Raw genomic sequence first — 138,151 nt, forward strand, 5'->3', positions numbered from 1 at the left:
AATAAATCTGTAACAGCTATTTCCCAGATTATGGCAAACCTTCTTTATTTAATAGAAATGTTTCCAGTTAAACCTATAAAGTTTAAGAACATTTTCCCCACCACTGTTTCAGCCTCTAGTTTAGCCTTATCCTGTGAATGTGAAGAAACTTAGAAATACCTTGAGTTTGTTTTATAGTTTTTTTCTTTGACCCATGGCAGGTACATTCCGGGCCTGAAAATATCCCTGATTAAGCTTCAGTTGGGTAGCTGTACTCTTGCTTTGAGTATCCTAAAAGTAATTTAATTTAAAATAAATTTTACTACTCTCAGGAAGATGAATTCTGACTATAGTGTATACCACCAACACTTTCCAGAGATTTTAAATGGCTAAGATCCTGAAAAATTTCTAAAGGGTTGTGTCCATTATCTCAATTCCCTATGACGAAGAGGACCCCCTCCCCCTTCTTTTAGGGTTATGAGGACTAGAAAAGGAAATGGTAAGTATTAAGTATTGTGGTAGATGCTGAGATTATAAAAGAGGCAGAGTATATTTTATATATATATATATTTTTTTACTTATATATTTCTTTTTTTACTTTTTTACTTATATTTTTGCTTAGCTTTATTCACAGTAGGTTTTTTTTTTTCCACTTAAAAATTGTGACAAAAGCTCATGGTATGTAAATAGAAATCTACAAGGGACATTGCAGCCCCTGCTTTGTGGAGTCCATAGGAGCTATTTAGGTAATGGGCCTAGGCACAGTTGCTCATGTCTGTAATCCCAACACTTGGGGGGGCTGAGGCAGGAGAATTGATTGAGGTTGGGAGTTCAAGACTAGCAGGGCAACATAGGGAGAACCCCATCTCTACAAAAACTTTAAATTAGCTGGATGTGGTGGTGCACATGTGTAGTCCCAGCTACTCGGGAGGCTAAAAGCACAAGGATCGCTTGAGCCCAGGAGGCTGCAGTGATCTATAATCGTGCCACTGTACTCCAGCCTGCCTGACAAGAGGAAGACCCTATGGCTTAAAAAAAAAAAAACAACCTTGCACTAGGATAGAAGCAGAACTTCCATTATATAGTGGTTTAGTGTAGCTGAAAGTTCTGGCATACAAGAACAATGAGGATTGTATTATTCCCTGACAGAAGACCCAGAGCCGATTGTTGACTTGCCTGGGTTTAAAGTAACCATTCTGATGACATTCCATGGCTGTAAGGAGTTAACGGCAAGATTCTTAGAATCACCTCCAGTGGTGTGTAAACTGTTTTCCTTTAGAACTAACTGTCCTCAAATGTTAGCATGCATCAGAATTGCTAGGGCCTTCTCAGTTTCCCATTTGCTAGGTTTGAGATAGGTCCTGATAATGGGATTTTTAAAAGTTCCCAGGTGATGGAAATGTCACAAATACAACCATTTGTGAACCATTGCTTTATGGCTGAAGTGTGTGCTAGATAGTTACAACTAGTTTGTTAAAATTTAACATAAATGGAAATGGTCACCTCTGTCCGGTAGCTCTGATTTGCTGATGTGTACTATAGTGGATACTAGCTAGAGCTCAGTTGAAGTACTAGTACTGGGCAAAAGTCAGAAACTATAGAGTACTCCTTAACAGAGATTAGATGGGAAAAATTCTTGGTTAAGAGCACCACCAGGAAGAAACATGATTAGTTTCCAAGAGAATCAACATTAAAGTATTTACCTTAAGATTTTTAATCCTGGCCTTTCCTTGAACTTGTAATTCTAATCCTAGAATGTTTTGTTATTTTTCATACAGTGAAGAATTTGGTAAAGCCAAATGTACAGTAGGGAATATGAAAGTGCTAAGAAGTATAAGCTTTTAAGGAAGGGGGAGTCCACTGAGTGTAGAAGACAAAAGTCAAACATCTGCCCACCCCAGCAGGGTATACTTGGATTGAGAATTACTGGCATTGGATATAGTCTTAAGGACCTTTTGACCCAGGACATCCTGCTTCATATATGGTAGTATATTTTTTTACAATTTTTTTTTATTTCAGTATATTATGGGGGTACAAATGTTAAGGTTACGTATATTGCCCCCCCATACATGGTAGTATTGATGAGTTGGTTTTGAGGACCCGATCCAAATGGGGGTACATCAAGAGAGCAGAAGTCCAACTCCTACCATTGACCAGGACAGAATGCTCTTCAAGTTTCATTCCTTGCCCCTGCATATCAAAATCAGGACCAATTTCAGTTTGCTCAAGTTTACCAGCATTGTTACATCAGAAGTGGTGGCTTCTTAATTGGCTGTTCGACTTGAGATTTAAATGAAAGAGTTTCTTCTACATAAAGTTCAATAGGAATATCAAAAGGTAATCGGATTCCAGCTACTTTGGTAACTACCAAGTCTACTCTTGTTATGTGGACTTGTTCTTTTTCTCCACTTTGTTTAAAGATAAGCCACAGTTTATGTCCTCTTTTCTAATTTGTGGTGTCATGAGAGTCTGAAAAGGGATTGCAATTTAAATGATTATTGGTGTAATGGATACTGAGACTTCAATGATACCTGCTAATTTATTTTCCCTTTGGTTGCTTCTGCTCAAAACAAAGTGCATCTCTAACCCATCTTATTTTTAAAAACAGCTGAACTGTATAAAGCCAGCAGGGAAGTGTTCAGCCCAGGCTGGAGAAAAGGAATTACTTCTGCCTTTCCTGTAGACACACATCATTTTGTAAAAACCTTTACCTATTCCTAATCTACACCTTATTTTCCAAATCCTGTTCATCCTGCCTATTTACCCTATATAAATTTGACTCAAGTCAGGCTAGTTTTAAACTTCGCCAAAACTTTTCTAGGAGAAAATGCCATTTATTGCCTTGTGTATCTTGAGTGCCTAGAACAGTGCTGACATGTAGGCATTCAAAAAGTTTGTTTAATAATGCTTTAGCTCCTCACCTATTCATTCAGAGCAGGCACTTTTGCTTGTTACCCTCACAGTGCTAGGCCCTTATGCAACACATGTTCAGGTACATTCTCTGCCTCATGAACACATGATAACAAATGCGCGTGGGGACAAGTCCATTACCAAAGTGATATAGGAACCTATGTTAGATTTTTTTTCTGTGTCTGTGGGGGGGGGGGTTCCTTTTATAGATAATGTATAAGCTTTCAGAGAATGTCAACAATATTTTAAAATACACAAAAAATAGTTATAATCTTAGCACTTTGAGAGGCTGAGGTGTGATCACTTGAGCCTAGAAGCTTGAGACCAGCCTAGGCAACATAGCAAGACTATCTATACAAAAAATTTAAAAATTATCCAGTGTGGTGGTGTGTGCCTGTAATCCTAGCTACTTGGGAGACTGAGGTGGAAGGATAACTACAGTCCAGGAATTTGAGGTTTCAGTGAGCTCTGGTTGCACCACTGCACTCTAGCCTGGATGACAGAGCATGACTCTCAAAAAATCAAAGTATATGCAATATAGTGAATCCTTGGGAATGATAGTGGATCAAATATATATATATATATTTTAAAAAATAGTGAATCCTTTGAAATCTGACTGTAAATACTGCTATTAACATTTTGGTGACCAATCTATCAAATAGCATTTATACTTATGGCTGTGTTTACATATATAATTTTCAAAGATTACATACACATGCCATTTTGCGGCCTGCTCTTGTAAAAAACAATATGGGTATCATTCTGTATCAATATACATCTTTTTAAAAACTATAATTTCAATGCACCATAATTCATTTTACAAATTTCCTGTTAATAGGCTTACTATTTAATTGGTTGTTTAGAACAGCTCTGAATATTCTTAACATCTTTTTACATATGTCAAATTTCTTTGGGTAGATACCTGTATTTGGAGTGTTTTAATAAGGAAATACTCAATTTTCACATACTGACAAAAATGAGAGGTAGAAAGGTAGTAATGTAGAGTGGAAGTCTACTGAAAACCATCCTGGGCCTTCATTACCATCCTCTCCTGAGTCCTACTTTGACTTCCATCTTAAGATTGTTACTTATATGAACCAGACAGATTTCTTTGGTATTTTTAAACTGGCTCTCTTTTGGTCCCATTGCAGTATCTGTCCTTAACCATTAGCAAACTTGTTAACCTTTGCTCTTCTGACAGTGTTTTCCATTCATACATCATCATCACCACCATCCAAGTATAGCTTCACTTTCTCGAAGTCCATTTTGCAAATCAGCAGAATGTCCTTATGTCCAGAGAATGCCAAGGAATTAATGGCCTGTCAAACTTTCTCAACTGCAATGGTGAGCTCACTGTGATCTGGAGATTGAGATCTTAACCCCTTTGTGTGGAAAGAACAGCATTAAGCCTTTGTTTGAGTGGTTCACATGAAAAGCCAGGATTTTGCAAATATTTTTGACATTATAACCAATTAAGTGGTTCGTGTTACTAAATAACAAATTCGTTTATCTCATGGTTTATCTTTTAGGAGTATCCAGTAGAAAAAAAAAACAAAAACGGTCTACAGATTATATACCTAATTTGTTCTGTTCATATGCCTTCCAGCCTCTGGGGTTGATAGTTTATCTTCCAGGAGCTTCACCAGCACCCCTTGGATGAATCCTAGTCCACAGACTGGTAAAACAGTAACATCTCTTTTCTCCCAGAGCTGTATGCATAGCAGGCAACAAAACCAAACCCTTGCTCCCAGTTTAGGATACAGATCTGTAAGTGTGGCCAAAGTGGTTGACCCAGAACACCTGTGTTCCTTTCTTTGGGGCTTTGGACTGTCCCAAAGCAGTCTTTGATGAATGAAATGACCCTGAAGAGAAGTAAACTTGTTTCTGGATTGAAGCCATCCTGTGAAGGAAAAAAATTTTTTTAACTCTTCGTAGCTATTACAAATGTAGTTCTAAAAGATTCTAATTTTACAAGAAAATAAAAAGGTAATTATTTTATATTTTATTTTTAGAAGCAATGTCTTGCTATATTGCTTAGACTGTATTCGAACTCCTGGGCTCAAGTGATCCTCAAACCTAAGCTTCCCAAGTAGCTGGGATTACAGGCACGCACCCCCATGCCTGGCCCTAGGTAATTCTTTGCATCTATCTCCCAGTATATTTTCCCTCCCCAGAGGGAAGAAATTGGTAGTTTGTGTGTGTGCACCTTTCAAATATAGTGTATACATATTATACATATATCCAGATTTAGAAAACACATTTACCTTGCTTAGTATCACTAGAAATATATCTTGGGGCTTTTCAATGATGATAGCAAAGAACCATGAATAATAACGTATGGGACCAGTGTATGGACTAGGAAATTCTGGGGTCTTACCCTTCTAACCCGTCTGGACAGGGCATTTCCTCCTTTGGCCATGAAGAAATTTCCAGAGGTTGCCTCGGAATCATGTACATGTATTTGGTGTCTGTATGCAAAGATCCAGCTTCAAAAAGTGTGCGCCTGCACTTGTTAGAATGCAGGCGCTTGTAGATCAGCTAGTATGCCTCTCTGAATTTGTCTTGGTTTATTATGATTCCGTGTCGCTGTTAGTATGACATCGTGTATCACTTTTGGTGTGTATGTCTGAGTGTGTGAGTCGCTATGTTGTTACTTAAATGTTCCTCTTTGGTGTATGAGTTTGAGGTCTGTAGGAGTCTATGTCTGTGTATCACGTCACGGTATCTTCAGTCTCCAGCTCCCAGACTCACCGCATCCTATGATTTTTGACGTTTGGGCGGGTGTGGGAAAAGTGACGCGTCCCTACTCTTGCTTCCCTGAGAACGTGACAGAGGACTCCCGGTATACCTGCCGTTGCGCATGCACGCGTGTGCAACCTGGGAGACCAAGTTTTTGGGGTCGCGCGTTCTCTCGCGCGCTCTCTGGTGGCCTCGGAGGGCAGCGCAGACAGAACGAGGGGGCGGGGCTGGCGGCGGCGGAAGTGAAGTCACTTCCGGGCTGGGGTGTTTGTTTGGACTGGAGAAGGGAGGCGGCGAGCGAAGCGCTCGTCGAGCGGGGGAGCGGCGCTGCCTGTAGAGATCCGCGGAGGCCGACAGGATTCGTTGGCTGCCGTCCCCGCTGCCGTGCACTGGGTGAGGGATCCCCTCGGGCAGAGCGGCGACAGGGGTGCGGCGGCCCTGGCGGTCGAGAGACAGCACCTCGGCGATAGCTGAGGGCCTCAGGGGTTCCCCGGGTTGTTGGCCACCGAGCCCCTGACGGCCTCCGTTGTTCGTTGTCTCTTTCTGCCAAGTCTGAGGGATGAGTATGGGCCGACTTCCTCTCATTCTTCTCTGAGAAATGGCCGTCGCTTTTTCTCATTGTCATTATTATTTATGATTTGGATCTTGCAGCTCTCTATCCGGGTCCTCGGTGGCGCGCGCGGGCTGTCGGGATAGCACTTTCTCGCGTTCCCCATTGCCTCAATCCTTTCTCCCTCCGCCCGTACCCTTTCCCCTGCCCCCCGCTACCGCCTCGGCAACAAAGCTCATTGTTTCTACCCACTTCACGCCTGCGCGTCGCCACGCGCAGCCCCTAGTGGCTGCGCGTGCGCGCTCCTGCCGAGTCTGAGGTTGTGGGGGAGAGAAGGGAGGAGGGACTGGCGGGCTGACGGCGTCCTGGGGGAACCCTCTGCAACCGTCGACGAGCCTGTACCTTTCTGATCATTTTTCTCCCATTTGTTCGCCCCTCCCTACCCCATATTTTTGGTTGTGTTGGGGCCCATACTCCAGGAGGGCTTAGATGAACTTAAAGATCCCATCCAGTTCACGTTCTTTGACTTTGGTCCTCTTACCTTTTGATAAAATTCTGTGCTTAATCCCCTATCAACCCCCCCCCAAGAAATAATAAATAAGGCTTGTAATGAAGTTATGTCTTCTAAATGTTTGTTGCAGCAGCCAGCAGTGATACTCTAGTGACTCCTGAAAAGGGCCTTATCTGCTTCCTTTTGTTGTCTTGCTTTCCCTTATTTAGCAGTCCCATCACCTCATTATAAAAACCTCAAATTCTAGAAAGGATTTATATGGCTTCCAGTTTGCCTTGGGAGAAGGTCTGACATAGCTGACAGCCTTTGACATTTATTTCAGCAGAAAGCGAATTCCCATTTTGCATGTGCTGGCTAATTTAATATGATGGCATTGTTTTTCACAAATTTCATTAGAGCAGTTGATCAGGTGTTTGCATTTTCATTATGTAGTCTTTGATATTTCATCAGCTGTAGGTTATGTTTGCAAATAGGAAAAGGTTCTCTATAAGGATTTCAATGAGACTCCAGTATTTGCTGTTTTGTGATTTTGTTTCCAGTTTGTGAAAGAATATTTGGGACAAAGTCTGTTTATACCACTTGTTAATTGTCAACTGGAACAAAATTATTTCTCACCAAAAAAGTGTCTGTCACTAATTAAGATAGGTAACTTTCCAAAATTACATAGCCTGTTCATCTGTTTATTTAAGTGATAGAGGGTATGAAATGGTTAAAGGCTGTGTGTGTATTGCTCCTTAAGAGCTCAAATCCATGTAGGTAATTTCCACCCTCTTTGGGACGGAGTAAGTTTATAGCAGCCTTTTCCTTGAATTTGCACTGTGTACCATATTCAGGTTTATTCCTTCATGACTGGAGTGTGGTGCTCTAGTTTCAGTGAAAATTTAAAAATTTGTTAAATGTCTGCCATTAGCACAGTAATTTGGTGGATATTGTGGGAGATTAAAGAAGGTGGAAAATAAGGCCCCTCCCCCCTTGTAATCTAATAACTTTTTGTCCTTTTACATCTTTTAATTTACAGACTGTTTTCATATGCATTATCATGATAACCTGGGAAATAGAGCAAATTTTATCTTGCCCATTTTGAAATTAAGGAAATAGAAGCTAGAGAGATTATTTTATTTAGCAGATATTTATATAGCACTTAGTAATGGTAGACAGTGTTCTAAGTGCTTTTACAAATATTAACAAATTTAGTCCTCAACATCACTAGGTGGTAGGCCTTACTATAAAATGAAGATAACACATGAGAGATATGAGGTAACTTGCCCAATGTCACACAGCTAGTAAGAGATGAAATTCAAATCCAAGTAGGCCAGAGATTGTGTACTTTTAACCATTATACTGTGCTGCATGTGATTTAGTGACACATCCAGGGTACTTTATTTAGGTAGGTAGTAGCATAGCTGGGATTTGAACCTTGTTCTTCTGACTCTGGTCCAAGGCTGAAGTTGTCCAAGTCATAGCATTTGTGATCTGGACCATCTGTTACACAGGTGCATTAATAGTTTGCATTTGATACAGCAAATAATAACTCAATTTTACTTTCTTAATTTCTTCATTGTTTAGAGTGGTGCTGTCCAGTAAGGTAGGTACTAACCATATGTGGTTACTGAGCACTTGAGATGTGTCTTAATGCTACTAAAGAACTAAATTTTAATTAATTTAAATTTAAATAGCCATATATAGCTAATGGCTACCATATTGGATGGCACAAATTAAGAGAGTTTGATTTAATTGTTCTGCTTCTTATTTGTATTAGTTTGTATAAATTAGAATGGTATTTCTGATGTGCTTGAGCTTTTATCAGTAATGATGATCCATCCTTGTTCTCGCCTAATTGCTGCTGTTAGGATGCAGTTGAGATTTGGATAGCCTTTCATTTGGATATCTCTGTGCAGTTGTTTCACTCCTATAGGTTTAGAATCTGTGGTTTATACCTTGTACCTTGGTCTGGAGACCTTTAACTGCTCTAAATGTTTAATAAGCACCAAAATACATAATGCTAATGGTTATGTACCAGGCAGTCTACCTAAGGTACTATTATTATTACCCATATAATAGATGAAGAAACTGAGACTCAGGTTAAATAACTTGCTGATGGTCACACAGCTAGTAAGGTGGTCTGGTTCCAAAACCCTTGCTTTTTTAATCACTACCTTATATTATGTTGGCATTACCTATAATGCCAAACATTAAAACAAAAAATTCACTGCTTCTCACAGACTTCTGTCATTGGAAAGTAGACCAATGGAAAAATTTCTTGATCCTCTCTAACAGCAGAAGAGACAACTAGTACACTTAAGTATATATATATACATATATATGTATGTATATGTATATGTATGTATGTATAAAGCAGATAAATACATGTGCAAATAAGGTTAAGGAGTCACAGTAGTTCAAAGTAGAGTCCAAGGGAATGAGAAAAAATGATGCCTAAGACAGATTAATGAAAGAAACCTAAGAGAACCCTATTTAAATTTTAATGAGTTGTGTTTTTTTGTTGTTTTTAAGACAAAATCTCACTCTACTGCGTGAGCTAGAGTGCAGTGGCATCATAGCTCACTGCAGCCTCAAACTCCTGGGCTCAAGCAATCCTCCTGCCTCCGTCTCTCATGTAGCTTGGACCATAGGTGCACACCACCCCTGTCTGGCTGATTTTTCTATTTTTTTTATAGCGAGGAGGTCTCACTGTGTTTTTCAGGCTGGTCTCGAACTCCTGGCCTCAAGAGATCCTCCTGCCTTGGCCTCCCAAATTGTTAGCATTACAGGCGTGAGCAACTGTGTCTGGCATTTTTAAATGAGAATTTTTGACCAGGCATGCTGGCTCACACCTGTAATCCTAGCACTCTGGGAGGCTGAGGCAGGAGGATTGCTTGAGCTCAGGAGTTCGAGACCAGCCTGAGCAAGAGTGAGACCCCATCTCTACTAAAAATAGAAAGAAATTAGCTGGACAACTAAAAATATATAGAAAAAATTAGCCGGGCATGGTGGCACATGCCTGTAGTCCCAGCTGCTCTGGAGGCTGAAGGCAAAAGGATTGCTTGAGCCCAGGAGTTTGAGGTTGCTGTGAGCTAGGCTGATGCCACAGTACTGTAGCCCAGGTAGCAGAGCAAGACTCTGTCTCAAAAATAAATAAATGAGAGTTTTTAAGAGAAAAAGATTGTAAAACCTACAATATTTCTGTATTTTAAAATTTTGTAGAGAATGTGAAAGGACGCTGCTCAAAACCAATATAGCTAAGAGGCATTTCAGGAGGAAAAAAACAGCCGTGAAGACATAATTTTTAAAAGACGTGTGTCAACTGAAAAGATTTGCTAACATCCAGGCAGCATTAATAGGAAAACATTGTTGTTACCTAACCAAAATCTTGTGAAATTTAGGATTATGTTAAAACATCTTAAGCTCTCATCTAAAATAGGATGTTTACAAAGGAAAGAAAACAGGTTTTCTACAACAGTGAAAGTTGGAATATATATATTGACAGAAAGTACAGAAGTATAAGAATTCTGTTCCAACTAATATTTTTATTCAAATATGAAGGCAAAAGACATTTTAGACAGACATTGACTTAGAATGATATATCTCCACGTAACCTTTTGTTGTTGTTGTTGCTTTGAGACAGAGTCTCACTTTGTTGCCCAGGCAAGAGTGCATTGGCGTCAGCCTTGCTCACAGCAACCTCAAACTCCGGGGCTAAAGTGACCTTCCTGCCTCAGCCTCCCAAGTAGCTGGGACTATAGGCATGCGCCACCATGCCCGGCTGATTTTTTTCTATATAAGTTGGCCAATTAATTCCTTCCTATTTATAGTAGAGACGGGGTCTGGCTCTTGCTCAAGTTGGTTTCGAACTCCTGAATTCAAACAATCCGCCTGCCTCGGCCTCCCAGAGAGCTAGGATTACAGGCGTGAGCCACCGCACCCGGCCTCCACGTAACCTTTTCAAGAAATACTTTATTTAAATGAAAATTAAAACAAAACAAAGATGTCAAGTTAGGGGACTATGATGAATGTAAGAAACTGATGACTAATGAATCTAGTAAAATATTAATATAAGTAGATGATAATGTGAATTGTCAAGTATTTTATTCAAAAATTATTTTAAAAGATATGTGCTGTGAGAACCTAATACTGTGAATCTAACAGTGCTAAATAATTTCCACAAAACTCATAAAGTCCTGGAAGGAGGAAGTGGGTAAGTAAAATTATTTTTATTTTATTTTATTTTATTTTATTTTTAGAGACAAGGTCTTACTCTGTTGCCCAGTCTGGGGTGCAGCAGCACAATCATAGCTCACTGCAGCCTTGAACTCCTGAGCTCAAGTGATTTCTCCTTCCTTGGCTTTCCTTGGCACGTAACTTTAGTCCCACCTACTCAAGAAGCTGACGCAGGGGGATCCCTTGAGCCAAGGTGTTTGAAGTTGCAGTGAGCTAGGATGATGCCACTGTACTCTATCCTGGGCAACAGAGGGATACTCTGTCTTAAAAAAAAAAAAAAAAGAAAAACTTTTAGGGAAAATATTCAGATTTAAGTGAAAGTTTGAAAATAAACATGTTTGTCAACTTGAGAAACAAAGCAACAAACAGGCTGATGTTAAGTAGAGAAGGGAAAATAAAATGAGAAAAGCTGAAATTTATAAAAGAGAAAACAGAAATAAGTAGATGAGATCAATAAAACCAAAAGCAGGAGGCTTGTTTATTAAAGTTGAATTTTTAATAGCTAATCCATTCGGAACTCAGAAGATAAAAATATCTGTATCCATCTAGTTCTTCTTGGAGGCAATCTGTATTCTTGGGTTCTTTTAAACAGCTTTATTGAGATATAATTTACATACCATACAATTCACTTATTTAAAGTATACAGTGGTTTTTGGTGTAAGGATATAGTTGTACATTTATCACTACAGTCAATTTCATTTGTTTTTATTGTTGAATAATATTCCATTATATGGATATACCATGTTGTATTACCTCCTGATGGATATTTGGTTTGTATGTACTTTTTGGCTATTGAGAATACTGCTATGAACAATTTGTGTAAAAGATTTTGCATAGACATATATTTTCATTTCTGTTGGATATATATCTGATAGAATTGCTGGATCATAATGGTACTCTGTGTTTACTCTTTTGAGAAACTGCCAGAATATTTTCCAAAGTTAGGTGTACCATTTTACTTTCCTACCAGCAGTGAATGAGGTTCCAATTTCTCCATATTCTCACTGACAGTTGTTACCTGTCTTCTTTATTGTAGCCAACTTAATGGGTATGAATTGGTATTTCATTATGATTTTCATTTGTATTTCCCTGATGGTAATGATGTTTAGCATTTTTTCATGTGCTTGTTAGCCATTTGTATATCTTTTGGAAAACTATTCAGATCCTTCGCCCATTTTTAAATTGAATTATTTGTCTTTTTATTATTGGATTGTAACAGTTTTTTATATGTCCTAGATACAAGTCCCTTGTCAGATAGTTGATTTGCTTGTCAATTTCTTTTATATCTTTACAGATTATATGCATTTGCAGACTGAATATATATACACACACATTCCCATATATGAAGAGTATTATACTCACTATTCTGTGAATTGCAAAGCTGGATATTTTAGGTCCACTTGATTGTGTAAAAAAAATAATGAAAAGCAAACTTCTAATTATTTTTTTTAATAAATAAATTATATTTTAAAAAGCTGGATTTTTCCCTCTAAAGATAAAATCCCTGGTAGGCCTCGTCGAGGAAAAGGACATGTAATCAAATTAGATATGAAACAGAAGAAATTTGAATAGGATTTACCAGATTTCAAACTATACTACAAGGCTGTAGTAATTAAAACAGCTTGGAACTGGCACAAGAACAGGAACATTGACCAGTGGAACAGAACAGAGAACCCAGATGTAAAACCATCCTCATATAGCCAACTAATCTTCGACAAAGCAGACAAAAACATTCACTGGGGAAAAGAATCCTTATTCAATAAATGGTGCTGGGAAAACTGGATAGCCACATGCAGAAGACTGAAACAGGACCCTCGCCTTTTACCTCTCACAAAAGCAACTCACGTTGGGTAACAGACTTGAACATTAGGTGTGAAACTATTAGAATCCTAGAGGAAAACATTGGAAATATTCTTCTAGACATCGGCCTAGGCAAAGAATTTATGAAGAAGAGCCCAAAGGCAATCACAGCAGCAACAAAAATAAATAAATGGGACCTGATCAAATTAAAAAGCTTCTGCACAGCCAAAGAATCTGTCAAGAGAGCAAACAGACAACCCACAGAATGGGAGAAAATTTTCGCAAGCCATACATCCGATAAAGGGCTGATAACTAGAATCTTATTTAGAACTCAGGAAAATCAGCAAGAAAAAAATCAAACAATCCTATCAAAAAGTGGGCAAAGGAAATGAACAGAAATTTTTCAAAAGAAGACAGGATAAAGGCCAATAAACATATGAAAAAATGCTCAACATCTCTAATCAGCAGGGAAATGCAAATCAGAACTGCAATGAGATATCACTTATCTCCAGTAAGAATGGCCTTTCTCAAAAAGTCCGCAAACAATAAATGCTGGCATGGATGCGGAGAGAGAGGAACACTCCTACACTGCTGGTGGGACTGCAGACTGGTTCAGCCTCTGTGGAAAACAATATGGAGATACCTTAAAGCGATACAAGTAGATCTACCATTTGATCCAGCAATTCCACTACTGGGCATCTACCTAAAAGATCAAATGACACTCTACAAATGGGACACCTGCACTCGAATGTTTATAGCAGCACAGTTCACAATTGCAAAGGTGTGAAAACAACCCAGGAGCCCATCAATTCATGAGTGGATTAATAAGATGTATATGTATACCATGGAGTACTATTCAGCTTTAAGAAACAATGGTGATATAGCACCTCTTGCATATTCCTGTATAGAGCTGGAACCCATCCTACTAAGTGATGTATCTCAAGAATGGAAAAATAAGCACCACATGTACTCACCAGCAAATTGGTATTAACGGATCAACACTTAAGAGGACATATAGGAGTAACATTTATCGGGTGTCGGGCAGGGAGGAGGGCGGGCGGGGCAATATACGTAACCTTAACATTTGTACCCTCATAATATGCTGAAATAAAAAATATCATCTCTATGAAAATAGCAAATAAATAAATAAATAATTATATATATAAAAAAAAGCTGGATTTTCCCCCCAAAGATAAAATCCCTGCTAGGCTTCGTTGAAGAAAAGGACATATAATCAAATTAGATATGAAACAGAAGAAATGTGAATAGTTATATTCTGTGCAATTTTATAACAAAATTAAAATTCGGTCCTGGAGTAAAAGCAATAAATAAAAATTCTGGAGAAAACAAAATTTTGGTGAAATATAAATCACCATAATAACAAATGGGTGGAAAACCTATTTGAATAGAACCAATCATAAGAGAAAAAAAGGTTATTAAAGATACAGTAGTTTAAAAATACAAAAATTTTGGCCGGGCGCGGTGGCTCACGCCTGTAATCCTAGCTCTCTGGGAGGCCGAGGCGGGCGGATTGCTCGAGGTCAGGAGTTCGAAACCAGCCTGAGCAAGAGCGAGACCCCGTCTCTACTATAAATAGAAAGAAATTAATTGGCCAACTAATATATACAAAAAATTAGCCGGGCATGGTGGCACATGCCTGTAGTCCCAGCTACTTGGGAGGCTGAGGCAGGAGGATCCCTTGAGCCCAGTAGTTTGAGGTTGCTGTGAGCTAGGCTGACGCCACGGCACTCACTCTAGCCTGGGCAACAAAGCGAGACTCTGTCTCAAAAAAAAAAAAAAAAAAAAAAAAAATACAAAAATTTTTAATTTTCTATAATTCAGACTATTCCTGAATATAAGGATGAACAATTTCCATTTTTATTTTTCAAGCTATTTTCTGCAGGGCCTAGTATTTTGAGTTTGCAGTGCTTTTCTTTCAGTGTAATCTTTTGTTTCCTGTTATTGATTGATTGATTTTTAATTTTTTGAGACAATCTTACTCTGTAACACTGGCTAGAGTGCAGTGGTGTCAGCATAGCTCACAGCAACCTCAAGCTCCTGAGCTCAAGCGATCCTCCTGCCTCAGTCACCCAAGTAGCTGGGATTACTGGTGCATGCTACCACATCTGGCTAATTTTTTCTGTTTTTTGTATGTCTCTCTCTTATTCTGGTTGGTTTCAAACTCTTGGCCTCAAGCAGTCCTCCCGCCTCAGCCTCCCAATGTGCAGGATTATAGGCATGAGCCACTGTGCCCAGTCTCATTTTTTTTTCTTCTTTTATTTCTTTCTTCCTCCTGACCCTAACTGCAACTTCAGACCCCTAAACATGGCTCTCAGCCACAAGCCAGGAACACGTGCTTCCTGTTTTTTTATTTTTATTTAAAAAAAATTTTTTAAATTTTTTTTTTTTTTGAGACAGAGTCTCAGTCTGTTGCCTGAGCTAGAGTGCCATGGCGTCAGCCTCGCTCACAGCAACCTCGAACTCCTGGACTTAAGAGATCCTGCTGCTTCAGCCTCCTTAATAACTGGGACTACAGGCATGCTCCACCATGCCCGGCAAATTTTTTCTTTATATTTTTAGTTGGCCAATTAATTTTTCTATTTTTAGTAGAGATGGGGGTCTTGCTTGTTGCTCAGGCTGGTTTCGAACTCCTGACCTTGAGTGATCCTTCCACCTTGGCTTCCCAGAGTGCTAGGATTACAGGTGTGAGCCGCCACGCCCAACCCCATTTTTTAATTTGTCTAAATTTAAAGGGTACAGGTGTATTCTATTATTGAGAAGCACTTGGTTTTTGTTACTTGAAAAAAATCTTTTTTTCCTTTTACAAATTTTCTTTGATATTCTGTAGTTAGAATATCAAATGCAGTGTCTATTTATATGGCTTTTTAATTCTTGAGCTTCTTAAACTTGTGGATTGATGTCTTTCATTATATCTGGATGATTCTGATCCTTTTACCTTCCAGTTTTTCTGTTATATCTAATCTGCCAACTGTATTACATTTTTATTTATGTTGTGATTGTATGTTTTATTTGGCTCTTTTCCAAATCTCCTATGCACTTTCTTTACTCTGCTTTTCCCTGAAGATATTTTCAAGCTTGTTATGTAGTAATTATTTGTCTTGCCATCTGTGCCACATAATTCTAATATTTGAAGTCTCGTGTGGGTCTCGTGCTTTCTGGAAATTGTGCTGCTTCTTGCTCATTGTGCCTTTTTTTTTTTCCTTCTGGGTTTTATCTTTATGTACTGTTCATTGCCTTGAAAAATTATTTGTGAACTTCCCTAAGACCTAGGATAAAAATGCCTTCCTCCTAAGAAGTTTTACATTTGTTTTTCCCAAGTACTGTCACTGGAACACTACCAGTTCAAGACCACCTCACTCAGTTTATGACTTAGGATTTTTTACCTTCTAGGTGATGAAACTATGTCTCAGGGTCCCCTCCCACCTTTTTCTCTTGATTTGCTCTAGTGCTCAGGCAACTTTGTGGCCAGTGGGAGTTACTTTTTTTTTGTTTACCCTTTCCCTGAACTTAAAGCCCATGGGGTCGCAGCTTAGAATAAGGAAAATCTACTATTAGATTTCTCAGCTTGACTTCTATGCCTTTTACGCCCATGAGGCAGCCAGATAGGCAACTTGAGGGAGCATAATGGACAAAAGCCCTCAGAGCAAAGCAGCTTCAATGTTTAAAAGTTCCACTTTGTTTTCTGAATTCCCACTTTACTTTCTTTTTCTTTTTTTTTTTTTTTTTTTTTTTGAGATAGTCTCACTTTGTTGTCCAGGCTAGATTGAGTGCTGTGGCGTCAGCTGAGCTCACAGCAACCTCAGACTCCTGGGCTCAAGCAATCCTACTGCCTCAGCCTCCCGAGTAGCTGGGACTACAGACATGCACCACCACGCCCGGCTAATTTTTTCTATATATATTAGTTGGCCAATTAATTTCATTCTATTTAAAGTAGAGACGGGGTCTCGCTCTTGCTCAGGCTGGTTTCGAACTCCTGACCTCAAGCAATCCTCCTGCCTCAGCCTCCCAGAAGTGCTAGGATTACAGGCGTGAGCCACCGTGCCTGGCCCCACTTTACTTTCTTGTCAACACTTTAGTGCTTTTAAGGAGTTTTTTCTTTTTTTGAGAAGGTATCTCACTCTCTCCCAGGCTGGAGTGTAGTGACGCCATCATAGATCACTGCAGCCTCTGACTTCTAGGTTTAAGTGATATTCTAGCCCCAGTCTCTCAAGTAGCTGGCACTAAGGCATATACCACCATGCCTGACTAATATGTATTTTTTGTAGAGACGGGTACTACGTTGCCCAGGCTGGTCTCAAACTCCTGGCCTCAAGTGATCTTCCCACCTTGGCCTCCCAAAGTGCTGGGATTACCAGGTGTGAGCCACCATGCCTGGCCTTCCTTTAGCTCTTTGTACATGGTTTCCTTTAGCTCTTTGAGCATTTTGAAGTCTTTGTCTAATAAGTCCAATGTCTGGGCTCCCTTAGGGACAGTTTCTGTTAATTTCTTTTTTCCTGTGTATGGGCCATACTTTATTTCTTTGCACACCTCATAATTTTTGTTGAAAATGGCACTTTGGGGGGAGGGGGGCAAGGGCAATATACATAACCTAGACATTTGTGCCCCCATAATATGCTGAAATTTAAAAAAAAAATGAAAATGACATTTTTTTTCCATAGAAGGATTATCTGAGGAGAAAATGGCATTTTGAATGTTACAGTGTGGCAACTTAGGAAATGAGATTTTCCCCAGAGTTGTTGCTACTTACTGGGGTTGTTTGTCTTTTTAGTAACTTTTCTGAAATAATTTTGTAAAGTTTGTATTTTTATGTGTGCGGCCATTGAAGTATCTTCTGTTTGCTTAGTGGTTAGTAATTTGACAGATTTCCTTAAATGCCTTCAAGAAAAAAACAAAACTCTCCCAGTCTTTGCAACTATATGTATGTGTTGAGGCATACTTTCAACACTCAGGCAGTGTTTAACTCTGCCTTAACCCTCACTTCCTGCATGTGCAGAGCCTGAAAGTTGGCCAGAGGTCAGGCCAACTTAGGGCATTCTCACGTCTTTTCTTAGAATGTGCCCAACACTGACATGGCCAAGGCTTTCTAGGACTCTCCATAAATAAGGGAAATTTTTGAAGTCCTTACTCTCAAAGCTCTCTTTCACCAGAGTTTTTGCTTTGTGAATTGTTTGCCCCAACTGTTATTGCTACTACATTTATCTTTTAACTGTTTTTGACAAATGCATGTGTGCTGCTGGCCCACCCCCTATAGTAAACCCTTGAGCTGGTTCTTCAAGGAGCCACCAGACAGGTCCAAACAACCACAGTTCTTTGTGAATAATATTTATATTGCTACTTCCAACCTGTACTAGGGATACAAGTTGTTGCCATCAAGGCTTCCACCAACCTGCAAAGTAGGGTATGGGACTGGATAGTGTAAAATACTACAAAGATCTCTTACTGGAATTCAGCTATTTTTTCCTTCATTAAGCATTGCCCTGGTTGTTAGGAGATTTTCATTTGATTCCAGAGTTCCTTTTTTTTTTTTTTATTTTTTAGAGACGGGGTCTCGCTATGTTGCCCAGGCTGGAGTGCAGTGGCTATTCACAGGCGCGATCCCACTACTGATCAGCACGGGAGTTTTGACCTGCTCCGTTTCCGACCTGGGCCGGTTCACCCCTCCTTAGGCAACCTGGTGGTCCCCCGCTCCCGGGAGGTCACCATATTGATGCCGAACTTAGTGCGGACACCCGATCGGCATAGCGCACTACAGCCCAGAACTCCTGGGCTCAAGCGATCCTCCCATCTCAGCCTCCCGAGTAGCTGGGACTACAGGCGCGCGCCACCGCGTCCGGCCCCAGAGTTCCATTTTTAAAGTAGTTTGTATTGCAGTTCATATTCTATTATTTTGGAGAACTCTTAACATACTAAATTTTAAGTCATTATTTTAGGAGTGTATCTGGTGGTAGGGAGGGAGTCAGCCACTTTTTTCACTCATTTTTTTCTGTTGAAAATTCGAGACTAGCATTTAAAAAACACTGTAGGTAAATATACTCAAGAACTGAAAATATGCTCATACAAAAAACTAGTATATAAATATTGACAGCAGCATTCATTCATAATAGCTAAAATGTAGAAGCAACCCAGATGTTCATTAATTGATGGGTGGATAAACAAAATATATATACAATAGAATATTTGGGAAGAAAAAGGAATGAAGTACTGATACATGCTACAACATAGATGAACCTTACATGGTAAATGAAAGAAGTCAGACATGAGAAGAGGTTACATTTTATGATTCTATTTATATAAAATGCTCAGAATAGGCAAATCTGACAGAAAGTAGCCTAGGAGTTGCTAGGATTGGAGGACTTGAGAAATGAAGAGTGACTACAAATGGTTTTGGGATTTCTTTCTGGTGTGGTGAAAATGTTCTGGAATTAGGTAGTATTGATGGTTGCAGAACCGCATAGAAACCACTGAATCAGCATGGTGGCTCATGGCTGTAATCTTAGCACTCTAGGAGGCCGAGGTGGGTAGATGGCTCAAGGTCAGGAGTTTGAAACCAGCCTGAGCAAGAGCGAGACCTTGTCTCTATTATAAATAGAAAGAAATTAATTGGCCAACTAAAAATATATATAGAAAAAATTAGCTGGGCATAGTGGCCTGTGCCTGTAGTCCCAGCTACTTGGGAGGCTGAGGCAGAAGGATCGCTTGAGCCCAGGAGTTTGAGGTTGCTGTGAGCTAGGCTGACAATACGGCACTCTAGCCTGGGCAACAGAGTGAGACTCTGTCTCAAAAAAAAAAAAAAAAAGAAAAACACTGAATCAAGCACTTTAAAATGGTAACTTACGGTGTGTGAGCTCTTATCTCAATTTTAAAAACTAGCACAAGATACAAACATATACACGAAGGACACACTTTAGATAATGTGGTCCAAGAAGTGTCAAGGACAGATCATAGAAGAAAAGTAAAAGTCTGATACAGTTTACTATTTGTTCGAACACCTTGAGCTCAGTGACTGTGGGTTTGTCAACATTATGGAAGTAGGTGATCCTTCTCTGGTTTTCACTTGGCTGCTATAGCCAGAAATCTGGTTAGCAGTTATTCCTTCCCCTTAGCTATCTGAGGTGTAAGAATAGTGCCTAGGCTCCAGTTCATTCTTGTTGGCTTTCGTTATGATTTGTTTCCCAAAGAATACTTGGCTGAAAATAACTTCATTTACTGTCCTTCATAGACTTTTTCTCCTAGGATGTACACTGAAGCCATCGGTTGATGATAATGGGCAGAAGGCTAATGTAGGCCCTGTCAGATGCATGGATTAGTCCCTATTTGCTACTCACTATTTTTTATATTTTGTTTATCACTGGTTGGCATACAACAAGGAGAGAGGGAGGGAGTCCCCTGGTGATTCCTAGACTAGAATTTGCTGAGGCATATTTTTCATTGTTAGCGCAAGCTTGTCTCCTAAAATATGTGAAAAACACTTTTCAAAAAGATTACATTTATATATAGATATATAGTTGGCTCTCTATATCAATGAGTTCTGCATTCATGGATTCAGTCAACTATGGTTTGAAAATATTTAGGGTGGGGAGTACAGTGGCTCACATCTATAATCCCAGCAACTTGGGAGGCTGAGGCAGGAGGATTGCTTGAGGCCAGGAGTTGGAGACCAGCCTGAGCAACATAGTAAGACCCCATCACTACAAAAAGAAATTTTTTTAATTAGCTGGGTTTGGTGGCATGTGCCTGTAGCCCTAGCTACTTGGGAGGCTAAGGCAGGAGGATTTGGTGGAGCTCAGTAGTTAGAAGCTATGGTGAGCTATGATCATGCCCTTGCACTTAAGAGTCTCACTCTGTCATCCAAGCTTATCTCTTAAGAAAAAAAAAAAAGGAAAGAAAAAATATATTCAGGGGGAAAAATTGCACAAAATTCCAAAAAGGGAAACTTGAATTTGCCAGTGTACCAAGTGCTGTGTTGAATCCATTCAAATTAAGTTATTTGTAGGCATTGTATTAGGTATTAGAAGTAATCTAGAGATGGTTTAAAGCAGGCATCCTCAAACTAGCCCACAGGCCACATGTGGGTGTTTTTGTCCGTTTGTTTTTTTTACTTCAAAATGATATGTGCAGTGTACATAGGCATTTGTTCATAGTTTTATTTAAACTATAGTCCGGCCCTCCAGTGGTTTGAGAGACAGTGAGCTGGCCCTGTTTAGAAAGTTTGAGGACCCCTGGTTTAAAGTGTACAGGGGACGTGCATAGGTTTTATGCAAATGCTACATCATTTTATATAAGGGTATTGAGCATCTGTCTGCAAATACCAAGGGATGACTGTACCTTTCTTTTTTTTGAGACAGAGTTGTGCTCTGTCATCCTGTGCAGAGTGCAGTGGTGTCATTGTAGCTCACTGCAACCTCAAACTCCTGGGCTCAGGCAATCCTCCTACCTCAGTCTCCTGAGTAGCTGGGACTACAGGTGCACAGTACTACGTCCAGCTAATTTTCCTATTTTTAGTAGAGACAGGAGTCTCTTTCCTGCTCAGGCTGGTCTTAAACTCCTGAGCTCAAGTAGTCCTCCCACCTCACCCTCCCAAAGTGCTTGGATTACAGGTGTGAGCCATTGCGCCCAGCCTGGACTATTTTTTTTAGAGACAGGGTCTTTCTCTACTGCCTGGGCTAAAGTGCAGTGGCATCATCATAACTTACTGCAACCTCCAACTCCTGGGCTCAAGAGATCCTCCTGCCTCAGCCTCCCAAGTAGCTAGGGCTACAGGTGCATGCCACCACACCCAGCTAATTTTTAAAAATTTTTTTGTAGAGATGAGGGTCTCACTATGTTGCTCAGGCTTGTCTCAAACTCCTGGCCTCAAGCGATCCTCCTGCCTCGACCCTCCCAGAGTGCTGGGATTACAGGTGTGAGCCACCAGCTAAAGCATATTTACAAGCAAGTTAAAAGTATTTCTGGATGGGTGTGTCTCACAAATGTACTTATTACTTAACTATCAATTCCAGTTGAATATTGAATATCCTGTACTCTGTGCTAAAACTTAATTTAATTTTTTTTTTGTTATTTTGAACTAACGATATAAATGGTGTGACCTCTTATTAATGCCGTGGTCATCTCAAAGGTAGGATTTAATGGGAACATAATAATGAAAAGTTTTACATTGGGATTTTTTTTTTCCTTGTTTTTTTTTTTGAGACAGAGTCTCACTTTGTTGCCCAGGCTAGAGTGAGTGCCGTGGCGTCAGCCTGGCTCATAGCAACCTCAATCTCCTGGGCACAACCGAGCCTCCTGCCTCAGCCTCCCGAGTAGCTGGGACTACAGGCATGTGCCACCATGCCCGGCTAATTTTTTCTGTATATATTAGTTGGTCAATTAATTTCTTTCTATTTATAGTAGAGACGGGGTCTTGCTTTTGGGCCTCCCAGAGTGCTAGAATTACAGGCATGAGCCACCTCCTCACCTGGCCTATATTGGGATGTTTTTAAATGTAACTTTATGGTTGGTTCAGATGCAGATTAAGCAAAATTCCATCCATTTGTGAGGCAGGATCAACCCCTGCTATTCATAGTATTTGAGTAAAGTCTAAAATGTAATTCATGGCTGGGCGCTGTAATCCTAGCCTGTAATCCTAGCACTCTGGGAGGCTGAGGCGGTTGGATTGCTCGAGGTCCAGAGTTCGAAAGCAGCCTGAGCAAGAGCAAGACCCTGTTTCTACTATAAATAGAAAGAAATTAATTGGCCAACTAATATATAGAGAAAAAATTAGCCAGGCATGGTGGCTCATGCCTGTAGTCCCAGCTACTCGGGAGGCTGAGGCAGCAGGACTGCTTGAGCTCAGGAGTTTGCGGTTGCTGTGAGCTAGGCTGACGCCTCTAGCCTGGGTAACAAAGCGAGACTCTGTCTCAAAAAAAATAAAATAAAATGTAACTTATTTTAAGATAACCATATAAATGGTAACCTGACATGTAAGAATTAATAATTTTCTTTAGAGGAGCTGATTACTATTTATTCAAAACTTGTTATCAAAATAGTTTCATTTCATCCAAGTTTATTGATAAATAAGAATATCAAAGATATCCATTGTCTGTTTTTCTGTCTTGTCTGCTTTTATAGTACCTCAGTTTCTTAACCCAAATCATGTTTGCTTGCTTGCTTTCTTCTTTTTCTTTCCAATTCCTTTCCTTTCCTTTTTTTTTTCTCTTCTCTTCTCTTCTCTTCTCTTCTCTTCTCTTCTCTTCTCTTCTCTTCTCTTCTCTTCTCTTCTCTTCTCTTCTCTTCTCTTCTCTTCTCTTCTCTTCTCTTCTCTTCTCTTCTCTTCTCTTCTCCTCTTCTCTTCCTCCCCTATCCTTCCTTCCTGCCCTATCCTTCCTTCCTGCCCTGCCTTGCCCTCCCCCTCCCCTTCCCCTCCCCTCCCCTTTGTTGCCCAGGTTAGAGTGAGTGCCATGGTGTCAGCCTAGCTCACAGCAACCTCAATCTCCTGGGCTCAAGCTATCTTTCTGCCTCAGCCTCCTGAGTAGCTGGGACTACAGACATGCGCCACCATGTCCGGCTAATTTTTTGTATATATTTTTTTTTAGTTGGTCAATTAATTTCTTTCTGTTTTTAGTAGTGATGGGGTCTTGCTCAGGCTGGTTTCAAACTCCTGACCTCCAGCAATCCGCCTGCCACCTTGGCCTCCCAGAGTGCTAGGATCACAGGCGTGAGCCACCAAGCCCGGCTTCCTTTCTTTCTTTTTAGACATGGTCTTGCTCTGTCACACAGGCTAGAGTGCAGTGGCATAGCTCACTGCAACCTCAAACTCCTGGGATCCCCCTGCCTCAGCCTCCTGAGTAGCTAGGACTAGAGGCATGCACCACCATGCCTATCTAATTTTCCTATCTTTTGTAGAGATGGGATCTCCCTCCTCAGGCTGGTCTTGAGCTCCTGGCCTCAAGCAGAACTCCTGCCTTGACATCCCAGAGTTCTAGGATTACAGGCGTAAACCGCTGCACCTGGGCCCACATTTTCTTTCTGCTGACAACCTACCACATAACTCTGAGTCTGTCTCTACCTCTCTTTCATACACATACATACAGACAACGACTAGGGCAAAAGTTCCCAGTAGTTTTTAGTTGAGAACCTCTTAATTAAAATTTTCACCACCATGATGCTATTATCATTAGTATTCAGGAATGATGAGTCCATAAAACTAAAGGGCCAAGCAAAACACACACAGAGCTATCTCTCCCCTGAAACTTATCCCAAGGGAAAAAAATATTTATAGTAGGGGATTTTAGTTTTGGTATTTCACTTGATTATGATGACTTCAAAGTAAGCAGGCTGTTCTTTGGCACAAGTCAGTACTGCTTGGGTTTATGTACAGGTGACTTGTTTTATATAAACCTATTTTTAGCAATTTCAGACTTAATGAATTGGTAGAATATTGTTGAATATGAAACCTCATTCTTCAGATTTTTAGGCTGTAATATATAAATTAGGTTAGATCATGTTATCAGCTAGTGAGTGGCATAAGAAACCAGACCTACTGTATTTGATACTTCTATTACGTAAATAAAAGGAGATTAGATGGCTGAAGCTCATTGTACAGTGGGGGAAATCCAATTATGGAGGACCTTGACATGAACCCAGAGAAAGCAAATAGAGAATGGGCTCTGAAGAGGAGATCCAGAGCTATAGCTTCAGACTAAGAAACTAAGATGTTACTAAAAGTTTGTTTTCACTTTCAATCTCTGGACTTTTTGAATTCAGTTTTTAAAAGTGGGATTTGCTTTTCATCTTTTTATTTAATGACTAAGTCTTCCAGACCATGCTTGTTTTATAAAGCATAGGATACCTAATATAAAATAAATTGGATGGTTTGGAGGTTCCATAGATTAACTTCATTTACTGTTATCAGAAAACATTGGATGAAGGCTGTCCTCCGCTATTTGTCCCATCCAAGTACTAACCAGGCCCGACCCTGCTTAGCTTCCGAGACCAGACAAGTTCAGGGTGGTATGGCCGTAGACTCCTCAGCCATTTCTTAAACATTAAAATCATTGGGGGGGGGGGGCCAAGGCAATATACGTAACCTAAACATTTGTACCCCCATAATATGCTAAAATAAAAAATAATTAAAACTCAAAAAAAGTCACTTGGAAAAGAAAACTTTCCAGTTGCCTAATTTATCATGTACCCTTAAAATGTCATGTGCTTCTTACACCTAACCATGATTGGTAATAATAGATGTTCACTAAAAACTGAAAGAATTAGTAAATTAGCTGTATTGTTCTTTTAAGGTTAAAAACCACAACTGACGCCAACCATGAAAGATCCAAGTCGCAGCAGTACTAGCCCAAGCATCATCAATGAAGATGTGATTATTAACGGTCATTCTCATGAAGATGACAATCCATTTGCAGAGTATATGTGGATGGAAAATGAAGAAGAATTCAACAGACAGGTCAGTTTTGTGTACAAACATGTTCTTTTTTTTGTAGCCCATGACAGCCCACAAATAATGATTGTACTTGTCCCTGAAATGTATTGTCATCTGATCCTTTATATGACATCTGGATTTACGTGCCACCAGTACGACTTTATTTGGCTGCGGCTTACTGCGAGGCTTAGCTGCTTACTGAAATAACTTGGAGGGCTTGTTTCAAGGTCTCACCTGGAGACTCTGATTCAAGAGAACTAGGGTGGACCTTGGTGAATTGTTTTTTAAAAGTTCTCAGATGGTTCCAGATGAGCAATGAAATTTGGAAACCACTGCCTTATACCTGCAGTTCCCAACCCTGGGCTGCTGCCTGGTACCAGTCTGTGGCATGTTAGGAAATAGGATGCGCATCACCATCTGGGCTGCGCACCACCTCCCCACTACTCACAACACCCCCCCCCAAGTCCATGGAAAAATGGTCTTCCATGAAACCAGTCCCTGGTACCAAAAAGGTTAGGGACCGCTGCCTTACACCAATCAGATTGCTGTGTTACAGTGAAAGTCAAGAGAATTAAGGAATCAGGAGCAGGTAGACACAGATGCTAAGCTGCAGAGTTATGCTGTTTTTCATCTAAGGTCCTCAGTCTGATCAGCCTGAAAAATCTGATACTGCTCTTCAGAGAACCATCAACTGTCATGCATCGATAAATGTTGCCTTTATTCCCATATGTCTGGCATTTGTTCCCATCTTTTTTCTAATGCCTCCCCTGATGATAGCTTTGGTAATCAGTAGCCTGTTTGACTTCTCCATATCCAATGATGGATGTTTATGACTAAAACAGTTTAGTCTTATTTCAGTGAGCATCATTTGGGTGGTATTTTGGGGTTTTTTTGTTTTTGTTAATTACCCATTCTCTAACTTTACTCACCTAGAGGTTTTCTTTTAGTCATTTTTGGGTTAGATTAGGGTTTGTGTAGTTTTAAAGTATTACAGGTAATTAATTGTATATATTCCTCAAAGAGAGCATTCCTTTGTTACTTCTTCCCTGCCACCCTCAATGGTAAAAAATAAATATTCAGGCTGGGCGCGGTGGCTCACGCCTATAATCCTTATAAAGGAAATTAATTGGAAAACTAAAAATATATAGAAAAAATTAGCCGGGCATGGTGGTGCATGCCTGTAGTCCTAGCTACTCGGGAGGCTGAAGCAGGAGGATTGCTTGAGCCCAGGAGTTTGAGGTTGCTGTGAGCTAGGCTGACGCTATGGCACTCTAGCCCAGGCAACATAGTGAGACTCTGTCTCGGAAAAAAAAAAAAATTCTGCTAAACAAATCTTCCCAGGTCTTTTATGATAAGCGCTTTTTTCTCAGCACAGAAACAGAGGAGAAAGTATGACATTGTGTTTTTAAATAGCTTAGTTTAAGATACTTTAAGCCATTCCTAGTGATATCTTACCAAGTGTGCTACAAATTATCCTTTATTTTTTATAAATCTAGATAGAAGAGGAGTTATGGGAAGAAGAATTTATTGAACGCTGTTTCCAGGAAATGCTGGAAGAGGAAGAAGAACATGAGTGGTTTATTCCAGCTCGAGATCTCCCACAAACTATGGACCAAATCCAAGACCAGTTTAATGACCTTGTTATCACTGATGGCTCTTCTCTGGAAGATCTTGTGGTAAAAAGTTACTTTTTCATCTTTTTAAAACCTAGCATATCTTTCCCATAAGTGGAAAAGTCAGCTACCATCAGTTTAAGAAGAGTTCTGCATCTCTTCCCCCTTCACAAATTATGCTGCTGCTTACAGTGGAAGCAGAGGTATTCCAGTCTCACTTAAGACATGGAGTGACTTCTGGCAATACTATGCAACTAGTCTTAGACCACTATCATACTTCTTGCCACTGTTTTTAGTGGTGTTGCCCTAAGATACTTAAATGTCTTAATGAATTTTTAAAAACCTACGATATTACCATGTTACTTGCCTATACAAAAGTAGCTTTGTGGGGAAGTTTTGCTCTTTAATCTTAATCCTAAACATTTGGTGAAATATATTTTGCATGTTTTTTACCTATATATGGAAGGTAAAATTTTGGAGGTCTTTTCCTGACTCACGTATTTTTTCCCTTCAAAATATTAAGAGGGAGAAAAAAAAAAAAAAAAACACAGAAAAAAAAAAGAAAAAAAATATTAAGAGGGGTACAAATGTTTTTGTTACATGGATAGCTTTTTAATGCTTAAGTCAGGGTTATTAATGTGCCCATCACCCAAATAGTGTTCATTGTACCTGTTAGGTAGGTTTTTACCCCTCCCTGACTCAGGCTTTTTGTTGAGGTAGCCAGTTTGTTTGGAACTATGATTTAGTAAGGCTCTTAGGAGAAAAGGGACACTATCCTGGATTTGCATTTCTCGGTGTGTCATCACTGATGATGTATTTACAGTAAAAAGTTTTTTCAGGAATTGTAATAACTAAATATTAGCACTAGAGTCCTTCATTAAAATTAAGATAAAATAATTTTCTCAAGTCACACAAATTTTTAAGTCTAAATGTTAGTCTTTCTGTCCATGTTTATAGTCTGTAGTTGTTTCTACAATTAATAGTTCTCTGGGACCAGGCATGGTGGCTCACTGCTGTAATCCTAGCATTCTAGGAGGCCAAGGATTTGAGGTCAGGAGTTAGAGACCAGCCTGATTAATAGTGAGACCCACATCTATACAAAAAATAAAAATATAAGCTGGGTATAGTTTTGTGCACCTGTAATGCCAGCTACTCAGGAGACTGAGGCAGGAAGATCACTTGAACCCTGAAATTTGAGGTTGCAGTGAGCTATGATGACCCCACTGCACTCCAGCCGGGGTGACAGAGTAAGACCCTGTCTCAAAATAAAGATATCTGGAATTTACCCACTGAACTCTAAAGTATTTTTGTAATTGTATTCTGGTAACTGTGCAGTGGTTTCCTAATCTGTACATCATATTACCTATGAAGCATTAAAAACAAGTCTCTGTTTCTCAGCTGCATCCCAGATCTGGAGAATCAACTTTCTAGGCACATTTATCTAAAATGGGGTAGGGGAAGATTTTCAGCTATTTGAATAATACTGGTACAAGTCTCTAAGGCTGTTAGAGACTTTGGCCTATCTCTCTCTCTCTCTCTCTCTCTCTCTCTCTCTCTCAACTGATGCAAAAATGGAATCCCAGAGAAGGGTGGCTTATCCAGGTTTACATAGGGGCAGAGTTGGCATTTCAGGCTTAGATCGTCTGTCTCCCCATGTAGTTTTCTTTTCCAGAGGCCTTATTACACAGCCAGCCTGCGAGAGTCAGACATTTGGAAAGCATTCTTCTAAAGAACAGTGTAGAGAGCACTGAAGTTTACATTGTGGTGTAACCTTTGTTGCAGTGCAGTGAATGATGGTAACCCAACTGAGCATATGTATGATCTGAATAGTCTGTGGGGTTATGCTTGCCTTTTTTTTTTTCTTTTTCTTTATTTCAGACATGGTGAACAGGAAGGATATATGCTTGCTTTTAGCTATATGAATCACACCACAAATAATCCTGGTTACCCCGATGAGTAAAGACATTTGCTGGGGATAATTTAGAACTTTAATCTGGTACAGATTCTGATTTGTTGTACTCAGTCTGTTTGAGATTACTTTGTTTCATTCTTCTTTTTTTTGAGACAAAGTCTCACTCTGTTGCCGGGGCTAGATCCTTCTCCCTCAAGCGATCCTTCTCCCTCACGAGTAGCTGGGACTACAGGCATGCGCTACCACGCCTGGCTAATTTTTTCTTTATATATTTTTAGTTGGCCAATTAATTTGTTTCTATTTTTTCGGTCTTGCTCTTGTTCAGGCTGGTTTCGAACTCCTGACCTTGAGCCATCTGCCCACATCGGCCTCCCAGAGAGCTAGGATTACAGGCTCATGCCTGTTTACATGCCTGATTCATTCAGGCACCCAGCCTGTTTTATTCTTCTGTAGCTGCCAAAAGATTGTGTGTTTAAGAACACTACCTTTTTTATTTTTTTAAACTTAACACTTTTAAAGTGTAGATATATTTCCCTTGGGGAAAGGGAAAATATATCCTGTCTAAGGAAATTGCTGTGTATAAATTATGAAACTAAAATTATTGCTCCAATATGTTGTTTAATATTATGCATAGGTCTTGAAGTAGGTGATGTAGAGGTCAAATTCAATGTAAATGCCTGCCAACATGCTTACATTTCGGGCCCTGGAATCTGTCCTGATTTATTTTTGTCTTTATCAAATTGCAATCCAAAATGTGATAGAGGAAAATTTCCAGCTATTCTTCCTATATGCTGACAAGTGCACTTAGGGAAGTAAAGATTTAAAGACATAGAATAATATGGTACAAGTCTCTAAAGCTGTTAGAGACATTGGCTCAATCCTCTCTTTTTTTTAACTGATGCAAAAATGGAATCCCAGAGAGGGTGGCTCATCCAAGTTTACATAGGAAGTTAGGGGCAGAGTTGACATTTCAGACTTAGGTCTTCGGGCTCCCCATGTAGTTTTCTTTTCCTGTTATAAACCTTGCTTCCTGTGGGAATTAGAAGACAGCAGTTGTAGAAAGATTAACTCCATGTTTTCAGTGAGGATCATAAAGTAAAATTAATCCATCAACAATTCCCCAGTTTCCCAGCCTGAGCAAGAGTGAGACCCTGTCTCTACTAAAAATAGAAATTAGCTGGACAACTAAAAATATATAGAAAAGGCTGGGCCTGGTGGCTCACCCCTGTAATCCTAGCACTCTGGGAGGCCGAGGTGGGAGGATCACTCGAGGTCAGGAGTTCGAGACTAGCCTGAGCAAGAGCAAGACCCCCCCCCATCTCTACTAAAAATAGAAATTAGCTAGACAACTAAAAATATATAGGAAAAACATTAGCCAGGCATGGAGGTGCATGCCTATAGTCCAAGCTACCTGGGAGGCTGAGGCAGGAGGATTGCTTGAACCTAGGAGTTTGAGGTTGCTGTGAGCTAGGCTGACGCCACGGCACTCTAGCCTGGGCAACAGAGCAAGAACAATTCCCCAGTTACTTTAACCATAATTTCAATACTTGTTTAACAAGTTTGCATGGAGTGAGAATGTTTAAAGAAAGTCAGGTGTCACAGAATAACAGAATTTCATGGTTAATGGTGTGCTATTCCTTTAATTTATGGGAACTGGGTTTCTGGTTACACTTAAGCAAACTTAATTCTTACTTTTTCTTTAGAGATTTGATGTAATTTGATAAGGGTATATATAGTTTATGTCTGGTTCTTCCTTTTTCTACTATAGATTTTTGGGGGTTAAGGGTAATTTTACAACTGAGTTCTTTTGCTTTGTATTTTTGGGAAGATATTTTTGCATGAGGATCTAGGTTGAACTCTTCTGAGTATCTGAAGCCATCTGTTAATGAACTTGCTTTTTTATGTACTTATTTTACAGGTGAAGAGCAATCTGAATCCAAATGCAAAGGAGTTTGTTCCTGGGGTGAAGTACTAAAATATTTGAGTAGATGGGGCCCTCTTTTGGTGGATGTAGCACAATTTCCACACTGTGAAGGCAGTATTAGAAGACTTAATTGTAAAAGCTCTCTCTTGTCACTGTGTTACACTTATGCATTGCCAAAGTTTTTGTTAGTCTTGCATGCTTAATAAAAGTGCTGAGACTGTTATTAAGTAAAAAGCTGTCAAACGTTTACTGAAAATAGAATTGGCCCATGGCTTGATGTAAAGACAGCGAGGAAAGAAGCACCAGTCAAGTTGTGAAAAAGCACCAAATTAAATGACCTCTAAATCTTATTAAATTGTCTTCTTTGAGGCTAAACTAGTCCCTTAGGGTTAACTCACACTTGTTAATAAGTAAATTTAAATTAAGTTCTAATTGTTAGACAGATTTCTCAATTCAGACCCAAATTTGCATTTGTCCCCATCAAAAAGGATTTCCTTTTTCTGAAGAAGGTCTATTAGTTAATTTGAGGTAATTTGTTATAGATGACAAGTATGTCTTTGATAACTGAGATTAAAAGGTAGTGTGATCAGATGAGAGCTAGTCCTAGTTTTTCTGGTATGTTATCATGTTAGAAATACTGAATTCTGCTCATGTGTTACATCTGTGGAAGTAGGTGATTTGAGAATTGCATCTTCTAAGGATTCACTGTATCATAGCTATGCCAGTGCTATCCACAGGCATATGACCAACACCAGCCCATAATCTAATTGAACAAAGGCATTGTAACATTATCATTTGAGTGGTGCTTTTCCTTGCTTTGTTAACCATCACAACAATAGTCTGCAGCACAACTTTTTTTTTAACAAAGCTAGAAGAGTTTTGGCTTCTTAAACTTCATATTTGGGTAGGTTAAGCTGCCATACGTGTTCAGTGTGAATAGTGTTTAAGTTGAAAATATTGTAAAAAAATTATATTTTTTCAAAAATATTTAAAAAAATAAATAATAGTAGAACTGAGTTGATGGTTGTGTTTATTGGTACTGGAGTGCAGACTCTTCAGTGATGATACTTTTGTGTGGGCCCAGTACCTCAGGACAGCCTTGCTGGCAAGATGTGCTAAGAGGGCCGGGCGCGGTGGCTCACGCCTGTAATCCTAGCACTATGGGAGGCCGAGGCAGGTGGATTGCTCAAGGTCAGAAGTTCGAAACCAGCCTGAGCAAGAGCAAGACTCCGTCTCTACTAAAAATAGAAATTAATTGACCAACTGAAAATATATAGAAAAAATTAGCCAGGCATGGTGGCGCATGCCTGTAGTCCCAGCTACTCGGGAGGCTAAGGCAGGAGGGTTGCTTGAGCCCAGGAGTTTGAAGTTGCTGTGAGCTAGGCTGATGCCATGACACTCTAGCCCCGGGAACAAAATGAGATTCTGTCTCAAAAAAAAAAAAAAAAGATGTGCTAAGAGATCAGGCTCTGTTAGATTCTATAGTAGCAAGTATATTGCTGTGCAAGAATCTGTCCAAAATACAGCAGTAAAATAAACTTCATTGCCCATCCTTGCTTTTTATTACTGCAGGCTGCAATGTCAGCTCAATCAGAGAGAGCCATGTAAGAAATATTATGGCTGCAGTATGATGGGGACCTTACTCTAGTATAACTCCATTGGTTTCTGCCCTTGACAAGAGCTTTTCTTGAGTGTTGTGTTGAAGAAGACTAAAAGGTCATGTAGTCAATTCTGGGTCACATTCTTCTGGAGGTGGGGGATGGTGTCCTTTGGTGTGAGCACCTGTGCCCCAGTGTTTTTTAATATCCACTTAACAAACTAATAAATAGATGGGTTTTTAAAGAAGCTCTGAGGCAGAGACAGTCATACTTGACTCTTGTTCTTTTTAGAGCCGTGAAACAACCAGTCTCCTCTGTTCTTCAGCAGCTCAGTACCACAAGTGGCACAGCAAGCTGTCATCTATATGAGGCTTACAAATCCTTGTTCTCTGAGCTCAGACAGGGGCAGATGAGTTCATTTCTATGTACTGCCCAATTATAATACAGTTAATTGGCGATTATAAACTTGAATTAGGCACTGTTACCTAATCATGAGAGCAAAGACTTGAGACAGGCTTCCTGGATGTGAATCCTGTGATATGGACAAGTCACTTAACCTTTCTGTGCCTTAGTTTCCACATCTTTAAAATGACAATAATGACAATATCTGTCTCTGGGTTGTATGATTAGTTAACATACATTATGAACTTAAGAGAGTCCCTAGCACATAGAAAGTCCTATTTAAGTTGCTTTTATTTTTACTATTAAGGAATCATCTAAACTAACCTCTCTTTTTTGAAACTCTTCTTGTATGTCTGAGGGAACATGCACATTGAAACCACTTTAGTGTTTAACTAGAGAGCCGGGCATCTACAGGTAGAGATGGAAGGTTTCAGAGCATCAGCTGCACACACATAATGAAGCTTTAGGGACAAATGACCACTTCATCAGGGTCTGTGCAGGCATAGGTTTAGGGTAATTGAAGTCATCCTGTTTTATAGGGTTTTAATTTTATGACCACTATTGAAACAAGGCAGTGTGTATGAGAGGCTTTTTCCTGTTTTTGTGCTATGTCAGTATTTCTCAATCTTTTCCATGTCAAATATCAAACTGATATTTGTTTAACATATTAGAGTATAATAATGAGGCTGCACATGGATGGAGTTACTAGCTTGTGAACTCCAGTTGGCCCAGATTCTGCCCAGGTATCTGAAAGGCAGAAGGGATCGATATTTCAGCATACTTGCAACCTCTTAGTGGTCTGCATCAGTTGGGAAGTTATTTTCTTATTATAAAATGTCGAAGGAATTCCACCCAAAATCTATATATTGACTTTTTACCCAGTCCACTTTCCCCTTAAAGACCTTCAAACAGGTCACAGAAATGGAAACTGAGTAGTTTGGTTAAAGCAGAAGAGTGTTTTGATTATTCAGCCCTCCCACAAAAGCCATAGACACATCCTACCTTTCCTGGAAGTAATTTTTCAGACCTTGGTGTATGTAGACACAGTTTCTATATTTTCTGGAGTGTCTTCTGGAACTGGAAACTGATCTTTAGACCTTGAAGAAAATCCTTTGAAGACTGGGCAGATAGGAATGTATTTCAGAAAGCCAATCCTTTTTACCATGCCCATCCCAAAGGGGAAGTCATAGCTCTTGAGACTGGTAGACGTCTCACTGTTGGCATGGGCCCCAGCTTTCCACTGTATCAGACCTCGTTCCTCTGGGCTCCCTGGAAGAGAACAGTGTTGAGCGATCTGTCGCTCAAAAGATTGTGCGTTTACCAGAGTCCGCATTTACCAGAGTCTGCAACCCTCTGCCACCTCCCTTTTCCATAATGCAATTCTAATGCAGACTTCTGGAATCAAGTGTCCGTCTTAAATATTGTCTGGTCCTAAGAGTTGTTTAATCCATGGTTTCTGAGCTTCCAACTTGGCCAGAGCTCTAGGAACTCTAAAGGATACCAGTTATAATTATTAGTATTTATTTTGTAACTACAGTGTGCCAGGCTCTGTTAAGTGCTTGAATTTCATTATCTTGTTTCTTCAAAACATTCCCCTGGGACCACAAAATTTTAAGATGAAGAGTCAGAAAGGTTAATTACCAACCTATACCTGTTGAGTATAGGGCTAATGTGCACTGGGCCAATGGGACCAAATTGCTCCCAGATTGTGTTCTCAGGATAGGAGGCTATATTTTGAAACACTATAAGTTAGTACTAATATTTGGTATTATGATTCTTACATTTGGAAAATAGACTCTTGTTTTTATAATACAGACCTCACAATGAAAAGCTAGGTAAAATCTTTGATGGGTATAGGGATACACCAAAGACTTTTTACAACTAGGGGAATTCTTCCTTAGGTGGGAGAGGGGCACATGAGCTCTCTGGTTTTCACAAGAGTGCTGGGGTTGGGATTGAAACATTATAAGCCTGTCAGAAGGAATGAGATTTCCACTTGCTGGCAGCCTAGGCTGAGAACAACCCCATGAGTAGTGCAAATCAAGTGCATCCCAAAGTCTCAGAAGAGAGGACACTGAGGAAAGGCGAAGGTCCTCAGGAAAGGCTACCTGGAGAAGGTACTGTTTAAGTAGTCCTGGCTGTGTGAAAGCTGTGTAGAGCTTTGGAGAGGGAAGAGCCATAAGTGTGGCATAGGACTATGGTCCTGGTGTCTGATCACCCTCCTGCCCTCTCACAGGCTGGTCAGCCTACCTTCTACATGCCTACGCGCAGTGCCTTCTCTGCTGCTCCAAATCCCCTCCTTTCTTCTAGGCTCCATCCAGTCTCCCTCATCCAGGAAGCCCTCCAGGAGACTCCAACCCACCCTCATTGACTTCATTGCTTATTTAAGCCCAATTTTACTTCCTATTTTGTGCAAGGAGCTCCTGAAAACAAACTGACTTACACATTTTTTGCACATCTCAGTGTCTTAATTCAGGGCCAAACTGGTAAGTTCCACCAGCATTTGCTAAACTAAATTGACTGCCCTCTAAGGTTGGGCTGTGCATAGGTAAAGACAAAGCAAATACAAAGTTTTCCAGCAAGTTAAAGGCTGGAAAAGGCTTTTGTTCCATGGTTAAGGACTGGGTTCTGGCCGGGCGCAGTGGCTCATGCCTATAATTCTAGCACTCTGGGAGGCCAAGGCAGGCAAATAGCTCGAGGTGAGAAGTTCAAAACCAGCCTGAGCAAGAGTGAGACCCCATCTCTACTATAAATAGAAAGAAATTAATTGGCCAACTAATATATATATAGAAAAAATTAGCCGGGCATGGTGGCGCATGCCTGTAGTCCCAGCTACTCAGGAGGCTGAGGCAGTAGGATTGCTTGAGCCCAGGAGTTTGAGGTTGCTGTGAGCTAGGCTGACGCCATGGCACTCACTCTAGCCTGGGCAACAAAGTGAGACTGTCTCAAAAAAAAAAGGACTGGGTTCTGAGCCAGCCAGACCTGGGTTTGAATCCAGGTTGTGTGACCCTAGCCAAGTGATAACCACTCTCCGCTTTGTGTTCCTCATCCGTGCATATTGAAGGAGTGTTGAAGAGTACATGGCATAACACAATTAATGATCCCTGATGGGGATGGTTGCTGATGTTCACTTGGGTTGAAAGATGAGGGTGTGAGGGACTCAGGCAGTTCTGAGGCTGTTAACTACATCTGGGTAGCTTAGCTAACCAAATCACAATCCTCTCGATGTTCAGATGCCCACTCAGATGCTCTCCCTCTCCCGACGTTCCCTAGGCCTTAAGGCTGACACCACTGTCCCAGGACCACAGGACAGGCTGCTCCAGCCCCCACCCTAGCTCCTCTAAATGGGGAGGGGTGAGTACTATGGTCAGATACCCATCTATTCAAGGGACAGCTGCTATGAAGAGCTCCCTCATCTGTTTTCTGTCTAAAATCCTGGGAAACTCTGGCTCTTTCCTGCTCCCTCAAACCCACCAGCTGTGCACAGACAGCCTCTGACTCCTGTGCTCTATGAATACGAACACTTGGATCATCAGAGAGAGGCTGGCAGGACGTGTGGCTATGTTCAGGGTGGTCAGTGGATATGGAGGGCCATCATCTTGCTACTCCAATCCTTCACGTGCCTGTACTGATGCAGTCATTAACCCCTGTCTCCATAGAACCTTTCGCAGTTCTCCAGCCCAGGTCCCCTGACAGCAGAGTGTAGTGCAGTGACTGGGACATAGGCCATTGGCTGCATCAGGTGGAGATTATTAAAAATCCCAGATTTGCAGTGTTTTAATTTTGTGACTCTGACTTTATGGTCATAGTTTTTGAGGATGAAGGGAGACACTTAGCTCTACTTTACCTATAGTAGGTATTCAGTAAATGTTAACTATGTTTATTATTAGAGCACCTGGTGACATTTATTTTTTAATATATTTACTGGGCACCCTGTATGTTTTTATGTATGTATTGGGCTAGTAGGATTCTCAGGGTCCCCACAAAGTACCCTCTATAATCCTTGCAAAAAGCACTGTACCAAAGGGAAATGTTAGGGGCTCTGCTAGCAGCCATCAGTGGCAGGCTGCTGGCATTTGGAGTGGATTTTGCCAACAAACTGATGCTGCATTTCCATCTGTCCTACTCTAAGAAAGCAGATACACTTTGGCCCAGTGGCTGTCAAGAAAGGGAGAGGAAAGGACTCACAGAACCCAGAAATGACTCTCCTACCCCCACCGTCTTCTAGACCTCGAGACCTATAAGACATGTCTGTGCCTTGATTTCTCCTTCCAGCCGGCAGGCACTCCACCAGCCCATCTGTTCCTGACGCTCCCTGTAGGGCCTGCATGGCATTGGACCTGGTCACAGCTCTGGCTCAGGGACCATTTGTTGGAGTGCATATGAGTCCAGCCTAGTTCTGCATTCCCCCCCACAGGTCCCAACCGTACCTGGCACTGTGTTGTCGAGTATAAAAGCAAGGCACCCGCCCACAAACATCTCCGTGGTCAGCAGCACGGTCAGAATCTGATCCACTTCAGGAACGCCTGTGGAAGAGGCCAAGGGCCAATGGGTGTCATCTGGATTGCAGATCTCAGGGACTTCCCACTTGTGCAGCCTACTGACGTCCTTGAGCAGTCATGACAAGGACAGGTACAAACCTCTGACTTTTAAACCTGTCCGTACCTGTTTTTCCTATATATATGGGTTCAAATCCCAGTTCTGCTATTAATAGTTGCTAGTTGTTGAATTGGGGAAAATCACTTAATCTCTCGGATGGAGCCTCATGTTCCTCACTTATAAAATGGAGATGATAATATCTGTCTCATGGAGCTGCTCCAAAAGTTTTGTTTATTTGTTTGAGACAAAGCCCTGTTGCCCGGGCTAGAGTGCCATGGCATCAGCCTAGCTCACAGCACCTTCAAACTCCTGGGCTCAAGCAATCCTCCTGCCTCAGCCTCCCGAAAAGCTTGGACTACGGGCATGCGCCACCATGCCCTGCTAATTTTTTCTATATATATATTAGTTGTCCAGCTAATTTCTTTCTATTTTTTTAAGTAGAGATGGGGTCTCACTCTTGCTCAGGCTGGTCTCGAACTCCTGAGCTCAAGCGATCCTCTGGCCTCAGCCTCCCAGAGTGCTAGGATTATAGGCATGAGCCACCGGGTGCCCAGCCTGCTTAGGAAATTAAATGAGCACAGGTGAAGCTCAATATCTGTCCACAGAAAGTGTCTTAGTAAAAGACAAATGCTAATTAGCCTCTCAGCTCTTGATTAACATCTGGAGTTGAGTAGGATTTGTGGCGTGGAGTGTTGAGGGAAGGGGTGTGCTCGAAGTTTTGGGCCCACCCCAACCTTGCAGACAGTAGACAGACAGCGGGAAGCACCTGTGTTGATGGCGCCAGGGTTGGACTCCAGGTAATTGGGCAGCGTAAGGCCGAAGAACATGGAAAATCCGAGCACGAAGAGGTTACGGGAGGAGTTCATGTCCACGAACTGCAGGTTGGACAGCCCCACAGCAGTAATCATGCCTAAGGGCACAGGAGAACCGCTGGAGACGCCATGCAGCTGGTGGGTCCCACTACTTGGCCACCAGCGCTACGCCCGGGCCCCACGCCCAGGCCCATGCCAGGCACTCACCGAAGAGGGTGCAGAACATGCCACCCAGGACGGGGTCAGGGAGCGAAGCGAAGAGGGCCGTGAACTTGCCGATGGTGCCCAGGATGAGCATGATGCCCGCACCGTACTGCACCACGCGCCGGCTGCCCACCTGCCAGGGACCCAGAGGCGGAGCTAGACCTGGGGGCGGGGCTGGGGCGGGGTTAGTTCCAGGGGCGGGGCCTGTTATAAAAGCTAGGCATAAACTGGCTGGTTCTTGACGCAGGGGGAAGGCCTATCAAAGACGACGTGGGACCAAAGTGAGGGCAAGTCTGGGGCGGGCACACGGAATGAGGGCGGGACTTTGTGCTCCTCTGGCCTGTCGCGACACCTTGGTAATCCCCAGGACGCCAATGTTAGGACTGGACGAGGTGGATCCATTGCCTGTGCCCAGTAACCCCGCGATAATGCAGCAGACGCCTTCGGTGAAGATGCCCCTGTAAGGAAAGGGCGAGTGGGGGGCTTGGTCCAGTCTCTGCACCAGCCTGAGTCCTCACATCACCCTGGCGGGCTGCCTGCCCTCTCGGCCTGTGCGCGCTGCAGCTATCAGTCTTTAGTACCCACACTCAGGCTAAGGTAGATCTGGAAGCCAGGAGCCCAGGTTTGAGCACTAATCCCAGTGCCCTGGCACTTACTCTTCTGGGCAATTCTGGACTTCAATTTCCTCATCTGTAAAATGGGGATAAATAATGGTACCTGTCTCACTGAGTGGTTAGCAGATTGCAAAGAGAATGCACAGTGAGAGCTGGGCGCATGGAAAGTTGTCGCTGACTGGTTCCTCTAGACTGCATTATCCCCTCAAGTACTCCCAAAAATCACAGAGAGTGATGAGAGCACCCCCATTGCACAAGCAAGGAAACTGAGGTCTGTGGAGTGTTAGTGACGTGCCCAAGTCTACATCTCCAGGACTCAACCTCGTTCCTACATTTGCTTCCTGAGTGGCCCCTGAAAGGAGCAGATATTGAGGAAGGCAGGTGGGCGTACCTGTTGATAGCATGTACTGGAGGGGGTGGCGCACCGGCCAGGCGGGCACACGCGTAGTAATCTCCGATGGACTCGATGATGCCCGCCAGTGTGGCACTGAACATTCCCAGGACAGCAGCAGCAGTCACGGTGGGCAGGCCCCACTGACCTGGGTCCGGGGGAGACTGTGGTGGGCGGGAATGGACTGGGCAGTGCTTGAGGGCGAGAGGGGAAAGCTGGGCATCTGGAGCTGGGAAGGGAGCCGTACAGTTGCGGGAGCTTATTTGGGCCACTCAGGGTCATGGAGCTGGAGTGAAGTTTTGCCTGAGTAAATCGTCACTCTGCTTGGCACACTATAAATGTGCAGCTAATGCTAGTTGACATCAGCTGGACTGGGGTCACCAGGAACCTGTCTCACAGGTAATGTCAGTCGGAGCCCAAGGGACCCAAGTGGTGTTGCTCACAGGGGTAAGGGATGCGGATCCAGGGTGAAGTAGCCATGATGTCCCCACGGGCATCAGTTCGGGCCTGGAAGCCATAGGCCTTCGGGTCTGTGGGCAGCACGTCCGTCAGGGTCAGGATGTAGCAGAGCAGCCACACGGTCATGATGGCCAGCACAATCTGAAGCAGGGTGGGCGAGGGGTACACTGAAGGCACTGGAGGTCTCAGTCCAGGCTAACCTGTTCCAACTTCAGCCCTAGCCACAATCTCAGCCGCAGCCTTTCCCCCAACAGTGACTCAGAGCCCAGTCCCAGCACCTGCTCCAGCCTTTGGCTGGGACCTCATCTCTGCTCTGGCTCTAGCTCCAATGCTATTCCTGCCCTTGTCCTTACTTTGGCCCTGGGCACAGGCCCAACCTCTAGCCTAGTCCCAGCCTTAGTCCCAGCCCCAGCCGCCTGCCAGCTCCTCACAGGAAACATCTTGAAGATCTGGATGCGGAAGAGAGTGAAGCCCTTGCCCCAGCGGTAGACAGGCAGCAGGAAGGTGAGGTTGCGCAGGTACTGGGAGAAGAGGACGATCAGGAGAATGGTGCTAGGGGCAGAGGCACAAAGAGGAGGTGGACGGTAGGCCAGGCTGGGGCCAGGAGCCAGGACTAAGGGGGCAGGACATGAAGGGGGGGGACTGGGGCTGGGCAGGGATCAGGCCTGGTGCCTGCTCACCAAGCTGAGATGCCCCAGTGGGAGCCAGCTCGGTCGCCAGCAGCTTGGAAGACAGAGAGGCCAATAAGGGAGACAGTGGGGGTGACCGTGAGAGGCCCAATGTAGCTGAGCAGGGCCCCAGGCAGCCCCATCAGTCCGATCACCACTTCCACCGTGCTGGACACCATGATTGCACCCTGAACCTGGAAGGGCAAGTATCAGCTGTAAGTCACTATGACCTGACTGTTAGCAGGACAAAAGCTCCTCGGTCCCCTCCTTGAATCCCCCAACTCAGCAGTGATCCTCCCATCCAACCCCCTCTGTAGGACCCGTCTACCTTCCCATGCAAACCCACCTCCCGTATCCGTGGATGCCAGATATGAGAGGTGTTCAGGGGCAGACTCCAGTTCCCATAGATCTCCTCTGGGGACAGTCAGGAACACACACACAGGGAACAGAGACGGAGAAGGAAAGAAGATGCTCCCATGACTGACCCTGGTGTCTGGACCAGGGACAGTTGCCCAGACCTCCAGGCCCCTGGGCCTCCCCTTTTCTCCAGGGCAGACCCCAGAAACGTGCCCACCTTCCGGGGGACATTTCCATCTGTCCAGGGCCAGGATGGCTTTGGCTGGAACCAGAAATGCAAAGGCACTGGCCTGGAACAGCGGGAGCCTGGCAGAGAGGCACAGAGCAGCAGGGATGAGTTGGGGTGGGATGGGAGGAATGGGGAGTAGGGTTATAGGCACAGGAAGATGGGGGAAGAGGGGCACAGAGAGGGACAAGGGTAAGGGCAGAGGGAAGTTGTTGAAGGCCCAGGCAGGAATGTCTCCAACATTTTAGGAGCCCAAGAAAGAAAACAAATGGAGCCCCCAGCTCAAAACAGTCCCCCCTTCCCTTGGCAAGGCCAGCTCCCGCACTGTGAGGACGGCCCACATGCATGGCCAGGCGGCTCAGCTCTTGCGTCTGAGCTCCACTCACAACCTCCCCTCACTCCCGCCCCACTCGGTGCTTTCCCACCCGGGCCCAGGGCTGTGCACGTGGGGGCGGGGCCCCTGGGAGGGTGGGCCACTGAAGAGGCCCACACAGGCGGGAGGAGCCAGCTCGGGGCCAGCCGTTGGGGCAGGGAAGGAGGTGGTCCTGAGTATTCAGAGTGGGGCTTAGGCATCCCCTTAAACCGTCAGACTCCTTGTCCTTGAGGCGCACCAGGGCACGGCTCGCGTCAGCCAAGGTGCCAGGGCAGGAGCCGCACTGCCTAGCTCTAAGGCTGGCCTGGGGGCAGGGGCAGCAGGCGGGAGCAGACAGCCGCTTTTTGGGGCATCGGAGTCCTCTGAGCGACACCTGCTCCGGCCATGTGCATCACAGTGGGGGCAGGGGTGCTCACCGGATGCCCAGCGTGGTCTGGATGAGCGTGGTGATGCCCACGCACGTGAAGATGGTGCCGATGAGCTGACTGACCATGTGCTGGTCGCGGCCCACGCACAGCGCCTCGGCCAGGAGGAAGGGCACGGCGATGGTGCCGCTGAAGCACGTCAGGTAGTGCTGGGGGTGGAGCGTGCGGGGCCTGAGGCGGGCCAGCAGAGCTCACGGGAAACCGCGGCACCCTGGAGTCCTCATGCCAGCCTCAGTGGGCCTGAACCCACGCCACCCTTGGCAATGTGCCCACCCAGGACTGACTCCCCACAAAGGACTCCCAGAGAGCTACCGCTCACCAGTCTGGAGTCAGGAATCTCCTCCCAAGTTATTCCTGTGGCTTCTGTGTGGTGGGCCCTTCTCCCTGTCACCAACACCCTACCTGGCAGGTGTCACACACTCCCAGGGGGTTAATCCTCTCTTAGGCCCCATCGAGCCTCTTCCCCACCCCTGCTTCATGACAGTCACTGTGCTGACCTTCGGTTTCCCTTCCTGTTACCCAAGATAACCTCATCGGCCAGGGAGGGGCCGGGATCCCTGGGGAGTGTGCGGAGGGAGGGCAGGGAGAGCCTGGGGGGAGCCCACCTGGAAGCCCAGCAGGATGCACAGGTACCAAGGTGGCACGTCCTCAATCTTGTACAGCATGTCAAACTTGGGCTCCATGGGCAGGGACGGTGGGGGGTCCCTGGTGTACTCATGCTGCAGGCAGCAGAGAAAAGTAGCTCAGGGTGGAGTGATAGGAACAGGCAAAATCCATTCTGGCCCAGAATCAATCAGGTAGCCCGAGTGGCCTGTCAGCAACTCAGAGTCGGGTCCCCACCCTCCCCCACAGCCCATCCACCCAGTTGTCACTTGGCTTGGACACACCTGCCTCCCACCTCACACTGTTGCCTGGAGGTATGAGCCCATTGTGTTGGCTTCTAGAGCCCTCAGGACCTGGGCATTAGCCAGGGGAATGGACCTGTAAGTCGGAATACCTAAGAGCACTAGGAGAGGGGACGAGAGGGCTCGAGACTGCAGACAAGCCCGATCCAGTCCCACTGCTGCCCCTGGAGATCCCTGGGGTGTCCCTGGCAGAGAGTTTGGGTCCTACTGGCTCCCAAGCTGGAATTAGCCTGTCCCAAAGCTGAAGGCTCCTTCCCCCCACCACCCCCCATCCCCCAGCTGCCACACTCAGCTGGGGACATCGCTGTCTTATCGAGTTCATCAGAACATTTGTCTCTGGCCTCCCCGAGGCACAGGCCCTCCAGCCCCCACCGGCCCTGCCCCCCCAGGTCCCACCCATCCCCCCGCACCTGAGTCCGGCCCTCGGCGTCCGCCTGGGCCCTCATCTTTGGGGCACAGGTTTGAGCAGTTCCTGAGGAGAAGAGGGGATGAGTTTACAAAAGCCGGGGAGGACTTTACTCCACATATCAGACACTGCTCGGGGTAAATCTGTAACCAGGGCTCCTGCCCCGGGTTGCGAAAGGGGGGCCCGGGCAGAGGTAACGTATTAACTTTGGCCACAGTGGTAAAGGCCACCGGGCCTCTGCCGCTTCTGCCTCCCGAGCGCGCCCTTCCCTGCCTGCACCCGAGCCTGGGCACGGGACCTGTCCTTGTTTTCCAAGAGAGGACCAGAGTCGAGGGCGTGAGGAGGGGACAGACAGCCTTGGAAGTTTGCCAAGCCCTGGGCGAGGTGGGAAGAAAGGGAGTGGAAATGGCACTTATTATGTAATGCCCTGGACGAGGCCCTTCTGCATTTATTAATAACAAGTTAATCATTATCATCATCATCATAACCATTCTTGTTGCCGAGCAATATGTAATATACACATTGCCATAAGTAACCGCGGGCGCTGGGTGGCATTAGCCCCTTTGACAGCTGAGGAAACAGATGTAGTCGATGTGATTTGAGCAAAGCCACCCAGGGAGCAAGGTTTTAGAAAAGCAATCCTCAAATTCAGGTTGGTCGGAACTGCCCTGGGTCCCTGCAGCAGGCAACAGATGGGCCCTGCTGACAGCTGCCTAAGTTGGCCTGGCCTGGCCAGTGTCCTGTGTCCCCTCCCAGCCTACATAATTTGTGGGACCAGCTACATAATTTGTGGGACCGAGCATAAAATGAGAATGTGGGGCCCTTGTTCTGAAAGTATTCAGAATTTCAAGGTAGCGACAGTAGAGACTTAGACTGAGCATGGGGCCTTTCTAAGCACCGGGTCCTGTGTGACTTCTTGTCGCACAGCCCAGGAAGTCAGTCCTGTGCCCAGCCTGTTTCCCCTCCTGGCAGCCCAGGCTGGCCCTAGTGCCTGAGGGATGGCGGAGGGGAGATGTGGAGGGGTGCAGAGGAACTCAGGCTCCTCAGATGGTGGAGGCTGGGCCTGAGGTCCCCACTCCGCTCGCCTCTGGGCTGCCCCAGCCCCAGTACCCTAGGGGTCCACCTACTTCTGAACTGCCATGTCCACGGCCAGGCTGGAGGGCCCACAGGCAGCACCGTTCTCCAGCGTGGCAGCAGCTTCATGCCACAGCCCTGAATCCGTCCACTGTCCAGCCTCCAGCCTGTTCTTTCCACCTGTCCTCTCCTCTCTTTCTTGGCTCCTGTGACCAGGTCCCCAAAGTCGTCTGACCAGTTTGAAGCCTCTGCCACTCCTCACGCTTTCCTCCCCACCCTCTCCGCCCAGTACTCCCCAGGGGGGCTGCTACCCAGAGCCCCACCCCCTGCAGACACATCTCCAAGGACACTCAATTCAACCCAAACCACATGACGCACGTAGCGACAAAGTGGAGAATTGTACACGGTGCTAGATACACACGAGCACAATGGACCCACACACACACACCCAGACTCCGATGCAGTCTCGCTAAATCGCTCCGCGGAAACACGTGTCACACAGGGGCCCAGCTCCACACCCGGTACTGCCGACTGCTCGACTGCTCAGCCGGTTCCTTGGCCTGGCTGTCCCCATGGTGCCTAGGGGTTCTCTCCTGAAAGGGGGCCAGGGAAGGAGGGCCTGAGGCAGGTGCTGCAGTAGGTGACAGATGGAGGGGCTCCGGTTCCAGTGCAGCTCCCCGGAAAGCCTGGTCAGGGCCTGCCTGGGGCACTTCCATTCCTCCCGCAGCCGGCCTTCGCCCACCCCCAAAATCGGAACCCCGTCCCAGCCCTGCCACTGCTCAGCCGGGGACGGCTGGAGCCTCTTCTGTTGCCTAAGCTTCAGTTTCCGTGTCTGTCTGTCAAATGAAGATTAGAGTGTCCGCTCTGTCTCCCTCCCAGGGCTTCAGCCGATCAGAGACACTCACAAAAGAAACTGAAAGTCATGGTGCCACTGATCTCAGGTTCCCAGACCCAAGTGGGGCCCAGGGTCCCACTTTTCCTAAGGAAAGGGCCTCCAGCCAGAAGAATTCTGGGGAGAGCAGGACTGCGAGCCAAGATGCTGGATCTGGCTGGTTAGGAACCTGCCCTGCTCCGTGCCAGGCAGGCACCCGGGGCCCACCCGCAGCAGCTGGAGACAAAGGCAGAGTGTGGAAGGTGAGCGGCCATGGGCGTGAGAGGTGGGTTCTGGGAGGGGCACAGATTGAATGGAGCGGTCAGAGCAGATGTGCTGAAAGGTGGCCTGCCTGCAGCGTTTGCCTCAGTTTTCTTTTCTCTCATGGTGGCTTTGAGCACCTGGGGTGTCACCATGCATATAAGTGGTTCCATATGCCTTTGATAGCTTGCTCACATTTCCAACCATGACAGCTCTCTCCTGTCCCTAGGAAATTGTAGGGATGTGTTTTAGGCCCTCCTAGGAGGGATGTGATGTACTGAAATTGTATATTTGGTCTTCAACTGGACCCTGTTTCCTGGCATACAGTTCCTGAAATCTTAAGAATCTCCAAAATGGCTCACACTTGTAATCCTAACACTCTAGGAGGCCAAGGCGGGAGGATTGCTTGAGGTTAGAAGTTCAAGACCAGCCTGAGCAAAGGTGAGACCCCATCTCTATAAAAAATAGAAAAATTAGCCAGGCATGGTGGTGCACACCTATAGTACCAGTTACTTGGAAAGCTGAGGCAGGAGGATTGCTTGAGCCCAGAAATTTGAGGTTGCAGAGAGCTATGATGATGTCACTGCCCTCTAGCTGGAGCAACAGAGCAAGACTCTATCTCAAAAAAAAAAAAAAAAAAAATGATGTTTTTTCCTTTGCTAATGATGCCTGGCAGCCCCTAGGTAGCTTCAGGGCAGTGGTTGGTCGCTGGAAAGACCCGGGCAGGATTAGAGGGTTGGGACTTTTAGCCCAACCCCAACCTCTGGGAAGGGGAGAGGAGTTTGAGGGTTTAGTTGATCACCAATAGCCAATGGCTTAATCAATCATGCCTACGTAATGAAGCCTCCATAAAACCCCAAAAGGACAAGGTTCAGAGGGCTTGCAGAGAGCAGAGCATGCGGAGGTTCCTGGAGGGTGGCATGCCCAGGGGGGCGAGGAAGCTCTGCGCCCCTTCCTCCACACCTCACCCTGTGCACCTCTGCATCCGTGTGCTTGGTAATGCCCTTTACAACACACTGGCGAATGTAAGTGTTTCCCTGAGTTCTGTGAGCGGCTCCAGCAAACTGATGGAGCCCGAGACGGGGAGAGGGGCCGCGGGAAACCCAGCGTCAGGAGTTCTGGAGGCCCCGACTGAGACTGGCATCTGAATGAGGGTAGTCTCGGGGAACTGAGCTCAGCCTGTGGGAGCTGGCACCATCTCCGAGTGGATGGGGTCACAATGGAACTGGAGGACACGTAGCCAGTGTCCACTGCAGAACTGATTGCTTTCTTGGTTCCTGGAGAAAAAGCTCCACACGTTTGCTCACAGAAGTCTCCTGTGCTGACTGCTGCTGCGAGTGAGGGAACAGGAAAGCACCTTTTGCAGAGAGGAGTCGGGGTCACTGGGTTTTATTTGAGTCCAGAGGGGACGAACTTGGCTCCCGCCCAGGCCCAGAGCCAGAGGGAGGGTGGCAGCCCACGTGACACCTCCCTGCCTGCTGGCAGCCTGCAGACAGGAATGGGGATGATCCAGAGGAAGACAGAGTCCAGGCCTAGAGGTCTTCCCGCGTGGCTGGCACTTCCTTCGAGCAGGCCCCCCGTGGACCCCTACACAGCAATGCCTCCAGCTCCTCCCGGCCTTGTCGGTGGGCTGCATAGATACCGTCTTCCCCAAATTCCCCCAAGTAGTGCAGACATGTCGTGGAGAGCCTAGGGGAGCCCAGCAGGAGCCTCAGACCCTGCCTGGCACACAGAGGGGCAAACCGGGGCTCCATCCCAACCCCCACTCCGCGCCCACCATCACCTGACCGGCCACGGGCCCCCTGTGACCATCACGCTGATGCTCGGCTCTGGTCCCTTGCTAAGCCCTGGGCCCACGAGCTGTTTCACCTTGTTCACTTCTCGGACCCCGTAGCTGGCAGCGGTGAGAAGAGGGGTTTGGCATTGGTGGGAGCCCAGCACAGAGACCTGTCTCTACTCCACGCTGGGCATTTGCTGAGTTCAGAGACGGAAATCCCCTGGCCCAAGGTCACACACCGACCTTGTTCACTGGCCCTCTGCTCTCCCACTTGCTCCCAGCTCGAGCCCAGACTTCGTCCCAGCCAGCCCCTCCCTTGGCCTAGAGCCCCGGTGGAGTATGTGCTGAGTGGGACAGTGGCATCTCCACCCGCCAGCCCTGCCCAGGGAGGAGGGAGGTGAAGGTTGGCAACTCACTCCTGCCACTTCTGGGAGCAGCTCAAGTCCAGGACGTCTGTGTATACCGACTCGCGCAGCTCCCGCCGCCCCTCAGAGTCTGGAGCATGAAGCTGGGCCTCTGCCTTTGCCAGGTATTGCCCCATCTGGAACAAGGAGGGGCTGGGGCCAGCGTCTCAGGACCGCTGCTCACAGGGGACAGACGGGAGGGAGGCTCTGGGGGAATGAGGCGGCAGGGGAGCCGGCCGAGCAGGAAGCACCTGCGAGGGAGGCAGGCGGCACAGCCCGCCCCGAAACCCAAGAGCTAGAACGAGGCAGGAGCCACTTCCCGGGGCTGGGGGTGGGGCAGAGTGCTGAGGTGGAGGTGGGCCTGAGCGCTGGGGCTCCTACTCCAGGGCACAGCTGCCAAGTAGCACGTGCTATTTTACAATTTTACAAGAAGAATGAAAGAGAAAAAAAAAGATCCTAATCGTCAATGGCATGAGCACTCACAGCCCTGCACAAGTAGAAATACTGGCACAGACACGCTCAGCAGGTGCACGTGTGCACTCACACGCATGCTCAAACACGCAGGCACTCAACACGTGTGCACGTGTGCAGCATGTACACGTATGCAAGGGCACCCAAGTCAGATCTGGGGAGGGAGGCCAGACCTGAGGATGGGCCTGGACAGGGAGCAGTCTCAAAGGACAGGCAGGTGATTCCCTGGGGTGTCAAGGTGCTGCGGGTCTGTGCCGGACTGTCTGCTGTGACAGGCAGGCAGACGGAGGTTCAGGTGAGGTGGGGATGGCAGTGTCATGGAAAGCTGAGTCTGGGGCTTGATGCCAGTGCTGGAGGTCAAAGGCCAGAGGCGGAGTGTGAGGTAGGTGGGGGGTCTGGCTTGAGACGAGGTCTAGGCAGAGTAGGGGAAAGGCAGGGAAGGACTCACCTGGTAAGCCACAGCCCTGCAGGCGTCACAGCGCAGGTGAGCAGGCATGTGAGCTGAGTACTTCTCCTCATCGTCCAGCTCTGGGGCAGTGGCAGTGAGCAGGTCCCTGTCCCCGAGACTGCCTGGGATGGTCCAGGCTCCCAGAAGCAGCAGCAGCAGTGACAGTGACAGCTGCATGGCCTCCAGAGCCAGCTCAGCGAGTGTGGGCTATGGCTGGGGTGCAGGTGTGCGTGTGTGCAGTGGGGACCGCCACAGAACGCGCGGCCTAGACCAATGGGGAACTCACACCTCACCCCTCCCATTCTCTCCCCTCCCCCAGGCCTGGAGATGCCACGTGTGCACTTCCTCTTGCAGGACCCAGCTCCAGCCCACTCAGCTCCATTTCACAGAGGGGGGACAATGAGGTGAGGAGAGGGGCCAGGGCTGGGCAAGGACACATGGGGGCTGATGCCTCCTACGTCCTGTGGCCTGCCAAGTGGCGGGCACTGTGCCGAGCACCTTGTGGGAGGAAGTGGTGACTGTCATCTTTATTCTGCCCCTGAAAACACAAAGGCTCAGAGGGAAGTGACAAACCCAAGGCCACACAGCTACAGGGGCCATGCTGAGATTGGAACCCAAGCCTGATTGGCCCTGAAGCCCCCTGGCCACTCCACTACCTGGAGGAATAAGGCCACAGGTGTGCTTGCTGGCCTCGGGCTCCCTCTTGGTAGGCAACTCACTGAGGTGGGGACCCCACAGAATGTGAAAGACACATGTGGTCTGCCTCCCTGGCCCTGAGGTCCCCGATACCCAGGCCTACCGAGGCCTGGAAGGGCAGGAAATCAGGCACTTACACCAGTTATTTCACCCACCATGGCTCCACGGGCCAGCGATTTATTTATTGCACACCAGGGTGAGGTGAGGCACCTGGGGTGACCCTAGGAACCTCCATGCCATCGGAACCAGCGTCTTCAGCTAAGAAATGTCCAGGTTATTCTGTCTCATTGTTCTAGGCAGCCTGCAGTCCAGGGCAGGGTGGCAGGGACTCTGAGGAACCTGGCCTGCATAGTCCTGGACAAGGACAGTGCTGATCTCCATCCTGGACACTGCTTCTAATGGGAACTGTCCTCCCCCACACTCGGCACGCCACACACCAGTCCAGCAAGGCCCAGCCATTTCAGGCTCAGAACGACACACAGACCCCACGCAGACCACCTCCCACCTCCTGCAGACCCCTCATCTCCCTCAGCCTTCCTCAGGGGCTCCTGGAATCTCAGGGCAACTGAAGCACAGACTCTGGGTCCTGTCCCTTCCTGTGCTGTGACCAAGGGGAGTGGGACCAGCTGGGAGCTTCAGGTCCCTCTGACCCACCACACACAGGGGGACCCCTTCTACTGCCAGCCTAGCCCATCATCCACCCACCCAAGGAGGCAAGGCTACCCTCGGACAACAGCCCAGCCACCCTCCCTCTTGTGTGTCCTTCCCGAGGACTCATTTCACCTGCCACCTACCTGGGTGGGAGTGGCTGAAGCCTTGCCCCCACCCCAGGATGAGGCAGCTCAGCTCTGGGACTCAGCAGAAGCCACGTGGGAGACTGGGGCTCAGGGGAGCCTTGGGGAGCCAGGCTCCCAGCTGGAGACCACAGCACCTGGGCCCACCTTACCCCCAGTCTTCCCACCCCAAATGCCAGGCTGTCTCGCAGCCCCTCCCTGTGTTACTTCCTTGCCCCACCTGCACTTGCTGTCCCCTCCCCACTGCCCACCCCCTGCAGCCTCCCAGGCCAAAGGTCAGCCCCTCTTGCAAAGAGCAGACTGCATAGCCAGTCCTTCCCTTCCATCTCACCTGTGCCAGCTCCACCTCAGCTGGGCCCACCATCAGGGAGAGACAGATAGCTCACTACCTCTGGGGACAGCCCTGTCCCCTGCTGCTCCTACTCCTGCTGCCTTCTGGGAACCCCAACACCTCCTTGGATTGGCTCCTGGGGCTAAGCCCTGGGACTCCACGCTTTTCCGTATTTGCTCGCCTGCACACACACAAACACACGTAAACACACACGCCACACCCTGGGAATGCCTGGGAAAGGGATGTACAATTTTGTTGAGGGTGGAAGGAGGCAGCCACGTCCTAAGCTCCAACTCCATCAGTCCCGGCTCTCAGACACTTTCTCTGAAGGTCACTTCTGGTCTGACAACTGGCTGGGATAGGCCAAAGAAAGAGGTGACGGAAGGAAAGGAGGGCAAGAGACTGGATGCCAGAACCTCCAAGGCCATCCGAGGGCCCCAACTCCATGGAGATCAGGCCCTGGGGCCTCACAACGGGAACAAGGAGCCCTTGCCAGGCTGGGTGCTACCCGAGCTGGAGGGCGGGGCACAGAGGAGCAGCGGAGGTGTGGGGCTGGGGGTCCCGCTCACCGGCAGGTAGTACATCCCGTCCAGGGCGCCCGCCTCAGACGCCCAGGGTAGCTGGGGGCTGCCGAGAGCCGGCGGGCCCGGGGACGGTGGCAGTGAGAGGCCATGGATAGGCCCATAGGCGGGCGGGTAGAGGCCGGGCCCCAGGGCCAATGGGGTGTAGACGCGACGGGGTGGCCCGGGGGACGCTGGCGGCAGCAGGACCTCCACGTACTGCCCGCTCTCGGGGTCGAAGAGCAGCCGCAGCCGAGGCTGCCGCGGCACCTCCACAAAGTAGTAGCGGCCGCTCTCCGGGTCCACCAGGACCTTCCCCGGGTGCGCCGCCCCGGGCAGCCTGCGCTCGCCCTGGGGGGGGCCTTGCGGGGACCGGTCCGTGGGAGGCGCCGAGGCAGCGCGAGGCTGGGCAGGGGCTACCCTGCCGGCCGACGCCTGGGGCTCCCGCGGCAGGGGCGCCTGGACGGCAGCCGCGGGCTCGGGGGCCTCAGGGGGTGTCTCCAGTGTGGGTACTACCTCAGGGCTCGAGTCGGGGTGTGCCCGTGGGGAGCTGGGGCGGGCTGGTCGGGCCCCTGCTGGCTCTACGGGGGGCCGTTGGGCTGAGTTGCGAGCGCCGCCTAGAGGGCTGGTCCGACCCTCGCCATCCGGGACGAGGCGACGCGGCTCTGCGCCCGGGTCCTCTCCGCCAGGAGCGCGCACTCGGGCGGCCGGGGTTACCTCGGGCCGGCGGCCCAAGGCCAGGGCGCCAGGCAGGCGGATCTCTGTGCGCGCGAAGGGCTTTGCCGTGCTGTTCTCTGCTCTCCGCCGCACGACCCCGTTAGGCTTCGAGGCGTCCCGGGGGACTGTGTCGAGGGGTGGCTCTGGAGGCTCGTAGGGGTGCGGCACGACCGGCAGAAAGTCCTTAAGAAAAATGGAAGTGTAGTGAGCCGGCGCGGGGGGCCCCAGCGCCGGCAGCTCCCGCGTCGTGGAGGCGCGGTCCTCCTCCCCGCAGGGGTCAGCAGGAGGCGCAGGCAGCCCCGCGCCCGCCGCGAAGCTCGGCGCGTACGTGGTCTTCACCATCTTGCGCACGTCTCTGGGCCGCGGAACGGCCACACGCTGGCGTCCCGAGGCCGCTTCTCCACGGCCCAAGGCTTCTGGGCGAGCATCGGCGTCCAACGTGCCCACAAGGTGACTGCAGGGCGGCTCCGGGGCAGCCGCCTCCGGCGACGGCTCACTGCCTCGGAAGGCAAGATCCGGAATCCCCCGTGTGGATGGACTCTGCAGCTCTGCAGGTTCTGGAGTCCCGGGTGCTGACGGTGTCGATGGCGCCAACTCCTGAGCTTCGCCATTTTGAGCTTCCCGCGTAAATACCACGGAGGAGCCGCGCACCACGGGACCCCGCGTCTCTCGGGGTGACGGGCTCCGAGTCCCAACGGGACGGTCTGGAGCTTCCCATGTGAACGAGGTCGGCAGGGGCGGGCTCCTATCCGGCTCTTCCTCGTCTCCCACTGCGGGATGCGGAATCTCCCACTGGGAAGGAGCGTTGGGGGACGGGTTTTCTGCTCTAGCAACACCCTCGTCCCACCGGGAAAGGGTGGGAGGCGAAGGGCTTCTCCTGCCAACAGTTTCTTCGACGGCGGGATCCTGATTTTCCCACGCGGAGGATGCTTCTGGGAACGACGGGCTACTCCCCCTCCGAATGGTCCGATCCCACGGGGACAGGTCCTGGGGGGATGGGCAGCGAGGACCTCGCAGGGCTCCATTTGGAGTCTGCGACGGCGGGGACGGGCCTCTGGGCCTCACAGTCCTGCTTGGAACCTCCCAGGGGACTACAGACTCGAAAGGCGGACTCCGTGCCCTCGGGACGGTTCGATCCGGAGTCTCTCGCGGGAACCGAGTCTTGCGCGCCTCCTGGATCCTCTCCTCCGACTGTAGGAAGATGCTGGAACTAACAGGACCCAGCGGCTGGGTCCCAGGAGCCGGCTTGTCGCGCCGAATGGCGCGCTCTCGGAGGCTGGGCCACGGCCTTGGGGCTTTTGCTGTGGCCGAACTGTCGTGTACACGAAGTGGCCGAGACTTAGCCTTCTCCAAGACCACACGAGTGCTGCGGGCTGTTTCCCGGGTCGCGGGTTCCGACCGTCCTGTGGGCTCAAAGGCGGCGCTGCTAGGGGCTGGGGCCTCGGGGCTCAGTTTTTTGGCCAGCGCTGTCTGCACGAAGCCCGCCGCGGCCTGCAGGCGACTCAGTGACTCGTCAAGAGAGCCGGTGCGCAGGAGCAGTCGGGGGCGCGGTGCGACAGCCACGCGCTGGGGACTCTGGGGCCGGGGGCGCAGCTCGATCTGACGCTTGGGCACCGTCCGGGCCTTGGCGGGCGCCGTGCGTTCCTCCAGCGCCACCTCCACACACTCAAACTGCGTTGGGGAGGCAGGACTCGGCCCCTCGGGTCGCAGCTCCAGGTATGTGGCCCAGCGAGAGCCACCGTCGGGGGCCTGGGGCTGCAGTGGGACAGGGGCGGGAGACGATGGCTCTGGCGCTAAGGGGCTGCCCAAGGCCTGCTCCGTGAGCTGCTGCACCTCGCGATCCTCCGCGGCGGAGCGGCTGAACAGGGTCCCGACGCCGAAGATGACTTCCATCTCCCCCGACGGCAGCGTGCGCAGCTGGGGCAGGGGTGGCCGCGGGCCGGAGCCCGGGCCTCGCGGGAAACCCGAGCCGGGCCAGTGCCGCTGGCGGCTATTCTGGGCGCTGACGGACAGGCGAGGCTGCGCGCCCGCCCCCCGCCCAGGGGCCACCCAGGGCCAGTTCGCTCGGCCTTCCGCGTCCGGCCCAACGTCCGGGGGCTCCGGAGAACCCGGAGCCGTGTGGTAGGAGCTGGACGAACCGGAGGAGTCCTGGCGCCGCGCGGGGGCCGCGGGCAGCTGCCTCGGGATCCCAGGCACGGCTGGCGGGGTGAGCGCGGTCAGCATGGTGGGGCCGGACACCGCGCACTACCTCCCTCGCTTTCGCCTCCGCTGGTGGCGCCTGCTCTGTCCCCGCCCCGCCCGAGGATGCCGTGGGATCACCGCGCCTTAAAGCGGCCGCATCCACTCCTGAGCCAGCGGCGTGCCAGGCCGAGAGACCCCGGCCTTGGGCCCTGCCCCCGCAAGCCCGCAAGCCAAGCCAACAGGCAGGTGAGGAGAAAGCAGGCTCGAAGACTTCCCCGACTCTAGAAGTGGTGCTGGGGCCTCAAGAAGGTGCTGTCCCTGGCCGGGCCCACTGCCCTTAGTGGGATCTATGGCAAGGGGCGGGAGTGGACAGCTCTAGCCGTGACAAGCCGCCTAGCACCCAGGACAAGCCCTGGAACCTTTGAGGTAGCTTGTGGTACCCTCTCTAAGCCCCCTGAGGCAAGAACAGCCCTGTGCTCCCCCAGGAACCCACAAGGCCCTCATTCCAGCCCCCAGAACCTTAAGACCTGCCCTGGGACAGGTGCTGGTGGAGGAGCAGCCACCACCTGTCATTGTCTGGGGACAGTGGGCACCACTTGCCCTTAAACTTCTGGCTTCAAGGTCCTGCTGTGACTCAGGCTCCAGCTGGCCCTGGAGCAAGTGCACTGGCCCATCCTGTGCAGTCACCCTCACGCTACCCAGGAAAGGCTAGACTTGGCAAATCCTACTCTTCCTTCCCTGAAGTGGGGCCCCTGCCCCCTGGATGTGTCCCCATGATCACCTAGGGCACACTCGGTGATGGCTCCTGAAAGAATCTAGCCTGTCCATCACATCCAGCCCTGTCCGCGCAACTTGAGCAAGTGTGGTCCCTTCCCAGACCCTTTCCTCACCTCAAAAAGAAGCAGTGGTGTCTTTTTCCCTTCCTCCCATTTGTGAAGACAGATGACCTTCTGTTTGGGGGAGGTGTAAGAAGGCACAAATGTGAATCATGGCTCTGACATTCTTGTTATGTGATAAAAGCTGATTTCCCATATTCATTGGGGTCCTGGAACTTTATGGTTAGGGGTTCTCTCTCACACATACACACACACCCCTTCCTGCCTTGTAGCCAACTTGAGAGTTAAAATCACAAGGGCACTAGGAGTGGGGTGGATGTTACTGGGATAACCAGGGCTGTTTATATCAGAAGGGATTAAATACCAAAAGTAAGGAGCAGCGCCTACTGGACAACAAACCCCCACTCCCATGGACCCAAGGGAGGCAGGGAAGTGACAAGGGCTGCAGGCTTGAGTAGCATCCCCTTCTGCCCCCAGAAGTGGCCTAGCAGGTGGTGGTGCAAGACTGTGTGCCACCCAGGTGACTTGATTCTCTCTCAGGTCACCAAGGCCTAGAAGGCGGGCGGGCAAAAAGAAGCGCCCTCTTTCCCTGGAGGTCAGGTCTGTGGCAAAGGGACCCCCAGAGATGGGAAGGGCAGGGTTGGGGGATTCCCTGAGCAGAGAAGGCAGAGGTTGGGCATTTCAGCCAGAGAACAGCCATTTTATTTTTCCCTGAGACGCGGGCGGCTGCAAGCCTGACGCGTCCCCGAGGCTTTCTTATGCTTCTGGTCCAGCACCTGGGCCATGTAGTTCTCCTGCTGCTTCTGGATCCGGCAGTCAGACATGTGATTCCTGCAATGGAGCCCGCTGGGTGGGCTGTGGACAGCCCAGGGCAGGGGCCAGACGTCTGGCTCCCCACTTTCACCAACAACCCCCAGCTGGCCCAGGGCCCTCACCTGAAGATCTGTTTCTGCTGGCTGATAACTTGCTGCAACTCCTTAATCTCATTCTCTTTGCCATTAAGTATATCTTCTTGCTTTATAATGTGAGACTCAATCTCTGTGGGGGAGAGAGGCAGGGAGGAGGGGTGGTTCCCATCCTGCGGGCTTCTTCCTGAGATGAGGCATCCCCTCAGGGGACTTTTCAGAACTTGGCTTCCGCACCCAGGGGCTCTCCATGACTAGTGCTGATACCTTCGTATGAATGGGTGTATTATGCAGGCTTGGGGGGGAGGGCAATGTCTGATTGTTGTGTCAGTGACCTCACAACTCTATTCTGGACCAGCAGACCCACTGTGAGGTCAGGCGGAAGTCCTTTAGAGAGAGGTGAACAGCCCTGCCCTCAACTCCTCCAGGTCTTTACAGATGTCACCTCCTTGGCGAGATCCTCCCTAGTCTAAAAATTGTAACCTTTCCCGATATTTCCTATCCCCTCTCCCTGCTTCATTTTTCTTCTTAGCACTTATATCTAACACACCATATATTTCACTCATTTGTCTTCTCCCCTAAGGGAATGTAAGGTCCACAATGACAAGGATGTTCGTTTTAGTCACTGTTTTATCCCTAAGGCCTAAAACAGTGCCTGGCACATAGTAAGCACATAATAAATGTATTTGTGGAATAAATGAATGGGATGTCCGCTGGGAGTTTAGGACTCAGAAACATGACCTAATTTTGTCAACATCAGTCCAACCAGCCCTTCCAGAGGGTTGGCTGGGTGCTCAGCCCTGTGCCAGGGCTTCAGGAGTGGTGGGAGAAGATGCCGTCCCTGCCCTTAAACAGGCAGCTCCTGAAAGGAGAGCTGAGTCTCAGGAACTGGCCTGGTGTGGCAGCTTGAGCTGTAATCCCAGCTACTTGGGAGGCTGAGGTGGGAGGATCACTTGAGGCCAAGAGTTCGAGACTATCCTGGGTGATATAGTGAGACCCCGTCTCAAAAAAAAAAAAAAAAAAAGACTCAGGAACAGATCAGAGAACAGAAAAGGCTACATTTCAAAAAGTTAATATTGATAAGACAGTATTAGTACTTTGGGAGTTGCCTCCCTTTTCAGATCTATTTCCTCATCTATAAGATGGGGACAGAGACAGCCCCTGTCCCACAGTGGGGTGGGGAGCACCCCGTGAGAAAGTGGTGGCAAAGCCTACCCCCAAAGTCAGTGCATGTTGGACGCCAAGATGACTTTTGTGTCTTGTATCAAAATCCATGGAGGCTGTAAGGGTCTGGGGCTGCTTCATTTACATAACGGTCCTTCATGGAGCCCCGGAAAATTTTGACTCATACAGAAATCCCACTGCCCTTAAAGGTTGGACAAGGATTAATTAATTAGAACACAAGCTATGAGAATACAGAAATGATGAAGCATTTAAGATTTCAGAAGAGAAGATTTAGTGAAAAGTTAAGGCACATCATGGGAAAGACAAAAGTGACACAGGTGAAGGGGAGAGAATGAGTCATGGGGCCATGACTGTGGAACCTCCTGCCCAGGGTTGTCCAGCTAATCCAGATAAATTGGTTGTGAAGGTCTTTTGGGAAAAAGAATTAGAAATTTGTGTGATTCCTTTAAAATAAAAGCCTGTGGCACCCAATGAGAAAATGGTTTAAAAAAATCCCTTTGCGTCCAGGCGAGGTCACTCACACCTATAATCCGAGGATCTCTTGAGGCCAGGAGTTGGAGTCCAGCCTGAGTGAGACCCCGACTCTACAAAAAATTAAAAAATTAGCTGGGTATGGTGGCACATGCCTGTAGTCCCAGCTATTCGAGAGGCTGAGGCAGGAGGATTGCTTGAGCCCAGGAGTGTGAGGTTGCTGTGAGCTAGGCTGACGCCATGGCACTCTAGCCCGGGCAACAGAGTAAGACTCTGTCTCAATCAATCAATAAATAAAATTAAAAAAGAAAAATCCCTTTGAGAAAAATAAAGAACTATGTAAGTATAAAAACCAAACCAAAGCTGGTACGGTGGCTCATGCCTATAATCCTAGCACTTTGGGAGGCTGAGGCAGGAGGATCGCTTGAGGTTAGGAGTTCAGGACCAGCCTGAGCAAGAGCGAGACCCCAACTCTATTGAAAATGGAAACACTAGCCAGGCTTGGTAGTAGACACCTGTAGTCCCAGCTTCTTGGGAGGCTGAGGCAGGCGGATCACTTGAGCCTGGGAGTTCAAGGCTGCAGTGAGCTACGGTGACACCACTGCACTCTAGCTGGGGCAGGCGACAGAATAAGACGCTGACTCAAAAAAAAAAAAAAAAAAAAAAAAACCCCACAAAAAACCCAAACCAAAACCACAAAAGGAGAGGTTGTAGGAGTGGCGTGGGGGACAGAGTAAGGTTCAGATCCCCAGCCTGGTTCAGGTGAGGGCTGTGCCCCATAGGTGGGGTTCAGGACATTCTGGGAGGAGGCAGCCAGGCCCTGTCCCCATGACACATGGACCTTTTACAAGCAGATACAAAGTCCCTCGGCCTTGGCTGATCTCTGGAAGAAGGATCCCTCCGGTTCCACCAGGAGGGAACCCCAGGTTCCTTTTAGGGGATTGAGGGAAGGTCCAGGGAGAGGGAAAGGACTAGGGGAGCAGCAGCCGTGAGTGTGGAGGCCGTGAGCACCTGTTGGGCCCTAGCAGGCCCTGGCGGGAGCCAGTGATCAAACAACCATGAGGCCTGTTGGCCTGCTGGCATCCTCCCAGAGACAGAACTCACCAGGGCGGAGAGAAGGCTGGACGGGTGGGTGGAAAGTGCCCAAGGCTCCAGGTGGGAGCCATACTAGGAGGGGCCGTGAACCTCTTTTGGGCTTGGGCTCTGGCCTACTCGAGATCTGCTGTGGTGAATGAAGCAGATGCTGCACAGGGAGTTCATACCTACTTCTTAAACTAGGTGAAGAGCGTTTAGTATTCCAGGAAAATGAAAAGGGTTCACTAGGGAGCTGATTCTGAAAGTGTCCCACAATTCATGGCACCAACTGAGCCAACATGTGGGCCACAGGGATCTGCATAGAGCAGAGCTGAAAACTGGTGGCCCACAGGTATATGTTACTTGGCCCACACAATACTTTTAAAATTTCTAAATCAGTTGCCAGCACTAAAAAGTCAGAAGAGCTTCCATTAAAACTTGGTTTCCAGCCGGGCGCGGTGGCTCATGCCTGTAATCCTAGCACTCTGGGTGGCTGAGGTGGGCAGATTGCTCGAGGTCGGGAGTTCGAAACCAGCCTGAGCGAGACCCCGTCTCTACTAAAAATAGAAAGAAATTAATTGACCAACTAAAAGTATATATACAAAACAATTAGCCGGGCATGGTGGTGCATGCCTGTAGTCCCAGCTACTTGGGAGGCTGAGGCAGGAGGATCGCTTGAGCCCAGGAGTTTGAGGTTGCTGTGAGCTAGGCTGACGCCACAGCACTTACTCTAGCCTGGGCAACAACAACAAAAAAAAAAAAACCAAAAAAAACTGTCTCAAAAACAAAACAAACAAACAAACAAAAAAAACTTGGTTTCCAGTTTCTTTTTTAAAGATCTGGCAATCCTGGACCCCCCTTGCAGGGCTACACCTCTGAGGGGACATGGCTTTCCATTTCACCACAGTCCCCACTCCTCCCTGTGGAGTCCCCAACCCTGAGACTAAGGTCAGCTCCCAAACAGGACTGTGCTTGTGCTGTTGTTCCTCTTATAACAGAGTTATCAGTAAGATGCACTATTTCTAACACCCATCAAAAGTGGGAAAACAAAAGGTGGACTAAGAAGGTCGTACGTTTCACGAAAAATGGGAGCGAGCCCGTTCTTTTATGGCCGTGAAGAATATTGTACACCGATTTTCCTCATTTCCGTGGCCTGCCTGGTCCCTGAAGGCTTTTTCGAGGGTGTGGCCCGCAGGGGCCTGCCTGTATCCTCATCCGGGGACAGAAGGTGGGGTGAAACCCTGCCCGTGACACAGGCACTGGGTTGTTAGGAAAGAACCCACGTATAGAACCATGGTGGGGAGCGTGGGGCTCCCGCCTACCATTGCACTTGGTGATGAGCTGGTCCTTCTTGCCAGACTCCTGTAGGACTTTGCTCTTGACGCTGGAGAGCCTGGGTGGGGAGGATAAAATGAGAGGATGGGCATTGTGGCATGCAGACGTCGGACCCCTGACCTCCACACCTTCTACTGAGGCCCACTCACGCTTTTTCAAAGGCCCGCTTCTCTTTCTCCAGTTGCTTAGACAGCACCTCTACCTCTCCGAGGGCAAACTGTAACTTCTCCTCCTCCTTGGCCAGGAGGGCCTTGGTCTTGGCATGGGCAGCTTTTTCTTCCTACAGGGGCAGGAGCAGTCACTTCATTACCCCAAGCCACCTTGGGTTGCCTCTGCTCCCCTAACCAACCCCCTTTCTCAGAGGGGCACACAGAAGCCAGAGTACAGGAAGATTCTGGCCTCACTACTAGGTCTGGAGGCTTTTGGACTCCAATACTCAATGACTCTGCCTAACCACAGGGATCTTGGGAAATGAGGGAAGATTAGGAACCTACAGAGGACATTACTTACCACCAGCTTCTTCTCCACTGCGTGGAACTCTTCTTTACTGACAAAATTTTCGTCTTGGAGAACCATCTGCAACAGAGCCTGGCTCAGGGAGGGCCTGAGGTTGGGGTGGAAGGGGTGCTTGCCAGGGACCAGGACCAAAAATGGATAACAGGATGAAGCGCAGGACACATAGGATGAGACTGAGGCACTGGTAGAATTCAGTTCCACAGGTAAACTGAGACTCAGTTCTAAGTACTGCCCTCAAGGAACAACCAGTGTCATAGAGGAGACAGCCCATGGCCACACTTCTAACATGGTGTGTGCTGTGATGGGGATGCACAGGGGGCTGTGGTGCCCAGAGGAGGTCCTGACCCAGCCTGGGGAAGGGTCAGAATTGCTTCTGGAGAAGAGGATATTAGACCTGGGATCTGACTGGTAAATAGAATGGGCCAGAAGAAGAGAGGTAGAGAGAAAAAGCATCCCAAAAGCCAAGGCTACCTGCCAAGAGAAAGATCTGGATACCTTCAGGGAATCAAAGGTAATTCAGTGCCTAGCACTGCATACATTTTGTTCAATGACAGCATTAGGGTAGCAAATAGAACATGTCTCTCTCGCCTTCCTTTCACATCCAACTTCCCAGAAGGGAAGAATTTGTCTAAGAACCATTAGAGTGAGAAATAGATGTGAAGCCAGCTTTATTTCTGAGCTGGAGATACATCCCAACTTTTCTATCAAGATATTATTAGAAAAGCAAACAGAAAAACCAGGGACTCCATCTGGCCAGGATTCTATCACGCCTGTCCAGGTAATCTGTGACTCAAATGCTTTGCACCCATTAGCTGGGATCTGATTACGAAGACAAAAGCAAAAGGACATAAAGGGGTTGGAGGCCCTTAAGGTAACGTGGGCAAGGGCCAAATCTGCACGTCCTGCATTCAGTGTGGCACTGCATTTCACTCTGCGGAAGGGTATCCATATTCTCTGCACGAGAGGGCCTTGGGAACGCAGAGAAGTCATCTCCACCAAAGATGAGGACACTGAGGCTCAGTAAATATCTACCAGGCCCTGCAGCAAGCAATCAACCAGAGTGGAGAATCTTGCTTGATTTTGGTTAAAATTCCCTGGTAAATATTCAGGAAGGTCCCGCCCCCCTTGGCTCCACCCCTCCCGGCCAGGACTCAGCAGAGCCCTGCCTCCTCCTGATGACGCCATTGGCAAAGCGTTCTAACCACGCCCCCTGCTTCGGACCAGGGTCCGGCCCCGGCCCCGCCCCCGCCATGCGGCGTCCACTCCGCCTCTCCCCGAGCTCTTCTGGCTGCATACCACATTCCTCAGCTGGTGGATCAGTTCCTCCTGAGACTCAATCACGTCCCGCAGTTGATCGAAGGCGAGACACACAGATCCTGACCCCCCCTGCGACCACCCAAGGGGCGTCGCCATCTTTCGCCCCCGCCAGCTCGTTGGAAATGGCCGCCTCTGGGTACCTCCCCACCGTCGCCCACCAATGAGAATGCGACGCCACAGAGCACCTTGGCAACCGGGGGCGGGGACTTCCTCTGTTAGCCGGGATGGGGCCCGCCTCTTAAAGGAGCCGTCTGCGGCCAGGGAACCTGTAACAAGGCTTAGGAGTTTAAGTTTATAGTAAATTTGTACATCTATATTATCTTCTGTTTCTCTCTCTCTCTCTCTCTCTCTCTCTCTCTCTCTCTCTCTCTCTCTCTCTCTCTCTCTCTCTCTCTCTCTCTCTCTCTCTCTCTCTCTCTCTCTCTCTCTCTCTCTCTGTGTGTGTGTGTGTGTGTGTGTGTGTGTGTGTGTTTCTGTCCTAAGGAGCAGGCAGGGCCCGGGGTATACTTCCTTTAAGTGTGTGTGAGCAGGCGACACTCAGACCAGCCCTCAGCCTGTTAAACCTCAAGACCATGAAGCATGAGCCAGCATAGACAACCCCAGCGTCTTTTTAGCTTCTCATGCCTCTTTCTCCTACCCAAATCTCCAAATTTCCCCCATAGTATGAAACTCCAGCCTCACTTAGTAATTAGGGGGCATAAGCCTAAGCAATGAAGATAGAAAAAGAAGACAAGAATGGCTTCACCCAAGATAAAAGTACTCATACTTTGAAGCAGGATTTTGCCCCAAATAGGTGGAGGGCAGCCTGAGCTCTGGGCAGCTACACTAGAGCCACGTGCAACCACATCAATGAGTTCTAAAGTGGAGGCAGGGAAGGATAAGGTGTTTGCACACATTCACCAAATCCTCATTGAAGCTTTTTTTTTTTTTTTTTTGCAACCCAAATAAGATTAGGCTCGACAGAACGAATATATGTTGAGTTTTCACTATTTTGTAGCACCATTATGCTATATATTATTTCATGTGATGCTCATAAAAACCCTATGAAGTAGCTTGTATCATCCCCATTTTAGGCATGCTCTATGAAAATGAATAACTTGCCCAAGGTCATTCAAGCTAGTAAATTGCAGAACAGGGTTCTGACATGGGCAGTTTGATTTGATTCCAGAGCCTGTGTTCTTTTTTTTTTTTTTTTTTTTTTTTTGAGACAGAGTCTCACTCTGTTGCCTGGGCTAGAGTGCCATAGCGTCAGCCTAGCTCACAGCAACCTCAAACTCCTGGGTTCAAGTGATCCTTCTGCCTCAGCCTCCCTAGTAGCTGTGACTATAAACTCGAGCCACCATGCCTGGCTAATTTTTTCTATATAGATTAGTTGTCCAATTAATTTCTTTCTATTTTTAGTAGAGGCAGGATCTTGCTCTTGCTCAGGCTCAGCCGGTTTAGAACTCCTGACCTTGAGCGATCCACCGCCTCAACCTCCCAGAGTGCTAGGATTACAGGCCACCACGCCTGGCCCAGAGCTGTGTTCTTAACCATTATGCTGTGCTGCATTTTTTTTTTTTCTTTTTTTTCTTGAGACAGAGTCTTGCTCTGTTGCCCTGGCTAGAGTGAGTGTCGTGGCGTCAGCCTAGCTCACAGCAACCTCAAACTCCTGGGCTCAAGCAATCCTTCTGCCTCAGCCTCCCAAGTAGCTGGGACGCCACCATGCCTGGCTAATTTTTTCCTATATATATTAGTTGGCCAATTAATTTATTTCTATTTTTAGTAGACACAGGGTCTTACTCTTGCTTAGGCTGGTCTTGAACTCCTGACCTCGAGCTATCCACCCACCTCAGCGTCCCAGAGAGCTAGGATTACAGGCGTGAGCCACTGGGCCCAGCCTGTGCTGCATTTTTGTTTAGCATAAGGGATAATAAGTTTAAATGACTATATTATTATAACAAGGAAAAGATGTTATCAGTGACTTGGAAGGGAAGCTGAAAGTTCAGATAAGCTACTCAGGCTGCTCCTAAAGCTCCCTAGGGGCTTCGTCTAGGGGTAGATGTTGTGGCCTGACAAACTTGGCTGTCCCTGTGGGTCTCTAAGTGGTAGCCCTTGTTTTGTCTTGTTTCTTTCATTTGTTCTTCCGGGATCTCTTTTTTTATTTCTTTGTGTGTGTGTGTGTGTGTGGTTTTCAGTGGTGGGCAAGGCCATCTCTGTTGACATCTCTTAAAGGGCCTCGAGCAGTACAACCAAATAGAACTTGTAGTGATGGAAATGTTCTACATCTGCACTGTTCAATAAGACAGCACTTGAAATATGGCTCATGTGGCTGAAGACTTGCTTTATAAATTTTAGTTAAAATTTAAATCTAATTGCCATATGTGACTAGTGGCTACAGTATTGAACAGCATGAGCCTAGAGCAGTGATCCCCAACCTTTTGGGCACCACGGACCAGTTTCATGGAAGACAATTTTTCTACCCAATGGGGGTGGGGGCTGGGAGAATGATTTGGGGGATGATTCAAGCACATCACATTTATTGTGCAGTCAAACCTCTCTGCTAATGATAATCTGTATTTGTAGCCGCTCCCCAGTGCTAGCATGACTGCCTCAGCTCCTCCTCAGATCATCAGGCATTAGATTCTCATAAGGAGTGCACAACCTAGATCCCTCGCATGCGCAGTTTACAGTAGGGTTTGTGCTCCTATGAGAATCTAATATCCCCCCAGTCCCTCGCCGCCAAGCTGACAGGAAGCAGAGCTTATATAGTGATGTGAGCGATGGGGAGCGACTGTAAATACAGATGAAGCTTCACTAGCTCACCCACCACTCACCTCCTGCTATGCAGCTTGGTTCCTAACAGGCCACGGACTGGTACTGTTCTGCAGCCTGGGGATGGACCAGGGCTTAGGGACCGCAGGCCTAGAGGTGCTGTGTAGGTCGTGTACCTGGGCACAGAGCCCTCTCAGAACATTGTCTGCCAAATGAGAATGTTCACCTGAATCACCCTGAACAAAGTTGTACATTCCTCTGGGGCAGTGATCCCTGAGCCTTCCCCATGAACTGTGTTCCCTCCCTTGGGTCTTTTATAAGGTGCCGCTGATGTCCCTTGCTATTTAACGCTCACCTCCACCAGCTGGAACAGACTGCCCTCAGTGTTTGGGGCAAAACCCTGGCGGGCAGTAGGCTCCAGCAGCCAGTTCCCTGGGGATGGAGGTTAGGAGCAAGAGAGAACCCTGGCTCCAGGTCTGCACCTATATACTAGCATGGACATGAGGGATGGTCACCCTGGTTGGGGACCACTATCAACTCCTACTCTATGTGTCACAAGCACTTTGGGCTCCTGGCCAACCAGGTCTCAGTGAAGTTCAGGAAGACATTACATCACAAAAAGCTCTGTGATCCTGATTTAAAAAATCATTTTGCTCATGAATCTGTGATCTGGGCAGAATTCAATGGTGAAAGCTTATCTCTGCTTCACGCAATGTCAGCTAGGATGGATCAACTAGGGGTTAGAAGTTCCACTTCCAAGATGGTTCACTCATGTAACTTGCAAGTTGGTGTTGTCAGCTAAGAGCTCTGCTAAGGTTAAGGACCAAAGTTCTGGCTCCTTTTCATGGGCAGCTTGGGCTTTCTTATAACACAGTGGGTTAAAGAGAAAGCATCCAAACTGCTGTTCTCAACACACAGACAGGAAATGGAAATTGCTAATTTCTTTAGGCCTGGGACTGAGAACTAGCATAGTGTCATCTCTGCTGTACTCTATTAGTCAAGGAGTCACAGAGTCTAGATTCAAGGGGAGGGGACACAGACCCCCACCTTTCAATGGAAGTAGTGTCAAAGAATTTGGGCTGCACTTTGAAAGCAAATCCTTATGACAGATAACACGTCACTCCCTTAGAGGTTCTTCTCAGACAAAACCAGACTGGAACTTATTCTGATGGAGAGAGTCAGACAATAATCAAATAAACACACAAATAAGGCTCAGATTGTGTCACCATTCAAATAAATAGCATTATAGCTATGACAGATGGTAAGAAAGAGAAGAATGAGAGTAATTTAAAGGGATATTTAGCCCAGTGTGGGCTAAGCTTCTGTGAAAGGGAGGGCTTCTGTGAGTACCATTTGAGCTGAAGCCTATTAAGATAAGTGGTGGGCACTTAGCAAAGAGGGTAGGGGCAGGAGTGGGAAAGGGTTCTAGGAAGAGGGAGCAGCATAAAAAGAGCCCTGGGGAAAAAGGAGTTGGCAAAGAGTAGTAACGAAAAGGCTGGTATGGCAGAGACGATGTATATGGCAAGAGGCGGCCTGGGCTGCCAGGTAGAGGCCTGGGGCTTGGTAGAGCCTTGCTAAGTATGGTAGAGCATGCTAAGGACTTTGGTGATTTTTATTCTGTGGCCAAAAGGAAGCTACTGAAATATTTTAAGCAAGAGGGTAACATGACCCAGTTTATGCTTTGAAAAAATCTCTTTCATTGCAGTGAGGTGCATAGATCAGAGGTGGCCTTGTGTGGATAAACAGAAACTACTTATACTTAGGAGGCTACTGCAGTGAGAGTAGATGGTAGTTTGGGAGTCAGATGGTGTCAAAGGAGATGAGAGTAAGTTTAGGATGTTTTGGAGGTAAAATTGATAGGATTTAATGATAGAGGGGATATGGGGAAAAGGGCAACAAGATGTTTTGGTTGTGTATTGCTACAAACACCCCCAACATGTAATGGCTTAAAACAGCAACCATTTTATCATTTGTTCACAACTGTGCAGTCTGAGCAGGACTTGGGGCAGCTCACTTCTGCTCTGTCCATCAGCTGGGGTGGCACAAATGGCTCAACTCGGATTTTATTTTATTTTATTTTTTAGTAGAGATGGAGTCTCGCTCTTGCTCAGGTTGGTCTTGAACTCCTGAGCTCAAACGATCCACCCACCTCAGGCTCCCAGAGTGTTAGGATTACAGGCGTGAGCCACCATGTGCCGCCTCAACTTGGATTTTATATTTGGGTCCTCAGTTCTTGCTGTCAGCTTGGTGGCTTGGTGCTCGTCTACATGGCTTCTCCATTTGGTTGGTGTAGTGGTCTTGGGACAGCTGGACTTACACGGTGGCTGGCTTCCCCCCAAGGGCAAAAACAGATGCTATCAGTTTTGCCACGTTCTATTGGTTAAAGAAGATCAAAGGCCAGCCCTGATTGGAAAGGGACTATACGAGACCGTGAATGTTAGGTATGGTTAGTTGGGAGACACCAAATTAAGTCTACCACACAAAAGCCTCCTGGGTTCCTGACTCTTGCCCTGGGATGGGTGGTGGTGCTGTTCATGGGAATGGGAGCATCTGGAAGGGTGTTGCTGCCATGCTCCTCCATTAAAAAAAATCACTCATCTCTGCTGGAATGGTGATTATATTTTCAAGTCTCTCTTCCTCAGAATAGTTTTCATTGACCCCTCAAACTGGGATAAATCCTTTACTATAGATTTCCACAGTCCCTGTGGTCTCCGTTTTGGTAGTCGTCACCAGGGAGCATGCCTGCAGCCTGGCCTCACCACTAGATGAGCTGCAGGAGCCTAGGTGCCAGGTGTCCCTTGTTCCCTGAGCCCATTCTAAAAGATCAGCCCGCCTGGCACATATGAAGTTCTCAATCTTTGCTGAATTTAAACACTTTTTTTCAAATGAAAGATATCATGACCAGTTGGGATCATGTAAGTAACAAGTACTGTATTTTTAAACTAAGACTTTCCTAAATATGGGGCACTGGGAAGAAAGCCAGCAAAGAACGGGGATAACACCTGATTTTCCGATGCTAAGTGTAGTTTTCATCTATAGATTGGCTGTGACATGCTGAAGCTGCTGTTATCTGATAGAAAATACGGAACTGATGATGCCGCCAGTGCTGTCTGCTGTTCTAAACGCAAATAACTGCACCGATGGGTAAGAGAAACTGGGGCAGAGGTCAACAGCTTCTCTGGTCTCAAGTGGCTCCAAGGGAGTCAAGCAGTGTGCAGTGCCCAAAGATGCCCTGGGCAAGGTAAAAGAACAAAGGGAAAATATAAAGGCATTCTTTTTATGTAAAATCATTTAATGTTTGTCTTTGTTAAAATACACTCAATCCGGATGCAGTGGATTAGGTGACCAGATTTTTTGAGGATTCATACCCCACCAGGAGTTGATTCCATCTGTGTCGTCCCGGCTCTGGTCACAGAACATTCACATCTTTAATTCCAAAGACTAAGTGTGATGCAAATGATGTAATCAATATCTCACACACGGGTATATACTTACTTGGTGGTCACTGCACAAGGTAACAACAAAGCAGGCTCCAAAAATAAGATGTTTCATAACTTGACCCTTTCCAAAAATAAATATATCTGGACACTAGGCTTACACCTTAAATGAGTCCAAAATAAATATAAATTAAGCGCTAGCTTCTGTGAGGAGCAGTGCATGCAGAGACAATGAACTTGCATATGTAGCCAGTTGTGACAGAAAGCTGCTGGAATCCCAACAGTGGCTCCTCACAAAGCCAGTCCTGAGTATGAGGATGACAATGAGAATACACACAGCTTGACCAGGCTGCTGGATTCCAGGTTCCAGTGGGGTGTGGAGTTCACTGTAATTTCGAACAATTTCCAGCAGAAAGCACAGCAATGGCGCTTTCTTATTGGTCACTTCCTCCAAGATGGAAGGCCTGGAGCTGATCAAGGAAGCTTACAAGTTTTCTGGCTGGCAAAGATGAGCCCCCGAGTTGCTAATCTGGGGACATGGATTCCTTCAAGCTGCCGTGTTTTCTCCCCTCCTCACTGCTGGGCACGCAGTGCAGAGAGAGCACCTCCATGTGAACGAGAGTTTCGGTTCTGCTGGAGCTGCAAGCTCTATTTCTGAGCCCCACTCCTATCACACACATCCTATCACTACATCCAGTGGGCAGTAATGTCCCAAGGAATAGTCTAGAGCTGTGTACCAAGTTCTGACAGCAAGAATAAGCCTTACCTAAAGAGTTTATATATGATCAGGAAATCTTCCAAAGGATGTAGGCAAGAGGAAAAAGCTATTTACCACCATGCAGACAACTCATCTAAAATAGAACCCAGGAAATCGTAGTTTAACAATATTCTGAACAGTACCAAATAGATTAAACTATCCTTCAATCAAACTTAAATATGGTTTCCTTGAGAAAAACCAGATGTGAGTGTTGTTTATTGGTAATAAATCAAACAGTGCCATCAATGGTATAAAAATTAGACAATCGATGTGACATTTAATGGAGTTAGTTACTATTACCTCTATTTAGTATTATCACAGATAACTCATCACTGCCATAAAATCCATAAAATGTGTGACTAGCACAGGGTCTTTCAACCTGCCAAGTCAGTTTCATTATGGCCCATTTCCTAGCAGAGGCTAGGGGTGGGGAGGGGAGAGCTTTGGTTTTTGTATATAGAGGAAAACAACTTTCCATCAGCCCATTGGCCCATAGGCATATCCCTTAGTCTCTTGGAGCAGGTCAAGGAGGCCCTTCAAAACCAGGATAGGCCTTAGCTGGGTAGTGAAACCTGACTATTCTAGAAAAGTTCCCCCTCCCTACAGCTGAGCAATTGCCTGCTACCAGCCACCAAAGCCCCCATTCCTTATCTGTATACCCATCTTCTGAATGGAATACCCACATGTTCAACTATACTAGACGCTGCTGTCTATCATGGCTGTGTATCTGAATGGAGAAACCTTACTTTGGAAACCAGTTTTAATGCAGACTCTCCTTCCAAAAGAAACTTTTCTTCCCATGTGAAGAAAACATGGGGTGTAGACTAGACTCACCTACTGATCCTTTCAAGTTCAGAGACCCATGATAATCTGGGCAGCTCAATCCTGGTAGCTCACCTCCATAGAAAGGCCTAGAACCACACAGCCCAGGCAATGGCTTAGCTCTTCATGTCACCAGTGGGAAGGGCTACCTGCCTTTAAGGGACCTCTTATTTTGTGTTCAGAATTTGTGTAGAAAGGGTACTGCTTCCTAAAGACCAGTAGGGAAGTTGTCCTGAATGGATACAGGACTGCCATGGAAAGAATTCAGGGACTGGGGGGTGGGGACTAGGGGGACAGAGGCATCCTTGGGAAAGATTCCTTGGGAAAGATTCTGCCTTGCCAATCCAGCTAGAATCACCTGAGAAATGAGGATGATCTCTCACACTTTGTACTTGCTAATCAGCCTCCCATCTAGTTCTGCTAGTATCAGCTATACGACCCAGGTCCACCATTAATCCTCTCTGGGTCAGTGTTTGCTCTCACTCAGATAAACAGAGATAATGCATCTACTTCACAGAGTTATGAGGAGGCTTAAGTAAGAAAATAAATGTGAGAGCCCATGCCTTATTGTAGGCACTCAACAAATGTTAAATGAAAGAAAAAGCATCTCATATCACAAACTATAGGGCACTGGGTTAAACAAAGTGACTGCTGGGGACAATGCTAGACCCCTGCAGCCACAGAGAGAGGGTCTATCCTCTGTACCTCTAGGCCTGAGCAGACAACTTGCATGGCTGGCAGTGCCTCCTCCCGGGTCTGACTCTGTACCTGTGGGGGTGTAGGAACTTCACTCAAGTGTGATGATGCCAAACGATGATTCCAAGAGGAAATGACAAAAGAACATTCTCTGGGTTCTATGATGGCCTGAGGAGCCCGCACTGAGGAGCGGAGACTCAGTCTTGAGTTTTACCTTCACCCCTGGCCCCTGCGTCCCATTGCTGAGTTATCCACTGAACTGCTTCAAAGCTTGATAGTTTTTAATTTCTGGACCCTCTAAAGGAGAGAGGGTTAAGGAAATGATAGAATCTCAAATCAGGCAGTTTGCTAATGCTACTTACTGAACAGAGATTGGGATAATAGAAAACTATTGACTACAATAGTTTAACTTTCTCCATATTCCTCTTAGAAAATGGAAAGTTGAGTAGGAACGTGTTCCAAAGGCTGAATCCCAAGGGAGATGATGACTCTACGAGGGGAAAGGTATAATTCTTGGCAGACATTGTAAATAACTAATATTAAGCTGCTTTGGCTAAGCCTAGGAATGCCTGGGTATTAAGACTTCACTGACGAAGGGAAGAAGGAAGAAGACATGAATCTGCTCTGGGGTGCCCTGAACTACATTCATAGAGGAAGAGTAGGTATGAAACAGAGAGCTGAATCAAATGCTTTGCCATTAATTTAACTTAGAAGAACTATTCCTGGCCCCTGGATCCAATCCCCAGGCAGAAGTCTGTGATGACCAGTCTGGCTCCATGCTCACACTCCTCAACTCTGCCCAACAAAGTTAGCAAATTGTAAAATGTCCATCATTTCCTAATTTTGTATTATAAAATGGAATTAGGAACATAAATAATAACAAGTAGCAAAATCCCAACCGTGTGTCGGACTATTGTCCTCTCAGCCACCTCTGCGTAGGCCAGTGAGTTTGGAAAGTTTTTCACAGTTTTCAAGTTTCAGCGACTCTGCTTTCTGTTTCAATCGTTCATCTCTGTATAATCCTGCCAAATTTGTCAACTCTGACTCTGAAAGATAAAAGAGGTAACCAATTCATCAAGAGAGCTAGAGCTCCTTTGTTTCATTTCAATATTTCTGGAATCAAAGCTCCTTTTACTTTATTCAATGCTTTATCTTTCAATTAAAGTTAAAAAACATTTACTCATGTATTCAAGAAACAGGCACTGGACCAGGTGCTGAGGATTAAAGGACATCTGTGATCCTGCAGTCCTACAGTATCTGTGCTCCTTATAAAAGCACCAGTCTTAGTCCTTATCAATAAAACATTTGGCACCAGACTTAGGAAACCTGCACGTGTGCAGTAAGAGGAGCCTTCTTCATAGCCTTCCTACCAATGGTATTCGATGGCAGTTGGGAGAGAATGGAGTCCAGTCGCCTGTTTCTGTCATCTGAAACAGACAGCTGCTTCAATCTTTCCCCCAAGTTACTGCATCGAAACTCAAAGGCGCTGCCGCACAGCCTGCCTCTGGTGAGGATGCTTGTACACGAGGCCAGCCTGCGGCCCGCTTCCTTCATTCCCTTCCCACATGTGGTCCTCAACTCAAAGACCAAAGGCAGCTGGGCTCTTTTAAAAGTGAAATCATCTGGATACAGTGACCTTTGTCTCCTTGACTAAATGAATTTCATTTTCTCTTCATGGCAGAGAAGGTCATGTTATTTTTAACCAGAATATAATCTCTGCTGTGTTTCCTGACTCAACAGCGGTTTGGCTGCCTCTATTTTTATTCTTTTGTGATGTTTCAGAGACATTCTGAAGGAGGAATGCCTGAAAAGCACCTTCAGAGACGTGCTGCATATTAACAGGATGGCATGTTTGGACAGAGTGTGGCTTCTGAAAGCCTCTGACAGCAGGCAGCTACTCAACATTTAAAGGACCATACTTGTGAAAATGCTATTTTAATCATTTTAAAATATGCCTATCCACCCTTAATCATCTTGCTGACAGATTTTGTTTTTTGTGGTAGAACAAGAGGTACCTGTCTGATTAATCAGCAAACTGCCTAGAAACAGGAATTAATATTTAGCTAGGGGAACAATGGCATTGCTTTCTGAATACATTTCTACCAACACAAAACACTGGCATTTCTGCTCACAATGATTCTATTTACACTAAGTAAGGCCTAAAGTGCAGATTAAGTGTAGGACTCCAGGGTGAGGGATGGATATGCATGAAAACCCTCCCTTTACAATGGGGGCTGCAGAGCCTGGGCTCTAGCCCAGCAGTTGCTTGGCAAGCAGTGGGTCTCCCAGGCTCCAGAACAATGTGCTCTACCCTCCTTGGTGAGGTTGCCTGCGACCCTGGCCAGCCAGGGCTTGCCTTGGCACAGCCATCCTCGCAGGTGATGGGGCTTCATGGAGGGTCACGCGCACACCTAAGTGAAAGCTCTCTGCTCTTGCATCCTGCCCAGAGCTCGGCACTAACTTCCCATCTTGGGCTTCGCTAGCATGTGGGAAACCTGTTCAAGAGGCCTCTTTGAAATCAGTCTATGCCTTCAGTCCTCTGGAGCCACAGAACAGATTCTGTCATTTTGCTTTTCCTTGAAATTATTTCTTTATATTTTTTGTTTATTAAACTTTTCTAAATGCCTCATTCCCTGAAATCTCCAGAAAACATTAAGGGCTAGTGATTCTTAATATTTTCTATTAATACACTGAAGATCACTATAACAAGTTGATGAAAGATAACTGCTTCTCTCAAAACATTACATTGTTTTTCACAAAGCTCACTGAAACCAAGTCAGAGACCCCTCCCTACTCTAGAGGAATGAACTTGCACAAGGACAGTGTATTGAGGAACCATGTCCCCACCCCCACTACTATGCTTAACTTCTCTCCAAACTTCCAGTGAATCCTTTCATCCTTCTGTGAACAAAGGGTCAACTCAAAGACTATGTTACTTTTGACAAGTTCTGTTAATATTCAATAACTTCCAAGTATCTAAAAAAAATCCTCAGGAGGGGCAGGATTAAGAGAACACCTCTTCCCCCTTGCCCTGAATGACAGTGTCACAGATGGACAGAGCAATGATCCTTAAAAGTAAACAGACTCAGAAAAATTGCCAAGAGAAGCAAGTCCCAGGGCCTCTCTTCCTAAAACACCCTGTATAAGAGCCTATATTGGAGTTTAGAAGCCGGAAGACTCCAACAGACCCCAGCTACCCTCATGATGCAGCCCCAAGAGACAGTGCTGCATCCAGTCTGCAGTGCCAGGTCAAGTCAAGCCTGGACTCCACCAGGAATCAGGCACTTACCACGTGCCAGACACTGTGCTAGGAGTTACAACCATATCATCTTCTATAATCCATAGAACCCCTCTAGAAGGAAGTTTTTCTATCCCCATTTCAAAGCCTAAGCTTCTACCCACTCTGTCACCCTGCTTAAGGGCACAGAGAGAAGTGCTCCTCTGCCAGGCAGGGGCCAAGAGCTCAGCTCAGCTTGGCTAGGCCAGGAGACAGCTCCTGCCTATACTTTTGTCCAGTTCAGCTGAGTGGCATCGCCACTTCCCCTGGCATCAGGTTTATTATCTAGATGCAGCTATGAAGGAGTAAACAGGACAATTAGTGTTCATAGTAAGAGAGTACTCATAAAAGTTCACCCAAATTAAGCATTCAAGGGAGAGCAGAGCAAAGAAGTGAACCAAAGATTTAAAAAGTCAATGGCTAACTTTGCTAAAAACAGTTTTCATTCGGTATTTTGCCAAGAGTGAACTTTGTTCTCAAGTGGCTTTATTTTTACAACCTCCCAGTGCTATATTTAACCTTGTTGGCTGCACTTGCTGCTGGATTGGGAGGGCAGATGCTGCCTGTTCTCAAATGGCACTTGGGTTGTGTGGAGGCTCCACACAGCCGCTGCACTTAAATGCCAGAAATAGATTTTTAAGGGGTGTGTGCTGATAACCCCCATTTGGAACTCGTGGGTATACACATCATGCTTAATCACTGGGTTTTTATTTATACCTGGAGAGTGCCAAAGCTCTGAAGGAGGCCTCATGGGGATGGGAATGAAAGCTTAGAAGCTGCCTTCGGTGCAGTCCTTACCATGAGCTCCTTGCATAGTTCCAGCATCTGACTGCCACAGACGAGGACGTAGGGTGTGTGTTTGTGTGTGTGTGTGTGTGTGTGTGTGTGTGTGTCTGAAGAATGTAAAATGCAGATTTTCATCCAGTTCTTGAAGAAAGCAACAAATTCAAAACCCACCCAGGGCCAAGAAAATGGGAAATTTCATGATATACACTGTGGCTTTCACCTGATTTGGACCTGTATATATACTGCCTTTTAGTCTAAGGCCTTTATTCTGTTCCAAAATTCTTTCCTGGTTTTTGAAACTTGTAAAATCTAGTTCAACAATGGGATTGGATATTTCCTGAACCCTCAGGTTTGTTTTTTTTTTAATAAAAATGGAATTTTATCCTCCTATTTAACTCCCTCTTATGTCTCATTGCTCACCAACCTCCTCGAGCACCTTGAGAGTGCAGTAGGGCTTTGCCCTACAGACATACAGCAGACAGACAAGGTCCCTAAGGGTTAGGACACTACCCCTGCCCTATTATTCATAACTCTTAGCATCTTCGTTGTTTTCCAGTCCTAAGAATCCTCTCTTCAAAAGACATTTGCTAACCATCTGTTCTGAAGCAAGGACTGTGCCAGGGACCTAGGACACAAAATCAGTAAGACACGGTTCTTGTCCTCAGAGAGCTCTCAGTCCCGCAGGGAAGACTGACATGTACCTATGGGACTCCAATACTGTGTGATCAGAACTATGTTAGTAGGATTAACAAAGTGCTTTCAGAACACAGAGGAAGAAGAGGCCGACTTGGGGGCAGAGTTGTAGCACACGATGGCTCATCAGGGGCTTAGCAGCCCTGTGACCAAAGGGCTCACTGTTAGGTGTTTAATGATACCCAGTAATCAAATTTTAAAAATAAGTTAAAATTTGCTTTTTAAAATTAACCAAGGCCATTTTAGAAGACACAGTTACTAATGGGATGTGTGCATGTGTGTGGAATTCAAATGGGATCAAAAGTGAAACTGGGGCCAGCATGATGGCTCACACCTGTAATCTTGGGGCTTTGGAAGGCCAAGGAGAGAGGATTGCTTAAGGCCAGGCATTTGAGACTAGCCAGAGCAAGAGCAAGACCCTGTCTCTACAAAATATAGAAAAATTAGCCAGGCATGGTGGTGCACGCCTGTAGTCCCAACTCCTTGGGAGGCTGAGGCAAGAGGATCACTTGAGCCCAGATGTCTGAGGTTGCAGTGAGTTATGATGATGCCACTGCACTCTAGTCCAGGCAACAGGGCAAGACCCTATCTCAAAAAAAAAAAGTAAAACTGGTCCAGGTGTGGTAGCTCATTCTGGTAATCCTAGCACTCTGGGAGGCCATGGCAGGAGCAATGCTTGAGCCCAGGAGGGAGTTTGAGGTTGCAGTGAGCTATGATGAGGCCACTGTATTCTAGCCTGGGCAATAGAACAAGACTTTGTCTCAAAAAAAAAGAAAAGAAAAGAAGTGAAACTGTTGACTGAGAGATAGGGCTACCTGTGCGCTGGCACTCCCTGGTAACACTCACTAGAGGTATAGACCAGTGGCAGATGTTGTCACCCCACTGTCTCTAGAGAGGACAATAGGGTGGAAGGCCTGTCACACCCACCCCTACTCAAAGGGCAGACCCAGGGAGTCACGGTTGCTCTGTGTAGCCATAGCCAACTGAAGGTCAGGGTAGGGGACACTGACTCAATATCAGCAACCTCTAAACCTTTGGTCTGGTTCAAAAAGTTTGGTGGCTTGGCCAGGCGTGGGGGCTCACGCCTGTAATCCTAGCACTTTGGGAGGCCGAGGCGGGCGGATTGCTCAAGGTCTGGAGTTCGAAACCAGCCTGAGCGAGACCCCGTCTCTACCAAAAATAGAAATAAATTAATTGACGAACTAAAAATATATATACAAAAAATTAGCCGGGAATGGTGGTACATGCCTGTAGTCCCAGCTACTCGGGAGGCTGAGGCAGGAGGATCGCTGAGCCCCGGAGATTGAGGTTGCTGTGAGCCAGGCTGACGCCATGGCACTCACTCTAGCCTGGGCAACAAAGTGAGACTCTGTCTCAAAAAAAAAAAAAAAGTTTGGTGGCTCAATTAATTTCCCTATAGGAAATTAGGAGACTTGGACCAAACCAGCTAGCACCAAGAACTTAAAGGGAAGGCTTGTGATGTAGAAAGGGGTCAATAACTAGTAGGGTTGGGGAATGCGGGAGAGTGACAAGGAGAGTAGCAATCATAGTAAACTATGTCAAACAGCAGGAAGGCAGTTGGCAGGGAGAGGAGCGTGGGGCAGATGGATAGAAAGAGGGAGACCCAAAGACAGACAGGTGACTGGTGCTGCTTAAATTCCTAAGATTTCCAAGTCTTGGGCCCAGGTATCTTGTTAATAAACTCCCCACCCCCTGCCTTTTCTGGTAGTATCCTGAATGGGCCTCACTCCTCTGACTTTGTTCACACAAACAAGTTAGCCCAGGGCTGGGTACAGTGGCTCACGCCTATAATCCTAGCACTTTGGGAGGCCAAGGCTGGAGGATCACTTGAGCTCAGGAGTTCAAGACCAGCCTAAGCAACATAGTGAGACCCACCCTGTTTCTACAAAAAATAGAAAAAGTTAACCAGGTGTGGTAGCACGTGCTTGTAGTCCCAGCTACTTGGGAAGATGAAGTAGGAGGATCACTTGAGCCCAGGAGTTCGAGGATGTAGTGAGCTATGATCATGCCACTGCAATCTAGCCCAGTCAACAGAGTAAGACCCGGTCCCAAGGAAGAAAAGAAAGAAAGGAAAGGAAAAGAAGAAGAGAAGAGAAGAGAAGAGAAGAGAAGAGAAGAGAAGAGAAGGGAGGGGAGGGGAGGGGAGGGGAGGGGAGGGGAGGGGAGGGGAGGGGAGGGGAGGGGAGGGGAGGGGAGGGGAGGGGAGGGGAGGGGAGGGGAGGGGAGGGGAGGGGAGGGGAGGGGAGGGGAGGGGAGGGGAGGGGAGGGGAGGGGAGGGGAGGGGAGGGGAGGGGAGGGGAGAGGAGAGGAGAGGAGAGGAGAGGAGAGGAGAGGAGAGGAGAGGAGAGGAGAGGAGAGGAGAGGAGAGGAGAGGAGAGGAGAGAAGAGAAGAGAAGAGAAGAGAAGAGAAGAGAAGAGAAGAGAAGAGAAGAGAAGAGAAGAAATTATCCCAAATAAGGAGACTGGAGGGGTCGGGAAGATGGAAATGCTCCTCATCCTGGGAATCAGGGCCACCAGCTAAAACTCTTTCATAGCATCTTACTTTGTTGTTTCTCCTTCCAACAGCTTGTCTGGATGTAATCGATATAATCCTTCTCTATTGTCTTCTCCAGTTCACGCAGAGATGCTCCTCTGTAGGCCTTGTCAAAGTTTTTGTCCACAAAGTAAGGCACCTGCAGGTTCTCAGTTTCTCTAGAAATGGTATAGCCCAAGGCCCTGAAACAAGAGAGAGACTCAAGTGAGCTTATAATATTTGGCAATATCACAGTCAGCAATGGCCTCACAGATATCATTATCATAATCACCTTTCCATAGGGCAGATGCAGATATCTTTTTCTAATATACCCAACACTTATTAACATTTATTAGCAAAGTTGTAAGTATCATATCATAATAATTGAGATTATGGGAGCACGTTCACACTGTGAATTCAGCTTTAGCATAATCAGTTTATTCTCTTAAAAGATTCACCTCTCTTAAACTGCTTTCTATGCTAAAAGTAGAATGCTGAATGTTTAAAAAAATAATTTTGGCCGGGCGCGGTGGCTCACGCCTGTAATCCTGGCTCTCTGGGAGGCCGAGGAGGGCAGATTGCTCAAGGTCAGGAGTTTGAAACCAGCCTGAGCAAGAGCCAGACACCGTCTCTACTATAAATAGAAAGAAATTAATTGGCCAACTAATATATATAGAAAAAATTAGCCGGGCATAGTGGTGCATGTCTGTAGTCCCAGCTACTCGGGAGGCTGAGGCAGCAGAATTGCTTGAGCCCAGGAGTTTGAGATTGCTGTGAGCTAGGTTGATGCCATGGCACTCACTCTAGCCTGGGCAACAAAGTGAGACTCTGTCTCAAAAAAAAATAAATAAATAAAATAAATAATTTTTATGTTGTGGAGGACCTAGCATGGTACTTGACAGAGAAGGCTATTGTAAATGCTGGTTGAAGGAACTGATTGTTACAGGAAACTATTTACAAAAAACTAGATAGCCTATATCAACCAACAGCCAATTTTAGGATATGATAAAAAGTACTTCAGGCTGGGCGCGGTGGCTCACACTTGTAATCCTAGCACTCTGGGAGGCCGAGGCGGGCGGATTGCTCAAGGTCAGGAGTTCAAAACCAGCCTGAGCGAGACCCCGTCTCTACTATAAAATATAGAAAGAAATTAATTGGCCAACTAATATAAATATATATATAAAAGTTAGCCGGGCATGGTGGCACGTGCCTGTAGTCCCAGCTACTCGGGAGGCTGAGGCAGGAGGATTGCTTGAGCCCAGGAGTTTGAGGTTGCTGTGAGCTAGGCTGACGCCACGGCACTCACTCTAGCCTGGGCAACAAAGTAAGACTCTGTCTCAAAAAAAAAAAAAAAAAAAGTACTTCATATATAGCTACTAAGTGAGGATTGTGAAAAACTCAGACAAAAGATTTCAGTGATGCTCCAGGGCTAACTCTCTGTGGGTCCAACGCATCTGATGATACCCAGTGCTCAGAAACATTAAGAGGTCTGAGTTGACTAAATTCTAACCATAAGGAAGTATAGAGGGGAGCTCAAACTCAAGTTAAAACAATGTGACATCAATGTGCAAAATCCAAGCTGGTTTTGTTAAAAATGGACAAATTCCATAATAAAGGAACTATATTTGGCCTTTCCCCAGCCCTCTCCTTTGATCTTTCCACTTAGGGATCTTGCCAGATTATCTAAGAGCTCAGGCCATGACTGCTCCCACCTCACTGGGAAGGGATTAGCAGAGCAGGTCCCTGCTTGCCCCACTGGCCTGACAAGAAAGGAAGCTGAAGTACAATATGGAAAAACATGGGAAGTTGGGAAACAGAAGGAATCAGACCAGTGTGACCTAATGGCAATACCTTTCCCTGAGTCTCAGGATCGTTCTCTGTAAAAGGAAGACACTGTCCTAGAATGATACAGTAATCACCCACAGAGACTCTTCTTGCTATGTATTATCCCATAGATTAGGCTTTTTAAAGGTTTTTGTCCACAAAACTATAATAATGAATGATAACTTATTACTTATTATTATTTTTTTAAGAACTAGTGATTCTCTAACTTTAGTGTAGACCAGAATTATCTGCAGGGCTTATTAAAACTCAGATTTCTGGTCCCCACCCCAAGAATTTCTAATTTAATAAATATGGAGGGGGGCTCAAGAATTTACATTTCTAACATGTTGTTAGTTGATACTGAGGATGGCCAGTCTGGGAACCAAACTTTGAGAACTGAAACAATTAAAATAATTAGTTGAAGAAACAAAAAAATTCCCATCAGTTTCTAATCTATATATAATAACAAGCATCATAATTAATTTCTATATTTTTAGCAAAGACATGTGATACTATAGTTTGACAATACAGCCTTATTGTGAGTAAATGTCCCCTTCTTACAATTTTTAAATGGAAAAGAATCACTTAATTCCAGTTACTCAGGCCCACAGGGGTCCAGTAATCCTATCACAAGCTCAATAGGGTCCTTTCTAACTCTACCATGGTGTGATAACGATTTAATATGAACCTCAAGTTATTCCATTGATCCTTCAGAAACCAGTTATTGCTGTTCTGCAGCTGACCAGATGATGTCACTGTAGAACAAAATAAGCTATCTCCTGAGGCACACATGAGGCTGCCTACAGTCTTTTTACTAGGATCTCTACTGTTACTATTTCGCTGTTCCTTTAGACATCAAATCGGTGTTTTCTACAGCAGAAGGTGAAATGAAATGTTAGTAATGTATCAGCAAAACCTTCAAGTCTTTCATTCTCCAGATTGTTACTGAGAAAGATTATAAATATCTGACTTACGATTTATAGAATAGACTATATGGAGGATTAGCAGCCAGCAGCTGAGTAATGACAGATATAACCACAATCACAAGAACTGGAAGCAGCTGAATAAATGCAGAATATGTCGTCTAAAAAAGAAAAAAATATTTGTTGTAGTGTTCTTTTTTAACATAAAGTTTGGCCCCAGTGCAGTAGCTCACACTTGTAATCCCAGAGATTTGGGAGGCTGAGGTGGGAGGATCAATTGAAGCCAGGAGTTCAAGACCAGCTTAAGCAACATAATGAGACCCTGTTTCTACAAAAAATAAAAAAAATTGGCCAGGCATAGTGGCCTGCACCTGTAGTTCCAGTTACTCCGGTAGCCAAGAAGGGAGGATAGCTTGAGCCAAGGAATTCAAGGTTACAGTGAGCTATAAGCCAAGACTGCACCACTCACTCTAGCCTGAGTGACAGATCGAGAGCCTGTCTCTTAAAAAAAAAAATGAAAAATCAAAACCAAAAAGCTTATTTAAAAAAGATAGTTCTCCTCCTTCCAAAAAGAAAAAAAAAAAAATACAAATTACCAGTACATGCACAGGAGGGTTCCCAAAGCCCAAGACTTTTCTGGGAAGGCTGTACTTTTAGCATTTCCTTTGAGCATCATGTTAGTGCTTCAAAAATTTCAGATTTTGGAGCATTTCAAAATTTACGTTTTCAGATTAGGGATGTTCAACCAGTAATTATAATGCAAATATTCCAAAATCTGAACAAATCCAAAATCCAAAGTACTTCTAGTTCCAAGCATTTCAGATAAGGGATACTCAACCTGTACCAAACAACCCTTATTCTCTCTGCCAAGCAGGCTGTAGGAGGCCCACCACCAACCTAGACTGACACCCAGTAATCCTGCAGCCCCCTTTTCTAAGACCAATGAAGCAGACACCTCTAAGCAAGTCTTCCCAAACTGTACCTCTCACATGGCTCTAGGTGCCATGTCAGGATTACACAAGTCTGTGGCCTTGGCCATATCGGACTGGACTGGGGAACATCTAACTCTTGCAGGGATAATCACATCCTCTTTCCTAGGAATCTGGGGCTGAGATTCATCACCCTTCACTGCTAGGTTGTCCCCTTTAGAAAGGACACATGCTACTCTCAGGCACCGTAGACTAACCATTTGCAAGGAGTATAACAAGCCAGGCTGCTTACAGAAAACAAACCATAGGCAAAGAATGATGGGAAAACTGGAAACAATCTGGCCCCAAAGATTCATGGAGAGCACAGTTGCCTAGAAGACTGACAGCATCCCAGGTCCTGGTTCTTGTCCGTCTGAGGCCCAGCCAGGTTTCTTGCCCTTGAGCTTCATAAGACTCCCTTGATCCCTTACTTTAAACAACTTTTAGTACTAAATATTTTGTAGGGGGTTCTTATTTTCTGCGGTAAAGAAAACCTTGATCAAGACAGCCCAACAGGGAAACTGAGATCCTGAGATAGCCACCAAAGAATGGGTAGCAGGGAGGAGACAACATTCTGGCCTATCTGTGCCAATTATCCAGCTCTTCTTACAGTTGCCTCTGTTTTCCTAAAGCACATTTTAGCAACACATCTCAAGTTTAACTTCTGAAACTTGATCATACACCATAAAGGTAGGCTCAGTACAACTGTTTATGGGCAGCAGCTCTCCTCTCCTCCCTAGACACCTGAGGTTTATCTTCTTCCTCTTCCTTCTGTGTCTGTGTCCTCTCATGTCGGTGCCGCCGGCGGTAATAGCGAGTGTCATCTGTCACATTTGAAAACATATGAATATTTCCTGGAAAGGAAAAACAATACTTAGCATCGGATATGGCAAACACCTATTCCTTGCCTTTTTCAAGGTCCTTGTTCCCAACTAGGTTTGTTAAGGATAGAGGATCGGCCTATTACCCAGTAGAAAAATAAGACAGTAGGTAAGCCATGTGAACCAACTGGAGATAGATATGCTTAGCTCTGCTGACTTCATTTAAATAGTCCTTTGCAACTAGTAAGCAAGAGAACCGTGAAAGGCTAGAAGAGAGAGAGCATTTGGGTCATGAATCCTATCTGGCATGTTCATGTCTGCTTCCATGCCCAATATCAGATTGCATCACTGGGATCTTTTAATAGCAATTCATAGAACTCAATTTACTTCCTAGGCATTGAATTATCCCAACTTCCAACTTGTTGGGGGGTACTTTTCTAACTCTTATCTTTGTAACTGCTATTTTGTAATAATCATAATAGGAATTTTGTTCCTTGTTTATAGAGCACTTAAAAATACCTAATTCTCACAGTGACTCTGTGAAGTAGGTATTATTATCAGCCCCATTTTTCAGGTGAGAAAACAGGGTCAGAGAGACTAAATGATTTGGTAAAAATTAGGCACAGCTGGAGGCTGGAGACTTGCCTCAAATTCCTGTTCAACTGATTCCAAATTCTTGCTGTTTCCACCATACCACTGTCCCTCTATTCATATCTTCAAACAGGAGCTTGCTGAGAGCCATAAATAAAGAAATATTTTTAAGAATGATAATTTTGGGATACTAACCTGTAGGAAAATGTCCTCCGAAGAAGACATTAAATAGCTCTTCTGGGGTGATGTCAGCTTCAAAGTCCCTGTAATAATTATAAGGTCTGGGTCGAGGGGCAGTGAAAGTCACTTGCTCATCTCCATATTCATCATAGCGGAGTCTCTTGTCAGGATTGCTCAGGACTGCAAAGGCATTTCCTATCGCTGCAACCAACAAAAAGAAGCACATGAGCACACAGTCTTTGCTGTAGCTGAAGGTGATCACAGCAGCAGCAATGAGCTTGAGACAGAGTTGATTGGTGCTGGACAACTTCACAAGGGCCCAAGGAGAGGTGCTCAGACTGGAAAGTTCCCCAAAGTGCTTGTCCTTGAGGTTTTCCATGATTTAGTTTGATAAACCAAACACAACACTGGAATCAGAGGGAGTAAGAACTACTGCTGAGTGAGAGTTAACTTCTTTTTTTTTTTTTTTTTTTTTTTTTTAAAGCCAGTCAAATTTAGCAGTGGAGAGAGTTAACTTCTAATCAACAGTCCTTGAATGATCCCAGCTATCCTAGAAGCTAGGACCCCATCGCCCAGCCCAATTCAGGTTGCTAATTACTGTAAGTCCCAGACATGTTGGGGAAAAGCCCTCCATCTGGCCAGTACTCTTCATTCATCAAAAATGTGTTTTTACTCCATTTGAGAGCAAGCAATAGTTTACAGTTGGAAACAATTCACACATAAGTAATGGTATTCTAATTTGAAGTCAGAAACAATTTCCTGAATTATCTCCAGAAACAATCTTAGTAAAAACCCTCCTGCTGGGCTAAAAACAAAGCTTACTTTAGAAAATGGTCTTTTGAAATTAAGAAATGTATCTTCAATGTCTCAATGAGGGATCAAAGACTAAATAGATTAAATATGCCTGCCATTACCTCTCCTCCCTACTCACAAATGTACAAACTTTGCCCAATTTCATTTAAACATGCAGTCAGTAGCACCAATCAATAGAAACCTCAAAAAAAATCTTTTAAGACATCCTACTCCCTACCTGTAATTCAGTCAATATTATCAGAAACACAGAAAGAGCATTTCATTATGATTCTTCTACCTAGGGAATTAGTAAATGTTTCTGGCAATAAAACAGCTAAGCTGAAAAAACAAAGGAACCTAGGCCGGGTGCGGTGGCTTACACCTGTAATCCTAGCACTCTGGGAGGCCCAGGCGGGTGGATTGCTAGACGTCAGGAGTTCGAAACCAGCCTGAGCAAAACCCTGTCTCTACCAAAAATAGAAAGAAATTAATTGGCTAACTAATATATATGGAAAAAATTAGCCAGCATGGTGGTGCATGCCTGTAGTCCCAGCTACTTGGGAGGTTGAGGCAGTAGGATCGCTGAGGTTGCTGTGAGCCAGGCTGATGCCACAGCACTTACTCTAGCCAAAAAAAAAAAAAGGAACCTAAACAAATTTGCTTAAACATTCACATTCCTTGAAATTTAACAGATTTTCCAAAGAAATGTCATTAGTCTGTGAGAAACCTTTCATGAAGGTATAAGAGAGCTTGGGTTATCTAATTGTTTTCTTGGAGAAATTGTAGGGAGAACTAGATTTACAATGGCAAATCAAGAAAGGAAGATTGTCCTCTGAGATGAATGTTGACTTTTAAAAATTTCTCAGATCCATCATTTTTTACCTTTTCTTTTGAAAAATGTCAAACCTACAGAAAAGTTGAAAAATAGTATAATAAACACATGTATACCCTTCACCTTGTCACACTGTCACTCTATGCATACTGTAGTGACTACAAATTTCTTTTGCTGAACCATTTGAAAGTAGGCTATAGATATTATGACACTTCACTCCTAAACACCTCAGGATATAACTCCTAAGAAGACAGACATTCTCCTATATGGTCACAATAGTATTATCACAGCTAAGAAAATGAACATCATCAAATCCAATATATCTATGTAAGATCCATATACTACATTTGGTTTTATATCTTTTACTTTTTTAAAATCTATTAATAGTAGAACAGTCCTTACCTTTTTTGTTTTTCATTATATTGAATTTTTTGAAGAACAGGTCAGTATTCTTGAAGAATGTTTCATATTCTGATCATTTCCTCATTATTAGATTCAGGTCAAACATTTTGGCAAGAATACCACATAGGTGCTGTACCACATAATGTTATGTTGTCTGAGGATTGGTGATACTAAGTTGGATCACTTGGTTAAAGTGGTGACAGCCAGATATCTCCATTATACAGGAATTTTCCCCTTTGTAAATCAGTAAGTATTCTGTGGGGTGATACTTTGAGATCATGTGACAATAACCTACCACTCAATGGTTGTATCATCCACTGATGATCCTCTTGCCTAAAAATGACTTCATTGTTGGGTAAGGTTCTTAAAACTTGTATTCATGTGTTGGGTTTAAAATATTCTTTAAGAATACATTTCTGGCAATATCATGGAAATCAATGAAAAAAAGATTTGATCTATAACTGTATTTATATTATTTTTTATTTTTATTTTTTTTTGAGGCAGAGTCTCACTCTGTTGCCCTGGGTAGTGTGCAATGGCATCATTGTAGTTCACTGTACTTTCAAACTCCTGGGCTCAAGTAGCTGGGACTACAGGTGTGTGCCACGACACCCAGCTAATTTTTTTATTTTTAGTAGAGATGGGGTCTCGCTCTTGCTCAGGCTGGTCTTGAACTCCTAAGCTCAAGTGAGCTCCCATCTTGGCCTCCCAGAGTGCTAGGTTTACAGGCATGAGCCACCTATAACTGTATTTATATTCTTTTTTTTTTTTTTTTTACTTGTACCAAAGGCATGTGGCTATGTATTTATATTCTTAAACACAGCTTTTTCATATGAACATGTTAATAATAAGGGTTTCATGACCAAAGAGTTCCATGGTCAAAGAAGTTTAGGAATGTTGCCCTACTCAAAAGCAGCCATCAGCAGGTAAGTTCTACAAGAGAGATCATCTCTGTTTCTTTCACCCTGGAACCTGGTCTTCAATAAGAACAACTTCAAAAAGGTCTTCAATAAACATTTGCTGAATCAATGAATAAATGGTTCCAAAAGGTATTACAAAGAAACCAAATATTTTTTCCCAAAAGAAATTAAGGTAATTGGATAAAGGCCAGTAGGAGCTATGCTGATATTCACTGTTGAAGAGGTGTGGCAGCGAACAAGGAAACCTTGTTTATGGCCTTATAAAAAAACTACGGGAAGGCTAAAAACAACTTGCTATGACCAACCATTACATGCACAGCACTAAGCATTAGTTCAGGATCAGACCTTTGAAAGCATCTGTTGCTCCAGGAGCACAGTTCTTGTCAGGGTGAAATTTCAGAGCAAGTTTTCTGTAAGCTTTCTTAAGCTCTTCATCACTGGCATTTCGAGAAACTCCCAGAATTTCATAGTAATTTCTACATTTCTTGATCCTAAAAAAAATCAGAAACATGTATGTCTATTATACAAAGGCCCCTTCTGTATAACTACAAGGTATTATTTTGCAAAGTGGAAGGCAAAATAATACATCAATCCTCTGCTAATCTATGAAACCTAAAACAAATCTACAAGAAAATTAGCACATTAATGAAACACTCAAGTTCATTAACAATGAACCAGAGCTTAATGTCTTTCCAGGTACTTTTACATCTACTATTTTACTCTTTCTATATGCTTGCAAGTGAGTACAACAAGTATGCTAATCCCTACATCAAGGTTCAGGCTAAGATCCCGAGAAATGAACCACAGAACAGCAAAGCTAAAAGAAACAGTTAACCACCCCATTTGTTTATATTTTTCTCTGTTTTTCTTTTTTTGTTTGTTTGTTTTGTTTTGTTTTTTTTCTTTTGAGACAGAGACTCACTTTGTTGCCCAGGCTAGAGTGAGTGCCGTGGCATCAGCCTAGCTCACAGCAACCTCAATCTCCTGGGCTCAAGCAATCCTACTGCCTCAGCCTCCCGAGTAGCTGGGACTACAGGCATGCGCCACCATGCCCAGCTAATTTTTTGTATATGTATTTTTAGTTGGTCAATTAATTTCTTTCTATTTTTGGTAGAGACAGGGTCTCGCTCAGGCTGGTTTCAAACTCCTGACCTCGAGCAATCCGCCCGCCTTGGATTACAGGCGTGAGCCACCATGCCTGGCCTCTGTTTTTCTTTATGGCTATCCTTTTTTAAAAAGTTTTTTAAAAGTTTATATATATATATATATACATATATATATATATATATATCAAAGGAGTCTTCAAAGGTGCAATCCTTCCACACTTTCATAATGTTCTATTAGAGTTCTCTTCCATAGATTTGACAATGCTTTCCATTGAGTACCACATATAATGAACCTTAAAGATCTTTATGATCCTCTGATCAAGAGGCTGAATTAGTGTAAAGACATTGTGCTTATGGGCAAGTAGACCACTTTGACGCCTTCAGTGTTTAACTCATGGGGCTCTGGGTAGCCACTCTCGAAAGAACTTTAAAAGGCAGTCCTTTACTGGCAAGGTAATTCCTGACTTTAGGGACAAAGCATGGGTAGAACCAATCCAGAAAAAGGGTTCTTGTTGTGCAGGCCTCCTTGTTGTACAACCAAAAGATTGGCTTCTGTTAATCTTTTCCCTTAAAGGCTTGTGGGTTAGCAGCTTTATAGATAAGAGCAGTCCTGATCACAAACCTGACTGCATGTGCACAAAACAGTAGAGTTAGCCTATCTCTTTCTGCCTTAAATCCTGGAGCTTGCTTCTCTACCTTACAAATAAATGTCCTTTATGGCACTTTTTTCAAGAATAGGACACTTTTGTTGCACCAAAAACCTATGCCAACATCTTTTCTCCTCAATGATTTTTTAAGTTGCATCTAGGAACTCGTTTGCTGCCTCTTAGTTGGCAGAAGCTGCTTTCCCTGTTATTTTGACATTTTTTAAGCCAAATCTCTTTCTAAAATTATCAAACCATCCTTTGCTGGCATTCAATTAATTCTCCAGCTTTAGATCCTTCACTTTCCTTTTGCTTTAAGTTGTCATATAATGCTTTTTATCAAATCATATTAGAATCTACAAGTATGCCTTTCTTATAGCAATACTGCACCCACATAGAATCTGCATTTTTTATACAAGATAAAAAGGTATTTTGCAACAAGTGTAAGGTTTTTACACCTGCTGGCATAGCTACACCGACAGCTTCACAAATTTCTTTTTTCCTTTTTTAAACATAGTCCTTACACCAGGTTCATTTATCTTGAAATGGCAGGCAACTGCCGCTGCACACCTCAATGTACAGTACCTATCAAGGAGTTCAACTTTTTCTTGTAATAGCATGACTTTTCTCTGCTTATTGAGAGCACTTCGGTATCACTAGTGGCACTTCATATAGGTCCCATGGTGTTATTCAAAGTTTATGGTATCGCACTAAACACAATGAAAAATCCTTGAGAACGAACTGCAAGAGATTACTGTTTACTATAATATGCAATTTACGGGAGAGAAACTGCTCACACAAAGATGATTAGCATCACAGGGTGTTTTAAGTGGATACTCACAACACTTGAGCTCAGCACAATAACAATAGGAAGTGGCTATGAAATTATTACAGTAGAACAATATGTACTACAGTTAATTTTACACAGTTATGATTTAATACTGCATCTCTACATTTGTTTACATTTCTCTCAACTGCAAATGGTGCCATGTACAGCCTGTGATTGTGTATGTATGTTTTGATAAACTTTTTTTTTTTTTTTTGAAAGACAAGGTCTTGCTCTGTTGCAGTGGCACAACCACAGTTCACTGCAGCCTCGAACTCCTGGGCTCAAGGGATCCTCTTGCCTCTGCCTTCTGAGTAGATTGGACTATAGGCACACACCACCATGCCTGGCTAATTGTTCTGTTTTATGTAGAGATGGAGTCTCACTCTTGCTCAGGCTAGTTTTGAACTCCTGGCCTGGAAGCGAGCCTTTCGCCTCGGCCTCCCAAAGTGTTAAGATTACAGGGGTGAGCCATGGTGCCCAGCCAAGATGTATAATACTTTTTATATGTTGCTGGATTTGATTTGCTAGTATTTTAGAATCTATGTCCATATAGGTTATTGGTTGGTAGTTTAGTTTTCTTGTGATATCTTTGTCTGGTTTTGGTTATAGGGTAATACTTGCTTTATATAGTGAGTTGAGAAGTGTTCCCTTCACTTGTATTTTTTTGTAAAAGTTTGTGAAGGATTAGTGTTAATTATTCTTCAAACATTTGTAGAATTCACTAGTGAAACCAGCTGGGCCTTGGCTTTTCTTCATGGGAAATTTTTTGATTATTAATTCAATCTCCTTATTTGTTGTAGGTCTACTTGGATTTTCCATCTTTTCTTGAGTGAGTTTCAGTAATTTTTACCTTTCTAGGAATTTGTCGTCCATTTCATGTAGGTTATCTAATTTGTTGGCATACATAGTATTTTTTTATAATCCTTATTATTTTTGTTAAGATTGGTAGTGATAACCTCTCTTTCGTTCCTGAATTTAGTTATTGGAGTCTTCTCTGACTCTCTTTTTTTTTTTTTTTGGTCAGTCTAGCAGCTAAACGTTTATCCATTTTGTTGACATTTTCAAAGAATCAACTTATGGCTTTGTTGGCTTTCTTTTTTGTTGCTTTTCTAGCCTCTATTTCATTTATTTCCACTCTATATTATTTCCTTTATCCTGCTTACTTGGGTTTAGTTTGCTCTTCTTTTTCTAGTTTCTTAAGGTAGAGAATTAGGTTATTGACTTGGAGTCTTTTTTAAAAAACAAGCATTACAGATATAAATTTCCTTCTAAGCACTGCTTTAGCTGTATCCCATATGCTTTGATGTTATATTTTCATTTTCATTCATCTTAAATCATTTTATACTTTTCCTTCTGATTTCTTTTGTGACCTATTTGCTTGTTAGGCATTTGTGATTTAATTTCCACATATTTACAAATTTCCCACATTTCCTTCTGTTATTTATTTCAGAGAATATATAGTATATGATTTCAATCTTTTTAAATTTATTGAGGCTTGCTTTATGGCCTAAGATATGGTCTATCCTGGTCGGGCGCGGTGGCTCACGCCTGTAATCCTAGCACTCTGGGAGGCCGAGGCGGGAGGATTGCTCAAGGTCAGAAGTTCGAAACCAGCCTGAGCAGGAGCAAGACCCCATCTCTACTATAAAAAGAAAGAAATTAATTGGCCAACTAATACATATAGAAAAAATTAGCCGGACATGGTGGCTCATGCCTGTAGTCCCAGCTACTCGGGAGGCTGAGGCAGAAGGATTGCTTGAGTCCAGGAGTTTGAGGTTGCTGTGAGCTAGGCTGACGTCACAGCACTCACTCTAGCCTGGGCAACAAAGTGAGACTCTGTCTAAAAAAGAGATATGGTCTATCCTAAAGAATATTACATTATCCTTGAAAAGAATGTGTATTCTATTGTTGGTAGAATGTTTTACAGATATATGTCAATCTAGTTGGATTCCCCTCCCTCTCTTAAAGTAGAAGCAGGGCAGTCAGCTCACATTATACCCTAATTTTCCCCTTCTACCTAGTCTTCCCTCTGAGGTTAAGAAGCTACTGTGCTTCAATAATAATAATAATAACACTCAATACTTACATAGCACATCCTCTGTTCCAGGCACTCTTCTTAGTACTTTACATAAAATCATTCATTTAATCCCACCACATGCTCACCTTTGTACTCCAAGCAGCTGTTCCTCACTGTAAGTAGAGTTGCCCTCACCCTGCCGAGTCTGATTCCGTTCATTTTCAGACTTCTTTTCCTTTTGTGCCTTCATGCAGTTATAGCAACCACAGGGGTCATGACTCTCAGGAGGTCTGTCTTCTGGGTATTTGTTTCTTCTAACTGCATCAATGTAAGCTGCAAAGCAATAGCCCCTCCATTAGGCCCCTGTCTGCCCCTTCATATCAACTTTGCTACCTGCCTTAACTCTCTGGGAGGCTGCCTGTAAGCATGAGAAGTGAGGACCAGGCTAAGGATGTCATGATGACTTTTAAGCATCTAAACAAGCCAGTGGCTCATGCTTATAATCCCAACACTTTTGGAGGCCAAGGCCAGAGGATCGCTTGAGGCCAGGAGTTCAAGACCAGCCTGAGCAACACAGTGAGACGCCATTTCTATAAATAATTTAAAAATCAGCTGGGTGTGATGGCACATGCCTGTAGTCCTAGTTACTCAGGAGGCTAAGGTAGGAGTCAGGAGGTAGGAGGCATGAGACAGGAGGATTGCTTGAGCCCTAGAGTTTGAAGTTACAGTGAGCTGTGATTATGCCACTACACTCTAGCCTGTAGCCTTATGCCACTACACTCACTCTCACAGAGTGAGATTCTGTCTCAAAACAAAAACAAACCAAAAAGGCATCTAAACAAAGTTGAATAAACATCTTCCCTGAGAAAACAATATAGAAAGTATAGGAAGCAACCAAGAAAAACTTAAAAATGCTAGAAACATGAAGCACAGTAATGTCCACCATACCTACAGCAGTCAGTCAGCAAAAAATCTTGACTCAGAGCCAGAAAAGGGGCTCAGGAAGCCTCTGCCCAATAGCCTGCCTGCCTTTAGTGCACCACACATAGAAGCCTATTTCTCTGTGGTCCATAGTCCAAGTGACACTGCTCATAAAATAATATTTCGGCCGGGCGCGGTGGCTCACGCCTGTAATCCTAACACTCTGGGAGGCCGAGGCAGGTGGATTGTTCAAGGTCAGGAGTTCGAAACTACCCTGAGCAAGAGCGAGACCCTGTCTCTACTATAAACAGAAAGAAATTAATTGGCCAACTAATATATATAGAAAAAATTAGCCGGGCATGGTGGCGCATGCCTGTAGTCCCAGCTACTCGGGAGGCTGAGGCAGGAGGATCGCTTGAGCCCAGGAGTTTGAGGTTGCTGTGAGCTAGGCTGACACCACGGCACTCACTCTAGCCTGGGCAACAAAGCAAGACTCTGTCTCAAAAAAAAAAAAAAAAAAAATTTCTTGTTGCAATGTTTCCCATCCCTAGGATTTAAAGTAGAGAAGAGTTCAATGTTTTTAAACTAACAGTTATAGAACTAATATGTACCAAGACAGATCAGGGAGATGTATGGGTAAGACCTACTCCTGACCACAAAGAATTTACAGTTTAATGGGAGAGGATTCAATAAATCCTAACCTCTGCAGACTGTGAAGACGATCATAAGCAATCCAATCAAAAAGGGCAGAGGGCCCATGTCTTGTCTGGAGGATCTGGCAAAGGCTTTAAAAATATCGTTCTTCTGCTTAACAAACCTCAGTGATTACCCACTGCTCTTTGACACTATTCCTTTAAGTCTGCCTGGCTAATTCCAACGCATCCTTCATGACACCATATATAACACTTTCTCTATGAAACCTCCCTTGACACCAAGGCTGTGTTGGTTGACTTATCTGTGTGCTCCCCAAATCTCCGACCTTGCTCTGTAGCCCAGGACTTATTAGCCCCTGTGGTGTAATTGGCTGTTTACCTTTCGATCTCTCTCAGTGGACTGAGAGTTCTGTAAGCTCAGGGGCCCGTGTCAGTCAAATCCCCGCTGCAGGATCAGCATAATGCGGGGTACATAATATGCACTGGATCAACACTTTTTGCCTAACTGTAGGATGAAAAGGCCGGCCTATCGGTCCTGATGCAGACTGGAGGGACGAGATCAAACTAGGACTAAAGGCCAGGTGGCCCAGTTAGAGGGAGGATGAGGGCCAGGTAAGCAATCTACGGGAGATGGCAACAGCCCGCGGGCCCTCCAGTCACCCTAGCACTGGCAGGGCATGACCGCGGAGGGCCCTGGGCGGGGCACGGGAGGGGCGGGGGCGGGGCTGGGGGCCCGAGGCAACAAGTCATCACCGGTGATTCTGGGCTCCAGGCCGATCCTCAGCTTCCCTGTTTCCGGATCCCGGCCCCTGTCCTGGGCGGTCCCTCACCCCATCCGGAATCCTACTCAGATTCAGCATCTTCTCACAGGCCTCCGTCTTTCACCTCAGGCCCAAGATCTCAGCTCTTACGCTCCTTCAGGAGTCCCATCCCTGCTCTCTCCCGAACGCCGCCCTGTCCCACCGTCCGGCCGGGACCTGGTACCTTCGGTCCAGCGCTCCCCGCTGCCCAGAGTCGCCGCCATATCTGTTCCCAGTCAGCAGGTCCGCTGAGCCTCCCCTGCGCCCGAGGCTGAAAGAGAAGGGGGCGCTGAGCGCGGGGCACGCTGGTCATTGTAGTCCAGTCCATATGTGCTGCCAGGGCACTGGACTACAGCTCCCGGCAGGCCCTGCGCAAGAGGCCGTCGGGGATGCAGAGATTAAAAGGGGCTGGATCTTTGGTTGGGAGGCCTGTGGAGGTTTAACAGTGCGAGTTTACCGCTGCGCGGCTATTGGCTTTTCCTCATCTATAGCGTTGGGATAGTGGCTTCGGCCCGCCTGACCCTGCGGACATCCAGGGAGGAGCGACTGAAGTCCTGCCTGGGAAGAACTTCGCAAAGTATAGGGTAGAGGGTGATAGTATGACCATTATTATCCTCAGAGAATGTCCTTTTTAAATATACGCTAAAGCCTATTCTGTGCAAAGTCTAGGCTAGGCCCTGGAGATTCAGAGATGGGTTTGGGGGATGACGACCCCAGCCCTGGGAAGCTTAAGAGCCAAGATTTATGGGGTTAAAGGACAGTTGGGGTTTGCCTCCTCCCCCAGGTCCTCAGGCACTGCATCATCAGAGGGACCACTACGAGTCAGGTGTAGAGAAGGAAGAAAAGGACAGGTACTGGGGCAGTATAAGAGCCCTTGTCTTTGCTGCTCTTGTCCTTTCTCCAATCCATCCTACTCAAGCGCCCCTCCGACACGTTTTCTTCTGTCGTTTCCTTACTTTTCTGAAGAACCAGGCTCTAATAGTAAAAAGGAAGAAATATTCCTGCTCTTCCCCATCTCAGTTTACATGGAGTCTAGCAAAGAATAAAAGCAACTTCATCATGGCTACAGTGTCCTCACTCACTGACTCATGCCTGCAGGTGTGTGGTTTGGGATGGCCAAAGATCATATTTATAAAAGCGAAAAATGGTCGTGTTCATTCCCAAACAAAAATTTGCCTGGATTTTTCCAGGACCTTATCCAAGAAGACTGAATCAATTATGATATCAACAAGCAGGTACTAAGGCAGTTGGGAGGGGAGGGAAGTTGTGGAGAGGTATAGTCCTGGACACAAACTGGAAGTGTCAGAGCCCCAGGTAGCGTGCACTTCCAACATTTCCCTGCTTCGTGGACATCATGCGCTCAGAACTCTGAGAGAACAAGGCCTTTCAGTGGAAAAAGCACTGGCCTAGAAGTTAGATAGTGGCTATAGTTGAGGTTTTGCCATAAATTATTGTGTGATTCTGACCAACTTCTTTTTCCTTCTCCTTTTTGACCTCACTTGTAAAATGAGGTTGGAGACTCAGGTGTGGTGACTCATGCCTGTAATCCTGGCACTTTGGGAGCCCGAGGCAGGAGGATTGCTTGAGGTCAGGAGTTTGAGACCAGTCTGAACATGAGCAAGACTTTACTAAAAATAGAAAAATTAGCTGAGCATCATGGTGCATACCTGTAGTTCCAGCTACTCAGGAGGATCCCTTGAGCCCAGGAGTTTGAGATTGCAGTGAGCTATGATGATGCCACTGCACTCTACCCAGAGTGACAGAGTGAGACTCTGTCTTAAAAAAACCAAACTAAAACAAAAAAAGTTCCAATGGGAGAGAAAGGAAGACATCCACAAATCTAGGAGGAAATAGAGTCACATAATATTTTCCAGCAGATTTGAATAGAATTTAGTAGTGCTAGCCTGGCTTGGGGAAAGTATATGCCAAAACTAGGCCAAGGGGGCCTGCAGTGATCCTTCATCTGCTAAACCATCTTACTTTAAGGCCAGCCTTAGGTTTCTATCAGTTTTCTCCACTTACTTTTCAAGATATTTGTTGAACTGTAGTGAATTCTTGCTGGTGACAGTGAAGATTGTCATGTGCACTATATGACTGAGATGCTGCCCCATCCAGCCCTGCAGGAAAGATGCTGAGTAACTGATCCCCCTGACTGACGGCACCTGTGTGCCTGAGCTGGTTTGTTGGTTCCCCACCCTTCAGTTACGGGAAGAAATGAGAGAAGGACACTCTGCAGCAACCCCCACCCGCACCCCAGGCAACTGTTCCTGCTTTAGGACCATGGAGGCCTGTGTGGGAAAAGAGAGGAAGTCATCTTGTAAACGGCCACCATCCTGTTGTCTAGACATCACGGAAGAGATGTCTCAGAAGCTGCAAGAGCTTCAGAAGGCTGCGCTCAGTTTCCTGTCAGGTGGAGTCTTATATTTGCATAAATAGTAGGATCCTCCAGCAGAATCCCCTCTAATATAGTTTGCTCCAGAGCAGAATTCGGTGTTGCGTTCATCCTCAACCTCTTCCCAGAGGACAGAGTTACTTAGCAACAGGAAAATCCACATGGCTAACGTGGTGCTGCGGTGTGTCAGGATAAGAGCCTTTCAGTCTCGAAGATTACTAATGCTAGCTAATCGCTCCCCCCCCATATAAATAAATACCTTTTGACTAACAGCTCACATTTGCAGGACATTGTCCAGAATCAGAGGAAAATTTGTGGCCTTATAATGGAGGTGTCAATGGAGTTACCTAGAGTGAAACCCATGTCCGTGACCTGATTAGTCCAGTATGACAAGCGGCTGAACCAAGTGCCATGGCAGTTAGAATAATGATAACATTCCAAACGGAACCCAGTACTTCCAGACATTGTTATGTCACCTGGAGGCGTCCATTACAATGGTGGATTTTGGTGCCAGAACTGGCTAGTGAGTCACGTGCCTTTTGCAGTATGATTTAAATCAAATATATATGAATTATTTTTATTTTTTTATTTTTTTTTTTGCTGCAAGGAGTGTGTGCATTTTTTTTTTTTTTTGTTTTTTTTTTGCTTATTTTTTTATTTTTTAATTTATTTTTTATTTCGGCATATTATGGCGGTACAGATTTTAAGGTTTCAATAAATGCCCATTTCCCCCCTCCCCCCATGAATTATTTTTAAAATGCTGTAGTATTGTTATCATAGGTTGGGTACTCCAGGAAATAGACACTGAGACTGAGATCTATGTACTGAAGTTTTATTGGTGAGTCCTGGGAACAACAGCTGTAAGGAGTAAGGGAAGCAGGATTGCCACGGCGAGAAACTGAGGCAAGGGGTCCAGGTCTTCATCTCCACCCAAAACCCTCAGCAGGCAACAAGTGCCTCGATCCTGAAGTGGGACGGGGGTGGTGGTGCTCCAGGTCGTCGGCTACAATTGCTGTCTAGTACTTTCACTTCCCAAGTATCGACACATACATTATTCTCTTTTACCTGCCCGGTAGCCTGTGAGGTAGACAGGGCCAGATAGGAATCATTCTTCCCTGTTAATACACAGGGACGTGGAAGTCCTGAGAATGTCAGTCTTGCCTGGAGTCTCCTAAGACTTGTCCCTGGCTGCCACCCGAAGTGGTCTCCAGTCAACAGATTGTGTTCATTTATTTCTTACATTTAGAGTTTATAGAACTGTGGAAAATAAGAACTACAAAAGATAGTGAAGGCCAAGTAGTCTAGCCACCTCACTTTAAAAGTAAGAAAACAGGCCGGGCGCTGTGGCTCACGCCTGTAATCCTAGCTCTTGGGAGGCCGAGGCGGGCGGATTGCTCAAGGTCAGGAGTTCAAAACCAGCCTGAGCAAGAGCGAGACCCCGTCTCTACTATAAATAGAAAGAAATTAATTGGCCAATTGATATATATATAAAAAATTAGCCGGGCATGGTGGCGCATGCCTGTAGTCCCAGCTACTCGGGAGGCTGAGGCAGAAGGATCGCTCGAGCCCAGGAGTTTGAGGTTGCTGTGAGCTAGGCTGACGCCATGGCACTCACTCTAGCCTGGACAACAAAGGGAGACTCTGTCTCAAAAAAAAAAAAAGTAAGAAAACAGGCTTGGAGAAGGGGGTTGATTTCACTAAAGTCAAGCTGCAAGTCTGCAGTGGAGTCCAACCTTACAACCAGATTTCCTTCACCCAAGAGCCGGTTTTTATTAGCTAGGATGTGCTGGGCACAGCATGTCACACAGGAACTACACTCATGAGCAGGTTACAGACCCTGCCCTAGAAAATTTTAGAATCTAGTAGGTTTCTTCAGTCTCACTATAATAGTTTTAATGGGACAGAGAGAGTAAAACTTTTGGTTCAAAGATTTCTCTCTCATGACAACTTATGAAGTCTAAACCAGAAGAAAATAGTATATTGTTGCTTCAGAATGAGTAAACCGTGTTCTCCCTGTTTTTTTTTGTTTTGTTTTGTTTTGTTTGTTTTTGGTTGAGACAGAGTCTTGCTCTGTCACATGGATAGGGTGCAGTGGCATCATCATAGCTCACAGCAACCTCAAACTCCTGGGCTCAAGTGATTCTCCTGCCTCAGCCTCCCGAGTAGCTGGGACTACACGACACTCGTACCATGATATGTGGCTAATTTTCCTATTTCTTAGTAGAGATGGGGTCTTGCAGTTGCTCAGGCTGGTCTTGAACTCTGGAGTTCAAGTGATCCTGCCACCTCAGGCTCCCAGAGGGCTAGGTAGGAATACAGGTGTGAGCCACTGTGTCCAGCCTCTTTTCCTCCTTCTTTTAAATGACTTTATAGTATTTCTGCAATCCTTTGGTTTGTTTGTTTTGTTTTGTTGAGTCTTACTCTTTGTCTGGGGTAGAGTGCTGTGGTGTCAGCCTAGCTCACAGGAACTTCAAACTCTTGGGCTCAAGCGATCCTCCTGCCTCAGCCTCCTGAGTAGCTGGGACTACAGGCATGCGCCACCATACCCAGCTAATTTTTTTATATATATTAGTTGGGCAATTAATTTCTTTCTATTTATAGTAGAGATGGGGGTCTCGCTCTTGCTCAGGCTGGTCTCGAACTCCTGACATTGAGCGATCCTCCCGCCTCAGCCTCCCAGAGTGCTAGGATTTTAGGCTTGAGCCACCACACCTGGCCAGCGATCCTTTATTCTATTTCTAGGACATAAAGATAACAGCTGTATGGGGTAAAGTTGGTGAGCTTTTAGTCACAAACCGACCTCATGGTAAACCTTCCCAGTGTTCGTCCCAGTGCCAGGATCAAAGTGATGCATGTCCACCCTGGGGTAGGCAGAGTACATTTGCCATCGTGTCATTCAGCTCTCCCTCACTGGAGTTTCTTAGTCAAAATGTGTTGTGTTCCCATGTTCTCACTCTCCAGATTTAAAACTTCTTTATTGGTGACAATTGGTCACTGTTTATAGCCCCCTGTTTCTCTCCTCTATTGGGGTGGTTGGTCAGTTGCTTCCAGCCTACTTAATAAACCAGGTCAACCGAGGCAGATTTGACATAAAGTGCCTTCTACCTCCCAGGTTTCCTAGAGAGCTGCCCACATGGGCTGATACTTGTATGCATGCCTGGCCCCAAAGCTGCTAGAACATTTTGTTAAGAAATGTGCATATGAGGCCGGGCACGGTTGCTCATGCCCGTAATCCTAGCACTCTGGGAGGCCAAGGCGGGCAGATTGCTTGAGGTCAGGAGTTCGAAACCAGCCTGAGCAAGAGCAGGACCCCATCTCTACTATAAATAGAAAGAAATTAATTGGCCAACTAATATACATATACAAAAAATTAGCCGGGCATGGTGGCGCATGCTTGTAGTCCCAGCTACTTGGGAGGCTGAGGCAGGAGGATTGCTTGAGCCCAGGAATTTGAGGTTGCTGTGAGCTAGGCTGACACCACGGCACTCACTCTAGCCTGGGCAACAAAGTGAGACTCTGTCCCAAAAAAAAAAAAAAAAAGAAATGTGCATATGAGCACAGACCTTAAAAGAAATTAGGGCTGGGCATGGTACTCATGACTGTAATCCCAACACTTTGGGAGGCCAAGATGGTTGGATCACTTGCAGCCAGAAGTTCTAGATAAGCCTTGGCAACATAGCCTATCTCTACAAAAAGTTCTAAAAATTAGCCTGGTTTGGTGGCACATGCCTATAGTTCCAGCTAATCAGAGGCTGAGGCAGGAAGATTGCTTGAGCCCAGGAATTCAAGGCTGCAGCAAGCTATGACCACACCACTGCACTCTGCACTCCAGCCTAGGTGACAGAGTGAGACCCTGTCTCTAAAAATAAAAAGCAGATGAGAAATAAATTAGACTGCAGACCGGAAAATAATTTTAATGCAAAATAGAAAGGATCGATCCACCTCAGCATTTTCCTTGCTCTTGCTCTATCGACTCCTCTTTTCTGGGACCACAAGAAGGTAGGAGGAGCAGGCTGTATGCCTAGAGTGGCTGTCCATGTGGGAAGGAGTCTCTCATGTTGGTAGCTTGCTCCCAGACCTAGAGGAATGCTAGTGTCCTTTAGATCTGGGGGCAGACAGAAAATGATAAAATAATTTACATGTGATTCATTGCCTCAACCAATCCCGTCTCTTCCTCTTCACAGTCAAGGGGCAGCTGCATCATCCTGGGACTCATGGGGACCCAAAGTCACTTTTAAAGAACCTGCAAAATAAATGCATAATGAGGAAGGGTGAACTTAGGAGTCGTAGGGTAGGGAAGAGGGAAAAAGAGCCTGGGTCTTTGAGAGTATCTCCTTTCTGGCTAAGGCACTAGGGACTGACAGGAGGAGGCGGGGGAAGGTGAGTTTGGGGAAGTAAGGAAGGAAACAGAAGAAAGCACCTTCTCTGCTGAGAGGCCTCCTTTGCTGTTGTTCGTGTTGACGTTCTTCATGGAGATGAGGGTGATGCCGTCTTTCTCTCCACTGGCTGTGGAGCAGCTGGGGAGTTGAGGAGTCTGGGTTAGAGAGGAGGATGGGAAGGCAATGGGAAGGCAATGGGAAGGCAGGGGACTGTAGGGTTCTTGAACCTTGGACTTTTGTTCGACAAGTCTGTATTTTGGTGGTGGACCATAATGAAATGAGAGTGTGCTTTGAGCCCCAAAAGACTTGTATTTATATTTACTTGGTTATACTACCTACTACTTGTTTGATCCTGACCAAGTTACAACCTTTCTTAAGCCTCTGTTTTATTTTGTCTTGTTTTGTTTTGAGACAGAGTCTCGCTTTGTTGCCCAGGCTAGAATGAGTGCTGTGGCATCAGCCTAGCTCACAGCAACCTCAAACTCCTGGGCTCAAGCAATCCTCCTGCCTCAGCCTCCCAAGTAGCTGGGACTACAGGCATGCGCCATCATGCCTGGCTAATTTTTTCTATATATATTAGTTGGCCAATTAATTTCTTTCTATTTATAGTAGAGACGGGGTCTTGCTCTTGCTCAGGCTGGTTTTGAATCCTGACCTTGAGCAATCCTCCCGCCTCGGCCTCCCAGAGTGCTAGGATTACAGGCGTGAGCCACCACCACCCGGGCAAGCCTCAGTTTTTTTTAATGTATAAAGTGAAGTAATACATACCTTGAAGAACTGCTGTAAGAATTTGAGATAATATTACAAAGTATAAGCTGTTGTGCTTGGTACACTAGCGGGTGTTTAATAAGCAGTTCCTAAGCTTAAAGGGAACAGCTTCTTATATAGAATCTGAATCTCTACACTTTTCATGAAGGAATCATGGAGGCTTAGCCCTGGGGCTGAAGAGTTTCAGTCCTTCTCCTGTCACCTGAATGTTTCCTTTTAGATCTGCCCCTATCTGCCCACTCCTACCCCCAGCCTCAGTGGAGGCTGTCAGGATTGTATGTGTGTGTGTGTGTGTGTGTGTGTGTGGTGTGTTTGTGTGGTGTGTGTGATATGTATGTATTGTGTGTATGTGTGGTGTGGTGTGTGTACAGTATATGTGGTGTATGGTATATGTGTGAGATGTGTGGGATGTGTGTATGGTATGTGATATGGGATGTATGTTGGGGTGTGTGGTATGTGTGTGGTATGAGGTATGTGTGTGTGATATGTATGTATAGTGTGTGTGTGGTGTGGGGTATGTGTATGATGTGTGTGGTATATGGTGTGTGGTGTGGGATGTGTGTGGGAGATATGCATATGTGGTGTGAAGTGTAGGGGGGTGTAAGGCATGTGTGTGGTGTATGTTGGGGTATATGTTTGTGGCATATGTGGGGTGTGTGGTGTGTGTGTGGTGGGGGTTGGGGTATGTGTTTGTGGTGTGGGTGTGTGTTGAGGTGTATGTTGGGGGTGTGTATGTGGTATATGTGGTGTGTGGTGTGGGGGTGTGTGTGGTGTGGGATGTGTGTGGTGGGGGTTGGGGCATGTGTTTGTGGTGTGGGTGTGTGTTGAGGTGTATGTTGGGGGTGTGTATATGGTATATATGGTGTGTGGTGTGGGGGGTATGTGTGGTGTGGGTGTGTGTTGAGGTGTATGTTGGGGGTGTGTATGTGGTATATGTGGTGTGTGGTGTGGGGGTGTGTGTGGTGTGTGTGTATGGTGGGGGGTTGGGGCATGTGTTTGTGGTGTGGGTATGTGTTGGGGTGTGTGTTGGGATGTATGTTGGGGGTATGTATGTGGTATATGTGGTGTGTGGTGTGGGGGGTATGTGTGGTGTGGGATGTGTGTGGTGGGGGTTGGGGCATGTGTTTGTGGTGTGGGTATGTGTTGGGGTGTGTGTTGGGGTATGTGTTGGGGTGTGTGTTGGGGGTATGTATGTGGTATATGTGGTGTGTGGTGTGTGGTGTGGGGGGTATGTGTGGTGTGGGATGTGTGTGGTGGGGGTTGGGGCATGTGTTTGTGGTGTGGGTATGTGTTGGGGTGTGTGTTGGGGTGTGTATGTGGTGTATGTGGTGTGTGGTGTGGGGGGTATGTGTGGTATGGGATGTGTGTGGTGGGGGTTGGGGCATGTGTTTGTGGTGTGGGTATGTGTTGGGGTGTGTGTTAGGGTGTGTGTTGGGGTGGGTGTGTGCTGTGGGGTATGCATGTGCAGGAGGCAGGAAGTGTCGGCTCCCTCTTGGAGTGTGGGCGTGGGCATCAGATAGAAGTTTCCTCCCTTGGGCTTCTGACAGTCTTACCTTTCAGACAGCCCGGAACTCCCTGGTTTCTGGGGATCTGTAAAAACCGAAGGCACAGATTGGGGGTCACACGCTGTAACTCAGAAGCCCAGCCTTCCCCTCAAAGCCCACCCAAGGGGACCCTCCCAACTCATGGAGTAGTGCTTGTGCCACTCCTTCCTTAGCTCCAGCTGGGTGTCACCTTGGGCTCTCGCCCTGGGTCCTCAGCACAGAGGGGCCAAGGGGGGCTTGAGGGTCGCGGCAGGTACCTTCAGACTCCTTGCTCTTCCGACACTTAAACCTTAGACTGACCACACTGACTAGGACAATCACCACAACCACCAGGATGACAATGAAGCTGATAACACCTGAACAGGGAAAAGGAAGAGGTGAAAGGAGGCAGAGGAGGGGACGAAGCAGGCAGCCAGAGTCCAGAATTCCCTTCCCAGCCAAGTCCTATATAGGCAGGCTCCAGGAGCAAAGTGAAGTCCACTTCGCTGCTGAACAAACGAGCTCTCAGCCTACTGCCCCTGGCCAAGGTGGGCTCCACAGTCCAGCTCCATCCCCTATGAGGACATGGAAGAGCCTCCCTCCCTCCCACCAGGGCCTTCCTCATCGGCCAGTCCCTCTCGGAACAAATGGGTGAGATTTGAACTTGGGTTCAGGACCCAGAGTCCAGGGCAAGTCCAGGGGTCCAGTCCCCTCCCATGTCCCACCTCTCCTCCCTCTCTCACCAAATGCAGCCACAGTGAGCACTGTCTCTGAGGTGGGGCTGGGCAGGACGGTCAAGTCTTCCCTTGCACTCAGGCTCGCGCTGGCTGAATCAGGAGTGACATTTTGAGACGCGTCTAAAACGGAGTGGGGTTAAGTGTATCAGGGAAGAGGACCCACACAGCCTCCAGGGACAGCTGGCTTCCCTCCCACCTCCCCCAGGTAAAAGACCGCAGAGGGAGCTCATGCCCTACAAACAAGACTTCCCGCCACTCCACCCAGATCCCGCGAAGATGGAGGTCAGAACTGCGGTGATGTGGGGTCACATGAATAGCATTGCTGGTTGCTTATGTTATTGGTTCTAGAGGACTCCAGAAGGCTCAGGATGTTTCCCTCATTGTGCTCTTCCCTCCACCCCCTGGGGCCCAGAGGAAAGGGATTTATGCTGTAGAGATAGGAAGCCAGAGTGGGCAAGGAAGAGCCTCTGTGTTTTGCCAAGGGTTGAGGTGGGAGGAAAGAAGGGCATCGGCTGATGCTCAGGTGCGCATCCAAGCTGCCAGTGAAGGGACACAGGTTTCTGGCCCACTTAAAAAGTGCTACGGTCACTCCTTTCTTCCCTCTGTGACTCACGTACTTCAGGCCTGGTTGCTGTTCCATTCCCTTATCCTTCCTCATACCTCTACCCAAATAAGTCTAGGAGTGTAAGATACCCCAGAGCCAAGGGATGAGATGGCGGAGAGGATCATAGACACCTCCCCTCAGCTCCTCTTCCTTGTGAGCACAGACAGAACACACCTCCGCCTGTGCTGGGGCTGCTGCTGCGGCCTGGGGCGCCCGAGCCTGCGCAGTGAGACAGCACGGCCGAGATGGGGGCCTGCCCCCCAGCTCTTCTCCCATGCTGCTGGGTGGAGGCCAACCTGCCCTGGAAGAGTCTAGCCCTTTCCCAGCACTTTCTGCCTCCTTTCCCTTCATTTTGGGGTCTTCCTCTCTAACCATGCCTTCCTCAGTCCCAAGTCCAGGCTTGGTGAACAGACCCAAGTTCCTCTCTCTACTCCCCACCGAGCCTCTCTCATTCTGTCCCAAACCAGGGTGCTGCTGATGTGGGTCCTGGCCCCAAGACGCCTGGCTGTGGGACAGCACCTGGGGCTCCCGGAGAGGGGGAGAAGGAACCCACCCGGACATAACCCAGAGTGCTTCAGCCTGCCCCGGGCACTCACCAAGTCCTGCCGTGTGTTTCTGTGGCTGGGCCTGAGTTGGGCCCTGCAAGAACGTGGAGTCACCGTCCCTAGTGCTTGCGTTCGGGGTCACAGGATTGCTCGCTCCCATGGGGGCCGCTGGGGCCTTGTTTGTAGCAGCTGGAATCGGGAAGCACACAGGGAGCCTGCTCAGGCCTCCGCCAGCCCGTGCACAGGGAGGGCTCTTCCGTCCGAAATCTTCCTTTTCTTTACTGCTTTCAATTCCAGAAGGGGCCACTCTTGTCGTTCACCTCTGGGCCTTTACCTGGGCAGTGCCCTCCTCCACCTGGAATCGCCCTGCCACCGTCCACCCCACAGCCTTTCCCCGCACACCTAAGTCCTTCTTGGCTTCAGCTCCAGAGGCCGCTCACCCTGGCAATAGTCCCTGGGCACCCGAGTGCGAAGTGCCCGACGCTGCTCTGCGTTCCCACGACACCGGCTTGTGCCCATCACAGGCCACCTCCCTGCTTTGTAACTGTCATCGGGAGGTTCCGTCCCCTCATCTGTTCCCCCAATAGTTTATGTTCTCCTTTAGAGCAGAAACTGCCTGCTGGCTCCTCTCTGGGCCCTCCCTGATGGCATTTGCAATCTGCATGGCACAGTACCTGGGGTACCGGTGCTGGGCAGAGGGCGTGCGCTCTTAGGCTCTGGGGAAGGGACGTGTCCTGCAAGGACAGAGGCAGATAGGGACTGGAGGCGGGGCAGGTTTGGTGACACCACACTCCCTCGCCCATCCAAGAACCCTTGGGCTCCAAGCAGGTCTGAACGACTGGGCGTGGGGCAGGAGAGAGGGGACCAGCTCCTCGGCACCCACACTTACGTGTATTGTGAGAAGTTGGCTCTGTGGTCAGGCCTAGACTGCTGAAGGTCCCTGCAACAGAGCATAAGAGGTTGAGGGGTCCACGGCCTCCTGTTGCTCTGTCTCCCTCTCTTCTTCCCTATGTCAGTGAGTCTGTCTCCCTACCCCACTTCCCACCCCCAACCATTCATCTCTTTCAAGACATGTTAGGCTGGGCCAGCTGAAAAAAGTCCCTAGATGAGCTCAGCCTTGGACGAGCTCCTGAGAGCTCTGGCCCCAGCCCCAATCACCTGAGCTGAGTGCTAACCTGGCACAGAGCTCCTCTCACCCTCCCTGAGCTCCCAGGCCTAAATGCTGGAGTAGACCCTGTGTGTTTGCTCTTACCCTGAGAGCTAGAGGTCTGGGTTGTCGTGGGCTGTGAGTTGTGGCCTGCAAGAGAAAGCAAAATAAATAGACTAGCGTGGGAAGTCCCCCGCCCCGCACGGAACCCACAGTGGAAGCCTGGCCTTCTGGCTCCCTGAGTCTCCCACGCTGGAAGGCAGACACGCTCGGCAGAGGGCTAAGGGACATGGGCTCTAGCGCACGGTGCCGGCTTCCTCCGAGACTGTGACTCGATAGCACCATCACCACCACCTCACGGGTCAGAGTCCCAGAGTCTTTTCCTGTCTCTTCAATCCTACATGGGTATTATACCAACCTGGCACAAGGTCAGGGGAAGGTTATTTTAAATAGCAACCGTCCAAGGACAGAGGACCAATGACTCATTGCATTTAGACAAGGACCCAGGACTCCAGGTCTCTAGGCTAATGTTTACCCTAAGCTGGCACTGGACCATTCACGTTTCCCTGTGAAGACTGTCACCCTGGAGCCACCCCAAGGGAAGGGGATGGGAAGATGGGAAGGCGAATGAGACTGGGCAGGAATCAGGGCTTGTATCTGGGCTCTCTCTCTGCCTCCCTCCAGCCAGCTGGAGGTAGGAGCCTGCAGGAAGCCAGTTCTGAGGTATATACAGGAGGCAGGAAAGCTCTAGAATGAGGAACCAGTTTACTCTTACAGGCAGAGCTTACTTAGGAAACGGTTGTTATAGGCCGAGCCCGGAGAGGAGTCAGTTACCAGGAGTCCCTAGTCAGAGGTCTTTGCATGTGCGTGTGTGTCTGTGGGCCTCTACCCAGACGCATGTGTGTGTGCGTGTGTGTGTGTGCCCCCATGTGTGTCCTGCTGTGTGTGTGGGTCCTGAAAGGTCAGGTTGTGTTTGCTCATTTTCCACAGTGAAATCATTCTTGAAACCTGTGAACAATGTGGAAGGAAAACAACGTGGGGAAATGGAGCCGCCCAGCTGGGTTCCCGTCCCTCTGCTCGGGCTGGGACCGCAGCCCCCGGCCTGGCCCTCCTGCTCTGTTGGCCTCTCATCATCAGGGAAGCACCAAGCCCGGGCCTGGATGGACAGAGGCGGCTGGGTGCCAGGGCCCGCCCCAGCCTGTGGCAGCCTGCTGGTCTGTTTATTTTCCTTAAGCCACTGCCTTCCTCCATGGGGCTATCACTGGGATTCCTGTAGAATTAATTGTTTCCAAGCCCAAGTTTGACCAAACCCCTGGGCCATGTTTTTCGAGGTCACCATTTCTGAGAGTCCCATTCCCTTGTTGGTTGGGGGGTTAAGTGAGGAGTTAAAACTTGTAGGAATCTAAAGAGAACCCTTCCTAGCTGGGGATGACCCTGGGAGAGTCCTTTCAATCCAAGGCATGTCCTGAAAACATCTGTTGGTTATTGATCAAGCATATCTAAGGTACCATCTAAATGCTATAAGGACATAACTCAGTTTTTGGTGGGAAGGCACAGTGCGCCATCCTCCTGCATTTCTCTAGAAAGAAAACTATTTAGTGGCTTGGGAGGAGTTCCAATGTCACAAGCTTCAAGTCCCAGTTGCCCACTCACTCTTTGGCTCTTGCCCCTCCCCTTGTCAGCAACAAATTTCCTCTGTGAGCAGGGGAGGCATTAGGGAGCATCTGTGCCACAGGCCACTGGGCACGCAGATGCCCAAAGAACTCTGGCCACAGGAGTTTCTGATTCTCCTGGTCTCCCCTGCCTAGTCCCTACCCGCTTTACTCCCTTCCAGTCTATCTCTGCCCCACCCCCGTTTTCCTCAAGAGCCTAGTTTAGTAGTTAAAATCATGGATTTTAGAGTCTGACAGGCTTGAGTTCAAGTCCTATCTGTGGCACTGACTGTCTGACCTGGGCCTCGGTTTTTTCTACTTTCAGATGCAAGCGATATCAGTACCTCACCAGTTGTGAGGAAAAGAAAATGCATATAAAGCCCTCAACACAGTGCCTGACAGATAAATCTGCCCCTGCTCAATACATGCTGGACACTGCGATTTTTGCCCTGTTCTCTCAAATCCTCCAAGTCTCACGTCCGCCCCGGCTCTGTGTGTCGGCGGTCGAGCCCCCGTGAGGGCCTGAACGTGCTCGGAAGGGCTCCTCAGTCACCAAACGGAGGAAGCGCCAAGTGCTCTGCGCTGCCCGCAGTCAGGAGGAGAGGTTAGGAGACTGGGGAGGGATGGTGGCACTGGCGAGCCCTGGCACTTGCCGGGGGAGGACAGTGGGGAGGCACGCTGAGAGCAGTCTAGGCGAGCCCTGGCACTTGCCGGGGGAGGACAGTGGGGAGGCACGCTGGGAGCAGTCTAGGCGAGCCCTGGCACTTGCCGGGGGAGGACAGTGGGGAGGCACGCTGGGAGCAGTCTAGGCCTGCGGCAACGCCAGCTCACCGGCCATCCCTGCAGCTTCCATAGCAGCCTAGTCCCCCAGCCCCAGCCCCACGACTCTGTCCTGGGAGAAATGCCTGACCCCTCTGAGAGGCAGGGGGTCTCAGGCCCTCTCGCCCACCTCCAGGAAAGGGCCGGGCCGCCACCCTTCCCATCCAGGCGCTCTTGCACTCTGCTGTCCGAGCACAGAGGATTTGTGGGGGCTGAGGTGGGGGCGGGGATGGCCAAAGGGAAGTTGCTGCCCTGTGAGTCAGAATGTCCTGGACTTCTCATGATTCCCAGCAACTGCCCCCTAATTAGCAGACCCCTGATGAGCTGCTTGAGGGCTCATCGGATCCCTGTCTGAGAGGTGCTGCTTCTGAGTAATCTCCCCGGAGGTCACCTCATCTAGCCGCCTGGGTGAGAATGGTAATCCTCCCTGGTAAATAGTTATTTGTGTCTAACCTGAGTCCCTCTTGCTGTGATTTGAGCTTAAAGTCAACATGTGGAATTCCCAGGTGGTTACTCCTCAGATGAAAGAAGAAAAAGATCACCTGTAAAGCCCGAGGTGCGGCCAATTTCATATTAGAACTGTCGGCAGAGTGGCCATGGTTAGCCCTGCCCCCAGACCACAGGTGAGGCTCAACGTGGCAGCCACGGGCTTCCTGGGCCTGCGCACTCCTAGAAGAAGCTTTCTGGCCTCAGTCTCACACCAAGACAGCGCTTCCCACGACCCAGGAGTCCAGCCTCTCTGGGGGCCCCAATTCACCCTGGACAATGCCCCACAAAAGGATTTAATTACCCATATTGCTGTTCCACCCCTGCCTGGTAGTAGCGCCCTCAGTCCCCCTGGTCCCCTTCACAGAAAGTCTCCGGAATTTCCCTTGGGCACAGCCCCTGACGGAGAGCATGTGTGTCATGAAGGACTGACCAGGGACCAGGCGCCCAAGACTGCCAGCCACGGAGAGGAACGGCTGAAGGAAAGTGGCAGGTGCCTCTTACCTCGGAGCAGGAGGAAGCCCAGGATCGCCCAGCACAGCTGCGTGGCTCCTACGGTCCCCATGTCAGCTGGGTATGTGGCGGGCAGGCAGCAGCTCAGTGGAGGCTCTGTCCATAGTGGAAAAGAGAGAGGGAGTGCTGGGGCGGGGTGGGGTGGGGGCTGGCTCTCCAGGAGCTTCCTGTCAAAGAATAGAAGGAAACAGATTGGGACTAGCTCCAGGGGCCCTGCTCAGCCCTGCAGCCCAGATGAGGATGTGAGGTTGCGGCAGCAGTGACTACAACTGCATGCCAGGGCTCTGTGTGGCCTCTAGGGCCTGTGCACGATGACCAGGGACGGTGGCCTGGCCCCATCCCCATTCTCTTCTCCTCAGAGGGTCCATCAGTTTCCGACACGCATCAACTGGGCGCTTTCCTGGGGTCTAACTCCCATCCCGCCCCATGCTGCCCCAGACCTGCTTCTCCTGAAGCTCAGCCCGCCAGCCGCCCACGCTTGTGCACTCTGAATTCTCCACATTCCTCTCCCTCCTCGGCGGGCACCCAGTGCGGATGGGACTCCCAGTGTCTCTAGGGAGGTCCTACAAACATTGTTGGGATTCTTAATAGGAAAAAGGAGTGGGCCACATTCCAAGCTTCCTTCCCTCTGCCCCTCATTGGGGTTAGGTGTTCCCTGTGTGGGGCAGCCCCTGTCCTCAGCATCCGTGCAGAACTCATGCTGCAGGCCAGCACTGGCACTTTTCGGTACCCGCAAGACCTGGCACAATGCCTGACATAGAGCCGGCCTCCAGCATATATTTATTGAACTAAACTCGAAAGATTTAAGAGCAGAGAAATATTACATACCGTCCTACCTCCTTAATATTAATTATGTCATTGTTGTGGATTTCCTTCCTGTCTATATGCCTTCCAGTCTGTGAAAATATGTGTATACATATACAATCATTTATAGGATTGGCATCCTTTTCTCCTTCTTTGTTTCTAATAAATATTTTATTTAGAAGCAGTCACAGATTTGCAGAAGTTGGAAGTACATTACACAGAACTTTTTTCCCTGAACCAGTTGAGAGTAAATTGCTGACAGGATGCCCCTGAATAGTTTAGTGTGTATTTCCTACAAATGAGGACAGTCTTCTACATAATCACAATGCAGCCATCAAAATTAGGAAATTGACATTCATATACTAATTCTGTCTAATCTTTGGATCCTATTCCAATTTTGATACTTGTGCCAATAATGTCCTTCAGAGCAAAAGGATCCTGTCCAGAATTATTCATTGTGTGTTTCTTTAGTCTCCTTCGATCTGGAGTAGTTAGTTTAGTCTTTCCTTGGCTTTCCTTAACACTTTTGAATGTTACAGTCCAGGCCAGGCTTTTAAAATTAAAAGTTAAATTCAGGCCGGGTGAGGTGGCTCACACCTGTAATCCTAGCACTCTGGGAGGCCAATGCGGGTGGATTGCTCCAGGTCAGGAGTTTGAAACCAGCCTGAGCAAGAGCAAGACCCCGTCTCTACTACAAATAGAAATTAATTAATTAATTATTAAATATAATTAATTAATATATATAGAAAAAATAAGCTGGGCATGGTGGCACATGCCTGTAGTCCCAGCTACTCGGGAGGCTGAGGCAGTAGGATTGCTTGAGCCCAGGAGTTTGAGGTTGCTGTGAGCTAGGCTGACACCATGGCACTCACTCTAGCCTGGGCAACAAAGCAAGACTCTATCTCAAAAAAAAAAAAAAAAGTTATAGCCCAGTTATTTTATAGACTATCCCTCAATTTGGGTTTATCTGATGTTTCCTCATGATTAGATTTAGGTTATTCATCTTTGGCAGGAATATCTTAGAAGCCATGTTATATCCCTCTGTTTGCACTCTAACAAATGATGCCTGGTTTTTTGGTGGTTTTGTTTGTTTGTTTGAGACAGGATTTTGCTATGTTGCCCAGGCTGGCCTTGAACCCCTGGGCTTACCTGAGCCTCCAGCCTCAGCCTCCCAAGTAACTGGGACTGCAGGCGCACGCCACCATGCCCAGCATGCATGATTTTGATTCGTTCCATTACTGAGGATGTTCACTTTCATCCCTTGCTTAAGGTCGTGTCTGCCCGTGTCATTAGTTTCTTGTGGCTGCTGTAACAAATTGCCACAAAGTCGTGGCTTAAAACAACAGAAATCTGTTCTCTCACAGCTCTGGAGGCTGGAAGTTGAAGTCAAGGTGTCACCGGCGCCACACTCCCTCCAAAGGCTCTGGGAGATTCTGTTCCTCGCCTCCTCCGCGGCTTGTAGCCGAAGAGCTTCAATCTGTGCGGCCGTCTTCACCTCACCTTCTCCTCGTGTCTTCTCTTCGGTGTGTCTCTTACAAGGACACTTGTCCTCGAATTTAGGGCCCGCCTGGATACTCTAAGGTGATCTCCTTATCGCAAGATCCTTAACTACGTCCGTAAAGACTCTTTTTCCAAATAAGGTAACATCCACAGGTTCTGGGGATTAAGATAGGGCCATATCTTTTGGGGGGTCACCAGCTAGCTGACTACAGCCAGCTTTCTTCACTCTAAAGTGACACTTTTCCCCTTTGTAATTAATAGTGATTTTTGTGGGGAGATACTTTCTGTATGTGTATGGACTCATGTAGTCCTGTTTTATTCCGTGGGGTATAAAACAATCTATTATTTTGAGGCTCAAATTGTCCCCATTTTAGACACTGGAAACCCCTTCAAGTAGGCTCCTGTGTCCTTTTGACATGTCTCCATCATTTTTTGAGCACTTCCTCGCTCTCTGGCATAACGAGATGTTTCAGGTTCGCCGTGTGCTTCGCTGGCCTCAGCCCTGGAATGTGCTATTTCTCTAAGAAGACTTCATTCCTTTTAGTAGCCAACGGTATTTAGAAACTGAGATGTGGGGGGTTCGGTGTGGTCATTGGCACTGGTGGGTAGCTTCTCCAAGACCCCCTCTCTGAGTTCTGGCTGCCTCGATCCTTAAATATTTATTTACTTATTTGATCACTCCTCTTGTAGTGACCAAGCTCCCATCTCCGCCACTGTCCCCACCTTGCAGATACCTCTCACACCCCACACGGGCTCTGACACTCCATGCTGGCCTCCTCCCCCACCGATGCCTTCCCCACCCTTTCTCGTTTAAAGTGCACGATTCAGTGGTTTTTAGTCTATTCAGAGAGTTATTCAACCATCTCATCTAAAATCAATTTTAGAGTGTTTTCATTACCCCAAAAAGAAGCCCCACACCCCTTACAGACCTATAGCTTGGATAAGGTGGCTAGAAGTAGCATGTGGTTGAAGTGGGCAGTCCTTGCCCTTGGCTTGCCCCCGGTGGCCCAGAGTGTCAGCTCTTAGTCCTGACCTGAGTCTGTCACGGCAACCGTCGTCTGGCCTGCCCAGGGGTCCCCACGGGCCCCTCTCCTTCAGCTCCCTCTGCAGGCTTCTAACCCTGCTGTCCTTCAGAGGAGACAGAGTGAGGGACAAAGGGCTGCTTCTTGCTTTCCGTTGGCCAACAAGGCCACTTGTACCCTCCCCTGGGAGTTGGAAATGAGAAGTGACCCCAGAGTCCAGGGCTGAGTCAGGGGCCTCCAGCCCAGAGGGGTCTGCTGGGGAGGACCCAGACTTTTCATCTTCGGCTCCAGGGCTTGAGCCTCGGAAGCCAAGACTTTCATTCTCTATGAAATAAGAGCAGATTCTTTTTTTCTCTCTCTCTCCCTTATTTATTTTATTATTTTTTTAAAAAATATCATAACCTTTTCCTCTTCTCTCTTATTTTATCAATGATTGTATGGACAAGGCGCAGATTCTTGATGATTTAGCCCCCTGAACTCGCCCTAAGAGGCTTCGTGACCACAAAATCCAGAAAGAGACAGAGGGAGTGAGTCGGTGAGCATTCTGTGGTGGCCCAGAAGTGCCCTCCCTGTAGTAGGCGAAGGATGCCCTCCTCACATTTAGTAGCAAACGGTATTTAGAAACTGCAATCTGGGTGGTAGGCACTAGGGGGTAGCCCTCACCAGAGGATTAAGGATGGGGTATGTGTTGGGGTGGGTGTGCATTCTTCCAGGTTCCAGTCCTATCAGCAAACTTTTGTCCAGCACCTGCGGTGTAATACCAGGCACTGGAATAGACTCTGGGACACAGCAATAGTGAGACATAGTTCCTAGAGAAACGAGCCCATATATACCTGTAACATAAGATAAAGGGTGACAAATGTTAAGAGCAGGCAAGAACCATAATTCTTTAGGGTTTAAGGAAAAGAAAAAAAGCTACTCAAGTGTAGTGGGTGAAGAATACATTCCTGGAGGAGAAACACTTGCACCAAGCCATAACAGGTGGTTAAGGTTCAGATGGTGGGAATGGAAGGGCACCTCACAACAGTGAGTGTGGAGAGGGGACTGTGATGGAGAAGGCTGGGACCAAAGTCTGGTCCCGGAAGTTCCACCCTTTTATCCTTTCTGAAGCTCTTTAGCAGATAGATCCAGGATTGATGAGGGAGGGAAGGGGAAGAAGTAGCCATCAGAAGAGTTAGAAATTGGGGCCAGGCGCGGTGGCTCACGCCTGTAATCCTAGCACTCTGGGAAGCTAAGGTGGGAGGATCCCTTGAGCTCAGGAGTTCAAGATCAGCCTGAGCAAGAGCAAGACCCTGTCTCTACTAAAAATAGAAAAATTAGCTGAGTGTCATAGTGTGCACCTGTAGTCCCAGCTACTTGGGAGGCTGAGACAGGAGGATCGCTTGAGCCCAGGAGTTCGAGGTTGCTGTGAGTTATGATGATGCCACTGCAGTCTACCTCCAACAGAGTGAGACTCTGTCTCAAAAAAAAAGAAGAAGAAGAAGGGTGTTAGAAATTGGACTTTTGGCTCAGTGCAGGTACCTGGGAGAGCAACAGCACATGTGTCTTAAGGACACAGGAGGCAAAAGACAGTGGCTGAAGCCCTAGACCTGTGGCAGCGTCCAGAGTCCCCCTGGCTGAGGTCTAAATGGACTGAAGTGGGAAACAGAGGGTGATCAGAGCCTTTGAGCTCACTGGGAGAAGGCCAGCCAGGGGCTTTGAGGCCAGCCAGGGGCTTTGAGGCCAGCCAGGGGCTTTGAGGCCAACCAGGGGCTTTGAGGTCAGCCAGCAACAGGTCTCACTCACTTTGCAGGCCAGGTCAGCACCCTGGGGGCCTGGGCTCAAGTGAGCTTGGAGGTCTGAGTGGGGTCCCTAAATATCCGGGTATGGGGCAGCTTGGCTGAGAGACGAGAAAGCAGGAGGCTATATTCTGCTTCATCCTGGGTCATGACACTGGATGAGGGGGTTCCCAGGGAGTCTCCCGCTCTCCAGCCTGGAATGGAGGATGCTGAGTGTGCAGCAAGGGACAAAATGAGGGATGGCTGGTCCCATGAAGTTAGCTGAGGCTGAAAATTAAGTGTCTCGTAAAAAACTCTCTCCAGAGAAAGGAGAGATTATTGGGCACCTTTTGTGACTTGAGCACTTTAAAACCCACACATAGACTGGGCACAGTGACTCATACCTGTAATGCTAGCGCTTTGGAAAACTGAGGCAGGAGGCTTGCTTGAGGCCAGGAGTTCAAGACCAGTCTGGGCAACATAGTGAGACCTCTGTCTCTACAAAAAGTTAAAAAAAGAAAAAAAAAAAAAAGAAGTTAGCTGGGCAGTTGGCGGTGCACACCTTTAGTGCTAGCTGCTTGAGAGGCTGAGTCAGGAGGATCGCTTGAGCCCAGGAATTGGAGGTTGCAGTGAGCCATGATCACACCACTGCACTGCAGTCTGGGCAACAGAGTGAGATCCTGTCTCTAAAAGTAAATGAATGAATAAGTTTTCAGTCTCAATTATCTCCTTGTGATTAAAAAAATAAAAAACAAATAAATAAAACAACAAAAAACCCCACATACTTTCAAATCAAGTTACATTTAGACAAATTCAAAGAGATATAGAATTTGTATTTATAAAAACCAAAGGGGGGCCGGGCGCTGTGGCTCACGCCTGTAATCCTAGCTCTTGGGAGGCCGAGGCGGGCGGATTGCTCAAGGTCAGGAGTTCAAAACCAGCCTGAGCAAGAGCAAGACCCCGTCTCTACTATAAATAGAAAGAAATTAATTGGCCAACTGATATATATATAAAAAATTAGCCGGGCATGGTGGCACATGCCTGTAGTCCCAGCTACTCGGGAGGCTGAGGCAGGAGGATCACTTGAGCCCAGGAGTTTGAGGTTGCTGTGAGCTAGGCTGACGCCACGGCACTCACTCTAGCCTGGACAACAAAGTGAGACTCTGTCTCAAAAAAAAAAAAAAAAAAAAAAACCAAAGGGGGAAATAACCTGAAAGGGAAAAGAATGCCTTGTGTGGGAATGCTAAACCTCCAATTCTATGAGTTGGTTACCTGTGGGTTGAGAAGGAGGAGAGAGGTCAGGGAGTGGAGGCTTCTATTTTATTTGTGTAATATTTTAGTTCTTAACATTTTAAAAATAAATGTGGTTAACTATTAAGAGAAGACAGAGCTAGTGGTCGGACCATAGAGATTATTTTATATATATATCTATATATATGTATATATAATAGACTATATTATAATCTACAGTTTCCAGTGTGTTTGAGATATTGCATTTAAAAAGAAAAGATCAAAGGACAGTAGCTGCAGGAAATTGGTTGGGTGGGGAGTCAGCATGTCCCGATGTCCTGGTGGGGGGCAGGGAGGCTGGGGGCTGGGCTGGCTTCTGGGATCTGGTGGAGGGTTGGGCAGCCAGACCCAGGCTCCTGAAGCAGACAGGGGGCATGAAAGGCGGTGCCAAGCATGAAGACTAAGGTACCACCAGAGTTTAGAGCTGAGCCCAGGGTAGCGCAGATGTTCCCGGAAGGAAGCACGATGCAGGAAGCAGCAGTGCGAGTGTGTGCACGAAGCGTGTGCCCTGGGAGCCCCACAGACATGGCAGCTCAGGATGGGGGCCAAGCCCGGGCAGCCAGCCCTTCTTGAATCTCCTTGCCCTGAACCTGACTCTGACACCTGGGAGGGCACAGTCATGGAGTGAGGCATCCCCCCTGCCTGGGGATTCACGTCTCCTCTTCCCCCACCCTGGAGTGTCCCCCACCCCAGGGTGCCAACTTTCTGCCTGCCAGTGAGTCTGGAATAGGGGGAGCCTAAGATGCTAGCCAATGACTCCCTTTCTTTGGGACTTTTTTTTTTTTTCACACTGTAATATCTTTAATTAAGTACAAATAACTTTTTAACATGTTATTATGTTACATGGAGACCATTTCACCCACTGCTCTGTTTGGCTGCCAGTCTCTTATCCCTCTCTTCAGCGATGGTGAGGCGGATACCTTTTCCTCGAGGAAGAGAAATCCATGGTTTGTTGCCTTTGCCAGTAACGAAAATGTTGGAGAGGCGAGTGGCAAAGCTGTTGCCGTTGGCATCTTTCACGTGAACCACATCAAAAGACCCGGGATGTCTTTCTCTGTTGGTGATCACACCAATTCTTCCCAAGTTAGCGCCTCCAGTCACCATACACAAACCAAGTTTGACACAACCAGTGTCAAACTTGATGAAATCAGTAATCTTGCCAGTCTCCAAATCAATCGGAGTGGTGTCATTCACTTTAATGAGTGGATCAGGATAGCGGATAGTACGAGCATCATGAGTCACCAGATGAGGGATTCCTTTTGTGCCCACAAAGATTTTTCTCACTTTGCACAACTTGTACTTGGCCTCCTCAGGTGTGATACGATGAACAGCAAAGCGACCCTTGGTGTCATAAATCAGATGGAAATTCTCTCCAGTCTTGTCAATGCTGATGACATCCATAAATCCAGCAGAGTAGGTTATATCAGTTCGGACCTTGCCATCGATTTTAATGAAGCGCTGCATGCAGATCTTCTTCACTTCATCTCCTGTCAGGGCATACTTAAGCCTGTTTCTTAGGAAAATGATGAGTGGGAGACACTCTCTCAGCTTGTGGGGACCGGTGGATGGACGAGGAGCAAACACACCAGTCAGCTTATCCAGCATTCAATGCTTTGGAGCTGCTACACGCTTCAGATGCTTCTTGGGACCGTGGGCCATGGCTGCGCTAAGCACGGAAAGAGCCTTTCTTTGGGACTTTAAGAAGCAACTGCCCACTGCCCGGTGCCTAGGACGTGGGGCAGCAGCCGATCACTTGCTAAGATTCCTGACCCAGGACACAGTATCTTTATAAGAATTTTGCTAGAGACCTGGGAAGGGGAGACAGTGGGAGGGAGCTTGAGAGGCCAAACTATCGGCCAGACTGTAAGGAAGCCTCTCCCACTGTGCGTTTCTGAATGGCTGAGTCTCCCTATCTCTGTCTCTATATTTCTGTCTGTCTTTATCTGTCTCTTTTTCTTTCTTTTTTCCTCTTTCGATCTTTCTTTCTGTATCCCCCTTGTCTTTTTCCTTTATTCTCTCAGTTGCTGGATGTGGTCTACCTCTGTGTTTCTCTGCCTCTCCCTGTCCCCCTCTCTCTCCATGTCTTTACTGTGTCTCTGTGTCTCTCTCTGTCTCTCCCTCAGTTTCCTTTGGGTGTCCGTCTCTCTCTATTTGGTCTTCTTCTGTGTGTATGCATCCATGTCACTTTCTGTCTCTGCCACTCCCCTCCCAGGCTGGCCCCACGCCTGGCCTTCCCCAGCTGTGAACGGCTGTTGGGGCAGGAGTCCCAGAGGCAGCTTCCGGAGCTGTTGGGTGGGGCCTGGGAACCCCCTCGAGGGGATGGACTTTCCCTGCTCACTCTCCTCTATGGCTGTCTTTGTCCTGCTGGCAGTCTGCATGGTGGTGGCAGTCACTTTGGACCAAGGCTGCCCCAGGGCCATGCTGCTCTCCCCACGGAGCCAGCGGCCCCAGAGTCAGAGGGCAGCATCTGCCTCATCCACTGGCAGGGGCTGGGCCCCCAAGACAGGCATGAAGACCACCAGGGACCTCTTGTCTCTGGCTCCTGCCCTGCGTCAGATGGGCCCAGGCCCAGGATCAGTGAAGTCACTTACCTGTAAGAAGGAGAATTTGGAAAGTGAGCCTGACACAGCTCAGAATAAGAAACTGGACAAAGAATTAGAGCAAAAGCAAATCGCAGCCTGGGCATCAGCACTTTGCAGGGTGTGCTGGACTCAGCTGGTGTTGCCCTCAGGATAGTTGCAGAGAAAGCCCCACTGTGGAAGGAGAAATAGAAGCAGCTTGACGGCCTTGCCCAGAAACGTGCTGCTGTGGGCTTTCCCAGTGCACAAGGCCATGCTTACAGTCACTGCCTGTTCTTCAGGAGCCACCAGACCCCTGAACCTCCTTCTCCAACTCCCTGCTCCCTCCTTGCACCTCTAACTAATCTCCTTCCCTTTTGGTGTAAAGTGGATCCAGCTTGGGCGATTCCCCGCCTACCCCACCCACAAGCAGGAACATCAGAGGCCCTGCGGATAGGCCTTGTCTTCATGGCCCCAGGTCCTCTGCAGGCCAGCCAGGGAGAGTCAAGGCCAGGAACCCAGGGGCTGCCTTCTCTGGGACTCATTAGAACTCAGGAAAGGAAGGAAGGAGTATGTGTTACCTTTCACCTACTGGGGGCAGCCCTTTGGCTATCAGGGTCCAGGCCTTATTGTCAACCTCCAAAGCCCTTGTAAGCCCCAAGTACAAGTTACAGCTCAAAGATTGCCTTTAACAGTCCCTGCTGAGTCTGTCTTGCCTTCCCGGATGCGATGGGGGTAGTCTGGGGGCCTCTCACTACTTCCCGCTTTGTGTGCACACAAGCCTGTTGGTACAAGCCTAGAATTTACCGCAAAACATTTCTCACATCCAGAACTTTCCAGCTGTTGGAAAACAGGAAAGGAAAAGGAGCTCCATGGAACTTGTTTGGGGAAGGAAGGAGTGGGGTGGGGACCACTCCTCACAGAGGGAGGGGCATGGGGCTAGTCAGTAGTGGGGGCAGGAAGGACCAGAACGACAAAGCTGGGCCTCCTGGTGGCTCTCTGGAAAGGTACCCCATTTCCCTGGCACCTTTGAACCTCACTCGTGTGCAGTCAAGAACATGCAGATAGGCATTTATGGTGTCTTTTCTTTTCTTTTCTTTTTTTTTTTTTTTGAGACAGGGTCATGCTCTGTTGCCCTGGGTAGAGTGCAGTGGTATCATCTCAGCTCACTGCAACCTCAAACTCCTAGGCTCAACCTCAAACTCCTCTTGCCTCAGCCTCCAGAGTAGCTGGGACTACAGGTGCGCTCCCCTACACTGGGCTAATTTGTGTATTTTTGTAGAGACAGGGTCTCGCTGTTGCTCAGGCTGGTCTCGAACTCCTGGCCTCAAGTGATCCTCCCACCCTGACCTCCCAAAGTGCTAGAATTACAGGCGTGAGCCACCATGCCCAACTCAGACAGACATTTATGGAAGGACTTCTGGTGCTTTACTCTGGAGAACTCCTAAAGACAAGTGAACCCTGGGTCCTGGCCTCAAAGAGACCCCAGCATAGTCAGGGAGGCTGGGAAATAATAGAATATGGAGAGGAACAGAGGGGGAATTGCAGTGTGCAGAGGACAGGCTTGCCTACCCTGGGGCTGGTGAGAGGAAGCTATAGTGTTAATAGCTGTTCCATCTTGTGGGTCAGCTGTGTGCTGGGCACTGGGCTTATCTGTGGACCTGCAGATATTATACCATTCACTCCTCACAATAGTCTTGGGAGGAGGGGCCGCTGTAATCCCCATTTTACACTTGGGGAAACTGAGGTTTATCAGGATACCCAGGTAGACAAAGGTTCCAAGTGGTGGAGTCAGGATTTGAACTGGGGGAGAAATGCATATTGAGCACTTGTGATTTAAAAGCCCAACAAAGGTGGGAAGGAGGGAACAAGCCCAGCCTGGTGGAACAGAGGGGGCTGGTGGGGATGGGCTGCCGTCCTTCCCAGGTGGCGCAGTTGTGTCTACACGGCGGCGCTGTTGCAGTGGTTTGGTCGTAGCCATGGAGGCATGAGGCGCGGCATGGTGGCTGGCTGTGTCGTCCAAGGCCCCTCAGGTGTATCCCATCTTCCCATACAGACTCTTATCTCTTTGCAGGCTCTCTTACCTGGGGATATTCATCCAGTGGCCCCTGCTCTTTTGAGTGGCCCCTTGCCCAGGGTGCATCTGTGTAGCTCTCAGAGCTTGTGTGCTGGCCCAGGCCAGCCACTGGTCCCTGCTCCCCCGCCTCCCACTGGGACATAGACACTAAAAGGCCAGGTAGGTGGGGGTGCTACCTAACTTTATGCCTTCAGCCCGACTGGTGGCCTCTGTCCCCACAGAAATGACACCCACGACCCCACTGTCCTGTTCTAGGATGAGGAGGGCACGAGGAAACATGTGCATGCAAGCAGATTTGGACACTGGGGATAAACAATCAATCCCTTCTATCGGTTAGAGTCTGGCAGGAAAAAAATGACACACTCAAATTGGGTAATCTGGGGAGTGTATTTAAAAGGGACTATTGAGCAAGGGCCGGGGATAAGGAAACCACAAGTGACAGTGAGTAGCCCAGTAGGGACCCAATACACCAATAGGCTTGAAAGGGCATGGGGAGGAAGCAATTCCAGAAACCTGGAGACGGACAGGGGTGCTGGGAGGTTGCCGGGCAGGAGGGCCCATAGTGTCCTTGATACTGCAGGGGGGCGAGCTGGGGGAATGACTAGCCCACCTCATACCCGCTCCTTCCCCGTTCTCCTGCGGGGGCTCCCCATTCACCCACGTGAACAGAGGCCGGAGGGCCGGGGAGCGTGCTGATGCCGTCCAGACTGTCAGCGTCCAGGGCAGGGGAGGTGGAGAAGGGTGGAGAGGAGGTCTGGAGGGCTCAGTGGATGCCTGGCACATCCCTAAGTCACCAGATGCTTAAAGTCTGGAAAACTCCCACGCGCTGACAGTCCTCACAGCAGCGCCTCGAGGTAGGTGGGGCAGTGGTCATAATCTCGGCTCACAGACTGAGGACGCTGAGGCTCGGAGGGGTGAAACGACTTGCCCGAGGATATGGGCTCCTCTTGAGATGCCAAGGCCAGGCCTTCTCTGCATGGGCCCCAGTGGGAGGAGATGGCTCTGCCAGGTGCCCAGCCGCTGGAGAAAGCCCCCAGTCCGGAGTCTTGGAGGTGAGGCTCCAAGTCTGGGAGGTTCAGGCAAGGTGACCTGGGTCTCAGAAGATATCTGTGCGGAGAGGGAGAGGCTGCTCCATACCGCTGATGAGGAGCTCAGGATCTTGGGACAGCATGGTGGAGCTGGGCACCACTGAGGTCCCCGCACTGCCCACAGCAACCTCCTCCTTTTCCTCCTGCCGCAAGTGCTGGAGAATTTCCTGGGACAGCAAGAAGCCGCTTCTCTCTGCAGGGAATGGAGCAGAGAGGTAGAGGAGCGTGGGGTGAGGACCTGAAACATTCCCACTCTGAGCACACCCAGAGGACTTGCTGGGAAGATCCGCTAACCCTTCCTACCCCTCTTCCTACCCACCCCCAGCCACTGGGGCTAGAGTTTCATGGACTCCTAAAGCTAGAAGTGGTTTTAGAGATAATGGAATTCCACCCTCTCGCTTTTAGAGATGGTGATCTGAGTGGGCCAGAGACCTGCCCAAGGTCACACAGCGAGGAAGTGGCAGGGCAGAGGCTGCAGCCCTGGTCTCTTGTGCCTGGTACACACTGGCCTGGGACTCTTCTGCTTCCTCTGGCATTCCTAAATGGAGGGGCCCCCAGGACCCACTTCTTCAGGCTCCACCCACAGCCTATAGCCAAAGACCTCAGAAAGCAATCTAGTGTCTTAGGGTAGGAGAGGGAACTTTCCTAGGGGAGGAGGGGCAGGGCTTAAATGCTCGGAACGGTGCTGCCATATCTCCTTCTGACCCTCCCAGGACCCCTGACTCCCGCCCTCCAGCCTATCAAGCCCTCACCCTGGTAGACAATGAGGCGGCAATTGTTCTGACACTCCGGGGCTTCTGCCAGGATGTCCTCGAGTGTCCGGCAGAAGAGTTTGGCCTGCTCAAGCCGATTCTCCCGGTTAAAGGCAGCCCGGCTATCTTGTGACATGGCGAACAAGGTCTGCAAGGGAGTGGCATACTCCAAGACACAGGTGCCTGCCTGCAGAAGGTGAGAAAAGACCAGACTAAGTCACGGGCCAGGCAGACAGAGTCTGGACCCCAGTGCCCTGGGCTGAGGCCCCATTGCCTCAGTCTGCAAAGATGGAGTCCCGGGAGGTGGCCACCCTGATGGGGTCTTTGCTGTCTGGTCCGCCTTTGCCTCTGACACCTCACTCTGAAATCAGGGTCAGGGCTGGGCTACAATGTGTCCTTCACAGATCCTCATCCTAAGATCCTGGGGCAAGGCTCACAGGACCAGGCTGTCAACTACTCCAGCTGGAAATCAAATCTGGGGGCTGGTCTCTGGGGTTCAGCTCTGGCCTGGGTTCCCCCACACCCACATGAAATCCCTCAGATATTCTCACAGCCTTCATCCAGGGCAGCTTTGTGGTGGAGAGTGTGGCATACTCAAGTTGAAATCGTCCCTTCCCCCATATTTCTGAGCCTCAGTCTCCTCCTCTGTAAAGTAGGGATCACCACAGACCCTGCCCCACAGGGTGGTGGTGAGGTATCAATGAGGTGGTCAGAAGATGCACCCAGAAAAGCATCTGGCATGCAGTACGTGCCCAATAAATGTTACTTATCACCATCATTCAGAGTTGAATCTTGCCCAGCCCCAGGACCAACTGGGGAAACAGGTCCAGAGAGGTGTGGTCATCAGCGCCTGGCCAGGGCCCAGGGTTCTGGGGGGCCTGACCCGTCATCCCCAGGAGCCCCCGCCTCCTTGGATACTCACCGGCTGCCCGTTCTCCAGAATCTCATAGACGCTGTTGGTGTAAACCCGACCCTTGACGCCGGCACGGTCAGCGCTATGCTGGGGCAGCACGTGAAGGAAGCGAATGTTCGGGTCGACCACACTCAGGTCATCAGGCACCCCGCAATCCAGTGGGAAGAGGATGTACAGCCGCCGGCTCCCTGCGCCTCGTAGCATGTTGTTGTGGAGCTGATTGTAAGCTCTGATCCGGGCCTGGAGCCCTGGAGTAAGGAAGCCCATGGAGTCATTCCCACTAACACTGTCTGCTACCTGATTCCGGACCGAGACCCGGGTCATTGGCCCCCTCAGTGTGCAGAAGAACGGAGGGTTCAGTCCACTGTCACTGTATAGAAGGCCAGGAGGGGCAGAGCATCCAGGAACCCTTCCGGACCCTCCTCCTACCCGCCATACTTCCCCCTGACTTCTCCTTTTCCCAGATTTCTGCATCAGCCACACTCCTTCCCACCACAGCATTCAGGGGTCTGAGGGATAGGCTGAGCCCTGGAAGGTGACATTCCCAGCATTCCCAGGTGCACAGAACCAGCCCTCCAGAACTATCTTCTAGCAGAAGCCCTTGTGTCAACGGGAGATAGCAACGAGATGTGGGAGAGGAGCCGCAGCTTCAGCCTGCCAGCCAGAGGGATGAGACGCCTTGGCTCCACAGTGTGGGGGTCAAGGGTCCAGGCTCTGGGCAGACTCAGACTCTTTCTCCGCCTCCCCCTAAGTCTTGTGACATCAGACAAGTTACTTGATCTCTCAGAACTGCACTTTTTAAAATCTGTAAAATAGGCCGGGCGCAGTGGCTCACGCCTGTAATCCTAGCACTCTGGGAGGCCGAGGCAGGAAGATTGCTCCAGGTCAGGAATTCAAAACCAGCCTGAGCAAGAGCAAGACCCTGTCTCTACTATAAATAGAAACAAATTAATTGGCCAACTAATATATATAGAAAAAATTAGCCGGGCAGGGTGGCGCATGCCTGTAGTCCCAGCTACTCGGGAGGCTGAGGCAGGAGGATCGCTTGAGCCCAGGAGTTTGAGGTTGCTGTGAACTAGGCTGATGCCATGGCACTCACTCTAGCCTGGGCAACAAAGCAAGACTCTGTCTCAAAATAAAATAAAATAAAATAAAATAAAATAAAATAAAATAAAATCTGTAAAATAGGGATGATGGCTGGGAGCTTTGGGAGGCTCGGGTGGGAGGAGTGCGTGAGGCCAGGGGTTTGAGACTATCCTGGCCAACATGGTGAGAACCTTGTCCCTACAAAAAAATTTTAAAAATTAGCTGGGCATGATGGCTTGTGCCTGTAGTCCCAGCTACTCAGGAGGCTGAAGCAAGAGAATGGCTTGAGCCCAGCAGTTCGAGGCTGTAGTAAGCTATGGTTATATCACTTTACTCCAGCCTGGGCAACAGAGAAAGACCCTGTCCCTCCTCATCAAAAAAAAAAAAAAAAAAAAGAAAGAAAAGGAAAGAGAAAGACTTCACAGGTGACCTTGGGCAGTCACGAAATGGCTCTAAGCCCCATATTTCTTACTATAAATCAGGCATAATAACAACATCCTTCACACCTACTAGGATGCTTTGGGAATCAAATGATTTGGAAGGCTATGAAAATGCTTTGAAAGGTATAGCAAGTCCTGGAAACACAGGAGGCTGTGTGTCTTATTGTCTGTCTTATAGGTCTGGAAATAGGAGCATAGAGGATGGCCCACCTGGCAGGATAAGCCGCAGGTACCCGATGTAGTACGACCATGCCAGCCCATGGGCCACGTTGAAGTTCTTTTTTTCACAGATTGCAGAGACCTCAGCTGGGGCCGGCTTCTGTGGACAGCAGGATGGCATTGGGGATCTCCATGAAGGACACCCAAGCCCTCCCCCTCCAAGATTTCCCAATCTGCTGCCAATTTGCTCCCTTCTCTGCCACTGCTGAACCCACTGTTCCAGGACATTATAGGCCATATTCCAGGATATTATAGGCCATACTTCAAGGATTCCAACCTTTAAACGACTCACAGTACTGTGCTCAAAGCAGGTCGCACCAGCCATAGCCTCTGCTTGGCCAGACCCCTCCAGCTCCCTCTGTCTTACGTGAAGGCCCAGGATGATGTTCATGGCCTCTGAGATGCCCATGATGGCAAGCACGGAAGGGATGGGCAGGCCAGTCTCATTTGGGAGGGAGAAGTAGAAATAACAGGACAGCAGCAGCAGAGCCCCACGGCGGATGGGGCATTCCAGGCAGGACTCCACAGCCTTCCAGTAGCTGCCTTGGTACCTGCAGATGACAGCCAAGCCCCCGCCCCCAGCCCAGCTCAGCCACAAAAGTTCAGGGAAGGGCAGGCTTAGGTGTCAAGGGACAGACACATGTTGGGTGCCCAGTCACCACTGGTACTGCAGAGAATCACCTGGAATGGACGTGACACAGCTCCTCCATCAGAATGCAGACCCTAGTCATGAGCCATGCCATCTGCAGGGAGGCCACGTGGAGCAGCAGGTGCTGGAAAATGTGTTGCTGTAGCCCTGGGCTGCAAAGAGCTGCCAGGCAGACAATCAGCAGGACAAAGGCTGCCATCCGGGCCCCATCACGCCTGGGACGCGGAATAGACGGATGCAGGCTGGAGTGAGGCATCTGTGGGCACCGAGAAAACCATGGCCATGCTCTCCTCACTTTCCTGCCCTTCTGAGACTGAGGCCCTGGCTGGGCACCTCCCCCCAGTTTTCCCTTTCTCTGGGCCCCGCCATTCCCAGAGGCTGCTCTAGGAGACGGGCTGGGAATACATCATCCCGAAACTCCTGTCCAAGAGTTTTGCTGAAAACAGAGCAGGACCCGCACACGCATGCCCCACCAAACCCCAGTGAGGCCACAGGTGTGGCGAAGAAAGAAGGAAGCGGCTATCTCAGAGCCAGACTTGAAAGGGTCCTGTGCAGCCCTACCCAACCAGGGACCCTTGGGGACCTGGGCTCCTCAGTCCCCAGAATCTGTCCCAGGGAGGACATTAGTCAGCAAAGCACAAAACTGGAGCTCAGGAAGTGGGGGCAGGGCAGCTCCCTGACCCCGGCTGCTCCTGATCCTACCTTCTGCCCCCTGGACACAGGCTGCTCCTGGGAGATGACGGCGGCGAGAGAAGGCCCTGCCCAGCGCGCCGGCCGGCAGCGACCAAGGGCAGCCTCTCTGAGTGCAGAAAATGAAAATGAAAAAGCAAAGTTAGAAACAACTGCTCTCTCCACAACGCTCCAGCCCTGCCATCCATCCCGCTGAACTGCGACTCTAGGTGCACTGGGAAGGAGGGTACTTCCTGCTTCCCTGTCAAAGCCCGGAGAGCCCGGCCTGTCTTGGGGTGGGGGTGGGATGGGGTAAAGCTGAGAAAGCCCCCACCTCGTTGCCCTGTGCTACCCCCAAACCGAGGATGTTTCCACACGCTCGCACTCAGCACAGTCGCACCCTGAACCCCAGTCCCCCTCACGCCCCCACGACCAGACACACTCTACCCAACGCCTGGACAGGACTCCACACGCCAGAGGCCACACGCACCACGCGCTGCTTCCCTGTCTATTTATTTTTATTCTGATTTCCAGATGCAGATCCTCTTTCTGAAGACCGTGACATCAGGAGGGAGGCGGGGAAAATGAGCAGAGTTATTTCCTGTAACAACGGCCTGGCTCTTCAGAGGAAATGGCCACGCCTGCGGCTTCTCAGAGAGAGCCCACGGGTTCCTGTCAAGGAGGCCGTTGTGCCAGCTCCGTGGCTTGCACCTGCACCCCAGGTGCTCGGGAGGATGGCTCGAGGCCAGGAGTTGGAGACCAGCCTGGGCAACAACATCATGAGACCCTGCCTCTAAAAAAGAAAAAAAGAAAGAAAAAGGCAGTGGTATGGATGATAATGATAAAGTGCTTACCTTGTTCCAGACACTATAGACCCTTTCGCTTAGTCCTCCCAGCGCCCTTCCAGGGAGGTGTAGTTTTATCCTGGCTTTACAGATGGATGACCTGAGGCTCCGTGAGTAAGCGAGGGAGGGAGCAGGGAATCCAGGGTGGGTGGCTCCAAAGCCCAGGTCACAGTGAGCAGCTATGGATGTGGTGTGGGCCACAAACAATGAGCTCGGCTTGCTGCTCTGAGGGGAACTGGAATGCCCAAGTCCACATTTCCCTGGAGGTGGCCATTTGAGCGAGTTTGGAAGGAAGCCTCGATTTAATGGGAGGGAGTGAAAGGCAGCAGGACCAAGCTTCATGCTTATAGCTTCCCCTGGGGTGGGCAGTGTCTGCTGCCGCTCCAGGCAGGTTGATGCATAGATTGGAAGACAGGGGCAGGCCTGGGGAGGGGGTTCGGGTGGCACCTGCAGAGCAGCCGCACTTCATTCCTGCCCAGCTCAGAGCGTCCTTGCCTGGACCTTCCCCATGTCACGACCACACACAGGAAGACACACACACTTGCAGGTGCCCCTGGCCTCACAGGAGCAATGAGGCTTCCTGGAAATCCTCTGGCTTTTTGAAAATCATGTCCTAAGAATGAAGGGAGTTCCCTACACTTTCTCTCCCCTACAATTGGCTCACACAAAGATCTGGAAGGATATATGACAAAATGCTAACATGATTACTCCGCACCATAGGAATGTGGGTGATTTTTCTTTTCTTTTTCCCTTCTTGCTCATTATGTTTTCTTTCTTCTTTTGTATTTCAGCATATTACAGGGGTACAAATGACAAATGTTTAGGTTACGTATATTGCGTTTGGCCTACCTGAGTCAGAGCTTCAAGTGTGTCTATCCCTCAGATAGTTCATTATGTTTTCTAGGATTTCTTTGTCCTATGTTGAACATGTATCATTTGTTTGATGTTTCAGGTATGCTGTAAAGAGAGAAAATCCCAACGCTGCCTCAGTCCTGGGATCTCCTTCCACTCCCCTCTGTCCTCTCCACCTCTCCTCTGCCCAGCTGGCTGCTCTGCGCTCCCTTGCCGCAGTTTGAACCTGCTCTGGTACAGGCCTGACAGGTGCAGAGGGCACTGGGGCCAGGTCATCCCTGAGGGACTGCAATGTGGCTTGGCTGAGAGGAGTGGGAACCATGGGGGCCAGGGAGACAGGGAGGCCAGCGGGAGCCTGGTGGGTCAGGAGCCAGTTCCTGACCTTGTCTGGCCTGGTGGAGAGAAGGGGCCTGTGGAGGGGCGAGGAGCGCAGGTGCTAAGGGAGCAGAGGCCCCACCGCCTGGGCCTTCCATCGGGGCCTGGCATGTCACACACCTGTACCCTGCACTCCACCCTCATGTGTCCTGGCTTCCTGCCACGGGCAGGGACCATGCTCAGTGTGGGGAAGGATTGCTGGTGCATGTGCCGGGCCGGCCCCGTTGTCATGGCACCTACAGTGGGCGGGGGAAATGGGCAGAACACAACTGCTGAGTTAAGTGAGGATGTGGTGAAGGCCACACACGGTGCGCTCGGCTTGCTGCTCTGAGGGGAACTGGGGTGCCCAAGTCCACATTGCCCTGAAGGTGGCCATTTGAGCGAGTTTGGAAGGAGTATGAGAGGGATGAGGGCAGGGCGGGAGGGTGTAGAACATTCTGAAAGGAGCTACACATACAGAGGCCCTGGGGGGTGGGAAGGAGCTTTGCCTGTGCAGGGACAGAGAAGTGGCTGGGGCTGCTGGGCATAGGAGCATGCTGGGGGTCTGTGTCAGTTTCTGAGGGCTGCTGCAACAAAATATCACACATTTGGTGGCTTAAAGACAACAGAAGTCTATCCCATCATAGTTCTGGAGGCTAGAAGTTCAAAATCAAGGTGTCGATAGGGCCATACCTCCTCTGAAACCTCCAGAGGAGGATGTTTCCTTGCCCCTCCCACCTTCTGGTAGTCCCAGGTGTCCCCTGCTTTTCAGGAGCAAAATCTCTTCTTCCATCACCACACGGTGCTCTCCTCTGTGTGTCTGTCTTCACATGCATGGCATTTCCTCTTTTTCTTGTCTTTTTTGTTTGTTTGTTTTTTTGAGACAGAGTCTCACTCTGTTGCCCAGGCTAGAGTGCGGTGGCTTCAGCCTAGTTCACAGCAACCTCCTGGGCTTAAGCGATCCTCCTGCCTCAGCCTCCCGAGTACCTGGGATTATAGGTGTGTGCCACCATGCTCAGCTAATTTTTTCTATTTTTTGCAGAGATGGCATCTTGCTCTTGCTCAGGTCTTGAACTCCTGAGCTCAAGCAATCCTCCTGCCTTGGCCTCCCAGAGTGCTAGGATTACAGGCGTGAGCCACTGAGCCCAGCCAAGACTCACTTCTAATTGCATATCCTTTGTGTTTGTATACCTTTAAATTTTTATATTGTGTGCATAATTACCTATTCAAACACTAATAAAACAGTAATAAACCATAGCAAGTATGTAATGATCCCATTTTTTTATTTTTTAAAGTAGATGTCTATATTTGCATGAGAACAATTATGGTTGTAAATATGACAAAATGTGCATAGTGGTTATATTGAAAGGGGACAGGAGTGTGGAGGTTTAAAAAGATGGCCACAAATTCTTCAAAGAGTGGAGCTTCATTTTACTCCCAAATGTAGGACTAACCAGGTCACAAAAAGAATTGTGGCTTCCTCTTTCTTCCCTTTCTTGGACCTCTTGCTCTGATGAAAGTCAGCTGCAGTGTCGTAAGAACACTCCCACAGCCTTGTGAAGGGGTCCAAGTGGTAAGCTACCAGTCCTCCTAGCAACAATTAGCAATATCTTGCTAGGTGTAAGAATCAGCCACCTTGGCAGTGGACTCCCAGCCCCAGCCAAACCTTCAGATGACTGCAGCCCCAGCTGACATCTGGATTGCAATCTCATGAGAAACCCTGAGCCAGAGACATCCGGTTAAGCCACTCTTACAACACTGAATCTGAGAACTGTAAGGTAATAAATGTTTCTTGTTTGAAGCTACTTAGTTTGGGGGTAATTTGTTACATAGCAATAAATAAAATAGCACAAAGTCATTTTAGATTTTCATTTTGCTTATTGTGTTTTAAATTTTTTTATTAAAATGAACACGTATTGTTTGTGTAATCAAAACTGAGAAAAAAGGAAATGAGAAAGAGAAAGATGGAAATGAAGCTTAGTCTGAGGTTTATAAACCCAGCCATGTGATCCCTAGACAGGGATGCTTTGGCCTCTTAGCAGTGCAATTGAAGAATCCCTGAGGGGCCGGGCACGGTGGCTCACGCCTGTAATCCTAGCACACTGGGAGGCCAAGGCAGGTGGATTGCTCGAGATCAGCAGTTCGAAACCAGCCTGAGCAAGAGCGAGACCCCCATCTCTACTATAAATAGAAAGAAATTAATTGGCCAACTAATATATAGAGAAAAAATTAGCCGGGCATGGTGGCGCATGCCTGTAGTCCTAGCTACTCGGGGAGCTGAGGCAGCAGGATTGCTTGAGCCCAGGAATTTGAGGTTGCTGTGAGCTAGGCTGACGCCATGGCACTCACTCTAGCCTGGGCAACAAAGCGAGACTTTGCCTAAAAATAAAAACCAAAAAAACCCACAAAGAATCCCTGAGGGCTGTGAAGGGCCACAAGTGCACTTCGGATCATCGTGACAAGGCTGGTGTCTTCCTGGGCCACGTTAGTGGAATGTAGTGTCTGCAGCAAAAGAGGTGACTAATCAGGCCAGATCTGGACCTTGACCCTGGTGTCCAGAAGGCACTGAGGGGCCCAAAGGTGCTTCTTCCTTCCTTGTGGGCCTGTTGCCTCATAGCTCCTTCCTCAGGTGTGCACTCCAGCAAGACTGAGCCTTGCCAGCCCCCAAGACACTCCATGCTCCCTCCCACTGCCTGGGTGGCTTTTCTAGCCCCTCCTCTGTCCCCCAGACACCCCTATGCTGCTGCATTTCCTGGTGAGCAGACTAAGCTCAGGGCACCTGCAACACCCTCCCAGGTTTCCTTTAAAACCTGGACATTTAAACTGCATTGAAGTTGCTCTGCTCTTGCCTGACTGCAGGGAGATCCCCCCAGGAGGTCTTCCCGGCTCCCAGGCTGGGTGAGGGCCTTGCCTCCTGCTTCAGATCACTCTTATTTGGCCTTGTGCATGTTTTATTGTTAAACTGGTTTGTTTGTCGCCTTCCTGGACCGACTACCAACCATGGGAGGAAAGATCTCAATCGTATTTGCTCTCCGCTGTGGCCCCCAAGGCCTGACACGGCCAATGCTCTGTACATAGTCACGCAAGAGTGAACAAACAAATAAATGAACACACAAACTCAGGAGACCCAAGCAATTTCTTCAAATGTCTGAAGGACCATGTGGGGCAGAAGAGCCTTCCTCTTTCTGACCACAGATGGCAGAAGTAGGACCAGTCAGAGTGAATGTCAAGTTTTGGTTCTAAATCAGGAAGAATCTTCTAAGAACATAGGCTACCTTGTGAGGTAATGAGCTGGGATCACCAAAGGGATTTATAAGAAGACTGGTGGGCTCTCTGTGAGGAACAGGCTGCAGACAGAATTCCAGAATGGATGTAGGTTGTGAATTCCCAAGGTCCCAGGTCAGCTGGGTTGTTGAAGAAGTCACGAGAGTGTCTTTATTTTATTTTTTTTATCTTTTATTTTTTGAGACAGAGTCTTGCTCTGTTGCCAGGCTAGAGTGCTGTGGCATCAGCTTAGCTCACAGCAACCTCAAATTCCTGGGCTCAAGCAATCCTTCTGCCTCAGCCTCCTGAGTAGCTGGGACTACAGGCATGCGCCACCATGCCCGGCTAATTTTTTCTATATATTTTTAGTTGTCCAGCTAGTTTCTTTCTATTTTTAGTAGAGGTGAGGTCTTGGTCTTGCTCAGGCTGGTCTGGAACTCCTGAGCTCAAATGATCCTCCTGCCTCAGCCTCCCAGAGTGGTAGGATTACAGGCGTGAGCCACCGAGCCCGGCCAAGAGTGTCTTTATTATGGAAGATGGGCAAGGAGGTAGATTTTCTTTCTGTTTGAGGAACTTGCTTCTGATTCAGGCTGACTGAGCAGAGCCGGCCAAGTTCACCCATCCACACTTCCCCTTCCGGACCCATCTCTTCTCAGGGCTGCAAGAGGCCATGTGACTGACACTGGTGACACCTGGTGGCCAGTCAGACTAGGACAGAGACAGCTGTCCATCTGGTTCACGGCTATATCCCAGGGCTTAGAACAATGCCTGGTACAGAGAAGGCCCTCATCTTTAAGGGATGAATGAAGGAAGGAATGAATGAAGGAATGAATATAGACTAGAAAGAGGAAGAGGAGGAGGAGACGCTGTCTCACTGGGCCCGGAGACCCACCAGCGGGACCAACCAAGACTGTATGAGGCCAGAAATTCATCCACTCAGGGATGAAGGGCTTCTGCTCTCTCCTGCCTCCCCCCTCTGTGCCTGTCCTGTGTTTTTTCTTTGTTTGTTTGTTTTTATTTCAAGAAAAATATGAGAGTACAAATATTTTGGTTGCATTTTATATCTTTGCCTCTCCCTAGCAAGGGTTAGAGGTATGCCCTTCCCCTCCACAATGCTCACCACATCCCTCAGATGTGGGTACACTCCCCCCAACCCCTGAATCTTTGGTGAACACCACCACCATTTGAGTACTATAGCGTTAATCAGTCAGTACCAATTTGATGGCGAGTACATGTGGATCCCATTCTTCCCATCTTGTGTCACCTCACTTTGGATAATGGGCTTAAGCTCAATCCAGGATAATATAAGTGGTGCTAGCTCACTGTCATTTCTTAGAACTGTCCTGTGTTTTAAGGGCATCTGTGAGGCAGGGAAAGGGGCTATTTTGGGAAAAGGCTGAAGTTCATTAAAGCTGCTTCTGCATCTGAGCTTAACCGTGCCATGGAGCTATGAATAGCGACCCATGGACTGGGCTGGAAGTGCCTGAACTATGCTCCTTTCAGAGAGAGGACATTGAGGCCCAGAGAGGGCAGGAGCCTGCCTAAGGTCCCACAGCCAGACTGTAGCAGGGCCAGGACTCCCAGCTCCAGTTCCTTAGGCCATGTGGTTGGACCAGCTAAGATAGAAACACAGAGGGCGGGAGCAGTTGGTGTGGAGCCCAGAGGGGGCAGCAGAAGCACCTGCCTGGCAGGCAGGGCGCTCTACCATCCCTGCTGACTCTCCCAGCACGTGCCTTTCCTTCCAGCTGAAGAGCTGTGGCTCCCAACTCCCCTGGGCCCCCTCTTCTCAACCACGCTGCTGTACACCCATCCCTCAAGCGTGTGGGCTGGCCTAACCTCTCCCAGCCTGCTTCCTCATCCGCAAAGGGATTGTTGGAGTGTGAGGGAGCCTGCATGTCAAGCGCTTAGAACAGCGTTTGGCACTTGGTAAGCATCCAATAAGAATCAGAGCTGCTATCACCATAGCTATTCTAATTGAGGTCCAATTCAAATCCTTTCCACAACCCATAACTACAAGGAGAAAGACATCCCTGCGGGCAGTGGTCAGGGGTCCTGACTCTGTATCCAGAGAAGGTCCACTAGGGTGGCCTGTGTTGGCTCTAGAGGACATCTGCTAGCCGGTTTCCCCATGGGCTGAGCAGGGGCTGGCCCTGCTGTCTGAGCCTGGCTCTCTGGCTTTCATTCCATGAGGCTGTAATGGGTTATTTGTCTGGATTTGGGATTTCTCTAACAAGTCAAAAAACAGAGACAGAGTGCCACTGTGCCGCTGGACACCATCCTAGCTGCCCTGGGTGGTACAGGTGCGATTCGAACACCATATAAAGGAGCAAGGCTGGATCCACAAGGCCACAGAGAAGAAAGCCATTATATGGATACAGGCTTTCCTTGGCATCCTTGGGAAGAGATATGTACCTAATCCAGACCCTTGTAGGTGGCAGCTTGAGGGGGTCTAGAAGGGCCTACTACTCTCCAATCACTCCCTCTCCTCCAACCCAAGGGCTGGCCAATTCTGGGTTCCTCTTCTCTTTCCTCCATGATGCCAGGTCCTAGGATTGCCTTAAGCTTGGAATATGTCCAGCTATTCATTAATTCAATACATAAACATTCATTGAGCTTTCTGTGCCAGGCACCTTCCTCTGTGAACAAAACAGTCACAGACCTTGCCATAAGAGGCTTACATTTTGATTGGGCAGGACAAAGAAGCAGACAGGCAAAACTCCACTTAAGAAGCACTGTTTTAGGAGTAAGCCCAGGGCTTCGCGAGAGCAGGAGACAGATTACCTTTAAACTTAGTGTGAAGGAAACAGAGGCGGTGTAGTTTCTTGGTAAGGGGAACTTGTGTACAGGCCAGGAGGGAAGAGAAGCCTGGTATTATTGAGGGGCTATTAAGATGTGGGTCTCCACGCCCAGGGATTCTGATTTAATGTGTCTGGGGTGGGGACCCAGAATCTGCATATTTAACAAGCTCCACCAGCGACTTTGATGCCGGTGTGACTGTGGGTCACTACATGAGGAAGACACTGTGAGAGATGGGCTGCAGGTTGCGGGGTCCAGGCCTAACAGGATAGCATGTCAGATGGAGGAGTTTGATCTTTATACCAAAGGAAGGCCACTGCAGAGCGTTAATCCTGAGAACAACAGAATCTCAAAGATTCCTCCTGCTCCAGCTGCTGGGCAGAAAAATGGGTTGAAGAGGGTCGCACTGCTGGCTGGTGTGGCCTTCCCGCCTGGGGTGGGCGCTGGCATGCATTAGGAAAGGGGCAGCTGGGACAGAGAGAAGCGATCCGATTGGGGCGGGGGATTCACAGGACCCGCTACTGCGCTGGCCCTGAGATTTGAGGGTGGGAGAGAGCACGAGGGCGGCGAAGTGAAGACGGAACAGCGTGAGGAGGAAAGGAAGGGACCCGACGCGGAATCTGCCGGGTCTGGGAGGGACACACCACGGTGGCTGCGGCGGTTGCCTCAGAACACAGGCTGGAGGGCCGGGGAGGTACCGCAGAGCTCTCGGTGACGCCGGACGTCTGTGACCCCAGGGTCGGGAGGCCTCGGTCTGAACAGAGGCCAGCCGGGCCCGGACCGCGGCTGTGTCCAGACCTCCCTCCGCCCCTCAGGCTGCCCGCCCCGGCGGCTCGGGTTCCCGGCATGCCTGCGGCGGTGACCTCATCGGCTCGGGCGGTGCGGCCCGGCCCCCGCTAGATGGCGCTGCTCCCAGCAGCCCGCTCGCCGCGCGGGCGGGACCCGAGAGACCCGCGGCGGCGCTGCGCGCTCCGGCTCCAGCGCCTCTCGAGCCGCAGGTCCCGACCTGTGACCGCTGACCGGCTCTGGCTTACATCTCTGCGCCTTTGCTCGCTTCTCCCCCAGGCGCCCAAGTCAGAAACCTGGGCCCCATCCTGGAGAGCGCTGTCTCCCTCACGCTCACATCCAGGCACACGCGGCGTCTGGCGGTCCATTCTGACTCCTAATCTTCTCAGCGCCCTTCCCCGGCCCCTGCCTTCCCTCAGACCTGCACAGCGAGACGACAAAGGAACGGGCTCCAGGATCAACGCCTAGCTGTGTCCCTGAGGCAGTAATCCTCTCATACCCCAGTTTCCCTTAAAATGAGAAGGAAACAATACTAACTACCTCGTAAGATGGTTGGAAGGACTAAATAACAGAATATTTTTCATTACAAAGCAGATGCTCAAAAAATATCAGCTATTTTAACACTTCTCTCTGTGTTGCTGGAACATACTCACTGGCCCCAGAATCTTTCATGGCTTCTGACTGCCCTCAGGATCCAGTTCAGACCTTCGTCTTGGCCTTTGAGGCCCCTTCAGCCTCATTTCCTGTCATTCCCATCTCTTCCCACACGTTTTTGTTGGCTTTGCCATAGACAACTCTGCGCTTCGGCATGAACACCCTTTCCCCACCTTTTCTATCTGCCTAAACCCTCCTCACATCTTGAAACCCAACACAAAAGCCTTCCTGTTACACACACCACCCCCATTACCTTCCCCACAATGATCCCGAAGTTCTAAGGTGCTCAGAACATGCATTATCACGAGAAAAATGAAAAGACTAAGGGACAATACGTCATGATGATGAACATCCTTGACAGCCTGAGCAACATAGTGAGACACTGTCTCTAAGAAAAATAGAAAAATTAGCTGGGCGTGGTGGTGCACACCTGTAGTCCTAGTTACCCAGGAGGCTGAGGTTGCAGTGAGCTATGATGAGGCCACTGCTCTCTAGCCTGGGGAATAGAGCAAGATCCTGTCTCAAAAAGAAAAAAAAATCCTTGAGCCCTCTGTGCTTATTTTTAGGGACAAAAATAGTCCTATGTCTCTCTGGATAGGGTGGGTTAGTGGTAGATGATGGGGAGGTGGGGGAAGGGTGAGTGAGCTGGGATATTAGAAGAGAAGAGGATGAGGAAAGAGAAAAGGAAAGGAACTTCTCCCACCCCCTACCTCTCTAAGGTGTCCAGGCCCTGATGAGGTCACCTCCCCAGGACCCAGGTCAGATCTCCAGATAGAACTGGTTTACAGGTTCTTAGAAGCAGTCGCTGCACACTTATTTGGGCAGCATTTCCAGCTGTAGGAATGGGTGTCACTGAGTCACCTGCCCACTGGCATCTGGTACCCAGAAAACCAGAGGCAGGCACGTGCGAGGAGGCCAGCCAAATCTGGAGCAATGCAGGCTGCTGGAGGATCTGAGCTGGCAGCTCTGTGAGGACCGAATCTAGACCCCAGCACACCCCTGTAAGTAACCTCACATGCTCATGCCTACGCCCAGTGTCCTTCAGCCTCCCAACCAGGCATCCAAAGCCTCCATTCAACTGAGTCAGCCCCAGAGAAGCAAGGACACAGGATGGAAAGCCCCTTCCCAACCATCTCAATCCTTCTGCTTTCCTTAGCAACATGTGTGCCAGACCTTGGGCTGGGCAATGCCAGAGAGACAGAGCAAATAGAATAATGTCATCCTTTCCCTCTTGGGACTCACGGTCTAGTGGGGGAGATAAGTAAACCATGAGAACAAAATGTGACATGTGCTGTGAGAGGGTTAAGTGAATGAGGGGCAGGCAATGTAGGGTAGTGGTTAGAGGCCTAGACTGGCATGAAATGATGCTGTAAAAGTGCTTAGTGCCATATATGATTCATAGCGAGTGACTGATAAATATTTACCTGATGCTATTTACCCAAGATGCTATTGAAGATGCAAAGCTTATCATTTAAGCCTTCTGCAAGCTCCCCAACAAATGTGAACTACCCCTACTACATCAGTGTGGTTATCTTTCAAAGTTCTCCTGAATCTGGATGAGCACCTGCCCCCTGCAGATACCCTGGGTTCATCACATGAGCAGAGGACAATAGAGGGAGGAGGGCAGGGGAAATGTCTGGGAGGACAATAGGAGAAAGAAAGACTGGGGGAGGAGCTGGCACTTCTAGAGGAGGTACCTCAGGCCCCTGGGGTGCCAGGGAACACCAAGGGGACACATCTGGTGGTAAAGGGTCCCTGGGAGATTTATCTTGGAGGTACATTTGCATGAGAATAATAAAGCATCAATTATCCATATCAAAAAAAAAAAGAGAAGGGGGCTCCCAGTCCCCCCTTGGCACTGCCCCTACTCCTCAGATCATCAAAGACACAGCTGAGGATGCCAGAGTATCAAAAAGGGGGCCACAGAAGTGCTCCTCTCTTCTGTCTTGCTGCTGCTTTTCTTTTGACCCAAACTTCTAGATGTGCTGGGGCTTCTTACTTTGGAGTTCATTGGGCCACCAGAAGAAAGGAATCCATCCAGGGGCTAAATGCAAAACCAGTCAAAGGCTATCAACTCCCATTTGTACCCAAGTTTTGCCAAATGGGCTGTTTCCTCTTCATTACAGGATAATACATGCTCATTTGCAAATAAATTAGAAACCACATATAAACAACAAGAAGAAATATCTTATATCAGTTTGTGTCATTTTCCTCAAAAATATTACAAGGTAAATAAAGTATATTATGAACATTTCCTCCTGTCCTTAAAACCTTTTTCTGCTGCACAATTTGTAATGGCTGTAGACTGTTGTGTTGAAGATATATGTTTCCAATCTCCTATCATTAGACATGGAGGTTGTTTCTGTTTATAAATAACATTGATAGGACTATCTTTATAATATTAATGAAATCTTTGCTAGGCTCTTTATTTATTTCAGGATACATCTCTAGATGTGGACTTGTTGAGTCAAAAGGAGCAAACTTTTGACTCCATTGCCAAAATACAAAATCTGACTCTAAATACGCCTATTTAGAGTCAGATTTTAGGAATCAAGTTAGGAGTTAAAGCTGCAGGGAGGTGGAGAGGGGTGGGCAGGAGGAAAAGAAGCCAACCTAGGTTTACAGCTATTCCAAGGAGCTCTGGGAGGTTAAAACTAGAAAATAATCATGGGATCAGTGGGACACCCCACTCTGGTTTCCCTGCATACCATTCCAGTTGGCTACCCCCCACGGCTTCCCAAGGCACTGTTTAGCAAGGGAGATAAACTTTTACTCCTGGGGAGTGAAGAGTAAGATTGTCTTTATTTGGGACCAGTGGTGCCAACTGATGATGACCTAAACCATTCTGATCTTCCCCAGCTTTTAATTTTAGGCATTGTGCCAAATGATAAGTACATCACCTAATTTAATTCTCACCAGAGCCTGAGGAAGTAGGTGTTATCTTTACTCTCAATTTATAAATAAGGAAACTAAGGCACAAAGGGGCAAAGTGATTTAGCCAAGGCCATACAGCTAGCAAGTGGTGGAGCAAGAGCTCTGAACATACCCTTTGTCCCCACCTTCAGCCTGGCTTGTTGGGTTGCCTGGGTCATCCAGATGTGGTCACCCTGAGAAGGGAGAAATTGACAAAAGAGAACTTGAAGCTTTGGCCTAGGCCATTTCCCAATCTAACCCTGGGATGAGGGAGACAGGGACAGAGCCCCTTCTCAGCACTGGTAACCTTTGACCTTCAGGCAGGTTGGCTAGCAGAGGCAGCCAAAAGGATGGAGAGGTGGCTGGACTGGGAGGGACTAGGGAGCTAATCCCTTTGTGACCTCAGGGGCATCTTGAATAATTGGATGGACAATGATTACTGGTGGGGGGGTATTGAAAATCTTTTTTTTTGTTGTTGTTGTTTTTTAGCGTATTATGGAGGGGTATTGAAAATCTTAGTGAGTGGGTCAGAGATGAAGCCAGAGAGGGGCCTTGAAAAAACTCTTCACACCAGGAGGCCACAGAAAAGCTGAAGTACCAACAGGAGGGAGAGAATGGGCAGGTGGAGAGGCCTGGTTTCAGAGCCCCAGCATGGGCTTTCAGTGCCAGTGGGTCATTTTGTTGCCTTGTCACTTTCAGCAGTTAAGGACTTTCAGCCTACTTTTCCTTGTCTATAACAGTACCTTCCTCCAAGAATAGTTGTGAAGGGTTTGGTACCTAATAAGGACTCAATAAAGGCTACCTTTTATTGTTACAAAGTGCTTAAGATATGGGCATATGGGCCTGCGAGTGGTGAGAGCCAGTAAAGGGGCCATTGTCATGCACCACTGGCTCCACTGTTGGCCCAGCCTGGACGAGTCTCAGGGTAGAGCACAGGATCAAAGGAGGCCTGGAGATCCTGAATGTGAAAGCCACTCAGGAGGCTCCAAGGGGGCTAGCCAGGAAGGCCTTTCAGATGATTATTAGGCCCTAGACAGGGGCCCACTCTCCAGCAAGGCCCAATCTCCC

At 47.7% G+C, this 138,151-nt stretch overlaps 9 protein-coding genes across 27 annotated transcripts; 2 read left to right on the forward strand and 7 right to left on the reverse strand.

The window, feature by feature from the left end:
- The first annotated feature begins 5,857 nt into the window (after positions 1-5,857).
- On the forward strand, positions 5,858-31,605 carry PAIP2 (poly(A) binding protein interacting protein 2). Its single transcript, XM_012749035.3, has 4 exons — positions 5,858-6,021; positions 25,001-25,164; positions 26,637-26,816; positions 30,584-31,605. The coding sequence occupies exons 2-4, from the start codon at positions 25,027-25,029 to the stop codon at positions 30,638-30,640; spliced, it is 375 nt and encodes a 124-aa protein (XP_012604489.1). The 5' UTR covers positions 5,858-6,021; positions 25,001-25,026; the 3' UTR covers positions 30,641-31,605.
- On the reverse strand, positions 29,264-43,151 carry SLC23A1 (solute carrier family 23 member 1). Of its 3 annotated transcripts, none has more exons than XM_012749019.3 (15): positions 43,033-43,151; positions 42,323-42,436; positions 41,709-41,866; positions 40,911-40,999; positions 40,683-40,750; positions 40,349-40,530; positions 40,100-40,220; positions 39,653-39,809; positions 39,210-39,357; positions 38,557-38,662; positions 38,208-38,337; positions 37,955-38,098; positions 37,020-37,115; positions 33,592-33,858; positions 29,264-29,695 (listed from the first exon to the last, which is right to left on the reverse strand). In XM_012749019.3, exons 1-14 carry the CDS (start codon positions 43,066-43,068, stop codon positions 33,611-33,613), a joined length of 1,797 nt encoding a protein of 598 aa, XP_012604473.2. In that variant the 5' UTR covers positions 43,069-43,151; the 3' UTR covers positions 29,264-29,695; positions 33,592-33,610. The 3 variants fall into 3 exon arrangements, with proteins under 3 accessions (XP_012604473.2, XP_012604478.2, XP_012604474.2); XM_012749020.3 differs by lacking the exon at positions 29,264-29,695 and adding an exon at positions 33,118-33,336; XM_012749024.3 differs by lacking the exon at positions 40,683-40,750 and having other exon boundaries at positions 40,349-40,391.
- Positions 43,152-46,607: 3,456 nt separating this feature from the next.
- MZB1 (marginal zone B and B1 cell specific protein) lies at positions 46,608-48,596 on the reverse strand. Of its 2 annotated transcripts, none has more exons than XM_012749034.3 (4): positions 48,335-48,594; positions 47,428-47,552; positions 47,018-47,128; positions 46,608-46,923 (listed from the first exon to the last, which is right to left on the reverse strand). In XM_012749034.3, the coding sequence occupies exons 1-4, from the start codon at positions 48,509-48,511 to the stop codon at positions 46,767-46,769; spliced, it is 570 nt and encodes a 189-aa protein (XP_012604488.2). In that variant the 5' UTR covers positions 48,512-48,594; the 3' UTR covers positions 46,608-46,766. The 2 variants fall into 2 exon arrangements, with proteins under 2 accessions (XP_012604488.2, XP_075852212.1); XM_075996097.1 differs by having other exon boundaries at positions 46,725-46,923; positions 47,023-47,128; positions 48,335-48,596.
- A 1,449-nt stretch (positions 48,597-50,045) lies between these two features.
- Positions 50,046-53,655, reverse strand: PROB1 (proline rich basic protein 1). The gene has a single exon (XM_012749018.3). It carries the CDS (start codon positions 53,653-53,655, stop codon positions 50,623-50,625), a length of 3,033 nt encoding a protein of 1,010 aa, XP_012604472.2. The 3' UTR covers positions 50,046-50,622.
- Positions 53,656-55,128: 1,473 nt separating this feature from the next.
- On the reverse strand, positions 55,129-61,482 carry SPATA24 (spermatogenesis associated 24). The gene is made up of 6 exons (XM_012749032.3): positions 61,232-61,482; positions 59,930-59,995; positions 59,569-59,699; positions 59,407-59,477; positions 55,385-55,487; positions 55,129-55,280 (listed from the first exon to the last, which is right to left on the reverse strand). The coding sequence occupies exons 1-6, from the start codon at positions 61,346-61,348 to the stop codon at positions 55,151-55,153; spliced, it is 618 nt and encodes a 205-aa protein (XP_012604486.1). The 5' UTR covers positions 61,349-61,482; the 3' UTR covers positions 55,129-55,150.
- A 9,059-nt stretch (positions 61,483-70,541) lies between these two features.
- Positions 70,542-95,020, reverse strand: DNAJC18 (DnaJ heat shock protein family (Hsp40) member C18). 5 transcript variants are annotated; one of them, XM_075996098.1, is made up of 10 exons: positions 94,901-95,020; positions 94,253-94,347; positions 92,415-92,501; positions 90,003-90,189; positions 85,606-85,751; positions 82,330-82,515; positions 81,467-81,576; positions 79,806-79,915; positions 77,038-77,210; positions 70,542-70,764 (listed from the first exon to the last, which is right to left on the reverse strand). In XM_075996098.1, exons 3-10 carry the CDS (start codon positions 92,452-92,454, stop codon positions 70,640-70,642), a joined length of 1,077 nt encoding a protein of 358 aa, XP_075852213.1. In that variant the 5' UTR covers positions 92,455-92,501; positions 94,253-94,347; positions 94,901-95,020; the 3' UTR covers positions 70,542-70,639. The 5 variants fall into 5 exon arrangements, with proteins under 5 accessions (XP_075852213.1, XP_012604482.1, XP_012604484.1 ...); XM_012749028.3 differs by having other exon boundaries at positions 94,882-95,020; XM_012749030.3 differs by having other exon boundaries at positions 94,970-94,999.
- A 422-nt stretch (positions 95,021-95,442) lies between these two features.
- ECSCR (endothelial cell surface expressed chemotaxis and apoptosis regulator) lies at positions 95,443-108,269 on the reverse strand. 9 transcript variants are annotated; one of them, XR_012913960.1, is made up of 10 exons: positions 107,787-107,941; positions 104,431-104,475; positions 104,068-104,118; positions 103,230-103,367; positions 102,036-102,149; positions 101,517-101,669; positions 101,323-101,359; positions 99,043-99,139; positions 98,776-98,865; positions 95,443-95,699 (listed from the first exon to the last, which is right to left on the reverse strand). XR_012913960.1 is itself a non-coding variant. In XM_075996100.1 (10 exons), the coding sequence occupies exons 2-10, from the start codon at positions 107,845-107,847 to the stop codon at positions 98,857-98,859; spliced, it is 705 nt and encodes a 234-aa protein (XP_075852215.1). In that variant the 5' UTR covers positions 107,848-107,891; positions 108,236-108,269; the 3' UTR covers positions 98,511-98,856. The 9 variants fall into 9 exon arrangements, 8 of the variants coding, with proteins under 8 accessions (XP_075852215.1, XP_075852216.1, XP_075852214.1 ...); XM_075996100.1 differs by lacking the exon at positions 95,443-95,699 and adding an exon at positions 108,236-108,269 and having other exon boundaries at positions 98,511-98,865; positions 107,787-107,891; XM_075996101.1 differs by lacking the exons at positions 95,443-95,699; positions 98,776-98,865 and adding an exon at positions 98,511-98,727.
- A 7,464-nt stretch (positions 108,270-115,733) lies between these two features.
- On the forward strand, positions 115,734-116,895 carry SMIM33 (small integral membrane protein 33). Its single transcript, XM_075996364.1, is given in 5 exon segments — positions 115,734-115,818; positions 116,381-116,419; positions 116,422-116,513; positions 116,515-116,554; positions 116,557-116,895. Coding segments are annotated over 5 exon segments (465 nt in total). The 3' UTR covers positions 116,766-116,895.
- Positions 116,896-119,171: 2,276 nt separating this feature from the next.
- Positions 119,172-125,226, reverse strand: STING1 (stimulator of interferon response cGAMP interactor 1). Of its 4 annotated transcripts, none has more exons than XM_075996108.1 (8): positions 125,110-125,226; positions 124,653-124,749; positions 123,983-124,206; positions 123,669-123,852; positions 123,293-123,401; positions 121,566-121,804; positions 120,644-120,826; positions 119,172-120,084 (listed from the first exon to the last, which is right to left on the reverse strand). In XM_075996108.1, exons 3-8 carry the CDS (start codon positions 124,204-124,206, stop codon positions 119,674-119,676), a joined length of 1,350 nt encoding a protein of 449 aa, XP_075852223.1. In that variant the 5' UTR covers positions 124,653-124,749; positions 125,110-125,226; the 3' UTR covers positions 119,172-119,673. The 4 variants fall into 4 exon arrangements, with proteins under 4 accessions (XP_075852223.1, XP_075852222.1, XP_075852221.1 ...); XM_075996107.1 differs by having other exon boundaries at positions 125,062-125,209; XM_075996106.1 differs by having other exon boundaries at positions 125,067-125,206.
- Positions 125,227-138,151: the final 12,925 nt, after the last annotated feature.

Source organism: Microcebus murinus, chromosome 21 (genome assembly GCF_040939455.1).
Source record: "Microcebus murinus isolate Inina chromosome 21, M.murinus_Inina_mat1.0, whole genome shotgun sequence".
Taxonomy (NCBI): domain Eukaryota; kingdom Metazoa; phylum Chordata; class Mammalia; order Primates; family Cheirogaleidae; genus Microcebus; species Microcebus murinus.

Coding starts and splice junctions, on each gene's coding strand:
- STING1 (XM_075996108.1), bottom strand. CDS start 124,206: ATGCCTCACTCCAGCCTGCATCCGTCTATTCCGCGTCCCAGGCGTGAT. Junction 121,805..123,292: donor CCTGCGGCTTATCCTGCCAG/GTGGGCCATCCT, acceptor TCCTTACTCCAG/GGCTCCAGGCCCGGATCAGA. Junction 120,085..120,643: donor CCGCCTCATTGTCTACCAGG/GTGAGGGCTTGA, acceptor CATTCCCTGCAG/AGAGAAGCGGCTTCTTGCTG.
- SLC23A1 (XM_012749019.3), bottom strand. CDS start 43,068: ATGAGGGCCCAGGCGGACGCCGAGGGCCGGACTCAG. Junction 40,531..40,682: donor GGCATCCACGGATACGGGAG/GTGGGTTTGCAT, acceptor TTGCCCTTCCAG/GTTCAGGGTGCAATCATGGT. Junction 40,221..40,348: donor CACTGGGGCATCTCAGCTTG/GTGAGCAGGCAC, acceptor CTCTGCCCCTAG/CACCATTCTCCTGATCGTCC.
- MZB1 (XM_012749034.3), bottom strand. CDS start 48,511: ATGCAGCTGTCACTGTCACTGCTGCTGCTGCTTCTGGGAGCCTGGACC. Junction 47,553..48,334: donor GCAGGGCTGTGGCTTACCAG/GTGAGTCCTTCC, acceptor TCCTTGTTCCAG/ATGGGGCAATACCTGGCAAA. Junction 46,924..47,017: donor GGGGGCCCGTGGCCGGTCAG/GTGATGGTGGGC, acceptor GGGCTCCCCTAG/GCTCTCCACGACATGTCTGC.
- DNAJC18 (XM_075996098.1), bottom strand. CDS start 92,454: ATGGCGGCGACTCTGGGCAGCGGGGAGCGCTGGACCGAAG. Junction 90,190..92,414: donor CGGGGAGCGCTGGACCGAAG/GTACCAGGTCCC, acceptor ATTGCTTTGCAG/CTTACATTGATGCAGTTAGA. Junction 82,516..85,605: donor AGCAACAGATGCTTTCAAAG/GTCTGATCCTGA, acceptor TGTTGGTTGCAG/CGATAGGAAATGCCTTTGCA.
- PROB1 (XM_012749018.3), bottom strand. CDS start 53,655: ATGCTGACCGCGCTCACCCCGCCAGCCGTGCCTGGGATCCCGAGGCAG.
- PAIP2 (XM_012749035.3), top strand. CDS start 25,027: ATGAAAGATCCAAGTCGCAGCAGTACTAGCCCAAGCATCATCAATGAA. Junction 25,165..26,636: donor AAGAAGAATTCAACAGACAG/GTCAGTTTTGTG, acceptor TTATAAATCTAG/ATAGAAGAGGAGTTATGGGA. Junction 26,817..30,583: donor CTTCTCTGGAAGATCTTGTG/GTAAAAAGTTAC, acceptor CTTATTTTACAG/GTGAAGAGCAATCTGAATCC.
- SPATA24 (XM_012749032.3), bottom strand. CDS start 61,348: ATGGCGACGCCCCTTGGGTGGTCGCAGGGGGGGTCAGGATCTGTGTGT. Junction 59,996..61,231: donor TCCACCAGCTGAGGAATGTG/GTATGCAGCCAG, acceptor GCTCTGTTGCAG/ATGGTTCTCCAAGACGAAAA. Junction 59,478..59,568: donor AAGCGGGCCTTTGAAAAAGC/GTGAGTGGGCCT, acceptor CTCCCCACCCAG/GCTCTCCAGCGTCAAGAGCA.
- ECSCR (XM_075996100.1), bottom strand. CDS start 107,847: ATGGGGACCGTAGGAGCCACGCAGCTGTGCTGGGCGATCCTGGGCTTC. Junction 101,360..101,516: donor CTCTGTGCTGAGGACCCAGG/GCGAGAGCCCAA, acceptor CGGTTTTTACAG/ATCCCCAGAAACCAGGGAGT. Junction 99,140..101,322: donor AGTTCCGGGCTGTCTGAAAG/GTAAGACTGTCA, acceptor TCAACTCCCCAG/CTGCTCCACAGCCAGTGGAG.